This window comes from Neovison vison, chromosome 6 (assembly GCF_020171115.1).
Source record: "Neovison vison isolate M4711 chromosome 6, ASM_NN_V1, whole genome shotgun sequence".
Lineage (NCBI taxonomy): Eukaryota > Metazoa > Chordata > Mammalia > Carnivora > Mustelidae > Neogale > Neogale vison.
This window is the reverse complement of record NC_058096.1, coordinates 132,959,195-133,103,373: the sequence shown is the minus strand read 5'-3', so window position 1 is coordinate 133,103,373 and position 144,179 is coordinate 132,959,195. Positions and strand designations below refer to the sequence as shown.

Below are 144,179 nucleotides of genomic sequence, written 5' to 3'. Positions count from 1 at the left end.
TTTGAAGCAAAAAGAAAGGAGAAAAGTTCTCAAGTCTTTTTTATGAGCCAACATAGCTGATACAAAACCACACAAAAATACCCACAGAAAGACGAAAGATGAGCATTCCTCACTTGTGAACAATGATGAAAAATTCCAGAATTAAATGTTAGCACATGAAAGAAAATATAGAATGACTAAGTGGAGTTCTAGAAAAATAAAAATAGTTAAATATTAAGAGCTGTAATAAATTTTTCACTAATATTTTGTTAATAAGTTCAACAGATAATTTGTAGTAGATGCTGAAAATGTCTTTGGTAAAATTTAGCAGCCATTCTTGATCTTTTTAAATCTTAGTTTAAAATAAGGGGAAAAAAAGGATGTTTTCTTATTTCTATGATTAGAAATACACATTAAAAATAACTGCCAGCATACTACACTTAATTGTGAAAAACTTGAAACATTACCATTGAGTTAGGAACATTAACAACACTATTATTTAATATTATTGTCACAGTTCTGATAATGTAATAGTTTAAGAGAAGAGCATTAGCTATATACATTTATAAAGAAGGTTCCAATATATCATTATTTGTTTTTAAAATAAGAGTATACCAGGATAATCTGAGTTAGCAGGAAGATTCAGTAAAGTAGCTGATACAGATAATAATTTAGTGAGGTGAGTAAAAGAAAAGATTCCTTTTGTAAAGCAGTAAAAGATCAGGAAAATCCAGCACTGTGTATATTCATAAATACTAAGAGTGTATCCAGATCAATGCAAGAGAAACACTTGTGAGGGGACATGGGCAAAGATCTTAAGTATACAGTTCACAACTAACAGTCTCACTAATAATCTTGCAAATTCAAAGAGCCATGTGGTGATATGGAATTTCTTGCTTCTAATCAGGATTCTAAAACTTAAGAAGTGTGTGGTGAGAATGTGGAGAAATAAAGACTCCATGTGTTCCTGTGGAAAAACAAGATTTGGCAATACATTTTTTGTTACAATTGTCTATTATTGATTATAACTTAGGTATGCATTTTCTTTGACCCAGAATTTCCACTACTAATAAGTGATCCTATAGGAATACTTCTTTCACTGTGCAATGCTGTTTATTTTGACATTGTTCACAATTGTGAAAAAATTGAAAATAATCTATAGAGAACTGGTTAAATAAATTAGGCTGCATCATTATAATGGTTTACTATGCAACTATTAGGAAGAATAAGGTAAACACAAAATTGATATTAACAATAATTAATGACTAAGCCTTGACCAATCACAATAGGTGTTGGTTTCAACCAGTGTGACCATACTGGGTTGTGACAATTATTGAGGATTTCCAATAGTTGAATAAGTAAGGAAATAGACTAACAGATAATATGAGTATTAATAAAATTAATTAGGTAGGTACATTTAGGAGGAATATTTGAGCCAACAATTGTTTTTGAAATTTATATATATATAATTTGTTTTAATTGTTTTAAATGTAAAAATTGAAATTTAGGGACACCTGAGTGGCTCAGTGGGTTAAGGCTTCTGCCTTTGTCTTGGGTTGTGGTCCCAGGGTGCTGGGATTGAGCCCCACATCGGGCTGTCTGCTCTGAGGGAAGCCTGCTTCCCCCACTCTCTCTCGGCCTACTTGTGATCTCTGTCTGTCAAATAAATAAAATCTTTTAAAAAATTTAAATTCAAACTTAAAATATAAAAAATTTAAAATTCAAAAAATTTAAATATAAAAATATATATAATGTTATAATTGTTTTAAATTTATATATATATACACACACACACACACACACACACACACACATATACATATACGTACACCAGGCAGAATAATAGAGATAAATCATAATATTAAACTTGTGTAATTGTTTAGTGTAGAGTTGGCAAACTGCCACCAAATAAAGTTTTATTGAAACACAGCCACAGAGGGCCAACTTATCCACTAGGCACAGAAGGCACTGTGTCTAGGGCCCCCAGTACTTTTAGGGTCTCATGAAATGCCTTAATTTCTTTAATAATCAGAACAAAAAAATTAAACTTTGAGGGTCAGAATATTAAAAATTTTTCTCCACATAAAGGCCCACAAAAATCTGTTAAGTTTGTCTACGACAGGAAAAAAAAAAAGCATTGTTAAGTATCAGAAGTTATATCAGAAATAGTTTTTAGGGGTGCCTGGGTGGCTCAGTTCTTACATGTTTGCCTTCGGCTCACAGCATGGTCCCAGAGTCCTGGGATCAAGTCTTGTATCAGACTCCCTGCTCAGTGGAGAGCCTACTTCTCCCTCTCCCAGTCCTCCAGCTTGTGTTGCCTTTCTCGCTGTCTCTGTCTCTCTTGGTCAAAAAAATAAATAAAATCTTAAAAAAAATTTTTTTTCTAATTAATTTTATTCTGATGGGAAACTCATAAAGCAAAGTTCATGGGACCTGCAGCTGTCCTAACGCAGCTGTGTCGCCATGCTCAATTGTTTATGTGGGTTGTCTGTGCTAGCTTTTGCAAGGGCGGAATTGGGTATTTGTACCGGAATCAAAGCCCAAAATATTTCCTATCTAGCTCTTTACAGGGAAAGTTTGCTGGCTCTTGGCTTAGTATGTTAGCACTCATGATATAAAAACAAATTATCTTTATGACCTGGATTTTATTCCTCCTTATTACTTCCACTTACACCATCAATCTTTCAAGACAAAAAATTCTGTTTTTGAATTCCTCACGTTCCCTCACCATTTGTTAAAAGTTGGATGGGGGGATGCCCTTTATGTCAACTCAAAATTTGAAGAGAAGGAAAATCACCAAGTAGTCCATATTTATATTAAATTATCTTCATCCCATACATCATAAAGAATATAAAAAGAATGGGGAAAGGGACAGTGTTAAGGGAAAAAAAAGTATCTTCACATACCATGCTCTTTGTCATCTGTAAGCGAGTATCTGCTTTGTGTGGCATGAATGCAACACAGTGGCCTCAGGAAAAATCCAGAAGATGACCCCATGCTAAGAATATTGTTCCTGAACTGTAGTGCCTATGGCTTATAATTTTGCTTTTAAAGTTTTAAGAAAATAATTATAGTTTATAAGTTTGGTGTAAAATTTCAGATTTATTTTTGGATCCGTCAGGTTTATACCATGATGCGGCCTCAGTTTCGACTATATATTAATGTTGAGAGTCAAGTTTGCTTTTAGTCAGCATGCATTGTGATTCATTTACACATAGGAAAGCTCCTGGGAGAATAATATACAAACTGGTGTGAGTGTTGTTTGTAGGGAATGGGACTATGTATCAGTTGGGTACACCAAAGTGGAGGTGTCTTATAAGTAGTCTGTGCAACTAGGAATGAGTAGCTTGTTACTGACATTGATTAGAATTTTCAGCTCATTGGGTTAATATAAAACAGGTCAAGTTGGTTTTATTACTGTTTTATTCACCCAAAGTCTATAGTTTACATTACAGTTCACTCTATTTATAATGACCTGTATCTATTATTCTAGTATTACACAGTAGTTTCACTGCCTTCTGTCCTTTGCCTATTCATGTCACCTTCCCCCACCTCCTGGCAACTGCTGATCTTTTGACTTTTGCCTTTTCTGGATGCTTCTACAGTTGGGGTCACAGAGTTTGTAGCCTTTCAGACTGACTTCATTCACTTAGCAATATGCATCAAAGATTTCTCTGTCTCTTTTCATGGCTTGATAGCTTTCTTTTGTACTCTGAATAATATTATAGTGTCCAGATGTCCCACAGTATATTTATCCATTCCACTTGGTGAAGGACACCTCGGTTGCCTCCAAATCCACTTTCAGATAAAACTGTGTCTCTCCATGGGTACAGCAAATACCTTATAGTAACCAAGTGCCCAAGTACTTCATCCCTCCTGTCCCTTGTATCATCATTCATTTCATTTATAAACTGTAATCATCAAGTACATTATTATTACTATTTTGAACAAACTATTATTTCTTAGGCTGTTTAAGAATAAGAAGAATAAAGTTTGTCTTTAGCTTTAATTATTCCTTTTCTAATGTTCTTGTATTAACTACATTTTCCTAATTTCTGTATTCTTGAGGCTCTGGCATCTGGAGTCTTGCTGACTAGGGAGGGACTGCCTCACCCCATGACTAACTAATTCCTAGAGATAGTAAAGAATTTGCCTGCAAGCCCTTCTTTGTTTTGTAAACCAACCAAGCTTGAGCCCATACTGGCACCTGACTCCTCTTATTGGACTCTTGAACTCTGGGATATTATCCCCTTTTCTTAACCATTCCAGGATCATGCTAGACAACCAGGAACTTCTGTGACAGCCCAGAGCCCCCTGCAATTCTTCAAACTATCCAATTCTAAATCCACCTGGCTTGTTGACTTGGCCACACTCATTCCTTCCCAGGAAAACTGCAATGAAAGCTCCCACCCTCAGTTCCTCTCTCTTTCTCTGCCTGCTCCTCTTGCATTAGTTCTTCCTAGATGGCCCTTTGTCCTGTGCTTTGCCTCCTGTTTCTAGGGGGCTGTGAGTAAAATAAACATTTCTTCCTTCATGACAATCATTTTTGTGTCTTCATGTCTTACTATACCTGATTAAAATAAATCCTGGGTACCATTAAAACTTGAATCTTTTTGTAGATTCAGGTGTCTGACCTCTATTATTTTCTCTCCCTGAAGAACTTCTTTTAACAAGACAGGTCTAGTGGGGATAAATTTGATCCATTTTTGTTTGCGAAAATGTGTGTTTTTCCTTCACTCTTGAGGGATAATATCCCAGAATGCAGAATTCCAAGTTGGTTTTTTTCTTTTCTTTTAATGCATTGAATATTCTGCTCCACTCTTCTTGCATGCCTAGTTGCCGAGAAGTCAGATGTAATATTTATCTTTGCTCCTCGGTAGATAAGGTGTATTTTTTTCTTCTGACTTCTTTAAAGACTTTTACTTTATCTCTGATTTTCTGTAGTTGGAGTATGATATGTCTGAATATAGTTTTTGTTGGTGTTGTTTGTTTTTGTTTTGTTTTGGCCTTTATCCTGCTTGTTATCCTTGAGCTTCCTGGATCTGTGGCTGGTGTCTACATTAATTTGGGGAAGATTCCAGTCATTATTGTTTCAAATATTTCTTCTTGTTAGGTCCGTAGTCAAAGGAGAGAGACTGATACAAAGCAAAAATCAAGCAAAGCTTTCTTTCGCACCAAGCATTGAGAACCAAACCGACTGTTCGGGTCCACCTCTTACAGAGAGGGTGACCCCTCCCTGCCTTACAGACTAACTTTTATAGAGCAAAGGGCCATGTGGTTGAGCCTGGCCACACACAGGTGGCCAGTGAGATTGTAACACACAGAGAAAGCTGCACAGTCATGCTAGATCACACACGGGTGGCCAATTGAATTATAATCCACCCCATAGTATCTATTTGAAATAGCCTATCACTTTGGTCAGAATGGCGGGTCCCAAAAGGTGGGGCCCACACTCCTTGGTAGCTAGGGAGACAATATGCATACTCCACTGATGGGATGTCTCCACCTGACCAGACTCATCCCTGCGTTTGGGCTCTGTTATCTCCACCTGACCTGACCTACCCTTGTATCTGGGCTCTGTTATCAGGGACTGGTCGACCATATTTTACTGGTTTCCTGGACTCGCTTTTAAGTAAGTTCCCCTGAAGGATGGGGGCAGGGTCAGTTTAAGTTTTACTGCAAAAACAACAAAAATCACTGTTTAACCGGATGGAATCGCTCTGGCTAAATAGGCCCTTACACTTCTATTCCTTCCTCTCTCTCTTCCCCTTCTTATATTCCCACTATAAGTATGTTCTACTTTTTGCAGTTGTCCCACAGTTCTTGCATATTCTATTTAATTTTTTTCAGACTTTATCTCTTTTCTTTCCAGTTTTTAAAGTTTCTATTGACATCTCTTCAAGCTCTGAGATTCCTTCCTCAGCTGCATCCAGTCTACTAATAAGCCCACTAAAGACATTTTTCATTTTGTGTTTTTGACCTCTTATATTTCTTCTTGATTCTTGATTTTACCATGTCCTGCTTACATTTTCCATCTGTTCTTGCATGCCATCTACTCTTTCCATCAGAGCGCTTTGCACATTTATCAGGTATTTTAAATTCCTGGACTGATAATGCCAACATCCCTGCAGTTTCTAAGTCTAGTTATGCCTCTCGATCTATCTCTTTAAACTGTGTTTCTACCTTTTAGCTTGCCTTACAATTTTGTGTTGAAAATTGAATATGATGGAGTGAGCTAGAGGGACTGCAATAAGTAAGTGTTTAGTGATGGGGTGGTGAAGTGCGGTTGGATGGGATGGAAGGGAAGCGTTCCATCGTCCTGTGATTGGGTCTTGGTCTTTTAGTGAGCTCATGCTCTTGGCCTGTGAACTTCACAGATGCTTCTCTGTTTTTGAACCCCCTCTGGTCAGACAGGGGATTAAGGAGCTGGAGGTAGGTATTTCCCAGGTTAATACAGTTCTGGTAAAACCCCAGTAGGTTAGATTTTGGTAAAATTGTGTCTCCTGAGGGCGTTTCTTGTTAAGAAGAAAAGAACTCTGGAATATTTAAAAAATGGTTACTCCCCCATGCCACCCCTCCTACTGGAAGCACGAGGGCTTTTCTCAGGTCCTCACTGGAAGAATGTGGTAGAGCTCTTGGGGGTAAAACTTACAGAACTGTGGGCCTTCCCCTCGAATTTTTAACCCTCCTATTTGTTTGCATCGAGCCTCCAACAATTTGTCAGTTATGGTTTATGTTCCTATAGCCTGGCACTAGTTCCCACAGAGGTATCCAGAGAGATGTCTGCCCATAGGTTTCTACTCTGATGAGTTGAGATTCTCTGTATCCACCTGTCTCTGCCTCTAATGGAGCCATGGCTTAGCCTCTGACTTCACTTCTCTGATGGATCCAAGAAGAGTTATTGATTTTCAGATGGTTCATCTTTTTACTTGTATTAGGACACATCAATGTCTTTCAAGCTCCTTACATTTCAAACTGGAACCTGGAAGTTCTGGGATGCTTTTGAGAGAGAAACAGGATGCTTTTAATCGCGTTGGTGGTATAGTGGTGAGCATAGCTGCCTTCCAGGATGCTTTTAATCACTATACTGGAACGACAGTCTTTAACTGGTACTATTCTAGAAAACTACATCACGTGTTTGTGGATTTTTTTCACTCAATTTTTACGTTTGCTTTACTTAGGAAAAAAAGGAATTTTTAATTTAAGAATCAATTAAAAATGCCCTCAAACCACACCCTAAAAATAAATATATTTGATAATTTTTAAAAATTGGGATCATACTCCACACATTCAACTTTGCATTTATCCCCTAATCTAGTATATACTTTTAATTAAATTTACCAAGCATTTACTTGATTTCTACTGTATCTGGAGAACCCAAAAGTAGACTAAAACATGATCCTTTCCCTCAAAAATTACACTAAAGATGGATCAACCAAACATGTACACAGAAAGAAACAGTACAAATAATAAAACACACACACACATGAGCTATTAATAACTAATGGTGTAGACTGAGTGTTTGGGGCAAATAGGAACATGGAAGGTAGATGCAGTCACAGTAATCAGGAGATAGGCTAGGAAGGTCTCAAAGTACAGCTATAATTTGAAGTTGTATATAAGACAAGGGCTATTCAGGCTTGGGACAGAAGAAGAAATGGTGTGGGTACCATGGTGTTTGGTCAGCTCTAGAGGGACTCGAAATTTGAGAGCTCTCTAGAGGTTCAGGTTCTTCAAAGTTGCAGCAAGAAGGAACCATCCCAGAGGACCCAATCCTGAATTTCCCAGTGGACCTGGTATCTAAGCATATTCAAAGTTGCCAGTACATGGTGATCAAGATTCTTTTGTCTGTGAACTATCAAACTAGCTCAAGCACAAATTGGGATTTATTGGCTAAAATACCTAAGGATGTCCCAGGGTCATGTCAAGCTGATCAAAGTGTTCAGTTGATGTCATCACAAACATGTCTTTCTTGATATTGGGGTTCTCTTTCATGGTGGAAAGATGATGCCAGCAACTGTAGGGTTATAGTCCACCAATTTAATATCCTTGCAGTAAGAGAGTGTCTTCCTCCCAATAGATCTAGCAAAAGCCACATATTGGCGGATTCTATCAGCTCTGAAGGTCTAGGTCAGGAGCTCATTCTTGGATCAGTCACAGCAATTGAGCAGTGCTGGCTTAAGTCAGTTGTTTTCTCCTGGAGTAAGGGCAAGATCATGATTCCAGCAACTACATGGATTGAAAATAGGGAAAGCGGTTTCTTAAAAGCAGTTGTGAATATTGTGCTTACCATATAGATGTCTATTACAAGATGCTACATATATATATATATATATATATATATATATATATAATCTCATATAAAAATCTCAACAACACAATGCTACAACCATTACTGATCACAGGTTACAGACAAGGTCATTGAAGGTTTGAAGGTAAGATGTTTTTCTCTTTGAGACTGTACCCCCATACTCTCTACAGAGAACTTGCTTAGGCCCTTTGGGATGGCCTAACCCAGGGGTTCTCAGCCTTGGCTGCACATCAGAATCTCCTGATGTGCTTTTAAAAATCCCAGTGCTATGGCCACACCCCTGACCAATGGAGTCAGAAAGTCTGGGATTGGGACCAGGCATCAGAATTTTTTAGTGGTTAACCATCAGCCATGGCTGAAAACCACAAGCCCAGAGAATGAAGAGCAGAGCCTTCAAAACAGCATTCCATTTTGTCAGCAGCACCAATAATGAGGCACAGACTCAAGGAGATCAGACTACCACAGGAAAGCCAACTACCACCCCAGTGGAAATCAGGCATTGAGAATATAGATGGAGATATTACTAATTTGGGAGTTTTATGATTTCAAGGGCATCTATGGTTCAATGTTATTTATTCTTTTGTGGATATAACAAGTCATCTGAAGTTTTAGCAGATGGAAGTCTCAGAAACATAAGCAAAACATTTTTTCCCCTGGGGATGTTTATTTTTAAAAATCTGGCCCATAAGGTTTTGGATGAGATTTTGAAGGGTAATTAATAATACTTGAAAAATGGCAGTCTTTTTTTCCCCCCATTTTTAAAAATTTCTTTTCAGCATAACAGTATTCATTGTTTTTGCACCACACCCAGTGCTCCATGCAATGAGAAGGCTCCATGCCCTCTCTAATACCCACCACCTGGTTCCCCCAACCTTCCACCCCCTGCCCCTTTAAAACCCTCAGATTGTTTTTCAGAGTCCATAGTCTCTCATGGTTCACCTCCCCTTCCAATTTCTCTCAACTCCCTTCTCCTCTCCATCTCCCCATGTCCTCCATGTTATTTGTTATGCTCCACAAATAGTGAAACCATATGATAATTGACTCTCTCTGCTTGACTTATTTCATTCAGCATAATCTCTTTCAGCCCCATCCATGTTGATACAAAAGTTGGGTATTCATCCTTTCTGATGGATGCATAATACTCCATAGTGTATATGGACCACATCTTCCTTATCCATTTGCCCATTGAAGGGCATCTTGGGGAAAAATGGGAGTCTTTGATGCCTAAGGCCTCTGGTATAGGAACCTTCTGGATGTACTCATGTGTTTTCTGCTCATGTTCTTGGCAAGAAGTTTGCCTCCTTTGAGTGGTCCAGACTTTGGAAGTAAGGAGCTTCCTGTTTTATATCTTCAGCAGAAGAACTCGGTTCTGATTCACAAAAGGAAAACACTTTATTGCTGAACTTCAACCCTCTTTTTATGCATATTAGGGAACCAAGTCTCAGGAGATCACAATTTGAGTGATGAATTCCAATGATGAAATTTTTCATCAAACTTGTAAAAGTCCTTAGAATTTCTATCAAGTGTTTAAGTATGCTTTTGTTGAAATTTTTCATAAAATAAAGTTTTATTTTTTTTAAGTTCATTCTTACTCCATTCTTTATAACTTATTCTGAAATATCATATTCATTTATTCTTTCCAGTAAATATTTACTCTGTACGCATTGTGTGCCAGGCACTGGAGTAGTTGCCATAAATCATTATTGTATGTTGACGTTTGCAATGACGCTTTAGAGTTCTGATCCTTACTCTTTAGCATTTGGAGCTTTTTATATTTTATCTTTTCACATGACTATTCTGGCTTCCTAAGTAGGATATATTCTCTCAAAAGAACTATTTTATGTCTTTTACTCTTTGTGTCCAAAAGCCTATTAACAGTTCCATTAATTATCTATAAATGGCAGTATTGGAAGACTGGGCAAGTGACAGCTGGTAGATTTGTTAATTAAGCTGCAGTTCATGTTTCTTAGGTTCCTTACTTGTCTTGGTTTTAGAAAATAGTGGCATAAATATTTCTTCCTTCAGTCCTAATCTAATTTGCTCTGATGAGGATATCCTTAGGATGCGATATAAGTCATTCCCCAAATAAGAAAAAGCTGGGAAACTGTTTCCTTGTACTGATGCTCTTTGCCACCTAGCTGTGGACTCCTCTCTATCTTAGGCCCTTGATCTGTCTGCTTGTCCTATGGGCATAAGGTCACCCTTTGGTTTGGAAAGTGCAGTGAGGGGATGTCTGGTCAAAGCGCTGCTGATGCAAATCTCAGTGCTTCCACAGTATCCCTGGGGCTTCTCCTTGCCTCCTCTTCCTTCAACAAAGAACTGTCATCAGCTCATAACTGCCAACAGAATAAAGTCATTCCTAAAATGCTCCTTAGAGGATTTAGAGCCCTCTGCCATCTTGTCATCTCAATCCTTGTCTCTTTCTTTAGCCATGTCTTCCACCTCTCCTCATTGCACAGCCTGTACCACAGCCAAAGCAGAAGCTGGCCACCTCCAGACACACTGGCTGCTTGCTTCTATCCCTGGTCTTTGCTATTCCAGCACCATGGACACCAGAGCTGTCTCTGCTCATTATTTCTGCCTTTTATATACTAGGCATTCATCAAGTGGAATCCAAAAGCTACCTCTTCCTTGAAGATTTTCTTAATTCTTGTTTCCCTGCATTTTGTTCAGGCCCTCGTTTGAGAGGACACATCATTTTGCCTTATTTGAAGTGTTTGCATCAGTGTTTGCCTTCAGACCTATATGTAGATGCACACATGGGTACATATATGTACATACATATGTATGTGTATGTGTAAATATATAGAAAGGATAAAATAAAGTCCAGTGAGACTGCAGAGGAAGACAGACTTTCCGGAGTCAGTTTCTTTCTTTCTTTCTTTCTTTCTTTCTTTCTTTCTTTCTTTCTTTCTTTCTTTCTTTCTTTCTAGATTTTATTTATTTGACAGAGAGCAAGAGAAAGCACAAGCAGGGGGAGCAACAGAGGAAGAGGAAGAAGCAGACTCCCCAGTGAGCAGGGAGCCCAATGCAGGCTCAATCCCAGGACCCTGGGATCATGACCTGAGCCAAAGGCAGACACTTAACTGACTGAGCCACACAGGTACCCTACTGAGTCAGTTTCTAAGTCATGAATTGGACTTTGCCTGGCAAAAATTCTACTCTTGTTTTAGGCAAGGACTGGGTCTTAACCTTTGTTTTCCCATGTTTCCTACCCTGAGCTTCATGCACCATGATAACTCAGTAAATACTGATGGCACTGAACTGAAGCTGTTTCTAGTTAATCTAGAACACTGGACCCTCACTTCTCACCTGTTTTGCCTGACCTATATTAAAGTACATATTGATCCTAGTACTGATGCCAAACCTCTTCCCTCCACTACTTTGAATAGTGTTTTCTCAATGAGCTTTCTCGATGAGCTGACCCTAGGGATTGGGAAGGCCTTTGCTTTTCCTAACAGTGGAACTCAGACTGTCCACCCAGTGTGGCCTCTGCAGGCTCCCAGGGACTTGTCTAGAAGGGTCAATACAGCTTTGCACACTGTTGCTCAGATGTGGAATTTGCTTCCCTCTCATAGAGCATTACTTTATCAATCTCAGGATACTCCAAACATGAAGTTTTGCTTCTAGAAAAGCCTGGAATTGCTGCTGTAAAGTTTATTGAGCAGAAATGGCTAGCTTGATGGAGATTCTAGCACCTTCTATGCAATTAACTTAATTCAACAGCTATTTCTTGTGCACTCATTATAGAGTAGGCACTGACCTAGGTCAGTGGGACATTCAGTAGTGAGGAATGAAAGGCCAAATCCTGCCTTTGACAAGCTTGCAGGTGTTTGAGGTGTGTGTGTGTGTGTGTGTGTGTGTATAGAAGTAGGGGATTGGGAAAAGTAGGGCAGTAACTACAGAACAAGACAAAATGTGACAAGTGCCAAAAAAAGAGGATGGTCTTAGAAGCCTAAGTGGTTAACTCAGTCTGAGTGTGTTGATAGGTTTGAGGGTATAGTTGAGAGGGGACATCCTCTCTGTGGACTGGTGCCATGGGAGAAACAAGACAAGCATGAAAACCAAGGGAAGCAGAGCCATGAGGCACCCACAGGGTGGGCATCCAGCACAGGAAAATAAGACGGTAATTATCTGGACTGGCTGTCCCTTCTGAGAGAGAAACCCATGTGCCTCTCTGATATTCCCAGAAATGGACCAAAGCACCAGGGAGGCTGAGACCTGGGCTTTAAGCCTCAGCTCTTCCATGGACCATCTGTGTGATCTTGGCCATACTGTACAATGTCACAAGCCCCTGATCCACAGCAGGTAGTGAGTGGGGACCTATAGGGAGTCGTAGCCAGCTGGAGGCTGTGATTCCTTTTTTTTTTTTAATTTCTTTTCAGCGTAACAGTATTCATTGTTTTTGTGACACACCCAGTGCTCCATGCAAAACGTGCCCTCCCTAATACCCACCACCTGGTTCCCCTATCCTCCCAACCCCTGCCCCTTCAAAACCCTCAGGTTGTTTTTCAGAGTCCATAGTCTCTCATGGTTCACCTCCCCTTCCAATTTCCCTCAACTCCCTTCTCCTCTCCATCTCCCCATGTCCTCCATGTTATTTGTTATGCTCCACAAATAAGTGAAACCATATGATAATTGACTCTCTCTGCTTGACTTATTTCACTCAGCATAATCTCTTCCAGTCCTGTCCATGTTGATACAAAAGTTGCATATTCATCCTTTTTGATGGAGGCATAATACTCCATAGTGTATATGGACCACATCTTCCTTATCCATTTGTCCGTTGAAGGGCATCTTCGTTCTTTCCACTGTTTGGCGACCGTGGCCATTGCTGCTATAAACATTGGGGTACAGATGGCCCTTCTTTTCACTATATCTGTATCTTTGGGGTAAATACCCAGGAGTGCAATGGCAGGGTCATAGGGAAGCTCTATTTTTATATTCTTAAGGAATCTCCACACTGTCCTCCAAAGTGGCTGCACCAACTTGCATTCCCACCAACAGTGTAAGAGGGTTCCCCTTTCTCCACATCCCCTCCAACACATGTTGTTTCCTGTCTTGTTAATTTTGGCCATTCTAACTGGTGTAAGGTGGTATCTCAATGTGGTTTTAATTTGAATCTCCTTGATGGCTAGTGATGATGAACATTTTTTCATGTGTCTCATAGCCATTTGTCTGTCTTCTTTGGAGAAGCGTCTGTTCATGATTTCTGCCCATTTTTTGATATGATTATCTGTTTTGTGTGTGTTGAGTTTGAGGAGTTCTTTATAGATCCTGGATATCAACCTTTTGTCTGTACTGTCATTTGCAAATATCTTTTCCCATTCTATAGGTTGCCTCTTTGTTTTGTTGCTGTTTCCTTTGCTGTGCAGAAGCTTTTGATCTTGATGAAGTCCCAAAAGCTCATTTTCGCTTTTGTTTCCTTTGCCTTTGGAGACATATCTTGAAAGAAGTTGCTGTGACTGATATCGAAGAGGTTACTGCCTATGTTCTCCTCTAGGATTCTGATGGATTCCTGTCTCACGTTGAGGTCTTTTATCCATTTTGAGTTTATCTTTGTGTACGGTGTAAGAGAATGGTCAAGTTTTATTCTTCTACATATAGCGGTTCAGTTTTCCCAGCACCATTTGTTGAAGAGACTGTCTTTTTTCCACTGTATATTTTTTCCTGTTTTGTCGAAGATTATTTGACCATAGAGTTGAGGGTCCATATCTGGGCTCTCTACTCTGTTCCACTGGTCTATGTGTCTGCTTTTATGCCAGTACTATGCTGTTTTGGTGATCACAGCTTTGTAGTAAAGCTTGAAATCAGATAACGTGATACCACCAGTTTTATTTTTGTTTTTCAACATTTCCTTAGCAATTCAGGGTCTCTTCTGATTCCATACAAAATTTTTTTTCTTCTTCTTTTAAAAAAATTTTAAACTTTTTAATAAACATATAATGTATTTTTATCCCCAGGGGTACAGGTCCATGAATCACCAGGTTTACACATTATACAGCACTCATCATAGCACATACCCTCCCCAATGTCTATATCCCCACCACCCTCTCCAGTCCCCCGCCCCCAGCAACCCTAAGTCTGTTTTTTGAGATTGAGTCTTTTATGGTTTGTCTCCCTCCTGATCCCATCTACTTTCATTTTTTTTCCTACCCTCCAAACCCCCCACATTGCATCTCTACTTCCTCATATCAGGGAGATCATATGATAGTTGTCTTTCTCCGATTGACTTATTTCACTAAGCATAATACCCTCTAGTTCCATCTGCGTCATCACAAATGGCAAGATTTCATTTCTTTTGATGGCTGCATAGTATTCTTTTGTGTGTATGTATATATATATATATATATATATGTATGTGTGTATGTATGTATATATATATGTGTGTGTGTATGTATGTATATATATATTTGTGTGTATGTATGTGTGTGTATATATATATACACACATGGATGGATAAAGAAGATATATGGCTGCATAGTATTCTTTTGTGTGTATGTATATATATATGTATGTGTGTGTATATATATATATATACATATATGTGTGTATGTATGTATATATATATTTGTGTCTATGTATGTATATATATACATATATGTGTGTATATATATATATATGGATGGATAAAAAAGAGAAATATATATATGGAATGGATATATATACATGTATATACATATACATATATATATACATATATATATATATGTATATATATATATCTCACATCTTCTTTATCCATTCATCTGTTGATGGACATCTAGGTTCTTTCCATAGTTTGGCTATTGTGGACATTGCTGCTATAAACACTATAAACATTCAGGTGCACATGCCCCTTCGGAGCACCACATTTGTATCTTTAGGATATATACCCAGTAGTGCAATCACTGGGTCATAGGGTAGCTCTATTTTCAGGTTTTTGAGGAACCTCCACACTGTTTTCCAAAGTGGTTGCACCAGCTTGCATTCCCACCAACAGTGTAGGAGGGTTCCCCTCTCTCTGCATCCTCACCAGCATCTGTCATTTCTTGATTTGTTAATTTTAGCCATTCTGACTTGTGTGAGGTGGTATCTCATTGTGGTTTGATTTGTATTTCCCTGATGCCGAGTGATGTGGAGCATTTTTTCATGTGTCTATTGGCCATCTGGATGTCTTCTTTGCAGAAATATCTGTTCATGTCCTCTGCCCATTTCTTGATTGGGTTATTTGTTCTTTGGGTGTTGAGTTTGCTAAGCTCTTTATAGATTTTGGATACTAACCCTTTATCTGTTATGTTGTTTGCAAATATCTTCTCCCATTCTGTCAGTTGTCTTTTGGTTTTGTTAACTATTTCCTTTGTTGTGAAAAAGCTTTTGATCTTGATGAAGTCCCAATAGTTCATTTTTGCCCTTACTTTCCTTGCCTTTGGTGATGTTTCTAGGAAGAAGTTGCTGCAGCTGAGGTCAAAGAGGTTGCTGCCTCTGTTCTCCTCAAGGATTTTGATGGATTCCTTTCTCACATTGAGGTCCTTCATCCATTTTGAGTCTATTTTCATGTGTGGTGTAAGGAAATGATCCAATTTCATTTTACTGCATGTGGCTGTCCAATTTTCCTAACACCATTTTTTGAAGAGGCTATCTTTTTTCCATTGGACATTCTTCCCTGTTTTGTCAAATATTAGTTGACCATAGAGTTGGGTCTATTATTAGGGTCTATTTGTGGGCTCTCTATTCTGTTCCATTGATCTATGTGTCTGTTTTTGTGCCAGTACCATACTGTCTTGATGATGACAGCTTTGTAATAGAACTTGAAGTCTGGAATTGTGATGCCACCAACTTTGGCTTTCTTTTTCAATATTCCTTTAGCTATTTGAGGCTTTTTCTGGTTCCATATAAATTTTAGGATTTTTTGTTCCATTTCTTTGAAAAAAATGGATGGGATTTTGATAGGGATTGCATTAAACCTGTAGATTGCTTTAGGTAGAATAGACATTTTCACAATATTTATTCTTCCAATCCAGGAGCATGGAACATTTTTTCCATTTCTTTGTGTCTTCCTCAATTTCTTTCATGAGTACTTTATAGTTTTCTGAGTATAGATTCTTTGCCTCTTTGGTTAGGTTTATTCCTAGATATCTTATGGTTTTGGGTGCACTTGTAAATGGGATTGACTCCTTAATTTCTCTTTCTTCTGTCTTGTTGTTGGTGTAAAGAAATGCAACTGATTTCTGTGTTATTGACTTTATATCCTGACACTTTACTGAATTCCTGTACAAGTTCTAGCAGTTTTGGAGTGGAGCCTTTTGGGTTTTCCACATATAGTATCATATCATCTGCAAAGAGTGATAGTTTGACTTTTTTTTTTTTTTTTTGCCAATTTGGATGCCTTTAATTTCTTTTTGTTTTCTGATTGCTGAGGCTAGGACTTCTAGTACTATGTTGAATAGCAGTTGTGATAACGGACATCCCTGCCTTGTTCCTGACCTTAGCGGAAAAGCTTTCAGTTTTTCCCCATTGAGAATGTTATTCGTGGTGGGTTCATAGATGGCTTTGATAATATTGAGGTATGTTCCCTCTATCCCTACACTTTGAAAAGTTTTGATCAGGAAGGGATGCTATACTTTGTCAAATGCTTTTTCAGCATATATTGAGAGTATCATATGGTTCTTGTTCTTTCTTTTATTAATGTATTGTATCACATTGATTGATTTGCAGATGTTGAACCAACCTTGCAGCCCTGGAATAAATCCCCTTGGTCGTGGTGAATAATCCTTTTAATTTACGTTTGGATCCTATTGGCCAGTATTTTGGTGAGAATTTTGGCATCTGTGTTCATCAAGGATTTTGGTCTGTAATTCTCTTTTTTGATGAGATCCTGGTGATACTGGCCTCATAAAATGAGTTTGGAAGTTTTCCTCTCATTTCTATTTTTTTGGAACAGTTTCAGGAGAATAGGAATTAATTCTTCTTTAAAGGTTTGGTAGAATTCCCCTGGGAAGCCATCTGGCCCTGGATTTTTGTTTGTTTGGAGATTTTTGATAACTGTTTCAATCTCCTTACTGGTTATGGGTCTGTTCAGGTTTTCTATTTCTTCCTGGTTCAGTTGTGGTACTTTATATGTCTCTAGAAATGTATCCATTTCTTCCAAATTGTCAAATTTGTTGGTGTAGAGTTGCTTATAGTATGTTCTTAGAACGGTTTGTATTTCTTTGGTGTTAGCTGTGATCTCTCCTCTTTCATTCATGATTTTATTTATTTGGGTTCTTTCTCTTTTCTTTCTTTCTTCTTTTTTTTTTTTTTTTTTTGCCTGGAACAGTGTTGTTTTTTTTTTTTCCAATTTATTTATTTTCAGAAAAACATTATTCATTATTTTTTCACCACACCCAGTGCTCCATGCAAGCCTTGCCCTCTATAATACCCACCACCTGGTACCCCAACCTCCCACCCCCCCGCCACTTCAAACCCCTCAGACTGTTTTTCAGAGTCCATAGTCTCTCATGGTTCACCTCCCCTTCCAATTTACCCAAATTCCCTACTCCTCTCTAACGCCCCTTGTCCTCCATGCTATTGGTTATGCTCCACAAATAAGTGAAACCATATGATAATTGACTCTCTCTGCTTGACTTATTTCACTCAGCATAATCTCTTCCAGTCCCGTCCATGTTGCTACAAAAGTTGGGTATTCATCCTTTCTGATGGAGGCATAATACTCCATAGTGTATATGGACCACATCTTCCTTATCCATTCATCCATGAAGGGCATCTTGGTTCTTTCCATAGTTTGGCGACTGTGGCCATTGCTGCTATAAACATTGGGGTACAGATGGCCCTTCTTTTCACGACATCTGTGTCTTTGGGGTAAATACCCAGGAGTGCAATTGCAGGGTCATAGGGAAGCTCTATTTTTAATTTCTTGAGGAATCTCCACACTGTTCTCCAAAGAGGCTGCACCAACTTGCATTCCCACCAACAGTGTAAGAGGGTTCCCCTTTCTCCACATCCTCTCCAACACATGTTGTTTCCTGTTTTGTTAATTTTGGCCATTCTAACTGGTGTAAGGTGATATCTCAATGTGGTTTTAATTTGATCTCCCTGAGGGCTAATGATGATGAGCATTTTTTCATGTGTCTGATAGCCATTTGTATGTCTTGATTGGAGAAGTGTCTGTTCATATCTTCTGTCCATTTTTTGATGTGTTTGTCTGTTTCGTGTGGGTTGAGTTTGAGGAGTTCATTATAGATCCTGGATATCAACCTTTTGTCTGTACTGTCATTTGCAAATATCTTCTCCCATTCTGTGGGTTGCCTCTTTGTTTTTTTGACTGTTTCCTTTGCTGTGCAGAAGCGTTTGATTTTGATGAAGTCCCAGAAGTTTATTTTCGCTTTTGTTTCCTTTGCTTTTGGAGACGTATCTTGAAAGAAGTTGCTGTGGCTGATATCAAAGAGATTACTGCCTATGTTCTCCTCTAGGATTCTGATGGATTCCTGTCTCACGTTGAGGTCTTTTATCCATTTTGAGTTGATCTTTGTGTACGGTGTAAGAGAATGGTCGAGTTTCATTCTTCTACATATAGCTGTCCAGTTTTTCCAGCACCATTTATTGAAGAGACTGTCTTTTTTCCACTGTATATTTTTTCCTGTTTTGTCAAAGATTAATTGACCATAGAGTTGAGGGTCCATATCAGGGCTCTCTACTCTGTTCCACTGGTCTATGTGTCTGTTTTTATGCCAGTACCATGCTGTCTTGGTGATCACAGCTTTGTAATAAAGCTTGAAATCAGGTATTGATAAGTCTGTCCAGCGGTTTGTCAATCTTATTAATTCTTTCAAAGAATCAGCTCCTAGTTTTGTTGATTTGTTCCATTGTTTTTTTGGTTTCTATTTCATTAATTTCTGCTCTGATCTTTATGATTTCTCTTCTCCTGCTGGATTTAGGCTTTCTTTGTTGTTCTTTCTCCAGCTCCTTTAGGTGTAGGGTTAGGCTGTGTATTTGAGACCTTTCTTGTTTCTTGAGAAAGGCTTGTATTGCTATATACGTTCCTCTCAGGACTGCCTTTGCTGTGGTCCTACAGATTTTGAAAATTGTGTTTTCATTATCATTTGTTTTCATGAATTTTTTCAATTCTTCTTTAATTTCCTGGTTGACCCATTCATTTTTTAGAAGGATGCTGTTTAGTCTCCATGTATTTGGGTTCTTTCCAAATTTTCTCTTGTGATTGAGTTCTGGCTTCAGAGCATTGTGGTCTGAAAATATGCAGGGAATGATCCCAATCTTTTGATACTAGTTGAAACCTGATTTAGGACCCAGGTCTATTCTGGAGAATGTTCCATGTGCACTAGAGAAGAATGTGTATTCTGTTATTTTGGGATGGAATGTTCTGAATATATCTGTGATGTCCATCTGGTCCAGTGTGTCATTTAAGGCCTTTATTTCCTTGTTGACTTTTTGCTTAGATGATCTGTCCATTTCAGTGAGGGGAGTTTTAAAGTCCCCTACTATTATTGTATTATTGTCAATGTATTTGCTTGATTTTCTTATTAATTGATTTATGTAGTTAGCTGCTTCCATGTTAGGGGAATAGATATTTTAAATTGTTAGGTTTTCTTGTTGGACAGACCCTTTGAGTATGATAGGGTGTCCTTCCTCATCTCTTATTATAGTCTTTGGCTTAAAATCTAATTGATCTGATATAAGGATTGCTACCCCAGCTTTCTTCTGATGTCCATTAGCATGGTACATTGTTTTCCACCCCCTCACTTTAAATCTAAAATGAGTTTCTTGTAGGCAGCATATTGATGGGCTTTGTTTTTTTTATACATTCTGATACCCTGTGTCTTTTGATTGGGGCATTTAGCCCAGTAACATTCAGGGTAACTATAGAGAGATATGAATTTAGTGCCATTGTATTGCCTGTAAGGTGACTGTTACTGTATATTGTCTCTGTTTCTTTCTGATCTACTACTTTTAGGGTCTCTCTTTGCTTAAAGGACTCCTTTCAATATTTCCTGTAGAGCTGGTTTGGTGTTTGCAAATTCTTTCAGTTTTTGTTTGTCCTGGAAGCTTTTTATCTCTTCTATTATCAATGTTAGCCTAGCTGGATATAGTATTCTTTTTTTTAAAGATTTTATTTATTTATTTGAGAGAGAGAGACAGTGAGAGAGAGCATGAGCGAGGAGAAGGTCAGAGGAAGAAGCAGACTCCTCGTGGAGCTGGGAGCCTGATTCAGGACTTGATCCCGGGGCTCCAGGATCATGACCTGAGCTGAACGCAGTCGTCCAGCCAACTGAGCTACCGAGGCATCCCTGGATATAGTATTCTTGACTGCATGTTCTTCTCATTTATTGCTCTGAATATATCATGCCAGTTCTTTCTGGCCTGCCAGGTCTCTGTGGATAAGTCCGCTGCCAATCTAGTGTTTTTACCCTTGTATGTTACAGACTTCTTTTCCCAGCCTGCCTTCAGGATTTTCTCTTTGTCGCTAAGGCTTGTAAATTTGACTATCAGGTGACGGGGTGTGGACCTATTTTTATTGATTTTGAGGGGCGTTCTTAGCATCTCCTGGATTTTGATGTTTGTTCCCTTTGCTATATTAGGGAAATTCTCTACAATAATTCTCTCCTATATACCTTCTGCTCCCCTCTCTCTTTCTTCTTCTTCTAGAATCCCAATTATTCTAATGTTGTGTTGTCTTATGGTGTCACTTATCTCTCGAATTCTCTCCTCATGGTCCAGTATTTGTCTCTCTTTTGCTCAGCTTCTTTATTCTTTGTCATTTGGTCTTCTATGTGACTAATTCTTTCTTCTGCCTCATTTATCCTAGCAGTAAGAGCTTCCATTTTTTATTGCACCTCATTAATAGCTTTTTTTTATTTCAACTTGGTTAGATTTTAGTTCTTTTATTTCTCCAGAAAGTGCTTTTATATCTCCTGAGAGGGTTTCCCTATATCTTCCATGCCTTTTTCGAGCCTGGCTAGAACCTTGAGAATCGCCATTCTGAACTCTAGATCTGTCATATTACCAATGTCCGTATTGATTAGGTCCCCAGTCTTCAGTGTTGCCTCTTGTTCTTTTTTTTGTGGTGAGTTTTTCTGTCTTGTCATTTTGTACAGATAAGATTTGCTTTCTCCTCCTCTGGAATTCCGCTCTTCTCCTTGGTGAGTGAAGTTGGTCTCGGCTGGGTTTCTTGTTGATCTTCTGGGGGAGGGGCCTGTTGCAGTGATTCTCAAGTGTCTTTGCCAGAGGTGGAATTGCCCCGCCCTTATCAGGGGCCAGGCTAAGTAATTAGGGTTTGTTTTCAGGAGCTTTTGTTCCCTGAGTGTTTTCTGTAGAGTTCTGAAGGTCGGGAATGAAAATGGCAACCTCCCCATCTCCGGCCCAGAGGAGCCGAGAGTTCGGGGTCCGCTTCTCAGTGTGCCCTCAGAGAAATGCGCCCTATTGCTCCCATCTCCCTGGCCTCTGGTTGCACTTGGAGAAAAGTGCTTAATTGCTCGTGCTTGGAGAAAAGCGCTAGGTCTCTTCTGCCTCCCTGGCCTCTGGTCGCGCTTGGAGAAAAGCACTCAATTGATTGCACTTGGAGAAAAGCGCTCGGTTGCTTCCATCTCCCTGGTCTCCAGCTGCACGCTTGGAGAAAAGTGCTCACTCTGTCTCCCTGGCCTCCAGCCGCGTTCTGAGCTCACCCAGCCTGTGCCCGGTTCAAGGTAATCCTGAGCCGAGAGCTCACTCCTCAGCTTTGTCACTGTAGCAGGCTTCCCTGCTCTAAAACCTGCGAGTTCTGTGAGACAGACACCCCGGTCCTTCTGTGACCCTGCGGGACCTGGGGTTACGCTGACCCTGAGTGGGCTTCCCCCCAGTTTAGCCTCTGGAGCGATATTCCTTAGTGTATCCAACTTTTAAAAGTCTTGATTTTGTGTTCCGTTGCTCCACCACTTGCGGGAAGCCGACCCCTTCCCCTGCTGTCTATCTTCGGGTCACTTTGGATTCACTGCTCCACGGTCCTACCTTGCAGAAAGTGGTCGATTTTCTGTTTCTAGAATTATTGTTCTTCTTCTCTTTGGTCTCCTTTTAGATTTGTAGGTGTTTGCAATGGATCAATAAGCTATCTAGCTGATCTCCTGCTACCTGATGTCATCTCAGCCTGCTACTTCTCTGCCATCTTGACTCCTCCCCAGATTCCATACAAATTTTAGGATTATTTGCTCCAGCTCTTTGGAAAATACTGGTGGAATTTTGATCAGAATGGCATTAAAAGTATAGATTGCTCTTGGCAGTAGAGACATTTTAACAATGTTTATTCTTCTGATCCAAGATCATGGAATGGCCTTCCATCTTTTTGTGTCTTCTTCAATTTCTTTGATGAATGTTCTGTAGTTCCTTGAGTACAGATCCTTTACCTCTTTGGTTAGGTTTATTCCCAGGTATCTTATGGTTCTTGGTGCTATAGTAAATGGAATTGGTTCTCTAATTTTCCTTTCTGTATTTTCATTGCTATTGTATAAGAAAGCCACTGATTTCTGTACATTGACTTGGTATCCTGCCATATTACTGAATTGCTGCATGAGTTCTAGTAGTTTGGGGGTGGAGTCTTTTGGGTTTTCCATATAAAGAATCATGTCATCTGTGAAAAGAGAGAGTTTGACTTCTTCATTGCCAGTTTGGATACCTTATATTTCTCTTTGTTTTCTGATTGCTGTTGCTAGGAATTCTAATACTATGTTGAACAAGAGTGGTGAGAGTGGGCATCCTTGTTGTGTTCCTGATCTCAACGGGAAGGGTGCAAGCTTTTTCCCATTGAGGATGATATTTGCTGTGGGTCTTTCATAGATAGATTTGATAAGGTTCAGGAATGTTCCCTCTATCCTTATACTTTGAAGTGTTTTAATCAGGAACGGATACTGGATTTTGTCAAATACTTTTTCTGCATCAATTGAGAGGACCAAGTGGCTCTTCTCTCTTCTCTTATTGATTTGTTCTATCACATTGATTGATTTGCGAATGTTGAACCATCCTTTTAACCCAGGGATGAGTCCCATGTGGTCATGGTGGATAATCTTTTTAATGTGTTGTTGGATCCTGTTTGCTAGGATCTTGTTGAGAATCTTAGCATCCATATTCATCAGTGATATTGGTCTGAAATTCTCCTTTTTGGTAGGGTCTTTGCCTGGCTTGGGGGTCAGAGTAATGTTGGCTTCATAGAAAGAGGCTGGAAGTTTTCCTTCTGCTTCAATTTTTTGAAACAGTTTCAGGAGAACAGGTGTTATTTCTTCTTTGAAAGTTTGGTAGAATTCCCCAGGGAATCCGTCAGGTCCTGGGCTCTTGTTTTTTGGGAGGTTTTTGATCACTGCTTCAATCTCGTTACTAGATATTGGTCTATTCAGGTTGTCAATTGCTTCCTGGTTCAATTTTGGGAGTATATAGTTTTCCAGAAATGCATCCAGTTCATCTAGGTTGCTTAGCTTATTGGCATATAACTGTTGATAATAACTTCTGATGATTGTTTCTACTTCCTTGGTGTTAGTTGTGATCTCTCCCTTTTCATTCATAATTTTATGAATTTGGGCTTTCTCTCTTTTCTTTTGGATTAGTGTGGACAATGGTTTATCGATCTTATTGATTCTTTCAAAAAACCAGCTTCTAGTTTCATTGATACGTTCTACTGTATCTCTGGTTTCTACCTCATTGATCTCTGCTCTAATCTTGATTGTTTCCCTTCTTATGTGTGGAGTTGGTTTGATTTGTTGCTGATTCTCCAGTTCTTTAAGGTGTAGAGACAGCTGGTGTGTTCTGGATTTTTCAATTTTTTTGAGGGAGGCTTGGATGGCTATGTATTTTCCCTTAAGGCCACCTTTGCTGTATCCCATAGGTTTTGGACTGAAGTGTCTTCATTCTCATTGGTTTCCATAAATTGTTTCAGTTCTTCTTTGATCTCCTGGTTGATCCAAGCATTCTTAAGCGAGGTGGTCTTTAGCTTCCAGGTGTTTGAGTTCCTTCTGAACTTTTCCTTGTGATTGAGCTCCAGTTTCAAAACATTGTGATCTGAGAATATGCAGGGAATAATCTCAGTCTTTTGGTATCAGTTGAGTCCTGATTTGTGACCCAGTATGTGGTCTATTCTGGAGAAGGTTCCATGTGAACTTGAAAAGAATGAGTATTCTGTTGTTTTAGGGTGGAGTGTTCTATATATATCTATGAGGTCCATCTGGTCCAATGTGTTATTCAATGCTCTTGTTTCTTTATTGATTTCCTGCTTCGATGATCTATTACTGAGAGAGGCGTGTTAAGATCTCCTACTATTAATGTATTCATATCAATATGACTCTTTATCTTGATTAATAGTTTTCTTATGTAATTGGCTGCTCCCATATTGGGGGCACGATATTTACAATTGTTAGATCATCTTGGTGGATAGTCCCTTTAAGAATGATGTAGTGTCCTTCTGTATCTCTGACTACAGTCTTTAGTTTAAAATCTAATTTGTCTGATATGAGAATCGCTACCTTAGCCTTCTTTTGAGGCCCAATGGCATGAAAGATGCTTCTCCATCCCTTCACTTTCAGTCTGGGTGTATCTTTAGTTTCAAAATGGGTCTCTTGTGGACAACTTATGGATGGGTCCTGTCGTTTTATCCAATCTGAAGCCCTGTGCCATTTTATAGGCACATTTAGGCCATTCACATTGAGAGTGATTATTGATAGATACGTTTTTATTTACATCATGTTACCTTTGAAGTCTTTCTTTCTGTAGATAGTCTCTATATTTCTGTTCAATGATATTTTTAGGAATTTTTCTCTTTCATAGAACCCCCCCTTAATATTTCCTGCAGTGTCAGCTTGGTGGTTGCATAGTTTTTTAAACTTTGCCAAAGTTTTAAGTCTTGGAAACTCTTTATCTCTCCATCCATTTTGAATGTCAGTCTTGCTGGATAAAGTATTCTTGGCTGCATGTTCTTCTCATTTAGTGCCCTGAATATATCCTGCCAGCCCTTTCTGGCTTGCCAGGTCTCTGTGGACAGGTCTGACGTTATTCTGATGGGCTTTCCTGTGTACATAAGGAGCTTCTTTGTCCTAGCTGCTTTCAAGAGCGTCTGCCTACAATTATAATTCTTCATTCTTACTATTAGATGTCTCAAGGACTTTTGAGAATCTATAATCTTGGGGAGAAACCGTTCTGCCTCTAGTACATGAACACTGGTTCCATCCATGAGACTGGGAAATTTTTCATGGACTTGTTCCACTATATCTTCTAGACTTCTTTCTTTCTCCTCCCCTTCAGGGATTCCAATAATTCTGACATTGGAACGTTTCATGGCATCATTTATTTCCCTGATTCTGTTTTCATGGCTTCTAAGCGGTTTGTTCCAGGCTTCCTCCTGATCCTTTCTCTCTATCTATTTGTCCTCCAGATCACTAATTCTATCTTCTGCCTCAGTTATCCTAGCTTTTAGAGAATTTAGATTAGATTGGAACTCATTGAGAGCATTGTGAACATCATCCCTGGTGGCTTTCTGTTCTGCCCTAATCAATTCTGTTTGGTCATCCATGCCTTTCTCCAACCTAGCTATTGCCTGGATAATTGTTAGCCTGAATTCCCTTTCCGACATATTATCTATGTCGATAGCCATTAGCTCTGTTGTAGAAGGCCCAGCCTCTGTATTTTTCTTCTGTTGGGCATTCATCCTCCTAGTCATTTTGGTGAGAGATGACTAAACGAATATAGCTGGATGTACCAAATGTGGTGCCATCAAGGTGCACCCTGGAATGCTTCTGAGCATCAGGATTCCCCACCCAAATGAGAGAAAAAAGAAAAGAAAAAGAGAGAGAGAGACAGGGGAAAAAGGGAATAATAGAGAAGGCTCAGCACAAATGGACCCCAAGGTAAATTTATGAAGTATACAAACAAAAACAGACAAACAGAAAGACTGATAAAAGTATATGACAAGAGAAAAATATATACATATAAAAGCAAAAAAAGGAAGAACCTCGTCAAAAAGAACCCCCAGTATAAGATTTATATACTATCAGGACAAACACAAATACACAGAAACACTGGCAGAAGAAAAAGAGGGGAGAGTGGTTATAAATTCTCAGTGTGGGTGAGGAAGGTTATTTTGATTCTTCCTGGATGTATCTTGATATCTTTGTTAAAGGACTCTACTTTCCTAAGATAAAGGGGGATTAAAAACTGGTTTACCTATAGGGGTAACATTGATTGGGGAAAGTGGAAAATTTAAAAAATAGAAAAGCAAAAGAAAAACATGGGTGTATGTATCAAAAAGTTCAGGTTAGAAGGTTATTATGGAATTTGATGTACTGGACATCTCACTGTGATGGTAAATAGGTTAAAAAATTATCTATATATAAAAAAAGAACCAGAATAGTGGGAACAAGTTAAAAATAAAAGTTGTATCTATGAAGTAGTGGTGGTTGTTCACTTGTCATTTTTTTTTTCTTTCCTGTTTAGTTTTCTGGGGGAGGGGCCCGCCACGTGGGTTTTCAGTGGATGATGTTCCCTGAGTTAAGTCCTCCTGCCCCCCCCAAGGGGGTGGGCTCTGAGGAAACCGGTTTTTCAGGCTTTTGTTCTCTGGAGGTTTTTATGTTTGTTCATTTGTTTTCTCTCGCCTTGACAGCTTTTGATGGTTTTTGGAGGTTTAGAGGAAAGCAAACTGCACCCCAACCTCCCTCTCAGAGAGAAACCTCAGTCTGTTCCCCTCTGGGTCTCCAGAGCACATTAAGTTCCCCCTCGGCCACTGGCAGAGCAGGTTCTGAGTCGCAGTCCCTGGGGACGCAGGATCTCCTGCTTGTACCCAAAACCATGGCAGCGGTGGCTATCTGGGCAGCTCCAGACCGCCAGAGAGGTTCCAAGCAGCGATCGCACACTGAGATTTTCCCACTGGCCTGGGCTGGGAGTGCCTGGTCTTTCCAGGTCTGAGAGCGCTGGGCTGGTGCCTTTGAACACCTCTCTCAGGGGAAGGTGTGGGGCATGTGCTTCTCAGGCTCTGATAGCACAGCGGAGTGTTCTGCCATCTGGTGAGGTTCCCAGCCCCTCATAGGAGCTAGATCCCATGTGTTCTCAGGCGCGCTGGCCGCTCAGGGACCAAGACCTGGTTTCTCCACTGCACTCTCTCTCTCTGGCTCAGTGCCAGGGAAGGCTGTCCTGGGTCCAGGGACTTAAGCCCCTGTCCCTAACCACCCCAATTCCCACAATTTCCCCCCATGATCCTTTGCTCTTTTTGAGTGCTTTCAACCAGACTCCAAGTTAATACTGGTCCCCAATCGCAGGGCACTCTCGTATTGGGGTATTACTTTCCAATCGGTCACCTCTGGTGGCTCTCTCCCCCTTTTATTTATCTTCCGATATCAGTCCGGTGTTCCTACTTTGCTTTACCTGTCCCCTGGCGTCTTCTGCCCCTGTAGAGATCCAGACGTGTATAATTCTGATCTCAGGCTGATTTCATGGGTGATCGGGGTTCTTTGGTAGGTAATCAGCTCACTTTAGGGTACAGGTTGAAATGGTGCCTCCTTCTACTTCCCCTCCATCTTGTCTCCCCCTGGAGGCTGTGATTCTTAAATTGTATCCTTCTCCCTCTGCTGGAGCTCCATATCCTGTTCAGTTGGTCTGTTTGGGGTGCAGATACCCTGAGTTAGGGGTGAATAACAAGGGACGGTGGAGAGCAGTCACTGGTGAGAGAGGAATCAGGATGGAGTGCAAAAGGTGAGATGGCCTGTGTTTGCTTTCTTACCATCATTTAGTTTATCTTGCTCCTTTGGCTGCAAAGGGAGGGAAAGAGAGAAATAAAACTTGGTGGTTGTAGAATGCTTTTTGTATTATATTTGATTTACGATTTAGCAGTATAAAACTCCAATAAACTATTTACATACTTATTTCCAATATAGTGGGCTCAAGATGGACACCAGTGCCTTTGATGTGTTCCTATAACCTACTGCATAATTGCTGTTTTCTTTTGATGTCTGAACCTGTCAGGAAGTTGAAAGCTTATTTTGCACCTTTGTATTTCACTCAATTAAGCTTCTTTGTTTTCTTGCTTCACCAAATCACATTTAGACCTCATGCCTTCTGTTTTTAAATAGACCACCTCATAGAAAGTACAGTTTACCATTCAGAATAGGAGAGATCGGTGGAATGTAATCAAGAGAAGGGAGATGATTATTCATTAATCCACTATTATTCTCCTACTTTGTCTCCTGGTAATGGGCAGAGGAGTTTCATTCTCCGTCTCTCCATGGCTGGCCGACATGTGCTGACCATCCCTATGGGAAATAGCAAGGCCACTTCATTGTTGTCTGGTACTGCGTGTGGGACCTTCTCTTCAGATGTGCAATTTGGCTATCAATCCCCGTGAAGTAGGCTTGGGTATTCCCCACTCAGAGACCGTGCTGGCTTGAGTTCCCAATCAGCCTCTGAAAGTTTGAGCATTTGAAAGTGGGAGAATGTACAAGTTGATTCACATGGCAGCTGTTTGAAATTGGAGTTTCTTTGTGCCCAAGTCTGGTTTGGGGTATAAATCTTCCAGCATGGCTGACTGGCTTCCTCAAGGTCCCGCTTGTTCCTGCCGCTCTCAGCTTCAGGACCTTCCGTCATAACATCACCAGATCAGAGATACTTAGAGATAAGAGGATCTGTGGAGATATGAGTCAACCTTCTCCTAGGTGCTTGGATCCCCACTCTGATGCCTTGGGACCTCTTTATCCTTGTCTTTCATTACTCTTTCTCTGCTGGTTTGGACAGGATGGCAATTTGCTAGTGACTGCTGTCTTCTTCTACCCAATCCAAACAGGAGAGATTGGGGAGTTGAGCCATGGAAGAACCAAGAGACGCTGATAAGAAATAATGAATAAAAGGTAGCTGCTCAAGAATAAGCACAGGGCCTGGGGTAGAAGTGCTTGGGGAAGAGCTGGGGCTGGGAAGGGGTTTGGGAGTGGATGGCTTGGTTACAGCACTGCGGATTTTCTGCTCTGAGAGGCTGCTCTCTTCCACCCCACCCCATGCAGAGGGACACCAGCTTTCACCCTTCCTCAGGAGCACATTACCAGCTGAGTGAATGAAAAATGAGCTTACATGTGCCCATTAGATTTCTCTCAAGAGCATCTGAAAGACAAATCAGAAGAGCTTATACTAAAGGAAGCAGAATAGACAAAGCAAATGAAAAGGTGAAGTGAAAAATATCAGCTAGATGCCCAAATAAGAAACTCCTCACTCATATCCTCCAATCCCCAACAACCATAATTTCTAAGCAAACGCATATTTTTGTGAGTGCATTGGGATCCAGGTAGGAGACTATGAAACCCGAGGTAGTACAAGAGCAAGGAGAGCCATTTGGAGAAGGCAGGTCCCCACCCAGGTACCTGATTGTTTTTTTTTAAATTTCTTTTCAGCGTGACAGAATTCATTGTTTATGCACCACACCCAGTGCTCCATGCAATATGTGCCCTCCATAATACCCACCAACTGGCTCCCCCAACCTCCCACCCCCCGCCCCTTCAAAACCCTCAGGTTGTTTTTCAGAGTCCATAGTCTCTCGTGATTCATCTCCCCTTCCAATTTCCCTCAACTCCCTTCTCCTCTCCATCTCCCTATGTCCTCCATGCTATTTGTTATTCTCTGCAAATAAGTGAAACCATATAATTGACTCTCTCTGCTTGACTTACTTCAGTCAGCATAGTCTCTTCCAGCCCCATCCATGTTGATACAAAAGTTGGGTATTCATCCTTTCTGATGGAGGCGTGTACCTGATTTGCTAACTGTGGTCTCTGCCACAGACCCAGAAACATGTCTGTATCTCTGAGAGCTCAGTTACAGTTTCCCTGGCTTTGGTCCTGTCACCAGCGCTATATGTAAGGGATCTGGCCAGAGTCACCCTCACCTGTGAGCTCTGAAGTGGCCTGTGAATCAGCTCAAGTCCCTCTTGGCCATGGTCCAGGAGCCCCTAGAGGTGATGCCATCAAGATGGCCACGTGGGTTTTCCCAACTTTAGTCCCCTTCTCAAGAAGACCAGCTAGCAACTACCCATAGGCAAAACACCATTGTGAAAATCCCCAAATCACCCCCAGACAACAGAGATTGAGAAAGACGACTTTAGAAGGTAGGAGAAGCAGTTTCACTTTGATCATGTTGCCACTCCCCCAGACAGGCACAGGGATCACTGGGGGAATCTGCTGGATTCTACCACCGAGGATCAAACAGAGATGAAGTGGAACATGGCTTAGTACAACCAGGACTCAGATCTTGTTGAACCCCATGTCAGTGTGCACTAGCACCTGAGTGAGGGCCGAGCCAGCAGCTCTGCCTATCCACTAAGTCAAGCCTATTACCCTGTCTGGCCAGGGAGTGGTCTGAATCCCTACCCAATGGGCCGGATAGACCATGGAGCCCATTCTATAGCCTCACCCAGGCAAGGAAGCAAATTCTCAGCCTCATGCAACCGCTGAGCATAGCCTCCAGCCCTGCCTGACAAGCAGCCTTGGTAGAGAACCTTGGTAGCTATGGAAACTTCTCACAGCCCTGGTCAGGTGGGGAACCAAGCCAGCAGCCCTGCCCAATTGTTGAGCATAGCCTCTGGCCTTGCATGACCTAAGAGACTGAAGAGTGACCCTGGGCAGGGAGCCCAGCCAGTGACTCTGCCCAGAGACTGTGGCTTCAATCTACCAAGGTCCCCAGAGAGTGACCCCACCCAACCTCAAAACACAGTCTCCAGCCCCACCCAACTACAGGACCCTGTGAAAGTCCCTGCCCAGGTAGAGAGTCTGGACAGCAGTGCCACCCAATAGCAGAGCACAGCCAGCGGGCTACCTGATTGTGAAGCTCAGCCTGCAGCCCCATACATTTGAGGGACAGCCTATGCCCCTGCCTGGTTGCAGACAGAGCTCTGTCCAACTATGAAGCTGTCAAAGGTTTAACATAGCCAAAGTAAAACCAATGAATTGCTGAGGTAGTAATCAGTAAAAATTATTGTGCACAGTTTGCAAACCAGGAACACTCAGACCAGAACGTGGAATGAGTCTCAGGTATATTGTTTAAGGCAACTTAGAGAGTGAGAAAGCAGTGACCCTTTATTCTTCACAGGAATTGGTTACAATATTATATTTTCAGTGGTTATGTCATACCAATTTTAAATGACAGTTCAACTTTGCTAATCATTTCTAGAGGCACAAGGAAGAAATGATGCATGTCAAGGTAGTCTTGCAAAAAAAGCTAAATGAACTTTGCCTTCATGACTAACCAGTTCTGTCTGCTCAGAGAACATTCAAGGATCATCTCTGTTCATCCCTAATTTTAACAATTCCCTCTGTTCAGGCTTTCTCTCCGCAAGCAGAAAGTTTGTCCAAATCGAGATAGCATTATTCTTGGTTACCAAGAATTGGTTAATGTAGTCATGCCAAAGAATCACACTTTTGCTGTTTCCACTAGTCGGGTCATCAGGTCAGAGGGCCATGTAATCACTTCTTCATCATTCATGTGGTTATTGTTAATTTCATCCAGTTGTCTGGTCCTGATGGATACCATTTAGCCAATAGAGTGGCTTATGACAAGAATTTAAAACCTTTGAGAATATATGGCCCACTTGAAACGTTAATATGAGAACAGCCAAGGCTTGAGAAACTCTCCAGAGCATTGATTCCCAGGAGCCAAGATTTAACCAATTAAATAAATCAAATGCGTTATAATATGATTCAGGTGCTACCTTTCTAAGCCCCTGTATGATTTTTTCACAAGTTATCTGCATAAGCACATGATGTATTAGCAAACCCACATCCTCCTGACCAGGTAAGAACAGGTGAACTTGAGGAGGTCAGATTTTAGGAGGCCGTGTTGCAGGTGGGCTTTCTTCTAAATTAGGCCTCTCTGTGATGTGAGCAAGCAGGCGTTTTAATGAGAGGTGTTTCCATGGAAACAAAAGAAAATAAAGGTTAATAATTTGAGCAAAGTATAAGTTTAGTTTTCTGAGTCTGGAGAGAGGCCAGTTGAGAACATTTCTAGATGTCGGGTTCTAAGCATCCTTAGATAGAGGAAGACAAGCTGTAGTAATCAGGGAGGTTTTCCTCATTTGCAGTGATTGTGTCTGGTGATCTTTCTGAGTGGCTACAGAGCAAAAGGCAAGAGGGTTGTTCACACATTGAGTTGTTGTGCTAAATCTCTGAAGTTTATATCAAGTTGTCCAACTTTAGCTTGCATGGCTTTAGGGAAAGAGCAGCTTTTAGTTTCATAGTGGTTCCAAGTCAAATAAGTGGGAGAAAATTGAAAATATCAGATTGGAGAGTTTTAGACACGTATTGGAGGAGGAGCTAGAACAACTTAACTCTTCTAGTAGAGAAAATTCAGTTTTCTTAGGAAGTTCAAGGACTTGATAAAGACAAAACATAGAATCTTTGTTTTTTATGCAGAATACACGATAGTAAAGAAAATCTTTTTTTACAGACCAGAATCTAAGAAAACTGTGTCCTTTTAACAGAAAGAAAACCAGATCTAATTTTGTACCAGTATACTTTGATATTACATTTGTCTCCCCACCCCTTTTTTTTTCTTTTTAACTTAACTACATCCATTATAATCTTAGCTTGACCACACATAAAATTCCTTTCTCAAGGTGCCTGGGTGGCTCAGTTTGTTAAGCATCTGCCTTTGACTCAGATCATGATCTCAGGGTCCTGGGACTGAGTTCCACACTGGGAATCCCTGCTCAGTGGGGAGTCTGCTTCTCCCTCCTATGCTCCTGCACTCATGCTCTCTCTCTCACTCAAATATATAAAACTTTTTTAAAGAATTCCTTTCTCAAAATTGATTTTCTACAAACCTACCACAGCTTTCTATATCTATATAGGTTTTGTTATTTTTCCTTCTTATTCTGCAACAATCATTTTACTTTAGGATAAAATAACCTTTCATTCCCCTTACCAAACATGCATCTCCATTCTTCATACCTTCTTTTATTGAAAAAACACTTTCTACTTTTCATGTATAGTCATTTTTTAATCCTTATTTTGTCTAGTAGTTACACAAAAACAAAAAACCAGCAGAAAACCAAAACAAAAACTTCCTCAAACCTCTCTTCTTTTGCTCTTAATTTCAACCTTATTGGTTCAAATATTATTTTCTCAATTTCAAAACTTACAAAGCTTATCTGGACAAGAATGCAAGGCAATTGTTACAGAGTAATTACAGATTTACTCTTATAGGAAAATATAATTGCCTAAATACTACTTTAGATGAATATAAACTCCTATGTAATATAGTTTAAATAAACTGTATCCCTCTTGGGTTTTACAATATGAGATTCATTCATGTCTATAGGCTCATCCTGACACTGCTCTTTTACATTGAGAATGACAGAACAGGTAAGGACAACAGGATCCCCACGTTATTATTCAAGAAGCTTGCTCTATGTTAATTAGGCAGAATACAGATTTGGAAAATGGGTTAACAACTTCCAAACTGATGGCAGCACTATAAATATCTGGGAAGCCACCAGCAGAAGTCCCAGCCTTGTAAGAAGTTCTAAGCAATGCAGAAAGTTCTTTTGTTTTATTTTATTTTTTTAAAGATTTTTATTTATTTATTTGACAGAGAGAGATCACAAGTAGACAGAGAGGCAGGCAGAGAGGGAGAGAGAGGAAGAGGAAGAAGGCCCCCTGCCGAGCAGAGAGCCCGATGCGGGACTCGATCCCAGGACCCTGAGATCATGACCTGAGCTGAAGGCAGAGGCTTAACCCACTGAGCCACCCAGGCACCCCAGAAAGTTCTTTTAAACAAAGATTGCTGTCTGGCTACAAAAAGAGAAGGTAATCAAGTTTGAACCTCTCACAGAGTGATCACAGCCTGACCTAGGGAGGGGGTCACCATTATGTGTGTACAGGACAGAAATGGTGATTGTTCTTGTATTGGTCTTTTTGGCTGGTTGCACAGACCTTTTTGTTACTCAGTTTATTGTTTTATAAGAGCAGTGGCTTTAAAACATGTTGGATCATTTCACGGCAAGAAATATAGTGTATGTTGTGGCCCAGCACAGACTTACAGATATAAAACCATATAAGTAACTGAAATAAAAGTTTAATAAGCTGGCACATATTTTCTATTTTCAGTATATGCCATGTATTGAACACTATTTTGCACTCTATGAAGTTATTCTTTCTTATTTATATGTAGAATTTAAATCTATAATAAATCAATCTATAAATTATAGATAAAATGAAGATATATACTAACCATTTATCTATATGGGTCAACATAGATAATATGTATGTCTTCTATTTAAATAAATATTAATCACCATTTACCAATGGTCTGAGACCACAGCTGGAAAAAATGAGGTTATCGTAAAGCCTTCTGCTGTAAGAGAAAGCACTCATGGGTGTCCCCATGCTTCTCCCCTTCTAAAGGCATGCTTGCTGCGCTGCCCACATCCTGTTAGCACCAGCGCACACAGTATACAGAATTCATTTACACCTATTACTCTAAACATTATGACAGCTTCTCTTTTTTTTTTTTTGACAGCTTCTCTTTGGTTCATTTTGTATTCTCAGCTCTTCTTCCAACCTTTTCAATGATTTGACAGTTCAAGTTGTTCTCCAGTGAAAACTAGAGAACACACAACATGAACTACCATAGATTAGCATTCTATAGAGTAGCCAGTTTATAAGAATATTTCAAAATTGTTAGAACTATATTCTTTCTCCTAATAATTTTTTTTCATTGTGACATAAAACACGGTTATTAATAGACTCAAATGTGTTTTTTTGCAGGGGAGAGTCTCGGATAAAAATTAAAAAGCTGAAAGTATATAAACTTATGCTTAGTATTCAGTGTTTGTCCTATTTGGAAATGATTTAGATATTCAATGAATATCCATTATTCAGTTTAACTTAGTACAAACTTTGATCTTATTTATATTCACTTAATTACTTGGCTTTAACATTATGCTTGGATTACATCTCAAAATAATTACCATCATCTTTAATTCTTTTCTTGTTGACAAATTTTGAAGAAATGCCTGCTTTTATTGTCAATAAATTGAAATTAGCTTTTATTTATCAAAGATTATCCCAGATCATATGAACTTGGAAAAACTTTAGGTTAGTTTCTGTGTTTCTGAGGGTACACTTGATTTATATAAATGCTTAATTTTCTTTGAGCCAATTAAATAGAGCTCCTTACAAGTTAATTTTGGCAATACCATCTGGAGATAGAAAAATATCCCATATCCACAATATACATACATAGACATATGTAACATGCAGATAGACACAGAGATCTTATAACTTTTGTTTTAAAACTTTTAGCCATGTCTCAGGTACAAAAGTGAAAAAAAAATAGTTGAATACAAATTGTGTTTCCGACAGATGGACCGAGTTGAGTAAGGTTACCTGTTCAGATGGCCAAAGTTTTTTACTATAGATTTTTTTTCCCATTCATCTGTTTTTTTTTAGTTTTTTATTTATTTTCAGCATAACAGTATTCATTATTTTTGCACCACACGCAGTGCTCCATGCAATCCATGCCCTCTATAATACCCACCACCTGGTTCCCCAACCTCTCACCCTGCCCCCCGCGCCCCTTCAAAACCCTCAGATTGGGACTCTGAAAAACTATAGATTTTTTTATTTGTATGCTGCAGGGATCCTTTGAGAACTATATTTGAAGTCATTTTGTCTTTTGGAAGCTTCTGCATACCAATCAAAGAAGGAATTCCATTGTCTCTGAGAGGTTTGGGATCCTTTCTTTTAAGGGTGCCACTTAAGGTGAACCTATCTAAAACAAAGATTCTGCAGAATGGCCATTGTGATTCTACATATTAAAAACTTCACCCATTTTGCCAGAAAGGCACAAGATAATGGTCCAAGGGCCAGGTAGAATCTATCTTGCCTTTGGATATCCTGAAACACCCTAACTATGAGGGGCTCTGTTTTCCAATAGCTGTTCTAAAACATGTGGAATCACATGTTTTCCCTGAAATTTAGACAGGATAGGTGACTTACACACCAGCAAACAAAAGCAGAAACCGGAAAGCAAAGCAGAAAAACAGAAGACAAGTGTGCGCAATACAGTTGGAGAACTTAGAATGCAGAGAGCAGATCTCAAATCCAAGAAAGACTTCCCTCAAGCCCCAGGGTCAGGGAGAAAGGTGTGAGTTCAGTGGGCCCTGTGGGTACCAGCCCTTGGTTGCTCACCGGCACTGGAGGTGCTGGAGGTCTTCCATGCATCCCACTTCTAACACCATGAAATGTCAAAAGTTCAGAAGAGCCAACATAAAACCAATGAGTGACTAAAGTGGTAATTAGCAAATTTCTATGCCACAAAGAGACAATTTGCAAAAAGACAATCTGCAAAACAGGAACACTCAAGCCAGAACAAAGAATGAGTCTTGGGGTGTATTGTTTAAAGGCAGCTTATATAGCAAGAAAGCATGACTGTTTATTCTTCACAGTGATTGATTACAATATTACAATTTTTGGTGGTTGCCTCGTATCAATTTTAAGAAGCAGTTCAAGTTTGCTTATGATTTCTAGAGGCATAAGCAAGAAATGATCTGGGTCAAGTTAGTCTCCTAAAGTAAACTAAATTAAGCTTTGCCTGATTGCTAACTGATTTTTTTTGCTCAGGAACCTTCAAGGCTAGACTCTATCTGTCCTTGATTTTAACAAAGCCTAGATGGTGGCCCCACCTAAACACAGAGTCCAGCCAGTGGCACCATCCAGTCACAGAGCACAGACTAAGATTCCACCAGACCAAGAGCAATTGCCGAGCCTATCCCTCAGCATTGCTCAGTCGCAGAGTCCAAATGTGGACCCCTGCCTGCCAGGGAGCACAGTCTGTGAGCTTGCTGGACCAGAAATGATTACAGAGCCCTGCTAGGGGCTCTACAAAAATGGAAACACAACATTCTAAAACTTCTGGGATGTAGCAAAAGCATTTCTAAGGGGGAAAGTTTACCACTATCAATGCATACAGTAAGAGAAAAAGAAAGATCTCAATTAAATAACCTAAGTTTATATCTCAGGAACTAGAAAAAGAAGAAAAACCTAACCCAAAGTTAGCAGAAGGAAGAAAATAATAAAGATTAGAACAGAAATAAATGGAATAGAGAATAGGGAAACAGTAGAAAAGATTGACAAAAATAGTAGTGGATTCTTTGAAGAGAGAAACAAAATTGACAAAACATTAGGTAGAGTTACCAAGAAGAAAAGAGAGAGGACTCCAATAATGCAATTATAAGTGAAATTATAAATGAAAGAAGAGATATTACAACTAATACCACAGAAACATAGAGGACCACAAGAGACTACTATGAATAACTGTGCCAACAATTAGATAACCTAGAAGAGATGGATAAATTTCTAGAAACAAAACCTACCAAGACTTAATTGGGGAGGGGCGCCTGGGTGGCTCAGTCATTAAGCGTCTGCCTTCTGCTCAGGTCATGATCCAGGATCCTGGGATCTAGCACCCCATCAGGTTCCCTGCTCAGTGGAGAATCTGCTTCTCCCTCTCTTTCCCACTCCCCCTGCTTGTGTTCCTTCTCTCACTGTCTCTCTCTCTGTCAAATAAATGAATAAAATCTTAAAAAAAAAAAAAAAGACTTTCAGGAAGAAATAGAAAATACAGAGAATGGACCTATGGATAAGGATACAGAATCAATAATCAAAAACCTTTTAACATAGAAAAGTAGAGAACCAGATGGTTTCTCTGGTGAATTGTACAAGATACTTAGAGAAGAGTTCTCAGACTTTCCTGAGAATTTGAAGAGTAAGGAACACTCCCTAACTCATTTTACAAGGCTGGTATTAACTTAAGACGTTAACCTGATATATATACACTATAAGAAAACTACAGCCACTGTATCTGATGAATATGTATATGCAAAATTCTTTCTTTTTTAAAAGTTTATTTAAATTTAAGTTACTTAACATATAGTGTAATTAGTTTCTGACGGACAATTTAGTGATTCAACACTTACATATACAATACCCAGTGCTCTTCACAACAGATGCAAAATTCTTAACAAAATACTAGCAAACTGAATTCAACAACACATTAAAAGGATCATATGCCATGATCAAGTGGGATTCATCCCTGGGATGCTAGGATAATTGAACATGTACAAATCAATAAATGTGATACCTCGCATTAGTAGAATGAGAGATGAAAGTCTTATGATTACTTTGATAGGTACAGAAAAGGCACTTGACAAGATTCTACATCCTTTACAGATTAAAACAAACCTCTCAACAAATTGAGTAGAATGAATATACCTCAACATAATCAAGGCTATATGTGACAAGTATGACATATACTCAATGGTGAAAGGCTGAAGGTTTTTCCTCTAAGATCAGGATCAAAGCAAGGGGGCCCACTATTACTATACTATTCAACATTGTTGGAATAGGTAATCAAGAGGACATGACTGCTAGTTGACTCTCAAGTTAGACCCAGGCAATCAGAAGCCTCTCACCTCTACCCTATCCTTGGTATATATGCTATGTCTACCATTCCCCATATTAGGAATTGTCCAAGGACATCACCTCAAGAGAGTAAGTTGTGGTTGAGACCATCTAGACAATATATGTGACTGAACCCAGTAAAGGCCTCTACATAAACTTTTGAGATTCTGATGAGTGACTGTGGAGATTTATTTATCTTGAAGCCACCCAAGAAAAGCCTCATGAGTCATTTCCCTTGTTTATTAAACCTGCCATCCATCAGTCAGGAGTGGTCTGCCTCTTTCTTTACTTTGTCCTTGCCCTCTGGGTATAGGGGCCAGTTTGTGAAGCAACAGATATAGTATTAGAAGTCCTACTGCAGAGCAATCAGACAAGAAAAGAAACATAGTTACCCAAATTAGAAAAGAAGTTAAATTGACTTTGTTTGCATATGATACGATCTTATATATGGAAAACCCTAAAGACTACCAAAAATCTCTTAGAACTAATGAAAAAACTCAGCGGAATATAAAATAAACATAAAAAATCAGTTGCATTTGTATATACTAACAACAAAATCTCAGGAAAAGAAAAGAAAAATATCCCACTTAAATAGCATCAAAAACTATAAAATACTTAGACATTGATGAGAGAAACTGAGGAAGACATAAATAAATGGAAAGACATCTGTGTTTATGGATTGGGAGCATTAATATTATTAAAATATCCATACTACCCAAAGCCACCTACAGATTTAATGCAATCTCTACCAAGAATCCAGTGGCATTTTTCACAGAAATATTAAAAAACAACACTAAACTTCATATGGAACAACAAAAGACCCCAAATAATCAAAGCAATCCTGGGAAAGTAGAACAAAGCTGAGGTATTATATTTCCTGATTTCAAACCATATGAGAAAGCTACGGTAATCAAAACAGGCTGGTACTAACATAAAAAGAGATACATAGATCAGTGGAACAAAATAGAGATCTTGGGAATAAACTCATTCCTATATGGTCAATTAATTTACAACAAAGGAACCAAGAATATTCGATGGTAAAAAAGATAGTCTTCCCAACAAATGGTATTGGGAAAATAGAACAGCCATGTACAAAGGCATGAAACTGGACCCCTATCTCACCCACTGACAAAAATTAACTCCAAATGGATTAAAGACCTAAAAATATAAGGCCCCAAATCATAAAACTTCTAGAAGAGAGCAAAGGGGAAAAACCTCCTTAACATGGCTTTTGGCAACAATTTTTTGTGTATTACACCAAAAGCTCAGGCAGTGAAAGCAAAAACAAGCAGGGGTACATCAAACTACAAAGCTTTTCTTCACAGCAAACGAAATGGTCATTTGTTGAACAAATGATCAACAAAACGCATTCCATAGGTTGCCTTTTCGAAATGAAAAGGCAACCTATGGAATGGGAGAAATTATTTGCAAACCTATCTGATACAGAATTAATATCTCAAATATACAAGGTACTGAAACATGATAACATCTCCCAACAAAACAAACTTGCAAATAATCCAGTTTAAAAATGGATAAAGGGGGGCGCCTGGGTGGCTCAGTGGGTTAAGCCTCTGCCTTCGGCTCGGGTCGTGGTCTCGGGGTCCTGGGATGGAGCCCCGCATGGGGCTCTCTGCTCAGCGGGGAGCCTGCTTCCTCCCTCTCTCTCTGCCTGCCTCTCTGCCTACTTGTGATCTCTCTCTCTCTCTGTAAAATAAATAAATAAAATATTTTAAAAAAATAAATAAAAATAAAAATAAAAATGGACAAAGGATCTGAATAGACTTTCTTCGGAAGGAGGTATACAAATGGCTAACAGGTCCATGAATAGGTGCTCAACATCACTGATCATCAGGGAAATGCAAATCAAAACTACACCCCACATTTATTAGAATGGCCATTACACAAAAGACAAACGATAACGAATGTTGGTGAAAATGTGGAGAAAAAAGAACTGTAATACACCCTTGGTGGGGGGCGCCTGGGTGGCTCAGTGGGTTAAAGCCTCTGCCTTCAGCTCAGGTCATGATCCCAGGGTCCTGGAATCAAGCCCGGCATCGGGCTCTCTGCTCAGCGGGGAGCCTGCTTCCTTTCCTCTCTCTCTGCCTGCCTCTCTGCCTACTTGTGATCTCTGTCTGTCAAATTAATAAATAAAATCTTTAAAAAAAAAATACACCATTGGTGGGAATGTAAATTGATGCAGCCACCATGGAAGACAGTATGGAGTTTCCTCAAAAAATTAAAAATAGAGGGTGCCTGGGTGGCTCAGTGGGTTGAGCCGCTGCCTTCGGCTCAGGTCATGATCTCAGGGTCCTGGGATCGAGTTCCGCATCAGGCTCTCTGCTCAGCAGGGAGCCTGCTTCCCTTCCTCTCTCTCTGCCTGCTTCTCTGCCTGTTTGTGATCTCTCTCTGTCAAATAAATAAATAAAATCTTTAAAAAAAATTAAAAATAGAACTACCATATGATTCAGCAATTCCACTCTAGGTGCATATCCAAAGGAAATAAAATCACTATTTTGAAGAGGAAGCTGCATTGTTGTTTATTGCACTATTGTTTACAGTATCCAAGACATGGAAATGACTTGTCATTGACAGATAAACGGATAAAGAAATGTGATACACACACATGCACACATACACACACAGACATTGAAAAAGGAAATCCTGATATTTACAACAACATGGGTGAATCTTGAGGGCATTATGATCAATGAAATAAATCAGATGGAGAATGCAAATGTTGAACAATCTCACTTATGTGTTGAATCTAAGATAACCAAATTCATAGAAGCAAAGTAGAGTACTAGTTTTCAGGGGGGCGGGGGAAGGAATGTGTGAAGGTAGTCTAAGGATACATACTTCCAGTTATAAGATGAATAAATTTGGGGGATGATTACATCTATGGTTACAGTAACTATAGTACAGTATGGTTACTATAGTTAACAATACTGTATTGTATACTTTAGAGTTGCCAAGAATATAGATCTTAAAAGTTCTCAGCACACACACACACATATATACATACACAATGGTAATTATGTGAGGTGATGTATTTGTTAACTAATCTTATTGTGGTGATCATTTCAAAATATACACATATATCAAATAACCAGCAGTACACCTTAATGTAATTTTTCAATTATATCTCAAGTTGGAAAAAAAGACAATGATTTGAAAATTATGAAGCATGCTTGTTGTGGGGATGGGTATTGGAATATTATTTGATATAGCCCAATGGTTAGTAGTTTGGCAATACTCATAAAATCTTAAACATACCTTTGACCTAGTGATTCCACCTTTACACAATTAAGCTATAGATATATGTACATATTCATGAAATAGTGTATATGCGAAGTTACAATATTTATTTATAGTGTTTATTAAGTGCCTACTATGTGCCAGGAGCTGGTGATATAATGATGAACAAGACAGATAGAAATCCCCATTCTCTTAGAGCTTGATTCCCAGCTCTAGGGAGAGAAAGACAATAAAAATAAATGAATAAGGGTGAGCCTGGTGGTGGGTATTAAGGAGGGAACATATTGCATGGAGCACTGGGTGTGGTGCATAAACAATGAATTTTGGAACACACACAAAATGTATAATTAAATTAAATTAAAAACAAATAAATAAATAAGACATGCCTGCCTACCTTGCTTGTTGCTGATCCACCATTTTGGTGTCAAGACCTGCAGAGTGGGAACCTGAGCTAAAGAGGGAACTAGAGTGGAGCCAAGCCAAGGGTTCCAGGCTGGAGTGAAGCTGCCCATGGATGGCCACCCATGATATCTTCTTTGAGGTTCTAGCACCCACGGGTGAATAGGGCAACTAAGTTCAGCCTGAGCTGGGTAGAGTCCAGTCTCACTTTCCAAATATACATCCAACCATAGGAAGGATATATAATAGCTCTGAATATTTATTGACTCCTAAACCAGCATGGCTTTTTAGAGAGGCCTTCCTTTTATCCCTGACTTCTAATAATTTCCTCTTCTTGAAAAACATTACAGAAATGTGAAGCAAGGAGTTAAAACAGATTCTTTCCTCTATAGACAATCTATACTAATTTATTGAGAGACTTAACATCATTAAAATAGCAATACTTGAGGCACTGGGGGCTCAGTCATTGAAGCATCCAACTTCATTTTGGCTCAGGTTATGATCTCAGGGTTGTGAGATTGAGCCCCACATCGGGTTCTGCTCTCAGCAGAGAGTCTGATGGATATTCTCTCTCTCCCTCTCCCTCTGCCCTGCGACCCCCTGCTCATGGTCTCTTGTGCTCTCTTTCTTTATAAAATTAATAAATCTTTAAAAAAAATAGTACTACTTCACAAATTTATCTATACATTGAAGGCAATCTCAATAAAAAGTCCATTTGTGCATATTGACAAGGTGATCCCAAAAGTCATTTAGAAATCTATGGGGCCCAGAACAGCCAAAACAACCTTGAAAAAGAACAAAGTTATAGGACTCACATTTCTTGACTTCAAACTTCCTACAAAGGTAGAATAGTCAAGACTGTGTAGTACTGGCATAAGAATAGACATATAGATATAAATGAAATAGAATTGGGAGTCCAAAAATAAATTCATATACTTATGGTAAATTTGTTTTTGATATGCATACCAAGACAACTCAATGGTAAAAGAAACGTCCTTTCAACAAACGGTGCTAGGACAACTGAATATCTACATAAAGAAGAGTAGAATTCAATTCCTACCTCATACCACCCACAAAAATAATTCAAAATGGACTAAAGACTGAAACATAAAAGCTAAAACTATAAAACTCTTGAAAGAAAACGTCAGAGTAAATCTTCATGAGGTAATGGTGGTTTGGCTATGACACCAAAAGCCCTAGTACCAAAAGAAAAAAAAAATAGATAAATTGGAGTTAATCAAATTTAAAGTTAGTTGTGTCTTAAAGACAGCCTTAAGAAAGAGGTTACAACCCACAGAGGAGGAGGAGCATACTTGCAAATTATATATCTGATAATCATCTAACATCCAGTATATATAATGGGCTCTTATTACACACTAAAAAAAGATAAATAACTCAGTTAAGAATGGGTCAAGTGTTTCAATAGGTATTTCTCTAAGGAAGGTATACAAATGACCAATAAGTAAATGAAGATGTTCAATGTCATTCATTATTAGAGGAATGCAAATCAAACATAGTAAGATACCCATTTATACCCACTAGAATAAAAAAAGACAGAAAATAATAATTGTTGGTGATAATGTATAGAAGTTGGAACTTTTATTCATTGCTGGTGGGAATGCAAAATGGTGCAAGCACTTAGGAAAACAATTTGGCAGTTTCTCAAAATGTTAAACATAAAATTACCATATGACCAAAAATTCCACTCCTAAGAATCTGCTCAAAGTATTTCCTTAAGAAATGAAAACATGTATCCACAAAAAATTTATACACAAATGTTCATAGCAGCAATATTCATAATAGTAGAAACAGCTCAAGTGTCCATCAACAGAATAGACTTTTTAAAGATTTTTACTTATTTATTTGACACATTGAGAGATCACATGTAGGCAGAGAGGAGACAGAGAGAGGGGGAAGCAGGCTCCCTGCTGAGCGACAGCACGATGCGGGGCTTGATCCCAGGACCCGGAGATCATGACCTGAGCTGAAGGCAGAGGCTTAACCCACTGAGCCACCCAGGCGCACCCAGAATAGATTTTTTAAAATGTATATCCATACAACAGAACTTTAGCCATAAAAAAAAATGAAGCACTAGTATATATCACAACATAGAAAAATCTTGAAAACATGATGTTAATGAATAATTCCAAACACAAAAGTCCATATGTTATATGATGCCATTTACAGTAATGTCCAGAATAGGTAAATCAATAGAGAAGAAAGTAGATCAGTGTTCACCAGGGTCAGTGGGAAGAGGAGGTTGGGGTTTAACAACTAACTGGTACGGGGTTTCTTTTGGGGGGGGGGTCAAGAAAGTGTTCTGGAATTAGTGATAATGGATACAAATTCTGTGACATACTAAAATATGTTGAACACTTTAAAGGGGGTAAATCTTAGAGTATGCAAATTTTATCTCAATACTAAAATTAATGAATAAGTAAAATACATGGTATGTTAGAATATGACGACTATAGATTTAAAAGACATTGTTGCCATGATTCAGCCACTAACTACTAGGGAACCTTGTTAGTGGCCATCCTTAGCAAAATAAAGGTTTAGTCTAAATGATCTATTGGTTCCCTTCCAAATCTAGATTCCAATGATTCTCTCACCCTTCCTTAATAATCAACAATTTCAAAAGAAGTGCTGGAAAAGTCAATTCTAGAAAAAAACCAAGCCCTTATACTTTTGGTATCTCACTTAAGGCAGCTTTATTTTTGCATATTGGTCATTTGATCTCTTTTCCTCTTTATAAAGAACAACTCTGAATGGGTGGAATTTCTAAAGACTGTAATGTTCCCTGAAGATTTCTGAGTGATTGTGAGCTGCATGGAGAGAAATGCTGAGCTTAAGTAATTTGTAAAACTGAGTATCTCTGTAAATGTGAGAACAGATTTCACAAGCATTTCATAAAGAAATGCTTTCAAAAAGAGAAGGTTGAGGCCAGGTGGCTCAATCAGTGAAGCCTGACTCTAGTTTCAACCCAGATCATGATCTCATGGGTCATGGGATGGAGCCCCACATTGGGCTTCATGCTCAGCAGGGAGTCTGCTTGAAGATTCTCTCCCTCTGCACCCCCCTCACTCTCACTCTCTCTAAAATAAATAGATAAATCTAAAAAAAAGAGTGTGATTTGTGAGGACACAGACTTCGTATGAGGCATTTTTATGGTGGTGAAGAGCTTGGGTTCTGCAGTCACCTTGTCTGGGTTGGGATCCTGGATCTACTACTTCCCAAGCCACTCTGCGCTGTTTCCTCAGATGTCATAGACACAGTATTTGTCCCTCGCTGTAGGACAGTTGTAAAGATTAAATTAGATGATACTCATAAAGCACTGAGAAAAGTATCTAAGCCATGGCGAGGACTCAGCAAATGTCAGCATTCTCTATTTGCAGTAAATACTCCAAATGCTTAATGAGTTTTTTAAACACACCTGGCATTACTTGACAGACACTTGTATTGCGAATTGCATTCTAACCCAGATTCTCCAGTCGTTATGTCTTGTTATACAATGAGATTTTTTCATATTGTAAATAACTTTTTTTTTACAGAATATAAGCAAGAAGGCTTCATTAACAAAATGAAGATCCTGCTAATCACATTCATCTTAATCCTTTGGACTGAAACATTGGCAGATCATAGTCCAGGTACTGGTATATTTTATGTTTATTATCATTTAAGAACATAAACATTTTTTATGGCTTAACTGATTCTCATTTTAATACACAGAAACAAAGGATTTATTTGTTTACCAAAAAATCAAAGCAGACAGCATTGAATTATAATTGGAGGCACACTGTCAAGCAAACAATCTCTCAAAGATGACAGAGAACCAAGGGCAAAGCATGAATTATGCTACACTTGGCTAGAAGAACTTTAATTATTCATTGATTTGCTTAGGTCCCAATGTTCTGTGTCTCTGTGAATAGAGTCAATCCATTTGTTTTGGAGGTCAGTCTGCATCCTAGGATTCCCTGACAAACTTCTGAGTTACTTGGAAAGAGGGAGCAATCATTAAGGCATTTACTAGTACATCCCTGATTTCCAGTGTGGAGGTGGCTGACTATGACAGTAGATCCTGGTGGTGTCTCCCTTGAGCCCAGACTCTCTTTATCAGGCTGGTACTCCTCTTACCACCCTTGCCCTGGGCCCAGCTGCTGTGAATATAGCCTGTAACAACTCACAGACAAGGCCCTCTTTCTCAGGAGAACCGCTCTTGGCTCTCTGAGAGTCAGCTAATGCAGGAGATTGTGCCCATAGCCTTCTGCTCCTTCCCTGCAGTTCCTGGGGATGGTCTGCATCCAGTGACTAACGGAGAGAAGAGTATAACAAACCAGCCCTCTTGTCTCAGAGAGCGACATGCTCTGGAATCCTCTCAGATCAGGCAAATACGGTGCTTTGCTCCTCTCCTACTTCCCTATCCTGCTTCCGCTCAGTGAAGCCCCCGTCCCCCAAGTCCCCATCTCAGATCTGCTTCTAAACTTTCCAACCCAAGACACCTGATTAGCTGATATGGTTTCTAAAAGTTACTCTTAATCCACAGACTACTTGGGGGCTTTCTTGTTTATTCTTTAGTATATTATTGAAGTTTGGGGTTCCCCAGCCAAAACAAGAAAAAAAAAAAAAACATGTCTCTGGGATAGAGTGGAGAAAGAAAAACATTATTCCTTCACCTTACAAAAGTCTTCCTATTTAATATTTTCACAAAAACCAGTCTCGTTTCTTCTGTGTGACCTCCAGAAGACATTTCCCTTGGGATTCTGAGTTAACCTAGTCTTAACCTAGGACACAGTCTCAAATGACTATTGTGGTGTCAAATGTAAAGGCTGAACAAGCAATCACCTTGTTTAGGTTTGTTGTCATTTTATTCTGATAGAACCCGGCCCTGAGTATGCAGACGTGGTGTTTCTGGTGGACAGCTCAGATCACCTGGGAACTAAGTCCTTCCCCTTTGTGAAAGCGTTCATCAACAAGATGATCAGCAGTCTGCCCATAGAGGCCCACAAGTACCGCGTGGCCCTGGCCCAGTACAGCGACCAGCTCCACAATGAGTTCCAGCTGAGCACCTTCAGGAGCAGGAACCCCATGCTGAACCACGTCAAGAAGAACTTCGGCTTCATGGGCGGCTCCCTGCGCATCGGCCGCGCGCTCCGGGAGGCGCACAGGACCTACTTCTCTGCGCAGGCCGGCGGGAGGAACAAGAAGCAGTTTCCCCCGATTCTGGTGGTCCTGGCTTCCGGGGAGTCTGAGGATGATGTGGAAGAGGCCTCCAAAGCCCTGCGGGAAGACGGGGTTAGAATCGTGTCCGTGGGGCTGCAGGGTGCTTCCGAGGAGCAGCTGAAGGCCATGGCCACGGCTCAGTTTCATTTCAACCTCCGGTCAGTCAGGGACCTTGGTGCGTTTTCCCAAAACATGACACAGATCATCAAGGAAGCCACCCAGTACAGGGATGGAACAGCCGATATTCAAGGTAAGGAAGGCCTGGGTCCCAGGCAGGGGGCTCTGTGTGTTCTGCCCTCATCTCCTGCGGCTCCCATTCTGGCTTCCGTGACTGGCCACACTGAGGTCCTGGAAATTTCTACAGATCCCTGTCAACTCCACCTGCCATGTCTGCTTGTGCTTTTTCTCTGACGGGCATTCCCTTGCACTCCTTTTTCTTCTTATATCTTGGGTGACTCCTGACATCATTTAAATTTCAGCCCTATAGTCCTAACCTGTTGGAAGGCTTTCCTTTCACATATCTTTTTTGTGTGTCACAGTTTCCTGTGCATGCTTGAGGACAGAAGCACCTTCCAGAGGGAAGAATGGCTCATTTGTGTTTCTGTCCCCTCCACAAATGAACTGGTGGCACGTTGAGGGCAGAAGTGGGCACGTAGGTCTGTCTCTGTATTCTTTAGGTCTACACAGTGCCTGACAATGAACTAGCATTCTCTTTCTTAGTGAGCAAATAAATGGAAGTCCTACAGATAAAATGCGTGAAAAATGCTTTATTTGTGTTTTAAGTGAGTGCTCCATGAAGACCTTAAAACAGAAGACTCTTGAGTACAAATGGTTTCATTGGCAGGTGATTGGAGACAGCATTAGGAAGGAATGGGTAAACTGAGATAGGAAGCCACCCATGCGGTGTTGATGGGCAGGCTTCAGAACAGGCCAGGGTACAGCCCCAGGAGAGCACTCAGTAAAGGTCCCAGACTCATGAAAGTCTCCCACCATTCTCTCCAGAGTAAGGTAGAAAGAGTACCTGGCAAAATGGATTTTTCTGCCTGCCTCTGCGCTCAGTTGGTGATGATGGGCCATTCTGAGCAGGTACTATCTAGTTCTAAGACTCAAGGAAGCCACCTGGTGTGGTACAAAGTGCTCTAAAAACAAGGTCAGAAGACCCAGACACTGCCACTAGCTGGTTGTGTGAACTTGGGGAATTGATGTTATCTCTCTGAGCCTTGCATCAGCATCCCCATTTGTAAGTCATGGGAACTAAGATGACCTTGAAACTTCCTTTCTGCCTCATCATTACTGATTCCATGACTATAGCTATAGCCTAATTCTGTAGTAGGAACAGTTCAGGCCTTAATAACAAATAGATTCCCTGAATAATAGCAAGTTTATTTCCCTTGTAACATTCTAGCACTGGTGGTCAAAGTGACCAGCTGTCTCTCCTCTAGTCCGATACTTGGGTTGGTGGTGTCTCTTCTGTCTTCAAAGTGTGACTTCCAAGGTGCCCTGGGGATTGTTATACAGCTGGTGGGTGGGAAAAAAGATGAAACATCACTCACAGGAGGGTTTATAGGATAAGCTTGGAAGAAACACACATTATTTTTGCTCACATTTCATTATCAAGATCTTAGTCCCATGGCCACCCCTAACTGCAAGTGAGGTGGGGAAGTCAGGTCTAGCTCTATGCCCAAGAAAAAGAAATGGGTTTTAGTGAGTATTTACAAGGTTCTGCAACAGTTAGTGTCACTCCTGATACACCAGGAAATCCCTTTCCTTCCACTCTCCTGATCTCTCACTCCTACCACCTTGGAAAAATAGCAGGTTTTTATGATTTATGTTCTTCTTTCAGAGAGGAAACCCTTCTGTAACCATCCCCTCTTGGGACCTGGGAGATCTTCCAGGTGGCTGCTTAGTCTGTGCTCTTCAGGACTGTAGGATTTTACCACCTTCTTAGAAGGTTCTGTGTGTTGGTTGTGCTTCTCTCCTAATAAACTTCACATCAATATGGTAAAAAAGGTTTTGCTTGATGGGACACTATCCTCGCCTTTAGAGGTTAAGAGTAAGAACTTCAGACACTGTAAGGTCTAGATTCAGAGTCTGGATTGGCTGTTAATGTCCTTAAATAAATTACTTAACCTCTGAGCTTTTATTTCCTTACCTATAATGTGAGGATAATAGTGTCTACCTTGATATGTGTGAGATGGCTTGTGTGGCATTTGGCACACAGTTTACTATTATTCATAGTAATAGCTATTTGCAAATAAATACTAACCCAATTAGGTCATGCCGGGGGTTTGTTTTAGCTAACTGTGTGGAGTACAGAATGCATTGGTAGATTTATGAGAATTATCTTTAATTTGAGTTCTCACTAGGCACCAGGTACTGGAGGGATAGTGATAAATAAGACATATCTTCTGGTTTCTAAATTTCACAATCCTAGTGGGTAGCTCTTGGCAAGTTTGAGCTTATCTCTTGGCTATGAGTTCCACAGATATAGTTCTTCCACCTGTGCCTGGAATAGGCTTTTTCTGTGCATATGGTATTCTGTTCCCTGGAGTCCAGATTTTTACAACCAACTGCATACCTGGCATCTTCAATAATATCCCAGACTTAATGTGACTGAAAAGGAACTCTTGAATCCCCCTTGCAACCTGTTCTTTCTACTGTCTTCCCTGTCTTGGAAAAGAAGATACCACCAATATCCACTCAGTTGTTCATGCCAAAAAGCTAGTTCTCACCACTTCTTTTTTGTCTTTTAACACTAGCATCCAATTTATCATCAAGTCCCTCTCTGTTCTATCTTTAATTCATGTATCAAAACTACACTGTTGTTTCTTCCTAACTGCTTGTCCTAACTTCCTTGTCCAAGCAACATGATCCCTTTCTTGGACTAGGGCAATTGTTTATTAATGGCTATCCCTGAATTTTTTTTTTATCTCTCCTCAACAACTGGGTTGATATTTTAAAGATTTAAATAAGATCATGTGACTCCCATATGATTTGGACGCTGCTTCTTTCTGGCCTCATCCGTCATTGTTCCCCTCACTCACTGTCACCAGCCACTCTGGTCTTTTTTCTTGTTCCCACCTCCTTCTGTCCCTTCTGTGAGAACTCCTCTTCTGGCAGGAATAGGAGTATGTAGCTGAATCCTTCTCTTTGTATCTCAGCCCCAGTGCAGGCCTCTTAAAGAACACCCCCTGACTTTTTTTGTTTTTAATCTCAAGTAAGTTAGTCCTTCTCGCACATCCCCAGAAGAGTAATTTAGTTGACTTAACTTGTTTCAGTTCCTTGTGAGCACTGAAATAATATAATCTAGTTATCTGTCCTCCCCCTAGAATCTGAACTTCCTGAGGTAAGAGATATTTCTGTTAATCTATCCCTGCCTAGCACTTGAGAGGGATGGTAGAGGTGGTGGTCGTGCTGATGGTGGTGGTTGATGGTAGTGGTGGTGGTTGGTAATTGTTGTTGCTGGTAGTAGAGGTAGAGGTAGAGATGGTGATTGTGGAGGTATAGGTGGTGGTTGGTTGTTGATGGTTGGGGTGATAGTACAGGTGGATATAGGGGCGATGGTGGTGGAGGTGAGAGTGGTAGCAGTTAGTGGTGGTTGGTGGTGGGGTGGTCATACTGGCAGTGATGGTGGTCATGAATATCATGATGGTGCTGGTGGTGGGGAGTGATAGAAAAGTTGGTAAGAAGCATTTTTCAGAGAGAAGGAACATTATTGCAAAGACTCTGAAGTCAGTGACCCTGTAAGTCTTGCTCAGAATTTTTATCTGCTGTTTATTAGAAGAAAACAATGCTAACTACATCTGTCATGACCACCTCTGTTCTCACTAATGCCTTTTGACAATCGGTAAAGTGCCTTTCTCACTCTGGACCAGTAGTTTACACTAATCTTTGTACTTTTCTCTCTCTCCATAGTCTCCCTCCCAGTGGCCTGTCAGAAAGATTCATTAGCTGACCTCGTGTTCCTAGTAGATGAATCAGTTGGCACCCGGCAAAATTTAAGGAACCTGCAGAATTTCCTAAGGAACATTACCGCCGCCATGGATGTGAGTTACAATTGCACGCGCCTTGGTCTTATGAGTTACAGTGATAGAGCCAAGATTATTTCCTTTCTAAATTCAAGCACAACCCAGTATGAGTTTCAGGAGCAAATCCAAAAGCTTTCTATCCAGGCTGGGAAATCCAATGCTGGGGCTGCCATTGAGAAGATGAGGCTAGAAGCCTTCTCAGAGTCAAGTGGCAGCAGAAGGGCACAGGGAGTGCCTCAGATCGCAGTCTTTGTCACCCACAGACCATCGACTGATGAGGTGCGCGACGTGGCGATACAGCTTCGGCTGCAGGATGTGACTGTGTTTGGCATGAATATTCAAGGAGCTAATGACGTCCAGTTAGAAGAAATAGTGTCTTACCCTCCAAGGCAAATGGTTTCCAAGCTTGAGTCCTACTCAGACTTGGAAGCTTACGGTAAAAAATTCCAGAAAAAACTCCAGAATGAAATTTGGTCCCAAATTTCTACTCGTGCTGAGGGAATGGACCTTGACAGAACTGGTATGTTTTTTTAAAAAAATACTTTTCTTATTGTAAAAGTAATATGAATTGTGGCCTAGAGCAGGGGCAAGAGTGAGGACTGACTGTAATTGCTTGAGAGAACTTTAGTAGTTAGGTAAATATTCTAAGACTAGATTTGGTTCTGGTTGCAAAACTTCATAAATTTACTAAAAATCATCAAATGATTACAAAGGGTAAATTTTTTAGTGTATAAATTGTATCTCAAAAAATGTAAAAAAAGTAGTATGTGTTCATTATAAAAAAGTTTAACAATATGATGAACATGAAGAAAAGAAAATCATTTGTCATTCTTTCTTTCAGATAAAACCATTTTTAACATTTATCATGTCATTTGGTTTCTTCTCTTTCCCTATGATGTACATACACTGGCACACACACACACACACACATTTTTAATTTATTTTTATTTATTTATTTACTTAGGATGGGGAGGGGCAGAGGGAGAGGGCAAAAGAGAATCTTTAGCAGGCTCCGCATCCGATGTGGAACCTGATGCAGGGCTCAGTCTCACAACCTTGAGATCATGACCTGAGCTGAAATCTAAAGTTGGAAGCTTAACTGACTGAACCATCCAGGTGCCACATACACATTTTTTAAAGATAGTATAGCATTGTACATGCAAGTGCTGTCCAAGAGAACTTTCTGTGATTATGGAAATGTTCCCCATCTGTGCTGTCCAGTAAGGCAGTCACTAACTAGCCACATGTGGTTATTGAGCACTTGAAATGTGGCTAGTGTAACCGAAGATCTGGACTTTATTCAATTTTTCTGAACTTTAATTTTAATTCAGTTTAGTTTTGATAGCCACATGTAGCTGGTGGGTATTGTATCATACAGTACGGGAATATACAGTTGGGTAATTTAAATCAATTATGACTACATTTTTGTGTGACCAACAGAAATAAAAACAGCATTTAGCTGTGAGGATAAAACTATTTTTTTTATGTTTCACAAATAAGTCCTAAGGTAGGTAGACAGAGCTGGTATGGTATACCACAGTGTCAGGAACCCTGTCTCTTTCTACATTATTTTTTGGCCATTTGTGGCTTTTATTCCCAGGATCATAGTCCAAGATAATTTCTCCAAGCATCACATTCATACCCAGCAAGCAAGAACGATAAAAAAGGAGGAAGTGGGAAAGTTTCCACTTCCTTTTCTTCAAAGATATTCCTAAAAATGACACATATAATTTCTGTTTACATCCTAGTGGCCAGAACTTACTCACATGTCACACCTAGTTATAAAAATGGGAGCTGGAAAATGTAGTCTTTATTTAAGGCAGCCAGGTACCTTGGTAAAAACTGGGGGTTTGACTAGTATAGAAGGAGACAATAATATTGGGGATAACCAATGTTATCTTCCTTCCTTACTTTTCTGTCAACCTTGTATCACAGACTTTCATCTATTTCCTTAAATATTATTTTGCAACATTTTTTTTTAGGTTGGCAATAAAATTCCATGGTACGAATGGAATATAATTTGCTAAACGTACCCTAACTGTTGGATGTATACGTCATCATACATATTTTTCCCTTCTGGAAGTCTTGGATAATATCATCTTAATCCTTGTATCTTTACACAGAACCATGAGTATTTTTGCACTTTTTTTTCCAATTTATTTATTTTCAGAAAAACAGTATTCATTATTTTTTCACCACACCCAGTGCTCCATGCAAGCTGTGCCCTCTATAATACCCACCACCTGGTACCCCAACCTCCCACCCCCCCGCCACTTCAAACCCCTCAGATTGTTTTTCAGAGTCCATAGTCTCTCATGGTTCATCTCCCCTTCCAATTTACCCAAAAGCACATACCCTCCCCAATGTCCATAACCCTACCTCCCTTCTCCCAACCCCCCTCCCCCCAGCAACCCACAGTTTGTTTCGTGAGATTAAGAGTCACTTATGGTTTGTCTCCCTCCCTATCCCATCTTGTTTCATGGATTCTTCTGCACTTTTTGACCTTTTCTATTATGTTTGTCTTCCATCATTCTAGTGAAGATATCCTAGTTAAGATACACTGTGAATCCTCTATAGTTTTACTTAGCTCTTTCTTTTAGATGAATAACTTTACATAGAAGGCTTAAAATATAAATAATCAAAATAATCTAATTATAGCACCCAGAGTCTCCTTTATATCTATTGCAAAGTTAAATACTTATTTTGGGGATTATTTCCTAATATGTGTTTGAGGAGGCAGAGTTAACAATTTAATATGACTCTAGTATATTACAGTAACTGCACAATAAATCAGTTTATTACAGATTAAAACATTTTTTCATTATTTGTATTAATGGGATGCAAACAGAAATACTGGATACTTTTAAATGGCAGATAACCACAAAAATTATCTTTGATAGTATTCTGGGTTTTATAATTACATTAAGATACTAATGGTGTAAAAGAGTTACGAATACGCCTCAAACAATGAGGCCACACTGTAATGATTCACTAGATTGTACTCACTAGACATTTATTCAGTAAGTGAATTTTCTCCCCAATTACCCAGTACAATTTTTGCCCACAGTAAGGGTTCAGTAAATAAACGTTTGCTGAATATATTGACTTAGGACCAAGGTGAGAAGAGAGGGACCCTCTTAGCTAGATGTCAAGTATTATAATCGGAATTTATCTGGGAGAGTGTAAGGAAGATGTAAACTGCACATGGCATACAAGTAAATAAACTCAGATGCCAACAAAGCAAATCAGTAAGCAGAAAAACACTGGCACTGGAATAAACAACGGCAAGATTTGCCAATAGCAAAAATGAAACTGATAGAGATAACCAAGAAAAAGTTTATATTGGACCATACCTTTTCTCACCCAAATCAGTTTGAGACAGACCAATAGAGGCACTGTAAGAGACTATGGCTGTCTTCCTTGATCTTCAGACATCCTAGTTTCCAGTAATTTATTACGGACCTGTTACCCACAAATCAATATAAACCCATTCAGATTTAGGGATTAGTTTTCCACAAGTACAAAGTTGAATTTCCTTTTATTTGTCCTAAAATGCTTACTTTCAAACTTGAAGGGACTTCAATTATTCCATGTAGTTTTGATAACATTCTTTTATCTTTTCAGACCAGAGTCAAAATACTCGTACAGTATTCATACTGCAGCACCTTCCACCCACCCTTTGGTCGCTTGAACTGCCCTTCTTTGGTTCTTTTTCCGCTTTCTGCTTACTTAGCTCTTTTCAAAGGTGCATGCTAAAAGAAACTTGATGTGACTTTGTGTTTACCTAATACTGAGATATCTGCTGTCTTCACACATTTCCTTTGCAGATAAAATGCTTCTGAACAATTGGAACTGGAATTTGGCAGAACTTACATAGAAAAGGCTTGTGATTTTCCAATGATTTTAAAGGCCAATTTTAAACTCAGACCAGTCAATTGAAAGTTTAAGAATTTATTCTGGGCCAGCCCTGGATTTCCTGTGGCATGAATACATTACACACAGGAGCAAGAAACAAGACCTGTGTTCCCTCCTGAGTGACTGGTGGGGGAATTTTCCTAGTGGCAGCCACTCTGGTCTAGTACCAACTACGAGGGCATAGGAGGAATGTGTAGTGTGGTCTCTCTTGGAGAGTGACAATGACATGACAAAAAATGATTATTTTCGATATAGAAATTCTAAATGGGAAGGTATAGGACCTAGACTAGAGGCAAGGGCCATGTGAGGGGGATAGCTGTTCTTCATGAGGCCTTAGTCTGTAGGTGGCTTCTTACTAATTGAGTAGTTCTCAAAATTTGGTACCTGACTCAGGTTGGGTTCCTCAGAAGTAGATGCCAGAAAAAGCTTTGTGTGAAACTGATATATTAGAAAATATACCCAGGGAAAACTGGAGATTGGTAGGAAAGTGAGGATTGGGGCCAGGAAGGAGAGGATGATAAACCAAGTCCCATGGAGGTTCAATTCTACAGGGCCATTCTAGAGACAGTGTAGTTTAAACATTAGAATTGTCCCAGTCAGGGGGCAGTGTAGCTAGAGAATTTGTATTCTAGTACTTCCAGGCACTTCTTCAAGCCCCATGTTAAGGGGGTTCCAGCACACTGAGTACAATCTATCCACAGACAGACACGGTGCAAGCCTTCAGAGTGAACATGTTAGGAACTGGTGGGCAGAGAAATGGTAGAGTTTGAGGGGATACAGGCTAAGTACCAACAGGGTCAGCTATAAACTTATCAGAGGTTCCTGAGGAATTTATTACTAATTCATCTGTCCAAGCCCTCCCAGAAACCTAGGGCATCAGTCTCAAATTAGGGCCTGGGCACTTGCATTTTAGCGAGCTCTCCTATAAATTCTTGTTAGCAATGTTTGAGAGCCTTGATCTTAGTGAATTTAACATGGTCTAGAGTGTGATGGTCAGGTTTGTAGATTCAAAATGGTCAAACACAGAAAACCAGTCATTGTCTCTACCACATCTGTCACAGGGTAGGTATCTAGTTAAGTCAGGTTTCATTAAATCAAGAAGAGATTCGCTATAATCAAACCAAGAGACTGATGTATAGAAGAGTGACAGTTATATTTAGATGTCCAGTGCCCAGAGACCTGGACATTCATGTCCTCTGAGAAATAGTATTCTCTCCCTATAGGCATGCATACCAAGAAGCTAAATTGAAATCGAGGATTGCTGGAGGTTGCAGGATCATAGCCATGGAGTTAGTTTTATGATTGAAATGTCTGGTATCATTCAGCTGGGTAGCTGGTTCTTTTTAAAAGTCAAAATATAGATCTCCCTCTCTCTATATCTCTCTCTCTGTCTCTGTATAACTCTACAGGTGAGGGGCCAGGGACACATTCTTCTTCAACACTTTCCAATCAAACATTTTGTGACAATGGCAATGTTCTATATTTATACTATTGGATATGATAGTCACTAGCCACATGGGGATGTTAATTTAAAATATAGCTAGTTCAACTTAAGAGCTGATTTTTAAATTTCATTTAATTTTAAGTAGATTAAATTTTTAAATTGACTTTTTAATAGCATTGTGTGATTAATGGCTAGTGTATTGGACAGCACAGCTCCAGGTGGGCTATGTGGGCATTGCCTTCGTTACCCACTGTGACTCACATTTTTTTCTGTCCTTCATTGCTGACCACCATTGTATTTATTCTGAAACACCCCTGATTCTTCTTTATTAGGTATATAAATTAATACATTCTGGTTGCTGTTAAGTTTTGCTGGCCTGAGATTAATCCTATCTTTTGCAGATAACTGCTTATCTTTGCCTTAATATTTTATGGATTGATTCATAGTTTATTTTTAAAATTTTTTTTATTTTCAGCATTACAGTATTCATTATTTTTTCACCACACCCAGTGCTCCATGCAATCTGTGCCCTCTATAATACCCACCACCTGGTACCCCAACCTCCCACCCCCCTCACCACTTCAAACCCCTCAGATTGTTTTTCAGAGTCCATAGTCTCTCATGGTTCACTTCCCCTTCCAGTTTCTCCCAACACCCTTCTCCTCTCTAACTCCCCATGTCCTCCATGCTATTTGTTGTGCTCCACAAATTAAGTGAAACCATGTGATAATTGACTCTCTCTGCTTGACTTATTTCACTCAGCATAATCTCTTCCAGTCCCGTCCATGTTGCTACAAAAGTTGGGTATTCATCCTTTCTGATGGAGTCATAATACTCCATAGTGTATATGGACCACATCTTCCTTATCCATTCGTCCATTGAAGGGCATCTTGGTTCTTTCCATAGTTTGGTGATTGTGGCCATTGCTGCTATAAACATTGGGGTACAGATGGCCCTTCTTTTCACGACATCTGTATCCTTGGGGTAAATACCCAGGAGTGCAATTGCAGGGTCATAGGGAAGCTCTGTTTTTAATTTCTTGAGGAATCTCCACACTGTTCTCCAAAGAGGCTGCACCAACTTGCATTCCCACCAACAGTGGAAGAGGGTTCCCCTTTCTCCACATCCCCTTCAACACATGTTGTTTCCTGTCTTGTTAATTTTGGCCATTCTAACTGGGGTAAGGTGATATCTCAATATGGTTTTAATTTGAATCTCCCTGATGGCTAGTGATGATGAACATTTTTTCATGTGTCTGATAGCCATTTGTATGTCTTGATTGGAGAAGTGTCTGTTCATATCTTCTGCCCATTTTTTGATATGATTATCTGTTTTGTGTGTGCTGAGTTTGAATTTTTTTTTAAGGATTTCATTTATTTATTTCACTGAGAGAGACACAGCGAGAGAAGGAATACAGCAAAGGGAGAGGGAGAAGCAGGCTTCCTGCCAAGCAAGGAGCCCAATTCAGGGCTCAATGCAGGGCTTGATCCCAGGACCCAGGGATCATGACCTGAGCCAAAGGCAGACCCTTAATGACTGAACTACTCAGGTGCCCCTGATGCATAGTTTAATTCCCAGGTCCCAACTTATTGCCAGTATTTCTGATTTCTTAAAGACCAACTCCCTATAGCCTGAAGTAGTGTCAATAGCTACAAGTTGCCAAAAAGCTGTCAAGAAATAAAATATTGTGGAATGACTAAATTATCTTGTATTTTAAAGATATGTTCACACACTCAACCAGGTAATTGCACAAATAACCAAAATTTGAAAATACGCTCTTTCTTCTACCCAATTTCAGTGAGTAATTGATAGAGTCATAAATAATTAGTAAAGTTAAAACATGTTTTCATGTTTTAACACAAACAGAATCTACTCAACAAAGGAAGGAACATTGAAATCCCTCTCTTTTTAAAAAAATATTTTATTTATTTATTTGACAGAGAGATCACAAGTAGGCAGAGAGGCAGGCAGAGAGAGAGGAGGAAGCAGGCTCCCTGCTGAACAGAGAGCCCAGTGCGGGGTTCGATCCCAGGACCCTGGGATTGTGACCTGAGCCGAAGGCAGAGGCTTAACCCACTGAGCCACCCAGGAGCCCCTGAAATCTCTTTTATTTAAAAATTTTTTGTTGAAATCTTGTGATACACCAGGTATACTAGGTAAAAACAGAGAAGGAGGCAGCTTTTGCCCTTGTGGGGCTGACACTCTGTGGCAGGAAGCAGTATGTGTTCATGAACAAATGAAGAAGATAACTTCAAAAAGTAGGATGTCATAGAGAAAATAAGGTAATAGCATAGGCAATGATTGATGTGTTTTAGCTAGAGGGGAAAAGAGGGTCTTTTTGAAGAACTGGCATTTGAATTGGCAAATGATGAGATAAGAAGGAATCAGCTATGTGGATATTTAGGGGGAAGAATATTCCAGGAAGAGAGAAGGACAAGGGCAAAAGCCCTGGGGCACTTTCGAAGTACAGAAAGCAGCTCAGAGTGGTTAGAACACAGTGAGTAAGATGAAGAATTGCTGAAACAGGGTCTAAGAGAAAAGCAGGGAGAAAGTTCAGGCCAATTTTTTATTTTTAAATTCTAAATGCAGTGATAAACCACTTAAGTAGAAGAGTAATATGATCTGGTTCTAGCTTTAAATATATTGTTCTAGTTGCTCCAGGAAGAAGAAGTTATTGGGGAAGTAAGGCAGTCGGTCATCTCCTTCTATCCATTTCTCAAGGAATGATAAGGCATAAACTGTCCAAAAAGTCACATGTCAATACTAGAAAAACAATTTTAATCACAGCCTGGAGACTTGGGAATCTGGTCCTTTAAATTAACTGGCTGTATGATCTGAAACAAAGCACTGGGGGCCACTCTGTTTCAATATCCCATCATGTTTTCATGAATTTCAAAAGAGAAAATGGGCATGAACAGGTTTGATGAAGCAGACAGACTGTGCAAATGATGAAGAGTTCTCATTCTCTAGAACCTTCATGTTCTCCTGGTCCTCTACAAACCCTCTTACAGTGTTCTCCCAGAGTCTCTGTAATTAACAAAGAATTCATTTCCTTCTTTTCTTTTCTTTTCTTTTTTGCAGGCTGTATGGATACGAAAGAGGCTGATATCTATTTCCTCATTGATGGCTCAACCAGCATACAGAAGAAACACTTTGGACAAATCAAGGAATTTATGCTGGCTGTGACAGGAATGTTCAGCATTGGCCCAGACAAAGTCCAAGTCGGAGCGGTGCAGTATTCACATAAGATGAAAGTGGAGTTTTATATCAATGACAGTTCTAATAATGTGAACTTAAGAAATGCTATTTTGAACATCGAGCAACTCAAAGGCAGGACCCATACTGGGGAGGCCCTGGATTTCGTGCTGTCAATAATAAAAGAGGATAGGAAGCATAGGACACGCCAGGTTCCCTGTTACCTCATTGTGCTGACTGACGGGAGGTCCGCAGATGAAGTCCTAGAACCTGCAGAGAGAGTAAGGGCTGAGCAAGTCACCATTCATGCAGTTGGCATCGGGGAGGCTAACAAAGCACAACTCCAACAAATTGCTGGGGGAGAAGAAAGGGTTAGCTTTGGGCAGAACTTTGATGCTTTAAGAAGCATAAAAGATGAAGTTGTTCACAGGATCTGCAAAGAAAAAGGTAAGCAAAACAAAAATGGCTTTATTCTCCATACTTCATTAGGTACTTCAGGCAGACTGATAGCTGGGCTGAGACAAGAAGTGTCGTGACCAGTTGTCTGGTTAACATTTTGCTAACTTCCTTTATCATCAGGGAGGGATTCAGCACCCCCCCCCTTTTTTAAATATTCTATTTATTTGACACAGAGAGAGATCACAAGTAGGCAGAGAGGCAGGCAGAGAGAGAGAGGGAAGCAGTCTCCCTACAAAGCAGAGAGCCTGATGCTAGTCTCAATCCCAGGACCCTGAGATTGTGACCTGAGCTGAAGGCAGAGGTTTAACTCACTGAGCTACCCAGGCACCAATTGCCAAGATTGGAAAATCCCTCAGTAGACAGATGCTCTGAGGCCATGTTGAAAGTTGTAAGTAGGAAGGTTGCTAAGAATATTGTGGCCTTGACAAAGCCCACCGGTATGGTGTGTTAGAGACTCTATTCTGTGTGTGCATGTGTGCACATGTGTACATGTGTGTGTGTGCGTGCATGTGTGTATGTGCATGGGCTAATTAAAGCAGATGAGCACAGTGGAAAGAAAATGGACTCTGGCTTTAGTATCCAACTCACTTTCCTACTTGACCTTCAGACTGCCTCATTGATTAAGCAAGGGTAACACCTATATCATAGAACCCTCACAGGTTTAGCATTACACGCATCAGCCATCATTTCTCTATTATGCATGCATATCTAGTACTCACATAACAATTGTTTATTTTTATTTGTAACAGAAGCACATATTTGCATTTTCATTCTGACTAAAAATCATGTAACAAAAGTTAGGAAAAACAATTTTCAAATTCCTGTACCTGATTATGATTTCTCTTGTTAGTAATAGCCACTTACTAATTGAAGATGATATATGTTGATTGCTAGTATGAACACATGAAAATTCCATGTGCTGAGAGACATGTTAACTTCTTGGTTAAGATAAAGGATGGTGGAGTCAATGAGTCAAAGTTCAAACCCCAGCCTTATTACCTGTGGACCTTGAATGGGTTACATCCTGTCTACCTGCCTTCATCCCTGTGTGGAGCCTATAGTGAAGCTTGAAAGTGATAATGCATGTGGAAAACTTAAAATAATGCATGTGGGCCCGTAGTAACTGCTACATAAAAAGGAGCTGTTGTAGAAGTTGGCTAAGGTATTCACTGATGAGAAGACAAAAGAATTTTCACTTATTTGAACTTAGAAAAGTGAAAAAGTTTGGGGATTTTCTGAGTCACTAAAATAAAAAAATAGATAAGCAATGCAACTAATGAATTATGGAACTCTACATCAAAAACCAATTATGTACTGTATGCTGGCTAACTGAACATAACTTTAAAAAGCAAACAAATGAAGAAACAAAAAAGAAAAACAGATAATAAGTGGGGCTCACAGCAAAATCAGAAATCCCAATATTGCTCATTGTTCTCGCAATTGTGGACAGTAGTTGGGTCTTCAGGATGTTCTAGAAAGACTACAAGAGCAAAAGTTCCCCAACGTTTCCTGGGATTGATGCAAAGGAACATAACAGGGTTCCAGGAAACAGAAAGTAGACTGTATCTCAGTCCTTTCAAGCGAGATAGGCCTGGACCAATGTGAGGAGGTGCAGTACATAATCTCCTGTGGGTCAGGTTGTTGTCGCGCAGGTGCCTGAACAATGGCACACCTGAGAGCTACGGACAAGGAAATGAGCCATAAGATGGTAAATAGAGGCAGGGAAACTAAGGAACCAAAGCTGGAAGACCCAGAAAAATACTGACTAGTCTCATAGCAGATGCATATGGAGCAAAACACAGTGTGTTTATTGCTGAGAGGGCAAGAAAAGGGGCTTTAACAGAAAGACCCCAAACTACACAATGCAGAGTATTCTTTCTCTTTTGTATAATGGTCCAGGGTGAGTAGTGGAGGTCTGTAGAGAGACCAGTCCATGCTCAACCCATAGCTCCCATCTTTAGGTCAAAAGTGAACCTCTAGTTCTCTTCACCTTGCATTTTAGAAAGGGAGAAAGGGCCATATGAGTCCACTACACTCAATTGTTTTAATGTTAAGATCCAGACGTGGGAAAGTCACTTCTGCTCATATCTATTGACCAAAACTTAGTGAGAGGGCCACATGAAGCTTCAAGGAAGACTAGGATATATGGTCTTTTCCTGGACAATCATCTGGCTCGTTGAAGCTAGTTTCTAGTTGAAACTAGTTGACACAGAAGGATGGGAGACCAGATATTAGAGGATGGGAAGCAGTCTCATCACAAAACAGATATAAGAAGGTAGACCCAGTGAACACCAAACCACATGTAAAAGTCCACTCCTTTTACATATGTTTCATGGAAGGGAGGCTTCCACATTTCACAGCAGTGGGGCCTTGTCAAGGCCACAAATATATTTAGTGACCTCTCTATTGATGACTTTCAAGATGGTCCCAGGCAGCTTGGGTCTTAAATGGTGGTTTTAATGTTCCCTGGTGGGCCTTACATAAATTATTAAAAAATAATAAACATTGTTTTTATTCTTTTTGACTAATGCTAATTGTTTATTTTTAAATAGTATGGGATAGACTCTGTGAGTGTTGAGGGAAGGACTACTTAAGAGAATGGCAATGACAGCAGGTAGACCAAAAGGATAAGAATAAGGAGATACATGCCAACAACAATATTTACATACTATATATAGAGAGAGACATAGATGTACTCACACACATCTGTACAATGGATTAGTAACACTGGGTTTTTTTTTCTGTGGCTTATAGAAATTGGTCTTCAATGTGTACATCCATGCACATACACACACATATATATATACAAAAATATGTGAATTTCAAGTTGGTAGGTTTCTTCAAATTTTATATATAAATATAGGAATAGTCCATGCTGAACGGATATGTGCTTACTAATACACTTATTATCTCTAGTAGGTTTCTCATCCTGATTTTTTTTCTCACCCTGATTTTTTTTCCAATTTATTTATTTTCAGAAAAACATTATTCATTATTTTTTCACCACACCCAGTGCTCCATGCAAGCCGTGCCCTCTATAATACCCACCCTGATTTTTAATATTGATTTATAATATTTATCAAATCACTTTAAATTATCCAAGAAAATAATGCAACATAAAGATTGCTTAGAATTTTGTGTTTTTACATTATACATAGAAACCTGAACTAATAGTCCTGTGAGTGTAGAGAATTGATTGCTTTTTCTCTGATTCCTTTTTTTCATCATCATTGCATCCTTTAACACATAACCTGATACTTGGCATTTCATACACCTCAAGAATTATGAATAAATGAATTATGGATAAATGAATATATGCTTTGGAAGTTGCATTTTTTCTTTAAAATTTCGTGGGTAATAATTCAGTGGATTTCTGATTCAGGGTTCTAGTCAGCAGGCCTCTACTACAGGAGCAGATTAAATTTTCAAATGTAGTAGCAGGTGCTTAAGTTAATTTTTGATGTTTTCTGACAATGCATTTATTTCTGTCTTATCATTTCTCTATATTCTGGAAATCCTGTCAACCTGGCTCATTTCTGTTCTTTTTGACAACATGCAGGATGTGAAGACATGAAGGCTGACATCATGTTTCTGGTGGACAGTTCTGGCAGTATAGGACATGACAATTTTGGGAAAATGAAAACTTTCATGAAAAACCTATTAGCCAAGATTCAGGTTGGTCCAGATAGAACTCAGATTGGTGTCATTCAGTTCAGCGATCAAACTCAAGAAGAATTCCAACTTAATAAATACTTTACACAAAATGAAATTTCTGATTCAATAGACAGAATGTCTCTCATCAACCAAAACACTTTGACCGGAAATGCACTGACTTCTATAGATGAATACTTTACCCCTGCCAAGGGGGCCCGTGCTATGGTCAAAAAGTTTCTTATCCTCATCACGGATGGAGAAGCGCAAGATCCTGTGAGAGACCCTGCTAAAGCTCTTCGGGACAAAGGTGTAGTTATCTTCTCCGTGGGGGTGTATGGCGCCAATAGGACACAGCTGGAGGAGATCAGTGGGGATGGCAACTTGGTCTTCCAGGTTGAGAAATTTGATGATCTGAAGACAATAGAAAGCAAACTCATTTTTCGTGTTTGTGCTCTCCATGGTGAGTAACACCGTCATCCTTCAGGACTCTGAAATGTGAGTTGTTGACCTCTTCAGGTGAACAGTGGGTTGTACCACAGGTTTGGACTCTCTCTGGACTTTGGTGTTAAGTTTTAATCTTATTTCTGTTTTATTAAAATGCCTGTGACCTCCAGGGATATTCCACTTGAACAATCTTGTCAGCCAGTTTAGCAACAAGGTAGTCTGGCTGTGGAGACTTCGAAGCTATTCCAAAAAGTTCTCAGAATTTTCCATTGAACTTCCAACTTTTTACTACCTGAATACCTAGATTTTCCACAGGAAATTTTTAATCCCAAATGATTCCCCAGAATTTTTTCTTGCCTACCTATAATCCTTGTCAAGTAGTAAATACCTAGAAATACAAATTCTTCTTCTTAGGTAAATGAAATCCAATATCCTAAGCATTACCCTCCCCCCCCAAAAAAATCCCGTTTTAAAGGATTTCATTGATTCACCTATTTTTCTCCACTTCTATGAGTGAGGTATTTTACAATGGTCTTTTCATTTATCTATCTCTTTGGAAAATTTTAATTTGTTACTTTTTTAAAATGATTGTTCAGGATCATCATTTTTATCTCTCACAAACTGTAATGCTTTTCAAATTGCATCAAGCAAATCTTCAGTTTGAGTCCATCAACTTTAATGACTCTTGGATGAGAACTTGGCTATAAATCCACACATAAGACTAAAAACAACTCTGCTTTTAAATCTATCATGTGCTGTTATCTGTGTTTTGGATACAACCAGGAAAACACACTGAAGTATTGGTAAATTTGTTGTATGTTGTTCCCCTGGCAACATAGAGACCTCCCTTGGACTATATTATTCAGAATTCTGTGTGAGAAATTTTCACAAGTTAACAGAATGTTTTAGTGTAAACTCTGAGTTTTAGGCAGTGACACTGCAATTTCTTTCATAACAGCTTAATTAAAATGGCAAGGATTCTCAAACTCTTGGTAGTGTTGATACAATCTAAGACAGGTTAGCCTTAAGGCCACATCCCCACCTTTGAAATCCATGGAGATCTTCCTGGCATTTCTTCATTTTGATAAACATGATGTTTGTGAAGGCCCTGTCTATAGCATGAGGTGAAATTTCAGCTGACTCACATACCAGATTGACTCATAAACGTCAAATCATGTCATTGTCCCAGGTTTCTACACATATATCCTGGGCTCACCCATAGCATCTTAGCCTTGAGAATTTGAGACCATTGCCAGAAATAAGGACTGAAGTTACCATACTCAGGTGGGAAGTGGAGAAAGTGAAATTGTAGAAGGCATGTACTTAAGTTACTGAGGGAAGAGAAAGAGGGGAGAGAAACCCCATACTTTGGAGACCTTTCCAGAGTGCTCACTTGACTTCCAATGTGGAGGAGAGCTTGGGGCTGAGGGGAAGTGATAGGGCCTTAGCTCTCTCTCTCTCTCTCAGACTTGGGGTCTTTCCGGGTTCTAATCCAGGAGGCGAGGGGAAGGAGCGGAAATGAAAGCAGAGAGGCATGGTGCACATGGAGCAGCTTGCCTAGCAGAAGTTGAAAAGACAGCTGGAGCCAGAGAGGGTAGGATAAAAATCCCAGCTAATACATAGAGCCTCTGAGCTCTTTAAAGCAACAGGCCAGTTTGGCAAATATCAGTCCTATCTCACCATTATACTGATATTAAACTACCTTCTGACATTTCATTTCAGTTGAAAGCCTGCCTAGGAAAACACATCACTTGTCCTAATGAGATATAGCAGAACAGAGTGGTGTAGCTTAAGAACCACCCATTGCAGAGTTATTGTCAGCTACACTTTCCATGGAATCATGATCTGGGCAAGTTGTACATCACCGAGCCTCAGTTTCTCACTCTGTAAAATGGCAACAGCCACGTCTAACAAGTGAGAAGCAGTGTCTGGCACATAGTAGGTTCATGGCAGATGTTTGCTTGCTCGCCCTTCTCAGCTGTCTGTCTAGAATACACTGCAGAAAGATTGTGATGCCTGCTTTCTTTCTCTTTCAGATTGCAAAAATATTAAAGTGTTGGACATTGTGTTTGTGCTGGACCATTCAGGCAGCATAAATACAGAAGAGCAAGAAAGCATGATGGGTCTAACTATCCATTTGGTGAATAAAGCAGATGTTGGCAGTGCCCGAGTTCGGATTGGAGCTCTCAAATACTCAGAATATCCTGAGGTTCTTTTCCACCTTGGGAAATACTCAAACAGATCTGCAGTCATTGAACACCTGAGGAGGCGCAGGGACACTGGAGGGCGTACCTTTACTGCCAGGGCTCTTGATCACACAAACCTAATGTTCACGGAAGAACATGGCAGCCGCATCCAGCAAAATGTGAAACAGATGCTGATCATCATCACCGATGGCGAGTCTGATGACCGAAATCGGCTCAATGACACAGCACTGAAATTGAGAAACAAAGGCATCGATATCTACGCAGTGGGTGTAGGAGAGGCCAACCAACTTGAACTTGAGGCTATGGCAGGGAATAAAAACAATACTTTCCATGTAGATAATTTCAACAAACTGAAAGATCTTTACCTGCCTCTGCAAGAAAGAATGTGTACCAGTGCCCTTGAGCGTAAGTTGTAATTTTTAAAGTTTCTCTGGGGGTAGCAATAGAAGGTTAAAAAAAAATAAATTAAATCTTGGCTTCCCATTATCTGGATTTCATGGGATGAATCTTTCTCTGCTCAGGCTATTTTTCTTATTTCCAAAAGAAATGCATTGATTGAGCAAGGTCTGAAAGTTGCCTTTCCATGACGGCATCCATTGAAGAGCTTATGGAAGAAGGTTTCAGAAATGTTCTTTGAGGTCTTGCTACCCTGTTGCCTTTTTCTTGGCAGAAAGGAACTCTACCTGGGATCATACTGACCTTACCCCATTTCAGGGCCTCTTGTGCTATTCCGTTAATGGTCTCAATGCAACCACTGAATACCAGTTGCAGGTCAGACTCAGAGTTGCATGGTTTCACAGATAGACTTCTGTCTTCAGAGATCCAGGACAGTCTAAATGGGATTATAGACATTCTCTTGGGCCATTTGAAGTTGAAGTAGTCTTTGTGTTTTTCTAGATACAGGCAATTAATACGGACAAAAGGATATGGGAATTCAATATGGAGTAGTAGAGGCTGGTGGGTAGGAATAGGGAGGGAAGGGACGTAAGTGGATCCCATGAGATACCAGTGGGTTAGGGATGGCCACAGGCATCCCACTTGAGGAAAGTGTAAGATTGGCCATATGGGTTCAAAGTGAGCAATGAATTCATTTCCTTGGTTTCAGATACTGAATGATGGTATTATCTTTAATAAAAATTGTGACTTTTCCCAAGGCAGCAGGACCTTTTCAATTCTGCCTGTTCCAGCCTGTCCCTGGACTCCCATCCTAAAATTTGGTCTTCTTGCCTTTTGTCAGCACCGAGTAATCCTCCTAACACACACTAGATTATGTCACTGCTTTGCTTACAGTTTATAGTTTCTGAATTCCTGAGTTCCATCTAGCCTTGTCCATATCTCCAACCTCATCTGTTGCCACTCCCCACTTTACAATCTCTCCTGTCAATCTGAAATACCTCTGCATCTTTGTACACAGCATTCTACCCATCACGAATACACAGCCCATTTTCCCACACTGTATCTAGTATTACACATTTCAGCCTTTGTTTACCAATTTCCTGACCCAATTCCTGACAGTGACCCCAGTGGGTATCTCTGATTCTGCACCTTCTATTTCTCCTAGTGGTAGCACCAAACACATATTTGCTATTTTTTTGTCTGTAGCTATAACAAGACTGATTTCTTTGGGCGGGCATGGCCTCCTGTTTATCACTGAGTCCCCATCGACTCTACTACATCACCAGGACTACAGTCTTTTCCTACAAAGATGGAGTCTGTTTTATTCTCATCTCCCATTCCTACCTTTTGGAGGCAGATACTGAGGCAGAGTCTAGGATACATGGTGTTTATTAGGGATCCACACCCTGTGAAGGAAAGTGGGAAAGTAGGATGGGCAGAAGAAGTTGCACAGTGAGGCATGCTCGACAAAGCTCCAAACCTGGCTAAGAGCTCTGGAGTGTATACTGCCTATCAGTGTTGTCCAGCATCAGACTAAGATGACTGGGTGGTTATGTCCCCTTCCCACTTATGTCCCCCTTTCCCAGATATGGTCTTCCCTAAAAGGTTATGGTCTTTTGCAAGACCTCTCTTTGCAGTGAGGCTAACCATGAAGGAGCTGACAGTCTGAGGCCCTCTGTTGACCACACTCCCACAACTGGCAGCAAATCCTTCCTTGAAGGTCTATCTGGGCAGATAACCCTTAGAAAGAATTGTGTGATAAAGGGCATTCTTTGTTCTCAACTGCCTTTACTAATCACCTTCGTGTTGCCCCTATCCCAGCCATTGCATTTGATTGGAACTGAGGGTAGAATATTATCCCTGTGTTTGAGACATTACACCGTGGATTTCAGGGAGATGACCCTTTGCCCTCTTTATTAGCTATTAGCACTTGTCCCATTGCATTTTAATATTTGGTTTATGATATTATAAAAAACTGCAGCAGAGAAAAATACTGGATTTAAAGATAAAAAGAATGACGTGGTCCAGGTACCCGCTCCACTGCATAACAATTGTGTATTCTTAGGCAAGTTACTTAACCTCTGAATTCCATTTCTGTATCTATAAAATTAGATTAATTCCTTATAACATGATCATGAGTCTTAAGTTACTGTATGCCAAAAACATTTTTTAAAATGGCAATTCTCAACACAAATGTAAAGTGGTAGTAGCATTAATAGTAACAGGAACACTAACCATAATACATGGGTACCATTACCTTGACTTCGGTGAACCTTCCAGTTTGAGTGTGTCGAAGGGATTTCTAGCCTTTGCAATTACTTTTTAATGAACCTATTCAATCTATTCAAGCTTCTTTCTCTAAGCAACTTTCACTGTCTTTTCAAATGAATCACATAAATATTAAAATTTGAAGTGAAGTCTATTATCTTTCTCCTTCCCACTGTTTTTCCTTCTTGAGGGCCAACCAATAATTCTCTCTTCTGTTGACTTATCTCAATTTGCTACTAATGTGGGGATTTAGTAAAGCAATTGAAGAATTTGAGGAAAAGGAAGATTTAGAATAATTCGTGAGGAAAATAATTGTTTTGTTTTTCCCAATTGCAGCGTGTGACATTCAAGAAGCCGATATGGTTTTCTTTTTTGATGGCTCTGACATGGTCTCCCACTCAGAGTTTGCTACCATGACAACTTTTGTGTCAGACTTAATTGATAATTTTAACCTTCAGAACCAGAGAATAAAAATTGGCTTGGCTCAATTTGGGAGTGGCTTCCAGAAAATTATTGAGTTGAAAAACTCTCTGACAATACCGAAGTTGAAGACTCAAATTCAAACCATCACTAAGAGTAACGGGTTTCCGCGAATTGACCTGGCCCTTAAAAAAGTGAAAGTCATGTTCGATCCATCTTCTGGTGGGAGGAGAAATGCTGGTGTTCTTCAAACTTTGGTTGTCATCACATCCAGGGATCCCTACTACAATGTGGCTGATGAAGTGAAAGTCCTGAGAAACCTCGGAATTTGTGTCCTGGTTTGGGGCATAGGGGATGTTCATAAGGAGCAACTTCTGCCAATGACAGGAGATTCTAGAAAAATAATCACCCTCAAAGACTTTAATACATTAACAGATGTGAATATAAAAAAAAGAATGGTTCGTGAAATCTGCCAGAGCTGTGGGACCACCAGTAAGTACTTCCCTTGTTTTGTGTTGTTTTTTTAATTTATTTTTTATTTATTTTCAGCATAACAGTATTCATTATTTTTGCACCACACCCAGTGCTCCATGCAATCCGTGCCCTCCATAATACCCACCACCTGGCTCCCCCAACCTCCCAGCCCCTGCCCCTTCAAAACCCTCAAATTGTTTTTCAGTCTCCATAGTCTCTCATGGTTTGTCTCCCCTTTCAATTTTCCTCAACTCCCTTCTCCTCTCCATCTCCCTATGTCCTCCATGTTATTTGTTATGCTCCACAAATAAGCGATATGATAATTGACTCTCTCTGCTTGACTTATTTCACTCAACATAATCTTCTTCCAGTCCCATCCATGTTGCTACAAAAGTTGGGTATTCGTCCTTTCTGATGGAGGCATAATACTCCATAGTGTATATGGACCACATCTTCCTTATCCATTTGTCCGTTGAAGGGCATCTTGGTTCTTTCCACAGTTTGGTGACTGTGGCCATTGCTGCTATAAACCTTGGGGTACAGATGGCCCTTCTTTTCACTACATCTGTATCTTTGGGGTAAATATCCAGTAGTGCAATTGCAGGGTCATAGGGAAGTTCTATTTTTAATTTCTTGAGGAATCTCCACACTGTTCTCCAAAGAGTCTGCACCATCTTGCATGTTTGTTTTTGATTTAACTACTGCCTTCCTGGGGCTTCATTTCCCCAAGATGTCCTGGAGGCTGGCTGTAGCTGAACATATTTTTTGAAGAGTGCTCAGTGAGAACAGACCTCTCCTCTGTTTCCAGGAAGCTTGGGATTAGCTAGCCTCCCTCAGAGGTGAGGAAAAAGGTGCAGAGGCTGGAGGAGGTCCTGGGTTGTGCCCTCTGGTTAGTCCTGACCCCTCACTGCAAGCCAGGCTTTGTGCTTCTCTTACCACCAAAAGTCAGTCCCCTAATTCTGCCTCCCTCCACTTGTGGCAGGCCTAGAATAATGCCTTGTGTCCCGTGGGAAGTAAGTGAAACAGACTTTGGCTGGTTGGCAGCTTTACTATTTTAACTTTGTCAAACCATCTTGTAAGGGACTCCATGTTCCTGTGTGTGTCTCTGTGTTGTGTGTCTGTTTGAACCTATGTGTGTGCATATTTTCTTCTGCTTTTAATGATGGCATTTGTATAATCATAACATAGTAAAGATTTGAATTTGCCCTTAGTGATTATTTGATTCCCAGAAGTCAAAAAAACCAATGGCTGTAAAGGCCAGGAGGTAAGTGAGTCAAGAGGGGAGAAAGGGAAAGAAAGGAAGGGACAGCAATGAGCCATCTTGTGGGGAGGTCACTATTCGCTTCAGGTGAAAGTCACCATGTAGGACTCAGGTTCTGTACATTTGGGCTGGGAGTTGAGAGGATGACATCTCAGGATATAACATTTTGTGTAATTTGTACAACATGCAGAAATTCCTCAGCGTGCTCTGGAGTCATGACTGAAGCCACTTCTTTCACAGAATGGGTTGGTCTTTCCAAGCTCTCCAGATGGTCTATGCCCCATTTGGGGTGCTCAGCTAGAAGCAGATTACAGTGGTGGAAAGGGAACTGGCACTGGAATCCAAAAGCCAGGGTTCTTGCTCTGGTGCTGTAGTAACTTCCAGCATCATGATTTCCTTAGTGATAAAATGAGCAATCAGGCAGGGTCAGAAGTGACCAAATGGCAACTTACAGCTATGTCATATTGGTCCTGTCTGGTGTTGACAACTTGTTAAAATTAGTTGACAGCTTTTACAAACTGAAAATTGCACATGAAAAAGGAAGATTTCAGGCTTTCCTTGGGAAAAAGAAAGGCAATCTAATTACCCCAGACCCATCTCCTGCATGGCTACTCTCAGTGAGAATTGAGTAGTGAACAGACGGGGTTGTTATTCTCCTTTCATTCTCTTTGCTCTCTGTCCATCTAACTCCTTTACATTATCCACCCAGCCTTTGCAGCCGTTTATGTTTGTGACATCTGGATTAAATAATCCCTAAGTATATTTCAAATACTTAAAATGTTATGATTATATGAATCATAACATGTCATCATTAAAAGAAAAAAATATGCATGTGTGCACACGCACATACACACACACAGCCAGCCACTGAAAATGAGGCTAAACCATGATTGGAACTTGAAATATTTGAAAGGGGAGAGAGAAAATACCTGTGTTGATCAAGCAACAGTGTTCTTGAACACTGGGTATTATGGGCCCTCCAGTTCTGAGCCATGCCGTGACCACTCTCCTTTTTTCTGCCTGGTCTGCTCTTCCTTACTCTTGTCTACTCATTAATCTGGCCTCGTTTCTCTTGGTTTCCAGATTGCTTTATGGACATAGTGGTCGGGTTTGACATTTCCACTCACCTGCTGGGGCAGCCATTGTTCTATGGCCACCCCCTGCTGGAATCCTACCTCCCAAGCATCTTAGAGGACATCACCTCCATCGGGAGGGTCAGCTGTGGGGCAGGCACAGAGGTGCAGGTGAACGTGGCCTTCAAGGTGAACAAAATCACTGCCAAGTTCCAACTCTACCAGAGAGCAATATTTGACAGCCTGCGGCAAGTCAGTGTCGATGGGCCAACTCATCTGAATGCACAGTTCCTGCAGTCGCTGTGGGAGACCTTTAATGATAGAGCTAAATCCAATGGACAGGTACTCTTGTCACATTCAGTCTCCCATATCTGCATTCTTCCTTTTGTTTCATCCTCCCCAATTGCATGTTTCATTTTCACATCATCCCATCCTTTGCTTTTCTCTTCCTCTAGGTTCTACTCATCTTTTCAGATGGTCTTGGGGGTGAAAGCGAGATAATGCTTGAAGATCAATCAGACAGGCTCAGAGCAGCAGGTACAGAATTGCAAATTTAAGTGGTACAACACAGAATGTGCTAATGAGTCCCTGCTTACTCAGGTGTGGTAGATCTTGGGATCTGTCTGGCCATTGGAAGCAGATGCTGTTGGTGCCTTCCCAAACCCCCTTGACCAGCCTGTATGCTTATCCCCCAGATACTGCAAATGCCACAGCCATGTGCATTTACCTGTGACCTTCTACAGTCATGTGTCCTTGGCTGACCTGAACCATTACCTTGGAGTAAGGGGTGGGTTTATATGATGTCCCACCTGGAAATGGAAGGGGGACAATCGATATAGGGATAAAAAACATAGCACCCTTCCTCAAGTGGGTCAACTCTGATACAGTTTATACACCAGAGTCCTTCATGAGTCATATCAAGGTGAAGACTTTACTGAGACACATTCTTGCTTACAACTTCCCCCTCCCCTTCCTCTACATCTTTCTCCCTCAATAAACCATGTACACACAAATTCTTCTCTTAGATTATGGTTCCAGGGCTCTTGACCTAGGACACTCCCTACTGTTTCTGATTATCCATGTGAAAGCCACATTGATCTTGAAAAGATCTACTACTATTATACAACCCCTATCCCTCGTCCTAGTTTCAGACCAAGCTGGAAGCTAACTGCAGAAGTTTTGAGAATCTTATGCAGTGACATGAGGCTCCACTGATTGTCAGATGAGATATATTGTTTGAAACTTTCTGGGTATAGACCCACACTGGTTTCTGGGGTTTAGTGTCCATGGGCAGCCTCCCTAGAGACCACAAAATTTCCTGCTTGATTGCTGGGTTGTTTTGTCCTCTTTCCCCACTGTTCTTAGTACATCACGTTCCTTAGTACAACCTCTGGTCCTTTATAGGATCTGGCTCCTCTCCCCACTCTGACCTTCCCTCACTCCCCACACTCAGCATCTATGGCATACAGAGCCATCCCCTTCTTCCTTCAGCACACCTCCCGCCTCAGTCCCTCAGGCCCCCATTCCTGGCATACAAGTTTCTTCTACCTAGAACTCTCCCAGTCCTTCTCCACTTTCTGTCTCTGGTTCTCTACCTCGACCAGCTTCCATTTGTCCTTCAGGATCAGTACAAGTATCTCCCAGAAACCTTCCATGACTTTCTAAGACCAAGTTGGGAGCTTCTCCTTTAGGCCTTCAAAGCACCTTGCCATTCCTTCTCAGGACAATTACCACTTCTCAGAGCAGCCATCTGATCCCTGTCCACCTTTTCCATTGGACTGGCCTTCTGTGAAGGGACAGAGTGTGTCTGTCCTACTCATCTTGTGTCCCTGGTATAGTGATTAATACATAATAAGCTTCTAATAAGCAAATGTTTGTTTAATGAAAGGATAAGTGGAACAAATGTACTAGTGAGCAAATTAATGAGTGAGTGAATGAATGAATAAATGGAGTCCTGGCTACGGTCAGGAGTTCACTCTGGGCTTTCCTCAGTTTCGCAGGGCCTGGGCCCCCAGGGGTGTTCAGTCATGGAGATGACTTTGAGAACTGTTATTAATTTACATTCAGAAAAATTAAGAAAACCTCTGAAGATGAACAATGCCCTACCTATCTATCTACCTATCTACCTATCTATTTATTTTTATTAACATATACTGTATTATTTGTTTCAGGGGTACAGGTCTGTGAATCATCAGTCTTACACAATTCACAGTGCTCACCATAGCATATACCCTCCCCAGTGCCCATCCCCAGCCACCTTATCCCTCCCATCCCCTTCCCTCAGTTTATTTCCTGATATTAAGAATCTCTTGTGTTTTGGCTCCCTCTCTGGTTTCATCTTATTTCATTTTTCCCTCCCTTCCCCTATGATCCTCTGTCTTGTTTCTCAAAGTCCTCCAATTAGTGAGATCATATGATAATTGTCTTTCTCTGATTGATTTAATTCACTTAGTATAATATCCTCTAGTTCCATCCATGTAGTTGCAAATGATAAGATTTTGTATTTTTAATGGGTGCATAGTATTCCATTGCATGTGTGTATATATACCACAGCTTCTTTATCCATTCATCTGTTGATGGACAACTAGGCTCTTTCCATAGTTTGGCCACTTTGGACACTGTTGCTACAAACATTGGGGTGAAGGTGCCCCTTTGGATTACTACATTTGAATCTTTGGGGTAAATACCCAGTAGTGCAATTGCTAGGTCATAGGTAGCTCTATTCTTAACATCTTGAGGAACCTCCATACTGTTTTCCAGAGTGGCTGCACCAGCTTGCATTCCCACCAACAGTGTAGGAGGGCTCCCCTTTCTCCACATTCTCGCCAACACCTGTCATTTCCTGACAGGCTAATTTTAGCAACCTGACTGGTGTGAGGTGGTATCTCACTGTGGTTTTGATTTGTATTCCCTAATAACAATGCTCTTTCTTAAAAATTGCTTTCAAATACCTAAGAATTGCATCTATCAAAACTTGATGGTGAGGCATTAAACACAGTTTTCTGCTATTATTTTTCTGTTGGGTTTGAAGCCTAAACAAGCAAGCAGGCCTGTTTGGTTCTTCATATGTCAAGAGTCCTGCTTCTTCCTATGTTTCCATTTCCCTTTTCTGATTCTCTGAACATCACTTACCAAGTAGAAATACAACAGGCTTTCTTCTCTTTCACATGCAACTCCTTTGGTTCGGATCTCTTACATTTACTGACTAGGACTTGATGCTTTGCTGGTGGTGTCCCTAAATACGACGGAACACGATGAGTTTTCCAGCTTTGAATTTGGAAAGGGATTTGATTACAGGACTCACCTGACCATTGGCATGAGAGAGCTGGGCAAGATGCTGTCACAGTACCTGGTGAGTTGTGGAGCAGAAATGCAGTTATTCAGAAGGCCATCAGAATGAAATTGGAATTTTGATGAGTATTTCTAGAGACCTCCTTGCTTGCCCCACTAACTAAAGTGCATGGCCTTTAGTAGATGAAAAAGTGTGAAAGGCCGGAGCAGCATTATTTTTGTTTTTGAGTGTCCTTCCCTCCTTTATCATCTCACCAAATGAAGGCACAGGCATTAAAATCAACAACAACAACAACAAAAACAACCAGTCCCTAGTCACATAGAAAAGCTCCCACCAGTTTATGCTGCAGCCTGTCAAGGACGAGCCAAGCAGTCTTGTGCAAATTTGGTCTGTGGCCATCTGTGGGGCAGGTGCCCTTTCTATAGAGAGATCATTTTCGGGGAGAGGGGATGCTGTGTTGCAGTTGCTAGCTCAGTGTCCGGTCCTCAGTATGAAGCTAAAGAGCCCCACTGATCCTCTGCAGCCCCTCCCCCACAGAGAGAGGATAGCTGTGTAGGTGGTGTCTTAGGATCTCTGAATACAGTTCTTAATCCCGAGAAGTTCCTGGCCATTGTTGCTCACTCAAGTTTGCTTTTCTAGGGAAACATTGCAGAGAAGACTTGCTGCTGCACATTGTGCAAGTGTTTGGGGGATCCAGGTCCTCGTGGATCCCGAGGACTGCAAGCCACGAAGGTGCCATTCAGTTGTGAAACTATTTTACCCAGTGTGCCTTGATTTGGTGGGTGGGACTGAGGCCACGCATTGCACTTTGCTGTCTTCACTCAATGCCGATGTAATTGCTTCAGACATTTATCTCATGCGACTTCTGAGGTGTAGGAGGCCAGTTTCGAAAAGGCTCATTTTGGATACTGCTGTTAAGAATAACTCCCATTTTTCCTCCATATCCTTCATGACATTGCTCCTTGGTTTTGCCATTTGTACTTTTGCACCTTTGCAGCTTTGAACAGTTTGAGGAGTGCAAGAGGTGTTGGAGACCATGGGGAAGGCTGTAGTTCATCAGCAATGAGTAAAATTGAACCACAAAAAGAGCAAGGCATTGCAGATTAACAGCCCTTTAAAAAACAAATTCTAGAAGATCCATTACACAATAGCGTAAATAAATATGTCACAGTGTCTTTGCTAATGGAATGCTCTAAGGTGATGAGGATGAATGAACCGCAGGTACATACACAACATGAATAAGTGTTATAAATACAGTAGTGGTCAAAAAAAAAAAGCAAAATACAGAAGAAAACATACAGTATGATTCCATTTATAAAAAGTTTGAAAGTGAGCAAAACTAACCAATCATGTCTAGGGATGAATAATTCAGTAGTGAAGTATAAAAAAAAAAGCCAAGAGTGTGTCCCCTGGGGTGTCGGTGGGAGTGCTTGGCATTGGCGGGGGTTGGAGGAGGAGGGCAGCGAGCTGCGTCCTGTTTCTTAGTCATGGTGGTGGCTACATGGACATTCACTTTATAATAATTAAACCATGCCTTTAGATTTTATTTATTTTATGCACTTTTTCAAATGTAGTTTGATATCATAAGTAAAGGAGTCTTTTTTTTTTTTTTTTAAAGAGAGTAAATACTTACTAATAAGTTCTGCACTGCCTATCCGTGGGTACGTGATCTTGGCCATTTTACTGAGTTACAGTGCTTTGTTCAGCAAAGTTTCCTCTCCCCTCACTTGGCTCTGGTGAGTCTTAGAGTTACATTCCAAGAGCACAGCACAGGTGTACTGAGCAGAGAGCCGGGACCTCTGTTTTACGGTGAGGAAAGCAAAGCCCGGTTGAAATCTTTGCCATAAATAAGCCACGGGGCAGTTAAACCCCACGTGGCAGAGGAAGTGATGATCGCCACTGAAATATATGTAACCTCACTGGGAGAAGTGCTTCTTTTTCCTTGAGCTCTCAGAAAAGTAAAAGGAAATAAAATGATCTCTCTGGAAATGTGATCGATTTGCCTTCTATGAGGCAAATCAGTTGTAGTGGCTACAGCTGCCTACCACACAGCCTCTTAGGCGAAGGAACCCCCCAGACACCCTAAGCTGCAAAGGCATCTCCACAGGTTAACTCCAGCAGGAGTCTGGGCTTGTCAGATTCTCCCCCAGACTCATAGCCACCCCCGGAGACCCTGTGACCAAGTTGAAGGGAGGCAATTGTCTAATGATTTCATAAGTTCAGATTGAAGGAAGCTGACCAAAATGTATTTTTCTCTTTCCTCCTAGGGTTTTGCAGGTCTGAAAGGCAGCAGAGGACACAGGGGAGACGACGGAGACCCCGTAAGTTTTTCTGACCCTCCCCCCCAACACAAGCAATGATTTTCTTTTGCATGGACAGCTTTATGTTCCTACAGAAAGGGTTTGTTTATATGGGGTGTTTGGTGGATTTGGAAGAAAATGGGTTTCTCCTTCACCCCTTTTTTGGGTCTGGATCATGAACACTCACCAAATCCACTTTTGCAGGAAAGGAGGGAGCAGGCTTGCCTACATGTTGCCTGGCATGTTTTTTATCAGTGGCAGGGAGGAGGGCATGGTCCTATCTCCCCTGTGCAGGGCGCAATAGGGCTGACTACTAGTGAGGGGCCGTCTTCAGACCTGGAGCTCAGTGCTTAGTGCTTAGTGCATGGAAAGGCATGGCTTCATGGGTCCATGTAACACAGAGGTTTTCTAATCTCGGTCTTTGTTTGACCCTTAAACCAGAACTCTCACGTGGTTCATCTATCAAATTAAGAGGATAGATTGGAAGGAACTGAAATACTTGAGTGGCTCTTTTTGGGGTGGGGAAAGTTCAGGAAGCATCCAGCCTGCATCTCCATCCCCTTAGAATCGAGCTAGCTCTCCACCAGGGCAGCAATATTTAAAACAAAATTATATCATGCCTGGGCAGGTATAATTAAAAGCATAAGCTCAGTTAGACAGCCAAAGGCTGACCTAGACATGAAACCCTAGCAAGACATTTAACTTCCTCTCAGTCTCCTGATCTACAGACAGATAACATTCCTCTAAGACTCTAGTGTTGACCTAGTTTACAAAATGACCACAAAAGGGTGTGCCCTAACCCACCTACCCCATACCTGCAGAAGGGTCTTAGAGCCCACTGATGCAGCGTAGAGGACTTTGAGTGTGAGTGTCTGGCCACGGGCCCTCATCTGGCTGACAGTCCCGTCAACAGGAGGTCACAGTGTTTAGTATCTCTCAGTGTCCTGTGACCATGAATGAGGCCTCCTACTTTCCTGGGAGTAACCTCCAGAATAAAGAAAGCAAAGCAGGAGGAAGGAAGATCCCTTCTCACCTAAACTACCAGGGAGGAAATAACCAAGCTCATTGCTAAACAACTATTTATCCAAACAGCAAACCCTAAGCACCCACTTTACAGCCAGATCTGACTGAGCCAGGCGCAAGGGACATAATTGGGTAAAGAGAGAGTGGGGGGATTCCTGTCTTCAAGGAGCACCACATTTCTTTTCTCTGGAAATTCATTTTACTCTAGCATTTTCCTGTGTTTAAATATTTCCTGGGAGAAACAGGATTGATGGGAGATAAACACACCTTTGACCTTGAGCACTCTTCCCCCAGTGGACGGTCTGACTTTGGGGCTCTTTCCCCTTGTGGTCCTTTCCATGAGCACTTGCACTTTCATCTTTTTTTTTTTCCCAATTTATTTATTTTCAGAAAAACAGTATTCATTATTTTTTCACCACACCCAGTGCTCCATGCAAGCTGTGCCCACTATAATACCCATCACCTGGTACCCCAACCTCCCACCCCCCCCCCCCCCCCGCCACTTCAAACCCCTCAGATTGTTTTTCAGAGTCCATAGTCTCTCATGGTTCATCTCCCCTTCCAATTTACCCAAATTTGAGTTCTGGTAGCAGTGGCCCATTCCATCAACAGCTTCTACTCAGCTCCGGTCCCCTGGGACCAGCTGGCTTCAGAACCACCAGCTGTGCTGGCTTCTCCAGGGCAGCGCTGGGACCTTGGCTACCACGCCGGGGCCAAAGTATATTACTGGAGTCTTTGAAAAGGGACTGGAATGTGACACAACTTCCGAACATTTGGCTGTGCCGTCTGCTGAGGACAGTGAAGCCACGGGACTCCTCCTGCACCTCCGTGCGATCTTGGGTCTGTAAGGAGGCCGGGAAGGTTGACGGGGAAGATGTGTTGAATAGAGGGAAGAGCCAGAGGTAAAGGAATGCATTTGCAGAAGGAAGAGCTTCACTTCTAAAGGGCAAACTGCTGGCAACGTCTGACAAAAGAGTCACTGTGGTGACTTGTTTTACCTGTTTGGCTGCCTTTTCTTAGGGAAGACGAGGAGAATCTGGACCCCCAGGAGATAAAGGGATTGCAGGATGTCCAGGGGAGCATGGTCAAAAGGTGAGGCTCTGCTAGAAATGTGATTTTGAATTCCCTACAACATGCTCTGCTGTCTCTTCTTCTCTCCCTCCCTTTCTCTCTTCCATGCCCCCCATTGCCTTTCTCCAATTACATATCTGTGTCTTCACCTGTGGACTAATTCAACTTCTTAGAAATCTCAATGAGTTCAGAGCCTACATTCAATCCCTCTATTATCCGTTTGTGCTTAGAGAGTCAGAAGCAATTAAAGAAGCACAATTGCTTGTTTAGGGAGGCAGCCGCTACTGCTCCAACAGCCTGTGAATCCAACTGCTGTCTGTCTTTGATGTGTCAGTGAGAGAGATTTCGTCTTTTACAGGGAATCAGAGGATTTTCTGGAAGTAAGGTACGGTAGTTGTCTTCTCAGTCCAATTCAATTTCCTGACGGGATTCGCTTCCCATTAAGCATGTGACAGAGCCCTCCTCTGACCTGAATGCACTCCTGTTGTCCCTCAGGGAGAACAAGGAGAGGATGGGGTTGCCGGACTGGATGGGGAAGAGGTAAGCCATTTTTCAGGTATCATAACATGGTCAGGAGGTTGATGTATTTCTCTTTAAATGGGAATTTTGTTTTCCTTGACTTCCTTTAGGGCTTTCGTGGATTTCCTGGGGAAAAAGGAGAAAAAGGTGATCCAGGATCTCAGGTAACAATTTCAATACATCAAAGAAGGAGAATTTGGCAACAAGGACAGTCTTAACTGATGTGTGCCAGTGCTTCCTAGGGAGAAGTGTGACAGCTGACCTGACCATGCAATGAAGTCCTGTTACTACTGAGTAGATGCTACATCCCCATTTGGGAATTTTCACAAATTCCAGAGAGAGGGAGTCAAGGCATACAACATTCTTCTATGTTCCTCAGAAATCTGAAAACGAATGTTTTTGCCTGTCAGTGGCTTCCATGTTCTCTTTATTGCACCAGGGGAAAAAAAGAAAACAACATAAAAGGCAAGAGAAAAATACAGAATTATTTTGATGATCTCTCTGTAGCAAATCACAGTGAAATTTTTTTTTATCTCAAATTCAATTCAATCTTTATTAACACATGCCTACCTGGTTCCAAGCAGCTCTGTTTTTATGTTCTGATCCAATTATTCATCCAATATTTTTGAATACCTGGCATGTGCCAAGCACTGGGTTATGTGCTGCATATTCAGAGATGAACCACACGTCCTTATCCTCAAGGATCCTGGGACATTAGAAGACTGACATATTAATAGCCAAAGATAGTGCAGAATGTGTTTGAGGCCATGTTGACCCAGAGAAGGCACCTAACTCAGCAGGGTAGGGAGGAAGTCCAGGAAGTCTTCCTAGAGGAAATGATCCCTGAGCTGAAGATGAGAGGCATTAGCAAGACATGGAGGCTTGGGGGTACTGCAAGTTGAGCATCAGAGTACAGGTGGAGGGAGGCGAGGCTCTAGAGGTAGTGGGAAGAGATTGTGAAGGCACTGGTAGGCCATGTGGAGGACTTGGGCTTTTAACCATTAAGCAATCAGGTGTCTTTGAAAGATTTTAAGTACAGGGACCACACATGAATTTGCCTATTAGAACTATTACTTGGCAGCGATGTGGAGGATGTGTCAGAGATGAAATAGATACAAGGCATAGATGAGAGAATCTGGAATAATCAAGGTAAGAAGTGATGAAGCCTTCAAGTAAAGCAACGTCAATGAGAACAGACAGAAGACATATTAAGGACATAGCAGGGCCTGGGCTGGAACGAGCAGCCAGAGTGCAGGATTTAAGAAAGTACTCCTTCTCAGAGATATGCAAAGTGTGAGTGTCTCCCTAAATTTTGCATCCTAGGTGACTTGCTTCTCTCACCCCAGTTCTGTCTCCAGGACATAAGATCTCTAGATCTAGGTGACCAGAAAAGCAGGAAATGAGGAGTCAGTCAAAATGCCTTTAAGTGCCCTGGTTTGGCAAAGTTGAGTTGGGAACACTTGAGTTTGAGGTGACATGTGGAATATTCCTGTGAAGGTTTCCAGTGGGCAATTTAATTATAAACATCAAAAGTTTCTAGACTGGCTTCGATGTCCAATGTAATACTCACTCCCAATATATGGCAATTTAAATTCAAATTAGTGACTGTAAAAAACTCTGCTCTTCATTCGTCCTAGCCACATTTCATGTGCTCAGTAGCCACATGTGGCTAGGGGCTACCATATTAGACAATGCAAATATAGAGCATTTCTATTACTGCAGAAAAGTTCTGCCAGATGGTGCTATGCTAGATCATGAGAAATTTCCCATTGCTCAGCCTCCCTATGTATAATCCTGACCATAGGCTTAAAACTGCACTGAGTACTGCCTAAGAAGTCTGAGGAAACTGACTGGGAGAGAGGAACATGGATCATTTTGTCCGATTAATTTTCTTGCCACCAAAACACACATTTGACATTTTAACACCATTATAAAACCCTCATACAAGCTAACTCAGAAGCTCATATTCTTTCTTTCTTTCTTTTTTTTTTAATCAGGGCAGCCCGGGTTCCAGAGGTCCCCCTGGGGAATATGGGGAGAAGGGCTTCCCAGGAGATTCTGTAAGTTACTTGGGTCTAGTTGGCTCTGAATTGCGTAGTTGCTCCAAATTCCTCTCTCCTTTCCCTTGTGTCTCCTGCTAAGCTGTAGATGAAGGCTTGTCTTGGGATTTGGAGTAGTAGCTGTTGACTGAGAAGTAACTGCTATGGAAAAAAAATCTGTGTGCATCTGACCTTGGCTGATTATATTGGAAATTTGGAACTGGGAACTAAGGTTCCATCCTAATTATCCTTAATGTTACATTGAGACTTTCAAGTTCATTTTTGGGGAGAAATTTTCACAATTTTACTTATTGGGCTTCTAATCTTACAGATTCCCTATTTGCAGACTTGATCAGAAAGGAATCTTATTGCATCGCTAAGGGAGTAGCGTAAGCACGTTTGGACCAGTGCATCAGTGATGGTGCCAATACAGAGAAGAGAAAATCGTCATGGTTTCATCAGACAGTCATTAGCAAACACTCTTAACACTTCATTTGTCACCAAACCCTCTTCATTCAAACTTAGGGAAATATTTTCATTTTTTAAAAAAATCAATGAATTTCAAATATGGAGAATTTTCTCTCACTTTTCCTCATTTAACCCAAATTAACACAAGATAAAACCAGAGGAGGAGACAAACCATAAAAGACTCTTAATCTCAGGAAATAAACTGAGGGTTGCTGGAGGGGAGAAGGGTAGGAGGGGTAGGGCGGCTGGGTGATGGACATTGGGGAGGGTATGTGCTATGGTGAGTGCTGTGAATTGGGTAAGACTGATGAATCACCGACCTGTACCCCTGGGGCAAATAATACATTATATGTTAATAATTTAAAAAAAACAAATTAGCTTTCTCCTTTAAAATTATACCATGGTATGTGAAAAAAAAAAAAAAAGCTAATATTTCTTGGTTCTAAAATCCTTTTTAAATCTTCCTCTAGGGTAATCCAGGACAAAACAGTAACATCAAGGGACAAAAGGGCTCCAAAGGAGAACAAGGAAGACAAGTAATTGGATCCATTTTACATACATAGCATCTATAGATCTATTTATATATATGAATAACTCATTCTGTTACTGAGCTGAGACTTTCATATAGTCTAAATTAATTACTTAGTAAAATATGTATCTCTTCTATAATTGAATAACAACCCTAAGTTCACATTTCAAAGAGCCTTATTTCCTAAAACAAGACACATCTGTAGTGGGTTATAGTTCCACGGGTAAAATTATTAAGTTTCTGGCAGGTGATATTATACGGGGAAACTGATAGTTAGCAATGCACGTTGCTATGCCATTTTCCTCTTTAACAGATACAGACCCAGTAGTGTTAATATGCAGATAGGTTCTAGCATGACACATTTGTTCTACTGTTTTAATAGTGCATGAAGTTTTTATGCTGATGTAGTTATTCAGAATCTTATGCCTTACGATCTTGGGGAAACAATTATATTTTTAGGGTAGAACTGGACAGAAAGGAACACCAGGCAGTCCTAATTCCAGAGGAAATAGGGTAAGTATGTTCTATGAACATTTATTTTCCCTCCTTTTTACCCAAAGGCGCCACAGAGGCATTCACAATATTTGCCAGTGCAGAGCTGGCTAGCCCAGGGCTGATACATCGGTGCTATTGTCATCTGGGGCCAGATGATGTGCGGGGCTATGATGTGCTTTTATAAGATGTGTCAGAGCAACCCTGTTTTCTACCCACTAGATGTCAGTAGCTCACTCCCCCCAAGTTGTGAGAGATAAAATGTCTGCAGATTTTGCCAGATGTCTGGGATGAGGGTAGTGGGGAGTGAGGGCAGAGGACAAAATCACTCCTTGTTGAGAACTTCTGTGACAGTCTGCCTTCCTCTTTCCGCCTTCCAGAAGCTTCAGAATATCTTTGGAGACAGTCGGTGCCTCTAACACGAAAGCCCTCCTCCAGTAGCTTAGCATCTTTGAGCTTCTCTAAGAATATGAATTGGATAAACACTCTCTTTTCTCTTCAAGTGTTGCCAATGGGAAAGAAAAGTCACTGATAAATTATTCCTGAATGAACCAAAACACTGGTGACTAGGGCCAAGCCTGTGGCAACCTCTAGACTCTAGGACAACTTTATAGCATCTCATGTGATATCAAGCCTAAAACAGGGATTTCCCATTCTTTTTTAAGAACAAACAAGAAATCACTTTTTTTATGAACTACTGAAGTGAGAGGTGACATTTCCAATGTGTTAGAAAACCTTTTATTGGGCACCTCGGTGGCTCAGTCAGTTAAGTGTCTGCCTTCAGCTCAGGTGGTGATCCTGGTGTCCTGGGATCGAGTCAGGGGTCCGGCTCCAGGTTCTGAGGAGAGCCAGCTCCTCCCTTGACCTCTGCACCTCCCCCCACCCTCTGTCTCTCATGAATAAATAAATAAAATCTTAAAAGAAAGAAACCCTTTTATCATGCACTCAGAATGGAGAGTATGAAAAGACAATAATGTACAGCACCCTAGATCTATTTGACCCTAAGCTTTGTTCAAGAGGGAACCGAAAATAGTTGGCTTCTTTTTCTATTACAGACTTGGAGTCTTATCACCCTGAAGGCTGTGGTTGATTGCCTTTCTCTCTGGAATAGATAGTGGAGGAATGTGTTTTAATTCCTTTTGCCTTTGTTTATCTTGAATCATAGTTCTTAGGGATAAGATCTAGTCAGATGGCTTAGGCTTCTTGGTGCTTCTGGTAAAAATTCTCTGGGACTCTGCAGTCTTCTCCATATGCAAGAATTAAAATTAACCAGAGGAAGCAGCAGAGCAGCAAGATACACTACATGAGATAAAAATTTAAAGATAAGTACATATTTTTGTTGGTTTAAGAGAAAATACTCTTAGTTTGAGAGAGCTTTGTAACTGTCACCATCAATCAGGCACGTTTTGAAAGGAGATACTGGGGTGGGGACGGGGGTTTACTACTTGGACAAACCAGCCAATGACTTGAAGTCACTTCCGAGACAGGAGGCTCTCAGCGTCCCTCTCCTATCTTCACAGGCTTCCCCACCAAGCTCCTACCTTTGCAATCACTTTTCTTCTGAACTGAACAAGGCAATGTGATCTAAAACAACATCAAGCTTTTCTGCCTCTTCCCCCAGCTCTCCAGTGAAGGCCAGAGTTCTCTGTGAGGGTCAGAGGATCTTGAGTAGATAGATTCTGAGAACAAAAGCAAGCGTGTAGGACACTGCCTCCTCTGTGGTAGAAGACCCTTAGGGGGGTTAGTTGTGCCAGCTGTTGCCAAAACAGTAGACTGATGTACTGAGAACCAGACGACTTGGAACGACAACATTACAGGCCCCTTGTTTTTGGCCTGCCACACACAAAAGCTTATAAATAGTAGTACTTCTAGCATTTATTCTGTGCCGGGTCCTGATCAGATCACTTTCAAATATTAAATCCTTCTAAAAAACCTACTAGATAGATACTGTAATTATATCCATTTTATAGATGAGAATAACCAAGAACCCTTGAGCAGCTTGCCCAAGATCAGGGTAAGTAGCAAGGTGGCAGAACTGGGGTTTGAACCCAGACCATCTCACTCCAGAGTCCAGGGTCCTAACCTCCTGGCTAAGGCTTATTGCACAATTATTCTGCACCACACAGGCTTTAAAGGGCAGTGTTGAGCTCAAGAGTGCCTGACTTCTAAAGACATGTCCCTAACCACTGTGCAATATTGTCTGTATGCAGAATAAATGCTCTTTTACCCTTTTTTAAAAAAAATTTCTTTTCAGAGTAACAGTACTCATTGTTTTTGCACCATACCCAGTGCTTCTTGCAATCCGTGCCCTCTCTAATACCCACCACCTGGTTCCTCCAACCTCCCACCCCCCACCTCTTCAAAACCCTCAGATTGTTTTCAGAGTCCATAGTATCTCATGGTTCACCTCCCCTTCCAATTTCCCTCAACTCCCTTCTCCTCTCCATCTCCCCATGTCCTCCATGTTATTTGCTATGCTCCACAAATAAATGAAACCATATGATAATTGACTCTCTCTGCTTGACTTATTTCACTCAGCATAATCTCTTCTAGTCCCGTCCATGTTGCTACAACGGACGAATGGATAAGGAAGATGTGGTCCATATACACTATGGAGTATTATGCCTCTTTGACCCTTTTTAATGGAGTTATGACATCATAGGGTAACAGTGACCTCAACTTCCTTTTGCTAGTTCTTCTCTGCTTTCATATGTCAAGAGCTCTATTACATACATCAAGGTACAAAGAGCTGACAAGGTACAATGGGTAACTTCCCCCAAAGTGCATTTGCATTTTGATAGGAAAGTCCCTGAATGGGGGAAGCAGAACCCCAGTGGAAGAATTCCAATCATCAGCCAACCTGGTAGAGATGATACTTAGTTAGGAAGTTCATTCAAAGGAACTCCAGAAGGTAGGCAGTTGAAAGAAAAACGATTCTCAAATGATTTCCATGGCTACCTTTCTGAATGCATGAATAGAATTTTTAAATTTATTATTATTATTATTATTGATTTTTTAAAAATTTAAATTCAATTAGCCAACATATCGTACATCATTAGTTTCTGGTGTAGTGTTCAATAGTTCATAGAATTTTTTTAAAACTCATTAGGAGGACACGTGATGTAATGAGCACTGGGTATTATATAAGATAGGTGAATAACTGACCTCTAGCTCTGAAACTAATAATCCATTATATGTTAATTAGTTGAATTTAAATAAAAATTTTAAAAAATGAAGTCTTTGTCTTGTACCTAAAGTAGTCATAGTTGTTTATCACAAATTGATGGTTGAGATGCTCCACAGCTTGCTCAAAGGGGCAGAGGTGAGGAGGCCGTGGTAGTGCCATTGAACCGCCATGTAGTTGAGCAGACCCACAGCCATTTCCTTCTTGCAGAATTCCATGAAAACAGACCTCAGTGGCCCATGAGAAGCGCTGAATATGACAATTTCTATTCTCCCTTGAGATACATGCAGGGCCTCGGACAGAGAGATGGATAGGACACAGCTTGTCCTCACGTAGGAAGCCTCTGATTAGCAGACAGTACTTTGTGGGATTTGTTGAAGAGGGGAAGATAGAAGACAGCTTCTTCAGAATGATTTGATTCTCTAAACAGCCTCCTGAATAATTGTCAGAGGCAGTTAGATGAGCTGGATCTGTAATGACTTTCAGATTGGCTTTCAATCAGTCCCCCAAATGTTAGTCTATAATGAAGTGCCCAGTGTGAAAACTTGTCCTTGGAAAGTGCCTCAGGGAAGCCACTTCTGTGAGCTACTCATTACTTATGTCTGTCAGGGAATCAAACAGGCTGGTCTGCCTCTAAAGGATGCTCCATCTGGATACATACACAACACTAACACTTTGCCTTTTCTGTTCCAGGGAAGGGAAGGCCAACGGGGGCCCCCAGGTGCCTCGGTAAGTACCCTTTACTTCCTGCCCTCCGTGGTAGACGGTCCAAGGAGGTTCCTCATATGCAGATGGCCCTGGGAATGAATGAGCATTTGACAAGGACATTGTAGGAAGTGCAGAGCATTGGACATGGCCCCACCAATGGAGGGAAACACTAGTTCAGCTGCCAGAAACTGGACAGGCCTGGCCTAAGGCAGAACCCTCTTCACAGACACCTCCTAGACCAGAAGACCTGCTGTCTGTTTGCCTGCTTTTCACCCACACTGCAGATCGACTGCACGAGAGTGCCATTCTTTACTAGAATCAGAAACGATCTTGTGTTCATTTTTTAGTATGGGAAAGAGTAAAATCCTAGGCCAAGTAAGGGGTGAGCCAAGATTCAGTCATAATAGTACCCATGTATTATATATTATAGTACTAGATAGTATAAAGAGAGAATGTATATGGAAACTGTGTGAAAAAAGTGTTAACACTGAGAATTTGTTCACCAGGGGGAGCCGGGAAATCGTGGACCTCAAGGTGTTCCGGGAACCGACGGATTACAAGGCCCACAGGTGTGTTCAAGAATTTCCTAAATATTGATAAATAATGCTGGGTTATCCTGATGGGAAGAGGGTTGGTAGTTCTGTATAAAAATAAATAACTGAGAAATGTTGACTCTGCTCCCGCCTTCTTCCATGGACCATGTTTCTGGAATTCACCATTTCCCATCATGGGAGAGTGATTTTGCTCCATCGAACCTGCTCCTATTTTGAACGGAGGAAATGGATGCTCTTGCGTTCACCACTGTTGTTATCAGCTTGTTAGTAATAATGAATTATTAAGACCTTAATATTATATTAGTAATGAATATCAGAATCAACAAATTGGTTTTCCTTAATGGAAGGCCTGCACACAGATCCCATGAAGGAAAGTTAGGAATTGGAAACTATTATTTAACTCATCTAAAGCTAATTCACACAGGGTGAGTGTTTTTTTAGAATATTAATGATAGAGCTTTACACGAGCCATTTTTTCATGGCGATATCATTACTGATATGAGCACTGGAGTCTGGACATCTCTGTCTTCCTTCCATGTTGGAAAGATGCTTGGGGTCATCCCTAGGTAATGGCCTTGGAAACAGGAGTATTCAGTTACCTTATGGGTCCCACTTTAAGCCTTGTAGGGAGAGAGGTGACATTACCTCAGCTACTCCAGGGTCCCTTTGATACTTAGGGAGTGAACCACATCTAGTCCAGTAGGTGCAAACCACCGTTTGCACTGGGCAGCTGGGGCCATTTTATAGCTGGCACTTTGGTGAGGGCACAGTTGACCAGCACCTCTAGTTTTTTCTTCTGTGTGAGAGATCTAGACGTGTATCCTGTGGTAAATATAGTATGTACACATGTATTTGATGGTAAACGAAGTTGAAAATGTGTTTACGTTCCTCTGCTAAATGTCCTTTTATGGGAACTTGAAACAACTTTGTTCCCTATTTTACAAATTGATAGTGAGCGCTCTGGCCCAGGTAACCTGCCCCAGCAAAGAATCCATATAACTGTTGTTTACATCTTCCTTCCTTCTTCTGAGGGTTTTATTTCTCCCTTTGGTTTCTTTTCCATGTCTCCCTGTCAGAGTGCGATGACAGTCTTGGACCCAGGCAGAGATTCCCTGATAAATTCTGTACCACTAATTCTGGTCCTCCCTTCCATTCCTGTTGTAAGATATGCTTAAACTCAGAGTTAAAAGGTTACTTGAAGGGTTGGAACGGTGCCTTTCTGTGGGTGTTTCAAAAGTACATTTCCTCTGCTTCATTGTACCATGCTTTATTTATTTATTTATTTATTTATTTATTTATTTTTAACCACCGAAGGGGTTAGATGGAAATCCTGGCAGAAAAGGAGAGAAGGGAAGCGAGGGGCATAAAGGACCACAGGTGAGTGACCCAGGAACCTTAGAGTCAGTGGCCTCCAGCAACACCATTTCTTCCTCCTTCAAAAACATCATCTTCTGTAGTTTATTTTATATTATGTATATATGGGGTATTTTATTTTTCAATTAACTTGGGACAGACTTGGGACAAAAAACTGGGGACAGATTTTTAGCACAACTCCGATTCCTTGCTCATCTCTTAAGCCTTCCTCTTTCTCCTCCACTGGGGTTTTACTGCGAAGGTACAGACCCACTGCATCAGTCTGAAGAAAGCATTTTCAAGAATACGAATTGTGCGGACCTGTGAACATTTCGAAACCCAGTATACTATTCTGGTTTTTCTAAATTTTAAAAATCTATCTGTGCCACGTGTTTCTCCATTGATTGTAGATATTTGAAATTGACTCTACAAAGATCCCTCGCTACCCAAATTGATTTGATTTCTCAGTTCAGCTTTGAATTCACCCTCTCAATCTATTTGGCCCTGAGTTTCTGACAGTGAGTAATGACAGTTGGGATGGTGAGGGATTCCTATGAAAAATGTTTTGGAACTGCTCAGTTCTTCAGCTCCAATAGTGGGAGCTCAGAAGGCTAGGAATATGTGTGTTTGCCTAGTTACTGTCCTAGCATGTTTGTGGAAGACACTTTCGTCCATTTGCAGATTGGGACTGAAACACATTCTTCTTTGGACGTGTGCATGGCACAGTGCACGCAAATGACAATATCTCGTCCTCACACAATCAGTACATTACAACAAATCTGCTGCACTTAGAACTAACATTTGTCACATCAAGGGCACCTTTTCTGTTTCTCACTAAGGCCCCATATGGACCAGCGGTATCCCCGCAGAGGAAGACTTGTGGTCCTCTACACAGCAGCATACCCTGAGTCACCTGCTTTGCAGCAGATGTCTCTCCCTGCTGGGGGGCTGGGTCTCTTGTTAAGGAGGCATCAAGGAGCTGCTGGAAATGACATGAAGAAAAGCAAAACTAATTTAATGGGTTTTCTAAGAATTGCTACAGGGCCAACATATGTGTCTCACAATTTCATTCAGGGCTCTTCCGGGCCAGCAGGAGCTAAAGGGAACATCGGAAATCCTGGGCCTTCAGGGAAAAAAGTAAGTGTTTTTACTTTAAGATGTGAAATACTGAGAAAAAAAAAGTACCTCCCTTCTTTTCTGGATTTCTATTTTAATTCCTCACATGATCCAGGCCCCATCAACCACCCACTGGCTTTCTGCTGATACATTCTTTAGCTTCCATTGAGCAAAGAATTTCTAACTGCTTATCTCTTCCCATTTCACTAGAGAGACACAGTGATCTCATACATCATGAAACAACTCTGAAAAAATCTCTTCACCTCCTTGGTGTCCTGAATGCATGAGTATGTGTGATGACGGAGTCCAGCAGGGGGCTGAGGGGTGTTCAGACTCAAATCTGTTTGTGCGTACGGTTCTCTAACTCACCCGTCTGTCTCTGATGTGGCTCTGTGGGAGACTGTCAGACTGCAGACTGTCAGACTGCAGACTGTCGGCCCATTTAGAAGCCCACTCCCCTGTTTCAGACCTCTCAGGTGGCTCCCTGCTCTGGGGCCAACTTCTTGGGCCTGGCACCTGGGTGGTCACAGTAGGGGCCAAGCTCAGAAGGGCCCCAGGCTTGGTTTAATGCTGTGCTGCCACCATCTTGGAAGTCTCCGTCTTTGAGGATGGGGCCTATGCTTTTGTTGTGCCCTGAGCCCCATAAATTATGCAGCCGGTCTTAACCTCCCTGTGGCTCTTTGGAGAATCCAAACTCTAATGTAGTTTAGAAGGCCCTTGGAAGGGGAGGTGAACCATGAGAGACTATGGACTCTGAAAAACAATCTGAGGGTTTTGAAGGGGAGGGGGGTGGGAGGTTGGGGGAACCAGGTGGTGGGTATTGGAGAGGGCACGGATTGCATGGAGCACTGGGTGTGGTGCAAAAACAGTGAATACTGTCACGCTGAAAATAAATTTAAAAAATTAAAAAATAAATAAAACTATGATAAACATCTTAAAAAAAAGAAGAAGAAGAAGGCCCTCTGACGCTGTTTAGTTCTGGGCTTTCAGAGCTCTTTTCCCTCCTGCCGGCCTGCCCCAGGCTTTTCACCAATGACTTCCCTCTACCCAGACCATCTTCTCTCCTCCCGAATCCTTCTTCTGGCTTACCTAACTCAGCTTTCAAGCCCCAGTGCCCCTGCTCCTTCTCTTCAGTCAGCCCTCTTCCCTGGCCCCACCAAACCCAATTCAGAGGCCCTTCTTCTTGGCTGCCACGGGCCCCCTAGTTTATAGCTGCCTGTCTAATCATCTCTCTTCCCAACCGCACTATTTTTGGCGAGGGCAGGACCACATCTATCTAGTTTGACAGTTTATTTTCCAGGAGAGTAAATACGTGTTGGATGGGCAAACACATCAGCCAATGAATCGACTTGCCCTGGAGTAGATTTTCCACTCTTTGCCTTCTCCTTCCGGCCTTGTATCACATGGGGAAAGCAGTGCTTGCACATGGCCTTGGGCTGTGCTGCTGTTTCCTACTCTCCATTGGACACATTATCACCGGTTTCCTACACCCCATCTCCTTGTTGAGCATTGAACCCTCCCTGAGAGGCTTGAGTCTTCCTTGCAGCTTCCTGTGGTAGCAGCTGGGTTTGATTTTACTGATCTGAAGCTCTTCTTGTCTCACTCACTAGGGAGAACCTGGAATTCTTGGAGATCCAGGGCCAATGGGGCAAGTCGGACAGAGAGGAAGACAGGTATGACATTTTAGGACCCTTACCTTTCCACTACTCCTAGCTCAGTTCTGTGGTAAAGACAAGGGGACTGATGCCATCAGCCTAAGCACCTGGGGTATTGAAAGATATTTTAGGGCCTCCTAGGAAGATGCAGGGGACATACTCCCAACCTCTGCAGCTCTCATTCTATAGCTAGTCTGTCTGTTAAAGCAAGGGGAAACAGCTAGAGGGAAAAGGGGCACACAGAGAGGATAATGGGTAAGTCACAGCCAGACATTTCAATATTTTCACAACCGATACAGCCATATAGATGCATGGCTGTTGAAAAACAGGACTACCCACATCTCTCCCTGTCTTGCAAAACTCTAGGGCAACAACAAGAACAGGGGAGTAGAGCCAAAGAATGAACCAGCTGTTCTAGTGGCTCTGGACATACCAGCATCTCTGTCCATGGAGCAGCCAATATAGGAAACATTTTTTCCTTTCTTTTCAAAAATGATGTTTATTATAAATGTTACATGTAGAAACTGTAGAAAATTTACCAAGCATAAGAGATGGGAAATAGGGAAGAAAAATTACCCATCATCTCACTATTTTGAAATATATGTTAACAGCCTAGAGATACCCCCCAAAATTGCTCAATTTTCCCCTCGTACCAGTATATCATGAGCATATTTTCATGTCATTACAGTACTTTTAATAGCTTCAAAATATTCCACTGAATGTATATACCTTAGTTCATTTGGCCAATCTCTTGCTATTAAATACCTGGCTTGTTTTCATTTTTTACTGTCATAAACAGCACAGCAATGAACATTCTTGTATCTAACTAAATTTGGGGCAAAAATCACAATTTCTATGTAGAAATTTCTAGAAGTAGCATAACTGGTTCAAAGAATATATGCCTATTTAAGTGAGGCTTTGAACTCTTTCGCACAGTGGCCTCAGGAATATTCAAATGATATACGCCCTCATGTATTATATAGGAGAATGCATGCTTCAGGGCACCCACGCCCACAGTGGGTTTTGTCATTTTCTTTTTTTGATCTTTACCAATTTTATTAATGAAAAATAGCATCTCCTTACTGTTTCAGATTGCATTTCTTTGGTTACTAGTGAGGAGGACATTTTTTCATATGTTTATCAGCCGTTAGCAATTTTGCTTTGGGGAAATTCCTCAGCCATGTCCTTTCAATCAGCTCCTAATATTCCAGGCAAGTAAATGTCACTGACTCCCTTGGTCCTGACTGGTCTTCCCTCTGCTTCCTACAATGTTTGCAGAGCAGAGCTGGCCAAAGTACCAGGGCACATAGCAGGAAGTGAGGAAAACCCAGCAATGCTCATGTACCCAGAGCACAAGATCACTGATAAGGCCCCCTCTACCTGGAAGTCCCTAGTGTTATCTCCTGCTACCAGTATAGACTGCAATTAAATTTCACTTTTGAGAGATTAAAATGAACTGGTATGTTCACAGGGGGATTACGGCATCCCAGGCTATGGTCAAATGGGACGAAAAGGAGTAAAGGTAAATATGGAAAGTAATTATTTCTTTAACTGACGAAACAAACCTAAATAATATAAGAAGAAATGATTGTACTGCAGGAGTGGCCTGTTGATCCATTATGTTCTCTTCTGCGAATTGTAGGGCTCAAGAGGATTCTCTGGAGATATGGGTCAAAAGGTACTGTGCACATGAGCTTGTTTTGAAACTACCATGATCTTAACTTTCTACTTGAGAATTAAGGTTAAAAAAAAAAAACCAAAAAGCAAAAAAGCAGGACAGTTGTTTTTCCAGGGCTTCATGAATAAAGGATGATACTTAACTACTATGGATCTTTAAACTGGAAAAGACTCTCCTGTCCTTCATTGTCTGATGTCCCTGGTCTTGAAACTCTACCTCTAGACCTCCTCTCAAGTCTATTCCTTCTGTCCTCTTGATTTCTCTGCCTGGAGAAACTCATTTCAAACTCTTGGCTTCAGCTATTGCTGTTTGTTCTTTGTCATTGTGGCCTTTGCTTCCCATTACCTGGAAGGTGGCAACATTCTTCTCATGGTCTCTATTTCCACCTTCTCCCTGCTTCGGTTAGTCCCAAACACTGCTCTCACTTGGTGTCTTCCACAGTGTGACATACACATGTTCCTCTCCTGAACAGTTTCCAGAATTCCTCATTGCCTCCCAGATTGAAATCTGGGACAAATCTGGAGAGGACAGAACCTCTGCGTTCTGTCACCAGGCACACCTTCCATTTCCATCTGAGCAGCTCCTGTTATGTCGTTCTTATACACTGGAATTCTGGATTGAGATAGATAGATTGATTTCTTTCTTTCAAGTGTCCTATCCAGAAGAGTGTCTCCCAATAGTTGGTCCTCAAATTAAAATACTAAATATGGATTACAAGAAATTGAAGTCCAATCAAATCAAATCAACTACAGAAAAGCAGCCAGTTTTTGAATCTTCTTGAAAGTGCTTTGAATGGTTGAAGTGCCAGAAGAAATTCTTTCCTTAACTAGAGAAGAGTGCAAGAGAGAAATATATAAATACGTGTTAGGACAAGAGTTCTCTTTGTAGAAGACCAATTTTCCAATTTACTGATAAAAGGAGAAAGTTACCATATTTCAGTTTAGGGATAAACATGAAATTAGTTTTTTGATAAATAGGTACTAAAATTCATTTCCTACCAAGGTCAGAGTAAGTTTTTTTTTAATCTTCAGCTTTTTCAGAAATGATTCATGAATTTAGGAAGTAATTAATTATTTAGTATTTTCTATAGTTAATATTCCATATGTTTTCCTGGATTTTCAAGCATTTTTTCCTTTAAATGTTTTAAAAAACGATTGGGTAGACATTGCCTTGATAATTATTGCATAAATATTTGTATTCTTAGAAAATTAAAAATAGTTTGGAGAATAATTAAGTTTATCAATGACTGAGTTCCAAGCAACAGGAGAAGGTGACATTTAACGTTTAAGATACAGTGTAGTTATAAGATCAATTAAGTTTTAGAGAGAATTACTTTTATTCTTTCATAGCAGATATTTTAATATATTGATTCCATATATCTGAATCTTTAGGGTGCTGTCGGTGATCGTGGAATTCCTGGGGGCCCTGGACCCAAAGGATTTAGGGGATTAACAGTAAGTGGCTTATAATTCCAGAAATAATAAATGTTTCTTTGGAAGACCCTGGCTTTTATGTGTAATAATAAATGTGGATTATTGATCTAACCCAGGGGCATCTGAAATGCCATTCCCAGGCTGTGTGACCTTTACCACACCTTTTCAGAGTCTCTATTTCTGTAACATGAGACTTGAACTTGACACCAAAGATCACATTCAGCTCTAAAATTCTGTGGTTCCATGAATCTGAACTATTTTAAAGATTTATAGATTGATAACTGGCTGTTCCAAGAAATGTCAGTGCCTTCCAATATTTTCTAAGGCATGTATTAAAGTCCAGAATATTAACCCTGAGCAGAAATGCAGCTGACGTCTTCCTACTGTGTCCCTCAGAGTTTTCTGACAATTCTACCACCCATGACCAAGGTCATCTCAGGCATTCATTTTAAAGAAGGCTGTTGAGATCTTCTAATTAGCCAAGTGTAGAGTAAAATATTACAGATTTTTTAAAAAACAAAATGCTGAGACAAGCATCTTTTTACTTTGAAGCGGGAGTGTAATATCAGTAATCATTATCAGCATGAAAGAGATGCAATTCAACAGATATTTTCTGGATAAATTTCATTAGCATCCATATCCATCACCTTGAAGTATGGGAGTGACATAGCCCACCCGTGTCCTCTTATGTATGTGGAGAATTATTTTTTGTATTGGATCCTTTGCAGATAGGAAGTTTTTAATTAGATCGCTGTGTGCTCTAGTATATTTGCTTTTTTTTTTTTTAGTACAAATTCTAGTTTATGACTAATTCAGATCAATTGCACAGCCAGTGCCAGAGCAAAGTATATCACTAAATGGAGAGGCTAAGAGGAAAAGGGAGGTTTTCCAATGGTTAAGAATGGCTATTTACATTATAAGTAAGGAATTTACTTGACTTGAATTAATGTTGCTTTCATTAAAGACATTTTTAATGTCTTGTCATTTTTAATGTTGCTTTCTTTAAAGACATTTTTTTTTTTTTTGGAAGGGATGCTTGGGTGGCTCAGTAGGTTAAGTGTCTGACTCCTGATTTCATTCATAATCAGTTCATAATTTCAGTTCATAATCTCAGGTCATGGGTTCAATCCTCACATCAGGCTTGTGCTCAGCCCTGAGTCTGCTTGAGATTCTCACTCTTCCTCTCCCTTTGCCCCTCCCCCAGATCATGCACTCTCTAAATAAATAAAATCTTTAAAAAAATATTTTTGAAGTAGAAAGTATTATTAAAACTGAGGTGGTTTCCATGGATATAAACAGTGTGGAAACTAAAGCATGTTCTTATCTGCAGCTCACTGTAGGCCTGAAAGGTGAACAGGGACCTCCAGGACCCCCGGGCCCTCCTGGACAGAGAGTAAGTACACCACTAGAACTCAGTAGCCTGTGCTCATTTTTAGGATGTTCCCCAGAGGGGCACAGTTTTAAAGTCAGAGCACTGGTTCAAGTCCAAGTTCTGCTTCTTGCTAGCTGTGTGCCATTGGGCTGGTCAACCTGCTCTCTCAGTTTACTTCTAAAATGGGATAACAGATCCTGTCCTACCACCTCAAAGGGTAGGAGTGAGGACCAGATTCTCAAATATGAGCACTCTTTGTGACTAAAGTTCAGTGCAAATATTAGCTATTACTGTTATTTTTTTTACTATAGTTTTAAAATAGGAATGGGAATATGGAAGGAAGCTCCATAAAGGTCTCCTGGTAAAGTTTAGCATGCAAGAAAAGTTGATAGTTTCCCCAGTCACTGCCGTTGCCTCCCCATCTTCAAAATGTAGACTCCAGAGACATTGGGAATTATAACCACAGCTTCCTACTATGATTCCACTGCAAGAAAAATGTTACCTCTGGGAGCATTCCCCGGCAGAGTCAGACCCATCTCCCAGTGATGAAACATCCATATCTCTATTTCAGTGCCTCTCCTGTTATCATAATGATTTATTTACACGTCTCTATCCCCTGATGAGCATAGTTAGGTAAGAATGAAAAGTTGCCAGAACCTCGGTTTGTGTAGAGGTGTAGGAAGCATTGTGTATAGAGCAGAGAGACAGTCCATCTTGTTCTGTGCACCCTGAGTGTTTTGTGACTACCTGGAGTTCTTCAACATGGGACCTTAGAGAGAAAACAAAAGCACGGATATTTTGTGGATGACAATAGAATGAGAGTCAACTGGCTATTAAGGGTTCTCTAATACATCTTTTTTTTTTTCTTTCATGTTAAAGAGCTGGTGAATATGTAGTCCCCTGGGTGAGACTTAATCTCTGAGCCATGCTGATCTGGTCTGAATTGATTTCCTTTTCAGATTCTGGAGATCTATGTGGGGGTCATGCATCTTCCCAGCCTTGTGCTTGGCCCTGCTGGTCCACTAGAGCCTGGTTTCACTGTCCCAGGCTTGCTGCTCTACCAGAATGTGACTTCTCCATCTTGGGTCTGCTGGTCTGCTCGAATTAGATCAGCTTCTTTGTCTTGGGCTCTCAATCCTCAGCCTTTGCTTAAGAACTTGAAGTTCTTTTCTAACTTGGTCCTTTAGGACAGATACTCTGGAGCTCTGATTCTCTGTAAGATGTGGGCTGCCTCCTCTATTTATTAGCCCAAAACTGTTCTTCTCTCTGTTTTAAATCAATGCATTCTTTTCTGTCTTCCACCATAACCTACGAAAGAAAGATGAGACTCTGCCTTTCTCAGTCAGATATGTAATTTCCTGATTCTAGTAGGAAGAATCTGTGCTCCCAGTGGGTACAATTATGGATGCAACAACATTTCTGGATAACACCAGCACCACACAATGGGCTACCTCAGCATTCAACAGACATGTAACTGTTTATTGAATGGATGGATGGGTGGTTGGATAGACAGACGGATGACCCAGTTGTCATTTAGAACAGGGGTCTTACACAGACATCCTGGTTGAGCTTCTGAGGCCAATGAAATTGTACAAATGTGAGCCTGTAATAGCATTTTCTGGAGCCAGCATACTAGCATTCACCAGTTCCCCAAGAGATCTGTGTGCATTGAACATGTTAAGAACTGCTACAAAGAAGAAGCCTGATCCTGGGAAAAAGAAGTAATAAGGGGAGAAAAGTTCAAACTGTGAAGAAAGTATTGCCTTTCTTTATTTGTTTATTTATTTACTTATTTATTTTTTAGGAAGCTTCCTTGATTTATTTCAGCCAATTACATGTACTCCTTTGTTTATGACCTCTTAACATTTATGAACTTACTCTTTGTGTAAAGCTCTTCTTTTGTATAATGCCCATTTTGCTACGTAATTATTTCTGGTTCTTTCACAAATGTAGAGGTTGTATGTTACTACCTTGCATTTTAAATTCCTTGATTCATAATACATCTGTACCTATGAATTCTCAACAAATTCCTCTCCCTGTGGCATGCTTTGGGAAGCCTGCGGTTTACATTTCAAGTTTTCTCATGAGAAGTACCTTCTAAGTGTTATATCCTTAGTATAAGCATCTTTAAGAAATACTTTTATTTCTTTACTTCTCACCTTGAAAAGTAATTCAGTTCACTCCTGGCAGACATTAGCTTAACTGATCCAACACTGAAACAAAGAAATTTACACCATTGATTTAAGTGGGGAAATAGCACTGTAATCTACCAGTTCTGGAATACTTTAACCATTCTCTTCCAGCTATATTTTTAAGAATGAGGTATTTTTTTCTTTACTCTTGCTTTGTCACTAAAGACTCCAGTTCACATCCCAATAACTTGCTCTGTTTTGTTTTCCTAGGGCATGAAAGGCATGGCAGGGAAGCCTGTATATTCCGTATGTATCTTCTTATTCACAAGTGAAAACCTAACCAGTCCACTGACCAATAAATATGGCCACACATAGGTCCCTGTGCTCATGTTTCTGTTCTCTTTCTCTTTTTTTTTTATTTACAGCAATGTGATCTGATCCAGTTCTTGAGGGACCATAGTCGTGAGTATCTGTGTGTCATGGGACAAGGGGGTCTATGGATTGGTGAGGGCACTTAGGATGAGTGTGATGTGGGTATACAGAATCAGTAAGCTGAATCCACTGGTGGCATGTGTCCTCTGCAACAGCTTTGTCCTGAGTACTTGCTGTAGGAAGAGCTCACATCAAAGGTGTGACAGGAAGGGGTATAAGTAAAAGCCTTAAGAAGTGTGATTCATATAGGAGAGAAAATGTGCTTGTGGGAAACAAATCCAACTCAAATGGTTTGTAAATTAGCTCACATGATGTTGTACAAAGGTCTGCAAGGGCCTGGTGTTCAAGGGATGAACATGGAGATTCGTGTTTAGTCAGTTAGTTACTTAGTAATGAAGTCTCTTTGGATGGGGTACTTGAATCCATTTATGGGGAAGCAATGGAGGAGCGGCAAGAGAATATTTTGAGCAGAGGAATAAAGCAGGAGTCAACAAATATATTGTCTTTCGTAGGAAGAAGGGGAAATGAGGTAGAAAAAGACCAGTGATCTCATTTCTAACAATTTATCCTAAGGAAATAAAAGAAAAAAAAATTATAGGCAAATATGCTTGTCGAAATACTATTCATTAGAGCAAAATGAATATACCTTTAGACTGTTTGCACTTAGAAAACAATTGGGTTTATGGTACATCATCTTCTGATCAAATACTAAGCAGATACTGGTTTTTTTGAAGACTCTATCAGAATATGAATAATATTGTCATTAAAAAGCAGAAAATTAAATTGGATCATTATTTTTACGTATAGGTAAATATTTACACAGAAACAAGCTGTCAAAGCAAAAGTAGAAAAATGTAGCCACTTACTTTGTTAGAGTGGTAGAATTTTAAGTGATCTTTTTTCTTGCTTCCATGTTGACTTACAATGATGCTTATATGATCACTGTCAGAAGAATTTAAGATGGGAAAATTGGAAAGACTTTACTGCAGGAACTGGATAAAGATGTAGTCATTGCAAGTATGGGGTGAGGAAAGAATAAAAAGAAAAACAAGTTTGAAATAAGTACAAGGCCAGAGCAGGAGAGGCTTAGTATCCCTGTGGATGAGAAGGCAGGAGGAACTGTGAAGGAAAACTTGCTTAGTGGGAAAATAGGATGACTTTAAACATTTTAGACGTAGGGAGACGTTGTGTGAGCCCTAAATGAAGTAATCTCCAGGCAGCTAAATAAACAGACTGTCATAAAGGTACGGATCGAGTAAGGAGACTGCAGTGTTGAAGTCACTCACACACTTGTGGTCCTTGAGGCCACAGGGATGGGTGAGGTCCTAAGGACGTAAAACTACAGAGAAAGAAACAAAAACCCAAAGGATGAATCCAGGAAGACATCTTAGCAGAAAGAGTGGGGCCAAAGTACAACAAATGGCATTGCAGAGATGGGGAAGTTCCGCAAATGTCATAGTTTGAAAAGAAGCAGGAAAAGGCCAAGGAAGAGAAGATTCAAATGAAGGGACCCCTGTGGAAGATGTTCCTTGAGAAGTAGAAAGGCTGTCCAGTACCCAGAGGAAGTGAGAACCAGGTCCTGGGGCTCCAGGAGGAGACAGAGGGAGAGCCATTGTAGGGCAGGGGAATTCTCAGGAAGTCAACAGATATCTTCCCAAGGAAGAACAAAGGAGAAGGAAGCAGTGTGGGAGGTAAATACCAGGCTGTGAAGGGTTAGAGATTTGAGGACAGTTTTCCAACACTGAATGAAAGAAGTTAGCTGGGAAATTAGAGGGCCAGGGGACTGTGGGTTCTGTAACCAAACAGTGCTGACCGGGGAGCATGGACCTCCAGAATGCAGAACCAAGATGCCATTTGGGTGACAGGTTTTTAGAGCTAATTCAGAGGGCCTGGCTTTATAGGTGACATCATGGAGGCCCTGGGGGTTGGACTCCTGCAAGGCCTCCTGGTCTACCACATCTGTTCCTCAGTCCTGTAACACCCCAGTCCTGCAACACACCCAGATCCTGAGATGGTGACTGGGACCCCACCCAAAATAGGGGGCTAAGGGGAATGCAGAATGCTGGTGGTTGTGTTAGGAGTTAATTGGACAGTTAGGTGGTCAGGGCCAGCGTCCCCAATAAGAAAACGGGGAGCTGGGACAACTAAGACAAAACCACCCCAGTATCTTATGTTATAGCTTAGACAGGACCACAGTAGCATCCTGTCTAGCAGGCTCTGAAGAAGTGACCTTTGCGAGACATCCTGAAACAAAACAATTAACCATAAAACATCGGTCACTATCACAGGTTGAGACAGTTAGTCTCCTCATGTCAGCCCAAAAGACCATCAACACGTGAACAATAACCCAAGTAGGTAGTCGGTTGCATGATCAAAGTCCTGACTGGCCCACCTTAGTAGCCCGTCCACCAGTTGCAAATAAAATAGGAGGGCCCAACAGTGTAGGAGGGTTCCCCTTTCTCTGTATCCTCGCCAGCATCTGTCATTTCCTGACTTGTTGATTTTAGCCATTCTGACTGGTGTGAGGTGATATCTCATTGATGGTGGGAATGCAAGCTGGTGCAACCACTCCGGAAAACAGCATGGAGGTTCCTCAAAATGTTGAAAATAGAACTGCCCTATGACCCAGCAATTACACTACTAGGTATTTACCCTAAAGATACAAACGAGTGATCCGAAGGGGCACGTGCACCCGAATATTTATAGCAGCAATGTCCACAATAGCCAAACTATGGAAAGAACCTAGATGTCCATCAACCGATGAATGGATAAAGAAGATGTGGTATATATACACAATGGAATACTATGCAGCCATCCAAAGAAATGAATTCTTGCCATTTGCGACAACATGGATGGAACTAGAGCGTATCATGCTTAGTGAAATAAGTCAAGCGGAGAAAGACAACTATCATATGATCTCCCTGATATGAGGAAGTGGTGATGCAACATGGGGGCTTAAATGGGTAGGAGAAGAATCAATGAAACAAGATGGGATTGGGAGGGAGACAAACCATAAGTGACTCTTAATCTCACAAAACAAACTGAGGGTTGCTGGGGGAAGGGGGGTTGGGAGAAAGGGGAGGTTATGGACATTGGGGGGTGTGTGTGCTTTGGTGAGTGCTGTGGGGTGTGTGGACCTGGCGATTCACGGACCTGTACCCCTGGGGATAAAAACATATGTTTATAAAAAATTAAAAATTAAAAAAAAATAGGAGGGCCCAAATGATTAGAATTAGGGACATAAGTAAAGAAGTGTTTTAGGAAAAGAGATCAAGTGGTTTCCCCGAAGTCAAGCAGCTTTGTCACACACAAACCTGGACAGGTGCATCCGACTCCAAAGCCCGTGTTTCTAGACTCACAGCAGGTTGCCGGTGAACAAATGGAGGTTCTCAGAGCAAAAGGGATCCATGGCAGGCCTTGAGATGCAGAGGAGGCTGTGGGTTCTGAGTCCCATCTGTTGGCAGTTAGCACCTCAGCAGCCACAGGATTAAGACAGTTCAAAGGTGTTAATAGGGGTGACATGAGAGAGCATGAGCTGTGGGATAGCAGGGTGGAAGCTAGGTTGTTCCCAGTGCTGATAAAATCTTACTATATCGAAGGGACTCATTTGCTTTTTTTTTTTTCAATTTATTTATTTTCAGAAAAACATTATTCATTATTTTTTCACCACACCCAGTGCTCCATGCAAGCCGTGCCCTCTATAATACCCACCACCTGGTACCCCAACCTCCCACCCCCCCGCCACTTCAAACCCCTCAGATTGTTTTTCAGAGTCCATAGTCTCTCATGGTTCACCTCCCCTTCCAATTTACCCAAATTCCCTACTCCTCTCTAACGCCCCTTGTCCTCCATGCTATTTGTTATGCTCCACAAATAAGTGAAACCATATGATAATTGACTCTCTCTGCTTGACTTATTTCACTCAGCATAATCTCTTCCAGTCCCATCCATGTTGCTACAAAAGTTGGGTATTCATCCTTTCTGATGGAGGCATAATAGTCCATAGTGTATATGGACCACATCTTCCTTATCCATTCATCCGTTGAAGGGCATCTTGGTTCTTTCCATAGTTTGGCGACTGTGGCCATTGCGGCTATAAACATTGGGGTACAGATGGCCCTTCTTTTCACGACATCTGTATCTTTGGGGTAAATACCCAGGAGTGCAATTGCAGGGTCGTAGGGAAGCTCTATTTTTAATTTCTTGAGGAATCTCCACACTGTTCTCCAAAGAGGCTGCACCAACTTGCATTCCCACCAACAGTGGAAGAGGGTTCCCCTTTCTCCACATCCTCTCCAACACATGTTGTTTCCTGTTTTGTTAATTTGGGCCATTCTAACTGGTGTAAGGTGATATCTCAATGTGGTTTTAATTTGAATCTCCCTGAGGGCTAATGATGATGAGCATTTTTTCATGTGTCTGATAGCCATTTGTATGTCTTGATTGGAGAAGTGTCTGTTCATATCTTCTGCCCATTTTTTGATGTGTTTGCCTGTTTCGTGTGGGTTGAGTTTGAGGAGTTCATTATAGATCCTGGATATCAACCTTTTGTCTGTACTGTCATTTGCAAAAAGAGCTAAAATTTGTATGGAATCAGAAGAGACCCCGAATTGCTAAGGAAATGTTGAAAAACAAAAATAAAGCTGGCGGCATCACCTTACCTGATTTCAAGCTTTATTACAAAGCTGTGATCACCAAGACAGCATGGTACTGGCATAAAAACAGACACATAGACCAGTGGAACAGAGTAGAGAGCCCAGATATGGACCCTCAACTCTATGGTCAATTAATCTTTGACAAAACAGGAAAAAATATACAGTGGAAAAAAGACAGTCTCTTCAATAAATGGTGCTGGGAAAACTGGACAGCTATATGTAGAAGAATGAAACTCGACCATTCTCTTACACCGTACACAAAGATAAACTCAAAATGGATAAAAGACCTCAACGTGAGACAGGAATCCATCAGAATCCTAGAGGAGAACATAGGCAGTAATCTCTTCGATATCAGCCACAGCAACTTCTTTCAAGATACGTCTCCAAAGGCAAAGGAAACAAAAGCAAAAATAAACTTCTGGGACTTGATCAAAATCAAAAGCTTCTGCACAGCAAAGGAAACAGTCAAAAAAACAAAGAGGCAACCCACGGAATGGGACTCATTTGCTTTTTAAGAATTGAGAAACATTAGCAAGCAAATTGTCAGGCTATTGCTTTCTAAAGATTTACCAACATCTCCCTCAGATTGGTCCCCAACTCATAGAGTAAATCACTTAGAAGAACCAGATGCTGTTTTGCTCAGGAGAAATCCTTTGGGGCTTTCCCAACTCTCCCTAGATACAGAGAGCACTCAAATGCAGCAGCTGTATTTTTAAACAAAGACCAAGGTTATTGGGAAATCCCCACATTTCTGTAGGACAAGAGAGGTTCCCAAGGGGTTCATCTGGGAAGAAAATAAGCCCTCATATTTTAGCCTTACCTTGCTGATTGACGCTCAAGGCTATAGGAAGAGAGACAAAACAAATTGAATTTGAGATATCTAGCCTTTTAATCAGAGGCTCATCTATTCTGCTTCAAAGACAAGTGATCAGTGTTTCAGATTTCCACTGAGATTGTGCTGAAAACTGCTGGCCATCAAGGAGAAAAGGTCAGGGAGGTTCCCCATTAGTGAAATTCTGTGTACATGTTCCTCAGGCCTCCAACCTTGGCTTCCTATAATATAGGAATTAGCCTCATCTGTAAGTAGAGTCAAACAAAATATTAAGGTTTGCTGAAATTTTGTTCTAGGGGATTATTTTTAGTCTGTGCCAAAAATATAACCAATTCTTCTCTCTCTCTGTTTTTATAGCTTGCTGGACAGGTGAGTATTCTTACTGTACTGTGCTTCTTGTTGAAGTAATTAACTGCATTCTGACAAGGCCCATTTAAGAGAAACTCTCAGCCGCATGGGAAAAAGGACTTCTTCCTTCTATGCATACACTTCTATATTGTGATTATGGCTATGGTTGTCAATGTCATGTTTCTACCTGATTGTAAGATGGTGACACCCAGCCCTGATCCCCTTCACACTAATGTGCTTTCTAGGTCTTGTCTCAGTTCACAGTTCAGTCTCTTCACGGAGGATGTCACGTTACTGGGGAACTCAGGGACAGGGCTTTGAATGACCACATTCTTTTGCTCTGTTGCTGACCCTGTGGACACTGGCTTCTTGGACCGGTGATATTTCCTTTCCTATCTCTGACCCACACACATCTTTCATTTCACCAAGTGCCCACATCTTGTACACCTGACCTTGCCATGGATGATCTTCCTGGGGCCTAGACTGCAGTGGGTGTCCCAGGGCTCCATAGATCCCTTGGACTCCATTGTTGCTGAAGGAGTTATGTCAAGGTGAAGAACTCCTGGACTTCCAGAAGCCTTCTGAAGTAGACCCATAGGGACTTACTCCAAAAGTTTGAGCTTATCCCCAAATTTGGCATCATGAGCTTTAATTCTGAAAAACAAACAAACAAACAAAAAACCAAAAAACTTACACATGTAAGTACCCGATAAATTTCATGGATTTGAATTAAATTTATCAGATACCCTGCTGGGCCCTAGGGAAAGAAGACAATAAAAATAAACAGAAACTGGTTCTGCTTTCTGGGAGAATCTGTGACAATAGGTCAGTCTTGATGCTTGCCTACCACTTCTTTAATAATTTTTAGTATTAGGGCTAAGAAGGGAAGAATACTTAATTTTTCATATTTTATTGTTCATTATTGGCTTTGATATTTTTTTCTTCACTGAAAATTCCTTGACTCAAGACATCTCTAGATCAACCTTTCCTCTCCCATCCTATTGCTGAGAACAGTGGGTTGGTGTGTGGGCTATTTAGAGTCTAATGTGCTTGGGGACTTAGCCAGACTGAGGATAGTAGAACACCCTATATAGATGAGGGTGTTGGTTTTTTAGATCACTGCTTTTTCTCTTCCTATGTTGAGAATTTAATAGCACTTTGAACAGTTTGGTTTGATACATAATGCAGATTCCCTATGAGATTCCCAAAGTCCAATCATCAGAAGAATATTAGCATTGAGTTGGAAATTGCAGACAGTCCCATTTTTATAACAGCTCATTGCAAGCCTGCTGAGGTCCAGCCACCCTTGCTTTCATTTAAAAGCTGACTTCCATGAGGGTCCTGAGGACCCCTCCCTTGGGAAAAAGCCTCTTTGTCCTCCAAATGCTCATCAAGAATAATAGTCACTCTGTACCTTTCTGTGGGGCAATCCTCTCCAGGAAAGAGTCCTTGAGGACAGACTTGAATTTTGGTCATCTTTGCATGTATCTTGGTGTATGTCACCTGGTATGTCAGCCAGCATGCTACTGAGTGAATATTTGTTGCCTAAGTGGATAAAAATCTTCCAACTGACTATAGTCATTAGTAGATCATGTCTGAAGATTTTTGTAGACAGTAAACTTTCAAAAAACCCTCAAAGCTACCGTTTCCTTTTATTCATGTTTTTAAAAATTTACTTACAGTAAAACTCATTTTTTTGTGTGAGTATCACTGTGGATGAGAAGGCAGGAGGAACTGTGAAGGGAAACTTGCTTAGTGGGAAAATAGGATGACTTTAAACATTTTAGATCATCACCATGATCAGGATTCAGAACTCTTCTATGAGCCCAGACACTCCCATCAATTTCTTTATAAATAGCAGGCTGATTGCAGGCTGTGAAGTCTGAGTGTTCATACCACCACATATGGACGCTCTAGACTCATATAACACTTTCATGGGAACAACGAGTTACTTGTGCATCCCTCTAGTGCTGGAGCTGGAGGCAACCCCTCATCTCCCTAGCCCGTGGTGTGAACCAGCCTCAGCCCTGGAGGGAAAGGCATGGGAAGGGTCTCTGATCAGCATAATGACTTCATACTTCTGCTTTTCATGTTTGCAGAAAAGTGCCCAGTGTACCCAACAGAGCTGGTATTTGCCCTGGACCAGTCCTACGACATCTCCGAACAGAGATTTGATGAAATGAGGGAAGTCATCAAATCCATTGTTGAAGGCCTTAACATCAGGGAAAGTAACTGCCCCGTGGGAGCCAGAGTTGTTGTAGTTTCCTATGATTCGGGCACCAGCTACCTCATCCGTGGGTCAGACTACCGTAACAAGAAGCAGCTCCTCCAGCTTATTTCCCAGCTGAAATATCGAACCCCCACAGAAGACCGAGACATTGGTAATGCAATGAGATTTGTGGCCCGGAACATTTTCAAGCGGACACACGCAGGAGCCAATGTGAGGAAAGTCGCTGTGTTTTTCAGCAACGGGCAAGTGGCCAGTCAGTCTTCCATCATCACGGCCACTATGGAGTTCAATGCCCTAGATATCAGCCCAGCAGTCTTTGCTTTTAATGAAAGGACTTTCCTTGAGGCTTTTGAGGTAAGAACTTCCCTTGGCAACTTCTGCCTGTATCACGTGGTAAGATGGGGATAGCGGGGAGTAGGGTTGGAGGTGGGATAGAGTGTCTCTCTTTCTCTGCAATTTCCCCAGCTGTATTGTTACCAGGATCCATGAAATCCGGTGTCCGATAACAACGGTAGTCAGAAATGAAGGCGGCCACACTTGCTCAGTTCCCGCTGTGCACCAGGCGCTGTCCCTAGAACTTTACCTACATGCTCACAGTCCTCTGAAGTGAATGTTGTTCTTATCTCCATTTAAAAATGAAGAAACTGAGGTCCAGAGATTTTGAGGGACTTCTCCAATTTTGTGCAGCTAATAAATGGTTAAATCAGAATTCCAACTAAGGTGTGTCTGACAGAAGGGACCATGAATTTGGGGCTCTACCAGCCCCCTGCAGATCAGGTGTTTCTCACATCTGTCATCTGCTTGCTGTATCTCATTGACTAACTGGTCTTAACTTATGACAGATGAGGTTTAGGGTCTCTCTGAACCCTAATGTTGTGTAAAACATTTAATGAAAATGAATTTATGAACCCAAGAGAGGCTTGGATCAACAGATTCTTATGAGAATCTATGTTTCTGCCTCTCCCCCCAAAACTGAAGAATTTCTCCATCTACTGTTCTACTGTTCTTAAATATATTCAGATTGTCCATGAACTACATGCTCCTGGTGAAGCCATGGTGTCTTCCAAGAGGTTATAAAAGTCTAGATATATACACAAATACCTATATTTCTACTTTAAAAAGAGAAAGAAGCACTCTTTAACACAAAGAGAATTAATCTGTTCATGACACATCCAAGTAGTTTTTGGGAATAGGAGCCACAGGGAGAGTCACAATAGAAACTGACAGAAAGGATTGTAGGAAGTCAAAGTTTTCTCTATTAAAAATGATTATCTCCCAGCATACTAGATTACTTACTTATTTTACTTGTTATTTTATGGTATGTGTCCCTACTGCACTAGACTGTAAGGTGGAGATTTTATCTGCTTTGTTCGTTTCTGTGTCCCCAGTTCCTAGAATACCACCTATAACATTATCAATATTTAGTAAGGATTTGTTGGATGAATGAATGAACGAATGAATGAATGAAGATCATATGGTTTATTCCTATGAATAAACTTCCTTGATTTACCAAGGCAGCCTTTAGTCTTTCCATGGGGGACAAGCAAGGTCAAATGCAAAATAATACCCAAAGCATCCAAAGTTCACAAAAGAAATAGTAAGGAATGTGAAAAACTTTCTGATTATAAGACTGGAATAATTATAAGCATTTTCGAAAGCTCACTCAACACTTTGCAGTAAAACAGGGTGTGACTTTTCTAACCCTTTATTATCCCAAGGAGAAAGGGGAAAAAACACGAGTATTCTTGTGATTGAAAGATACCTCATCACCACCTGAGAATGATGGGTTTCTTTCATTGTAACAAAAGTATCTGCCTTCCTGGTGCCTCAAACAGAGTAAATGTCCAATAGATAGCTATTGACTCATCGAATGAATAAGTGAATTAGAGAATGAATGAATGCCATATGTTGCCCATTTCAGTCAATATTAAAGCAAGAAAAGCAAGAAAAAAAAAACAGATGAAATCAGGCCATGTACTACCAAGAATTTTGATCAGACAATGTTTTTTGTCTGTCTTTGGAAATAAACTTCTAAATGAGAATTTGTGATTGAGGAAGTACACTTAACATCTGAAAGATGAGGGGAGATGAACCATGAGAGACTATGGACTCTGAAAAACAATCTGAGGGGTTTGAAGTGGCGGGGGGGTGGGAGGTTGGGGTACCAGGTGGTGGGTATTATAGAGGGCACAGCTTGCATGGAGCACTGGGTGTGGTGAAAAAATAATGAATACTGTTTTTCTGAAAATAAATAAATTGGAAAAAAAAACATCTGAAAGATGTACTTTCTTCTAAATAATGTTATTGGGATGGAAATAGTTGGGATCGCTGTTTAAAGAGGCCACAGGAAACTTGTATGTAGGTAAAATTTCTGCAGGATCCAACTTCAGAAGCTGATGCGCGGTACATAATCGGCTGGTACATGATCAGAAGTATATATAGGGGCGCCTCGCTGGCTTAGTTGGTAGAATATGAGACTCTTGATCCTGGGGTTGTGAGTTTGAGCCCCACATGGGATACTTAAAAAAATAACCAGAAGAAGAAGAAGAAGAAGAAGAAGAAGAAGAAGAAGAAGAAGAAGCAGAGCAGCAGCATGTAAGATTCAGTGATAAATTTCAGAATTGGAAATAAGTGTGAGATTTTAATTCTTGTCCTGGTGGGTGAATTTGATGGTAATCGTGTGATATTTTTTTTGCCATAAAAGAAAGATGCTGATACCTCCCTTACATACTTCTTTGTGTTGTTTAGAATAAAAGGGGGATGATGTGTGGGTGTGTGTGTATGTGAGAGAGAGAGAGAGAGAGAAGGAGAGAGAGAGAGAAAGAGAGATGTGCTGAATAGAAAAGAATATAATGCAAGATAATGGTAATTAGCTTGGGGTTTTTCAAACTAATCCTTAAAGTAAGCACACAATGGCTTCCTGATAATGGTTAAAGAAAATGATCAAATAAGCATATACTTGTTTTTCATTACAGTTTGATGACACTGGAACATTTCAGGTGATCCCAGTTTCTCCAAATGAGTCATTAGAAAAATTTCGACGTTGTACTCTTTGCTACGGTAAGACTCTTGAGAATTTATAGTGCAGAAACAAATGCCTACTGGGTAAGTTATTAAGTCTGACTTATCAGATATTTCTGGCTTTGAATATAGATTCTATTTTCAGTTTCCTAGTCTTCCAATACCATACATCAGGGTTTCAATCTCTATAATATTTAGAGCTTCCAGAATGTGAAAATTTGTTTAGAATACTATCCCAATTATTGTGGTTTTTCTTTGGGGACAGTTTGGTAATGCGTGTATCAAAACCCTCTAAAATACTGAAAATATTTTCTAAATGAGTTTACGCATGACTTGCAGACTTCAGGCATATATGTTACCTACATCTGCTTTCAAAAAAATCTTCCCAAATTGCCTTCTGGTGGCCACAGAAATATTGGGACATTGAAAATTCTTCATTGGCTTAAATAATGTGAGATTAAAGAGGTACTAATCAGGTTATTAATACTTAGTAATCAATCACTGAATCACTTGAAAAAGATCTTAAACAACAGTGTCTTGTTGTGCAGACATTGAACCAATCAAGACTCTCTCTGTGTTTTCAGATAAATGTTTTCCAAATGCTTGCATCAAAGAGATTTTTTTACCTGAAAATTCATACATGGATGCAGCCTTCCTCTTAGACAATCCTCGGACTATAGCAAATGATGAGTTTAATGCTATGAAAACCTTGATGAGCTCCATGATTGACAACTTCAACATTGCCTCAGACCCTAGAATCTCAGACTTTGGTGATAGGATTGCCCTATTGAGCTATTCTCCTTGGGATAATTCTAGGAGAAAGAAGGCTGTGGTAAAAGCAGAGTTTGGATTTACAACTTATAACAGTGGAGTCCTAATAAAGAGGCACATCCAGTCTTCCCTCCAGCAGCTTAAAGGAGAAGCTACCATTGGCCATACCCTACTGTGGGCTGTGGAGAACCTCTTCCCACAAACACCAAACTTAAGAAAACACAAGGTCATTTTTGTTATCTCAGCTGGAGAATATCATGAGAGAAAGGAATTCTTAAAGAAGGTGGCTCTGAGGGCCAAGTGCCAAGGCTATGTCATATTTGTGATTTCCATGGGCTCTGCATATAAGGAGGACATGGAGGAGTTAGCCAGCTACCCACTTGATCATCATCTGATACAGCTTGGGAGAATTCATAAACCAGAACTGGATTATATTACAAAGTTTCTAAAGCCATTTGTTTATTCAGTCAGACGTAAGTAATAATTTTGTTTTTCCTCTTTGTTTTGTTAAATTTAGTGTTTGTTAGTAGTATTCATAGCCTAACACATCTTTGAATCTATAGCTAAGCCAAATATACGAATTAGATGGTGAGACGGGGACAGGGGTGGACCCATCCTGCTTCTACTTTGTTTTTCCCTTGGCCATAATGTGATGAGACCTCTTTCATGATAGAAGGTCTATTACACAAAATCTCAGCGCTACCAGTACAGAGTGACTGGAGGTCTCTGGAGCCACACCTGTGTGACCTGAAGAAGTTTCAGCAGTCCTTCGATGAGTGTTTACATAAAGGTTTGCCCTATTGCACCTAGATTTTTTTAACTGTGGCACACCCTGGAGACCTGTATGAAGGTTTAAAGATGGCACAGTCCTATGCTGTTCCCAAAGAGCATAAGCATACAGATCATATCGGAATCTTGTCCTGGTTCAGTATGTATAGGGTGGAGGGTCTGCATTTCTAATAGTCTCCCCAGTGATGTCAATGCTTCTGGTCCAATGACACTGAGTAGGAAGGCTCGAGGCCGATGCACTACAAAATGTTACCCATTGGTTGGGTAATATCCCCAAACTGATCTGCAAGAGAGAAATACAGACATTGAGAATAAGCATCCACAAACTTTTAAGGCAATTTGACATTACCACAGCATTCAAGTGTATGAACAGTATACTTGCTCTCATGTAACAAGATAGAAACCACAAGTGTCAGTCTCCAAAGGATTAAGAATAAAAATACCTTCCCCACAAATGATTTGAGAATATCTCTAGAGCAGTGGTTCTTGACTGGGGATGATTTTGTCCCCCCAAATTTTGGAAATGTCTGGAGATTTTTTATTTTTGAGGGGGGTCACAACCAAGAGAGAGGATACTAGTATCTCGTAAGCAGAGACCAACGATGTTGCTAAACAAACAAACAAACAAACAAACAACAAACAAACAAAAGCTGCAGCCCATTCTTTATGGGATTCTACCAGGTTTAGATGTAGGTTCTTTTGGAATCAATCCCACCACCCTTTAAATTCCAAAGTTGCCCTGGTATTTAAGGAATCTCAACAGCACCATCGTGACAGTATCTTGAGCTTTCACTCTCCATTGCAGAGAAAGCTCCACCTTTAATTTAATCAATTGTAAGATATACCATTATATTATGTAAAAAGAAAGAAAAAGTGCTTCCAATTAAATGTTGATACCAGCTTCCCTATTAGAGTTTTGAATTTTAGAGTAATTGAAAGAGTCCTTTTAGACAGACAGGCAGATGTCCCTCTTGTGCATGCGTGAACAGGGAATATGTGTGGAATTGACTGGTGGGGGCATTCCTAACACTTTTTCACATTCAAAACTGGACTCCTGGGAGCTATTTCTTGACTCCAACTCACTGAGATCTATCCTGTTCAATGCAGTATTGTCCTTTATGACATCAGGATTGATGGTGACATAGCACGTTTGAAAGACTATAAAACAATTCAGAGATGTTCTTACTGGGCTTTCAAGTTAAGCTTTGCAGTGATTAGAGCTAGCTTGCTTTTGATTGCCACCTGAACAATGTTGGTGAATACATCCAGGTCAGTGCCTGCCCATAACCGCTTGGTTCACTAATACTGCCTGGAAATGTTCCTAAACTACTGACCCTTATTCTACGATTTTTGGTGCCTCCATGTTTACTGCTTCCTCGTGCACGAGCGACACCCGCTGTATGACAGTTCCCGCCTCAGTAACCACAGCTGGCAGATGCAACTGATTAGAAGACTTTGTCTTATTTCCGAGAAATGGGGGAAAAAAATGCTCATCTTCGAACGAGAGAAGTACAACTGTTATAAAACCATAAGCATTCTCTGAGCTATTTTCTTGGAATCATTCTGTGGCCAAAAGCCTTCTTTAACTAAAAACTATTCTCCTGAATGAAGAAAAACAAGGATATACTTTTAATACAGAATGACAGTGGGAAGGGAATAAGAGGGCATATTATTTAGGCTAGTAAACTAAAACCTTTTCTTTGATTATTTTCCTCCTAGGAAATTGGTGTTAATGGGTACAGCAGCACAGAAATAGCAGCATGTAATAAAATGCTACCCTTTCTAGGTTTGATTCATTAGCATAAATCCTAGTGAAAAGCTTGGTGGATTCAGAATAACATTTCCCTTAAATCCTATTAGCCTGAGTATGTGGAAATCATGTGTTTTTGCATCACAATTAACCTTTAAATGAACAATTTGAGGAGGTTTGTTTTCCATGGGCCTAGTAATTCTTTGGCTGCAAAACCCTCTAAAATCAAGTTTTGAATGCTGTTTCTAGCTGCCACTATTTTCTGTTTCCATCCCAGCCAAGTTTGGCTGAAATATTTTAGTGACAGTGATTGCTTCAAGAAGATTCCTTTCGGGATTCTTTTTCTTTACAAAACATAATTTCTGATTTAAAAACCTAATTCTAACTCTGCTCTCTCCATAGGAGGATTCAATGAGTACCCCCCACCAGAGCTTGAGAATGCCTGCAGACTCATCTCAGAAGAAGCTTCTCAAAATAGTGATCTCCTGTGAGTTAGAAATCTCTTCCATTTACAAGCAACTGTTAATTGACTGATGGGTGTATAACTGTTGATGGCAGGTTATTAGGTTGAGGAAGCTAATAAGGTCTCTGAAGTAAAGTCTTCCCATATTTTCCATTTTCTATAGCAGAAGCCACACAGCAAGGATGTTTTCTGGATTGATGTTTCTGTAACATTCTCATGAGCTGTATTACAGTTTTGCCTTTCTGTTCATGGTTTCCTGAGAAAGTCCCACATTGAAATCTACTCCAGAATAGGACCCACAATATAGCCTTAGCCACTGCAACCTCCCTTCCTCTCTCTCCCCAGCATTAGCCCTGAGTACTAGCCATACTGGACTCTTGTCTGCTTTGTGTGAATGGTGGCTTCTCCTTCCTGGGTTTTGGGTCACACCACTTGGAACCCTGTTCCTTCCAGTGAAAGCTTACCCATCATCCATGGCCCCTTTGAAGCCCATTTTTACTGACAAAATCCTTATTTTCTTGTACCTTCTTATACTTTTGGGGAGGCGGTTATTACAGTTTATCTCAAAGCCTTGTCTCACTGAAGTCTGGAGATACATACAATTCATTGTTTCATCCCCCCAAAAGATGGCTTGAAAGACCCCACCATGTAATTGCACATATAAGCAGTCTACGGCCATACCACCCTGAACGCGCCCGATCTCGTCTGATCTCGGAAGCTAAGCAGGGTCGGGCCTGGTTAGTACTTGGATGGGAGACATATAAGCATTTTTTCTTAAAATTGTATCCTAATTAACAATATAAATAATTAATCTGAATAAATCTTGGACTTCAAACAGAGCAAGTGGCCCATTTGGTTTCTGTCTGCTTCTCTGTATTTCCCCAAGCTTGGATCCCCAACAGCAGCCTTGAGAAAGCCCAGATTTAAGCCCACAATTACTTCTTCCTCTTAGATTGCAGTTAAGCAAAGAGCTTCTCGGAACAGATAAGGTTTCTTATACACATCCAGAAGCACAATGGCAAGATGAAATGTGCTCAGAATTCATGCAAGTATATATTCCTGTAATTTCAGATTTCATTCACTTAGTAGTTTAGCAAGGAAGTGTCCAGCAGCCAACACCTGAAGAACAACATGACACTGATGTCATGTGAAGCAATATTTTCCAGCATTGAATAAGTCATAAATTCATTTAAAGTCATAAATTCATTTAAATTCTTATGGAACTGCAGACAAAATATTATAATGTTATTCAGACATGTACAAACATAAATCTGGCTGTGAATACTATGTTTGTAGTTCTTGTGCAACTATCAGACTAGAATAAATGTACGTCAAATCCAAGCAAAATCAGTAAGACACAAATTTAAAATAGTAATTTAATATAATGGATGATTCTGCTTTACCAAAATAGATCTCCCGAAAACTGGAAAAATGTGGTATATACTGGTAAAAAAAAAAAAGTAAAATAGGACGCGTGTGGCAGAAGTACACATGCTTTCAGCTTACCTACTCTGTTGCGTGAAACCTTAATTTTTCACTGCTGTCTTCACCTGCACTGTTGCAGAAGTGTCGTTCAATATGATATATGATGACCCACATATATCATATCGTGGGTCATCATATCATTTGGCTTTAACTTGTGTGAGTGTGTTATTCATGTGTTATGTCTGACCTTTTTATCTTTCCTCATTAACTCGCAATAGTCAAAGTAATACTGCCGGGTACCAAACACTAGTATCAAATACAAATGTGAATGTGGACACTGAAATTACATCAAGGTGCATAAATAGAATAAAAATAAGAATCAACTTAATATTGAATGTTTTCTATCATCATCTAAATAAAAACACATTCTCAAATTATCAGAGAATTCATAAACTCCAAGAATATAAATGTAGACACCATTTTAAGAGATCTGATGTCAATGCGATAAGTTTTGTATAGTCTTATTCTTCTCAGAACAGATCTCGATTTCTATTTTCTCTATTTTCTGTGAGAGTGACCTCAATCTGAGAAATTGTATGGTTGTTCCAAATAACCTGTGATCAACTTTCTTGTCATTTATCTAAAACTATGGCAAATTAGACTCATATTATTCCAAACTAATAGATATTAGGCTGTAAGCAGATGGGGGAAAGGAAGGACAAGTAAGAATAGTTTATTTATCAGTTTGTTCTTTTTAATAATATCAAATCTTAATGAATAATTTTATTGAAATGAATTTAAATGTGTACCTCTTGTTTTCTTCTAAGAAATGACTAAGTAATTATATCAAATAGCTGAGATACTTTATTTGCATTCCCCAAGGCAACCAAAATTCATCTAAAAATTCTGTTTTTATCTGCTAGATTTACTCCTGAGCCACTTGATATTTCTTCAGGAGAGAACAGCTTCACTGGCCAGGAATTAAGTGCTGGAAAAGACTCTTCCTTTGTGTTGGAGGACATTGGAAGTGATTCTTTGGTCTACATACCAAGTCATATGCTTATGCCACAAGAATTAAAGATCACACACAAGAAAGGTCACAATTCTAAAGAAATTGCAAGTTTAACTTCTGGTAAGGAAACAAAAAGTTATGGTGAAATTTTTAAATAAGGGGGTCCTTGTCTTTTAATACTAGCACAGAACCCAGTAAATGAAGGCTGTTCTCTAAGGTGATTTTTTTTTTCAAGTTCAAGATAGTAGCTACAGCTGCTGCTATGGTTGAAAATGAAGGTTTACAAGTTAACGAGCACCACTGTGAAGACCACTGGTATAAGCTCTAAGAAATGCCCATGATGTTCTCACCAGGCTTAAGATTTCTCTAGAAGGTTAGTGTGACGTAGAAGGAAACAATACAGAGAATATCAGAGCAAAGCAAGGATTAAAATCGCTTTAAAAGCTGGTTGGGCCAGTACCTCAGACTCTGTGATTGCATGAGAAGGTATGGTATTTTTGAGGTACTTGGAAGTGATAGAACACAGACTGTCCCTCTGTCTGCTCTATACATTTGGGTGGCAAAGCAAGAATACCTTCTGGCAGGATTTAATACTTTAAAACAAATCAGATATGTATGCTTTTTGTCTGTGTTTTCATGGAAAGGCAGGACATTCTAAACAGACTTCAACCATTTCTAGCTATGCATGTTAAAGGCTTCCAAAATGCTTATTAGACCAGAATACCAGCATTGAATGCATTACATCAGAAGTAGCACATATGTTGTTAGACAATGCAAGTTTAAAAGGAAAAGGGGCCAATTTATACCAGTTATTCCTGAAAATGAATCACATTCATTCTCAGTAACTTCCTTGAATAAATACCTTTTCTTTTCCTTGGGTTCAACACTCACTTCTCCACCCTGTCCTCCTACTTATGAAATATAAATATTTTCATTTTACCTTTAAGACAACTGAATTTCCTTTTCCAAGCTAGAATTAATAATAAAAAAGTCAACCATTAGTTGAAAAATAGGGCTTAAAAAATGATGTAGTGCAGTAAGACAAAATGTCTGTAGTACCTTGGCATCAACGCATTCAACTGTGTGTATTTTTTTAGTTAAGCAATTTTTATTATCATATAGACATAGCTTAAAGAAGAGAATAAGATATTTCTTCTTTTTAACAGATACAATTAATTTTGGGTGTTCATTTCAATGGTATGGTACAGGAATTTATAATGGTTTGGTTTAAAGAGAAAAAAAAAATGTGGTTTGACAAGGTTAAATACCGAATTATCAATTGTGATCATTTTGGCAAAGGTAAGCACTCTAAAATCGAATAACTCAGAAATGTGAATCTTTTCAGGAAAAGGCAGATATGACTGGATATTTAAGAAGAAAAGAAAAAAGGAATTCATCTTTGTTGCCATTTCTAGCAACCCTTGTTCAGTAATAATGGACTTTTTTCATTGATTTACCAGATGTTGGGGAATCAAGATACTTATAGCAAAAGGAAGGTTCATTTTGGTCAAAGAAATCATTGTACATGGCTCTACTAGGAAAAAATGTAGATTATTAGTTGCCCCGCCCTACTTCATTTCTCCTGCAGTGGGTTGAAGTATGCTGGGAGTTCCATGGAGGGTTGAGTCATGTTGTGGTAGCCTGCAAACAGTGTGAGTCTCACACCTAAGATAATAGATATTTTTTATCCTCTAAAATAAATCTGAGTTTCAGATCATAAATGTTGTCTAGGCCGGGACGCCTGGGTGGCTCAGTTGTTAAGGGTGTGTCTTCAGCTCAGGTTATGATCTCAGGGCCCTGGGATCAAGCACCATGTTGGGCTCCCTTCTCAGTGGGGAGTCTGCTTCTCCCTCTCCCACTCACCCTGCTTGTGTTCCTCTCTCTCTCTGCATCTCTCTCTGTCAAATAAATAAGTCTTTTTTTTTAAAGTGTTGTCTAAGGATTTAGTGTTATTCCTTCTGTCCCTTCTTTTATCATCTTTAGCCAGTTGCCAAAACCTACTGAGAATTTTCTATATAATGTGCCATCCTCATGGAGAGGACATTGTGGTTCAGATATTTTATTCAGTTGATAAGAGATGAACTTTGATTAGTTCCAGATGGATTGCACAAATAAAAGGTTGATAACTGGCATAAGCACCCACATGTGTTCTTGTTACTCATTTGTAATGTGATTCTCATGGCTGAGGGCTGATCTTTCTGCCCTTGAACTGAGAGTCTTTGGAGAAAGTCAGGAATCTGAACCATTTAAAAAATGTACAGTTTCCAGAGTCCTGTGGGCTGGAAATGAGTTGTGTGTTTCCCATGAGATATACAATCACTATCTCTCTTCCCTATGCCTTTCCCTCTGCTTCTTACTACCTGCTCCGATGTCCAAGTTCATCTTTAATTCCATGGCCCTCTCCAATCCTTATAGCAGCTGAATGACAGTCTGTATCAGAATCACCTGGAAGTCCTTCATAAGCTCAGATTGCTAAACCCACCTCAGAATTACTGCGGCATATTTAGGGGTGTGAGTGGCAAGGAAAAGGCTAGAAACTGCAGCACCAGCACCAGCAGCATCTGGGAAGTCATTAGAAATGCCTCTTCTCAGCACTTTTTCCAGACCTACCAAGTCAGAATCTCTGGGGCTGGAGCTCAGCAATCTGAGTTTTAACAAGTAGCTCTAATACAGGTTGTGGGTTTTTTTCTAAAAAGTTTATTTATTTATTTGACAGAGAGGGATCACAAGTAGGCAGAGAGGCAGGCAGAGAGAGAGAGAGAGGAGGAAGTGGGCTCCCTGCTGAGCAGAGAGCCCGATGCGGGGCTCAATCCCATGACCCTGAGATCATGACCTGAGCTGAAGGCAGCGGCTTAACCCACTGAGCCAGCAAGGAGCCCAACATAGGTTGTGTTTTAAGAACCATTGCTCGTCCCGCCACTTTGGCATGCCAGATTAGCTCTGCGTTCTCAAGGGAGCTGAAAGTAATTGAGACCCTAGCACCACAGGACAAAAGTTGGAATTCCTGTTTTCAAAGGATTCCAGGTGAACTGCATTATAATTTTTTTTTTTTTTACTCATGTAAAACCACAGAACAGTCATGCTTCCCTCCATCCAACATCTAAAAAAATAAAACAACTACAATACTTTTTAAGATCTAAATATATGAGATAATGTCAAGCATTTTGACCACAACGTGTGCAGTATAAAAATTCTTCGGAAAATTCAGTTCTTCTTAATTACCGACCAGTGGAATACACATAGTTCTTTGGAATTATGTAATAAAAAATGGGTGATTTAATTCTAATTAAGTTGTAACTGCTGAGCCAGTGGCAAGCATAGCACTTTCATCAAAGATACTAAGTTAACCAATATTAAAGTTATAGTTAGTGGACTTTCAAGATTAAAGGACAGGATAACTTGTAATGAAATGTTAATTACCAACACAGACTCAGCCTGGGGGGCTCACTCATAGCTTTAAGGGGTTTCAGGCCATAGGATAACATCAGCTAATGTTCTTTTCAATGAATTTCACTGAGAAATGAGAAGTAACATTTTTCCCTTTTTTTTTAAAGCCAATATGTCTTTTGACTTTGACTCGATCACAGGGCATTAGAGCTGGAAAGATATTTAATGGTTCTCTTACAAATTTGTCTGGGGGTGATTTCACTCTATGCACCCTGGGAGACATATTGCAATGTCTGGAGATGATTTTTGCTGTCCCACCTGGGAGGTAGTACTGGCATCTAACTGACAGAGGCCACAGATGCTGCTAAATATCATACAATCCCAGGACCCTCCCCTCACACCAAAGCACTATCCAGTCAAACTGTTAATAGTGGAAAAAACACATTTTTAGAAGAAACTTCATGCCCCCAAGTTCTTTCAGGAAGATTCAGAATAGGGACTCACAATTCCTACACCCTATCCACTGTTTTTCCATTATACTCTCCAGATTCTGCTAATTTTTTTAAAAGATTTTATTTATTTATTTATTTATTTATTTATTTATTTATTTGAGAGAGAGAGAGAATGAGAGTATATGAGAGGGGAGGTCAGAGGGAGAAGCAGACTCCCCATGGAGCTGGGAATCTGATGTGGAACTTGATCCCAGGACTCTAGGATCATGACCTGAGCTAAAAAAGGCAGTCATTTAACCGACTGAGCCACCCAGGGACCCAAGATTCTGCTAATTTTTAAAAAATTATAGAAATACTGTCATACATAAAATTTGCATACAAAGAATCTCAAATAATTTAGCAAAAGCTATTTGTAGTGTAGAATATATTCTTTGGTTTTTCCATAAGCCCATAGATTTACATCATATCAGTCAATTGGATATCCTGCTTCTCACATCATGTTATGTCATACATTTTACATATTGCTGCAAGCTTCATACTGATTTTCTGTATCTCATAACATTACTTTCAATGAATGAATTTATTTATTTCATTGAACACTTAACTTGTTTCTAATTTTTACTGCCATGTATTGAACTTGAATATATTATCTTGACATCTGCTAAATTTAAGTCCATGCTAGACTTAAATGCAGCAGAATTGGCTTCTGAATCACCTGTGGAACATCAGGTAAATGTCCTACTTTTATTTCAATGTACATTCTAAAGAGGAGGGTAGTAATAAAATGGTGGTCATATCTGAATTTTCATGATATGTTTCATAAACTCTTTAGGAAATTTCAACCATCTTGATGTTCTCTGGGGAATAACCTGAGTTTCCTGTTCATTGCATTTACTTTTGCTTGGGAATTTATTGTCTCGTTATTACAGTTTTGGTCATCTCCCATGAAGGTTTTGCATGTGGAAAAAACTAACGTGAACTGGTTGTTCAGGGTATGTGGACTATTTGAATTCAAATGCTCATTGAGCTTATTTCTGTATGTCTCAGGCAAAACTTTATTACAAGTAATAAAGCAATGTTCTAGAACACTAGTGACCTTTTTTTCAAGGCAGACCCCTTTCTTATGGAACAAAACTTGGATATTTCTAGTAATGGGGTGATAGTGGTGGTGGTAGAGGGGCTTCTGATGACAGTGTTGGCGCTGCTTGTGGTGGAGTGAAGACGGTGGTGGTGAAGGTGTTTGCTGTTGCTGATGGCGGTGGTAGAGAGGCTGGTGGCACCAGTATTGCCAACGATGGAGATGGAGGTCGGGGTACGTAAGCGGGGTGGTGATGATCGTGGTGGTGAAGCTGGTGGTGGTGGAGTGGTGAGGGTGGGATGGTGTGAGTGGGGGTGGTAGAGGTGAAGGTAACAGTGACAGCCCGCAATGAGGGCTTCCTATATGAAAGCACTAGGCTTTTAGTTAGATTTTCCATGATTATTCAGAAGTCCTTTCGTGTAGCAAATATGTATTGGCTCCTGTTCTGAGTTCAGCCCTGAGCTAGTCTCTTTGGGGCTTAGGAGTGGTTTTTTTTGTTTTTTGTTTTGCTTTTAAGACTCAGACAGAGGCACTAGGAGCTTGTGGTCTGACAGAGGATATTCTGTGTGTATGAAAAAAATGCATAATACAAGTCAGAAAGTATTCAGTTTTTTGTTTGTTTGTTTGTTTTGTTTTGTTTCTCAGAGAGAGTGCCTCTGTTTGCAGACAGAGTGGCAAGCAGAGGCTGAGGGAGAATCAGGCTCCCTACTGAGCAAGGAGCCTGATGTGGGACTCAATCCCAGGATGCTGGGATCATGACCTGAGCCGAAGGCAGCCGCTTAACCTACTGAGCCACCCAGGAGTCCCAGAAAGTATTCAGTTTAATTAAAAGTGCAAGTGGGATGCTTTAGGGGCCAATATTTATTCACTGCAGTACAATTCTCAAAGCATCGCATGCATTGTCTCACTTGAGGGATGATTGAACAATGTGTGCAGAATAACCATAACCACAGAAGCTACTGCTTACTTAGCACAACTCTGTGCCAGGCACAGTGCTAAGCACATGATTTTATTTAATCTTTACCAAAAAGTCCATTATTATCGTTAATTATTATTATTATTACATTTTGTATTTTTTAAAGATTTTATTTATTTATTTAGAGTGTACACATGTGAACAGAGAGCAGGACAAAGTGCAATAGAGAGAAAGCATCTCAAATAGACTCCTTCCTGAGTGTAGAGCCTAACATGGGGCTTGATCTCACAATCCCGAGGTCATGACCCAAGCCAACATCTAGAGTCAGACACTCAACCAAGTGAGCCACCCAGGCTCCCCTATATTTTATATTTTACAAATGAGGAGACTGATGCAAAGGTTAAAAGCTTCAGGCACTTAACTTTAAGTGGCAGAGTCAGGACTCAAACCCATACCCACTAACTTTTAACTAGGTATGCCATGTTTCCTGGTGATGGCATTGTCTGCATTTACAGATGAGGAAATAAATCCAATTGCCAAATTTGAGAATTTGGAAGAATTGTTTAAAATAATTTCAGTAGTGCATTTTTATTCCAAAAATTTAATTTCATTAAAAAAAATCCTGTTTATAAACCCATCCAGAAGCTATAATGCCAGAATAACTTGGCTTTATAAACTGCTTATAGTTTTATCCAGAAGCCAGAGTGCAGAATAACACCATAAAGACCAAAATGTTAGATCTGGGTAGTCTGGGTCTAAATAATCCGTAAGGCATGTGTCACTTTTTCTCACTGTGCTGGTACCTTCTGCAGACTTGTTTCAGAGTATGAAGTGGACTGCAGAGTGAGTCTTTCAGACTAAGTGCCACCTATAAAGTCTAAGAAAAATATTTATTCTATGTCTTTGGTGGAAGAGGATGAAATCTATTTTAAGACAGTAACTTCTACTTGTTTAGGTAAATGGGGAAAAGAGGACCTCATACAATAAAAGGAGGGAATTTTAAATGTGTCTGTATTTCCCTTTGGCATAAAATTCTTGTGCCTCCCTCCCTTGCTGCCTCAGCTTAGAGTCTGGCCAGTGACCTCAGCAGACAGGAGGGAGGACAGGCCTGGGATGGCATCATTAAATGGAGAGGTACATAAATTATTGCTAACTCCCCTGTAGTTAAACATTCATAAACACAGCAGAATGAGCTTCTAATTTCTGAGAACATGTGTACATATGTGCGTGTGCAAGTTATCTTCCATTAATTCTAGCTGGCTGTGTGTTTTTTTCTGATGGAAATTCTCATTTGTGAAATAGAGTAACATGGGCAGGATTTTCAGATGTCTGGGACTTTCCTATTTGTTTATCTCCCTCCAAAAATTATATTTGTAGAGTAATTAGGATATGTTAGGCACTGTGCAAGCTTTAATTCTCTAAAAAACCTTATAAGCTTTATAGTTTACTATTACTGCTTTTTACATAATGAAAGTGAAGTAGGGAGGGATTCAGGGTCATAGAGGTAACAAACAGCAGAGACAGGACTCAAAACACCAAAGTTTCTGGTCATAACCACTGTTCTATAATTCCTAGAGAAGAAAAAATTGCAAATTTTATTTAATCATATAGTTGCCTATTTTGGAAGAAAACTTCTTCTAGTGGCTTCACTCAGAAGGAATGGCAGTTGACCAAGAACCTCATTTTTCACACCAGGTCTCAGGGCATTTGGTGAAGTGGTTAATATGATCCTTTGTGTGTGCTCTACCCTCGTATCTGAGGACCAGTTCTTCTGAGGGAGTTACATGAGTGGGGGTCAAATCCTTCCTCTACCACTTAGAAGCTGCCATTTCTTGGCCAAGTAATTTACTTTCTCCACGCTTCTGCTTGCTCATCTGTAAAAGGGGAATGATGGTAATTCTACCCTCTTGGTGCCCCGTGGAAGGTTAACTGAGAGAAGACATACACAGAGCTGAGCACAAGACCTGAAGTCTCATCAAATATTCAGTGGAAAAGCAGGAAAGAAAACATTGCCAGCCTCATGGGAAATCTTATAAAACAACGTCACTTTAATCTACAGTACAATTGGATAGAAATAAATATGTAAGTTAGCCTCAGTTATACATGTGACTTGCCTATGAAGAACACACGACTAATTTTGATCCCTGGACAAATTCCAAATCAGATCACTGGATAACTCATACATATCTTGAGGTTTCCCACAACTGCCATGAAAAGCAGCATAGCTTCTTCACAGACTACTTAATCCCAGTCCAAATGGCTCAGGGTCCTGTAGATTATCCCTTCTGTCTAAGCTCCCTTTCCACCCCCACTTCTCCCTAAAGTTATTGGAGCACACATGGTGTTGTGGCTTTAATACTGGCCAAAGTTAGACTAATTTCTGAGGCCGCTTCCCTGGAAATCTAGCTAGATCTCTCACACCTTCCAAGCCTCCTCCACAATAAAAAGTAAGCCAGCCCTTCCTTCTCTGCCATTCTGAGGAAATTCTTCCATAAACTTGGAGACGGGAATTTGGCACCATGACATTTCCAGAAAATACACAGCATTGCTATGAGCTATGGGTATATTATATCCACATCCCTGCCAGGTTTTCTTGAAAGAAAATATTTTTGAACATCCACTCTCTCTAAGTAAGATGAATTTCGACTCAAAGTTAGAATAATCATACTTCATGTTTGACTAATTTTAGAGTTTTCGAACCATAAGTATCTACATTTAGCTTCTTGATTCTTATGCTAATCCTGTAAGTAGGAAGAGAGCCTATTTTTACAGATTTTGTGGGCGAAAATATGCCTCCTTAGAAAATAATTCTGCTGGGTACTTTGGAAAAAGATGGAGATTTTGCTCAGTTATAAAGAGAAAATTGGGAAAAAGCAGTAAACCTTTCGATATGGGCATGCATGAAAAAACATTTCACTAACATAAATCGATCCTCCTTTTCTATCAGAACATTTATGAAATACTTTTCCTCACGTTTTAACAAAGTGTGTTGATTATTCTTTTTAAAGAAGCCAAAATGCTATAGTTGGAAAACAAAGATCCTGATGACAGTGCAGGTGGTGGTTAGTTATCTCCAGGATTGTAAACTTCAACATGACAGACATATCCATTTAACTGACCTTCATAGCCAAATACACTATAGCCAAGAACTCTGGAAGTGTTTATGATGGTGATTTTTTAGGTTTAAAGTATGGCACATAGCAGTCACAGCAAGGAGGAATATGAAATAAATGCTTTTGTCTGCACTTCCAATTTCATATCTAATAGTTTAATCAGGGGCTTTTATCTGGATAAAAAAAAAATTCAAAGAATTTAAAGGTAGGTTCCTATGGGGAATGAAAAGCCCAAAGATTTTATACCTGCTTGTGAAATTCAAAATCCTATTCAGTTACTACAGATGTATTGATAAAGGAAGAATCTGATGTACAAATTATGAGATCTTAGTCCTTTTGTGAGAAGGAAGAGAACATAGGAACATCTCAAACAAAATGGCTAGTTCTCACCTATTAGATATATATTTATATCTCTACACACAAACACACATGAACCAATAGTTTTCAAGACAATAGACATCATGAAATGAAAGACAATAGACATCAGGAAATGAAAGAAGGATCCCTGAGAGACGAAAACAAATGAAGTAAATCCTATGATTGCCCCAGCTTACTGCCATGGGGCAGGAAGAAAGAATTGGTGTAGAGACCAATGTACCTCTTCTTTTTTTTTTTTTTTTGAAGAAAAATATATTTGGTTTTTTATTTCCTTTTTTTAAATTTTTTTATTTCTTTTCAGTGTAACAGTATTCATTGTTTTTGCACCACGCTCCATGAAATCCATGCCCTCTCTAATACCCACCACCTGGTTCCCTCAACCTCCCACCCCTTCCCCTTCAAACCCTCAGATTGTTTTTCAGAGTCCATAGTCTCTCATGGTTCACCTCCCCTTCCAATTTCCCTCAACTCCCTTCTCCTCTCCATCTCCCCTTGTCCTCCATGTTATTAGTTATGCTCCACAAATAAGTGAAACCATATGATAATTGACTCTCTCTGCTTGACTTATTTCGCTCAGCATAATCTCTTCCAGTCCCGTCCATGTTGATACAAAAGTTGGGTATTCGTCCTTTCTGATGGAGGCATAATAGTCCATAGTGTATATGGACCACATCTTCCTTATCCATTCGTCCGTTGAAGGGCATCTTGGTTCTTTCCACAGTTTGGCAACTGTGGCCATTGCTGCTATAAACATTGGGGTACAGATGGCCCCTCTTTTCACTACATCTGTATCTTTGGGGTAAATACCCATTAGTAGCTGCAAAAATTCTAAACAAAATTTTAAGTAAACCAAATCCAATAATATTAGCTTGATTGTCATAATCATTATGCAAGGTGTAGTGATATCAAAACACTACATTATACATCTCATGATTTTTATATAATTTTTATTTGTCAAAATTCAACAATAGATAAAAAAAAAGATAATGTGGAGTTTACCCTAGAAATTCAGATTTATTTGAGCTACAAATGTATAACGGATCGTTTGCCCTGTTAATAGCATTATTCATGGGGTTGTTTTTGGCATCCTATTTTATTAAGATTTTATGGCATTAATACAGGTTAATTGATTTATTTGTAAGTATGGTGAGGAGTAAATAAAGTAATAAATATAAACCATGAATAATGGGGTTTTAGCACTGATGGGGATCAATAAATTTTGCCAATTAGAAATCTTCTTGCTTGATTAGGTTTATAGACATACTTTTTTCATAGAAAAAAGAACATTGGCCACCTACTTCCTGTCTTTCTGAGCTGACATTTCCTGTTGTGACTTCACTGACCAGTCACCATCCACATGAACATGATTGTGGACATGGTTTCATGATCCCTTAGGCTTAGAGCAGTGCTACTTGAAGGGCAGATCTGCGGCAAGATAAGACATCAGCATCAGAATGTAAATCAAGGCACTGTTTCATTGATTGAGAAAGTCTTGCTACAAAAAAAAAAAAAATAGTCAGTTGAACTAAACAGTATGCTTAGTAATGCGGATGACTTACAACATGTGCAAGCTCCTGATTTTGTCCTGGGCCAATAAACATTTTGTGGACTGGCACTTTAGGTACCAGCATCTTAGAGCATTTAAGGTCTTACACAGAGTTTGGATTCTAAAGTCAGCATTTATATTTGCTCTCATGACATCACACTATAGTACATATTTTGAACATATGTATAAAGGTATATGTGGTTGTGACATCAATAAATATGACTTTGACATATATGCCTTTCTCTTAGAGTGGCTGCATAATAGTTAGATCTCATACAAATGTGTATTTCAAATTTTGTAATCATGTGGAGTGCACTAAAAATAGTTACATGTTCCTCAACTTACATATGATACTAGCTAGAGGATTGACCAGTCCTTTGACAAATATCTGAGACAGGCTAGCAAATACATTTTTTGTCACATGACAGCACCTATGGCATGCAGGTGGTTTCCCATGCAGTGCGTGGAAACATATTTGGAGAATGCATCTGGGAATAAGTACTATAATTGATTTATGATGTCTGCCATGGGTATGGGAATAACACGTGGCAAAATCCCATGATGTTTTTTGGTCATCCTTGGCTAGCAGTTCCAAATTTAGCCTTCTGCTGAAAAGAGTGACTTGAGCTATTCTATTGCAGGACATGAAAACCATGGCAGAAAAGAAGAACCAGGTCTTACTAATGAACCTGGAGATACCTCTCTTCAAGAATATTACATGGATGTGGCTTTCCTCATAGATGCTTCCCAAAGAATAGGAAATGATGAATTTCAGGAAGTGAAAGCTTTTCTAATTTCAGTGCTTGATTATTTTCGTGTTGCCTCCTACCCACTGACTTCCATGTTAGGAGATAGAGTGGCAGTCGTGAGCTATTCTCCTCCAGGCTATATGCCCAACAGTGGAAAATGCCCTGTCTACCTGGAATTTGATTTGGTTACTTACAACAATGTACACCAAATGAAACATCATCTCCAAGACTCTTTTCAACAACTCAATGGAGATGTTTTTATTGGTCATGCCCTGCAATGGACAATTGACAATGTATTTGTAGGAACACCCAACCTGAGGAAAAACAAAGTTATCTTTGTTATATCTGCTGGCATAACCAACCCCTTAGACAAGGAAGCCTTAAGAAATGTAGCTCTGAGAGCCAAGTGTCAGGGCTACACCATATTTGTATTTTCCTTTGGTCCTATACACAACGACAAAGAATTAGAAGAATTAGCCAGCCACCCACTGGATCATCACTTAGTCCAGCTTGGCCGAATCCACAAGCCAGATTTGAACTATATCATCAAGTTTGTCAAGCCATTTGTTCATTTAATCAGACGTAAGTCATTAAACCTTTTCTCTTCTATTGCTTTTGCAATAGATTTAATGTCTCTGTGTACAGTCCACTAGGTGGCTTAGTAATAACTCCTTACTTCAGTGGAGAGTGGTCCAGTCTAATGTGTGAGTAGGAGGCAGTGAGAAAACCAGAGAAAAATATCAGGCCTTACTGACCTTGAACTTTACTGCTGCACTGTCAAGGTCTTTGCCAGAAAACCACCATATAGGCAAAAAAGTGTTTTTTAACCCTTATCTGTTTACTATGTACTATGTAGCAACTTCTTTAAATGGATTATATCATTTAATCCTCAGTACAGCCCTCAAACGAAAGTACTATTATCTCCATTTTACAGGTGAGAAAACAAAGGTTCAGAGACATTAAATAAATTGCCCAAAAGTTTACAATTTAACAGTTGGCAAATTCTAGACTCAGCCCCATGCATTCTGACACCAGAGCTGTGCTCCTCTTCTTTAAACTATATTTCAATACTGTACCCAAAAAGAAGTATACTTCTATAATCAGTAATATCCCACTACCATCACTCTCCAACTGCTCCAAGGACTTCTGTTTTATCTTTCATTGAAAATTACCTTTGGTTTGACTTTAATTCTTTTGAGCCATGGGCATGAATTTCTTCCAGAGCCTTTGTCCCAAACAACTGGCTCAGGCATAGCCAAGCAGGGTCTTAAGGGTGTTTTTTTATAGTGGGGCTTTGAGAGTGACTGCTCCAGCCTCTGTCTGTGAGTTGCAATTTTAGACGTGGGTATAGTAGAATACCTGAGAGCTTGTGGCATCAAGCAAATTCTGGCCTGTGCTGGAATTAGGAGTGAGGCAGAGGCCACATTAGTTACCTGCAGCTCCTGCAAGTTTCCCAGAGAATTAACAGAATTGCAGATTTGCTGCCCTGCACAAAGCCCCAGGGCTCATGTAACCCTAAGGAATTTTGGAATTCTGGATTCATATGTATCGTAGCAGATTCACCACTTGCAAAAAAAAAAAAAAAAAAAAAAAGCCTCCTTCCAACCCTAAGATAAATAGGACAGACAATTTCAGTAGCTCAATGTGTCTTCTGGAAAGATCTTCTATTTAGAGGAAGAGAAATAGATCTTAGAAGGGATGGAGAGATGTCCTTGAATTGTATCACAAGCCTGTGACATACAGAGCTTGAGAATTTTTTACTTGATCACTGCTTTATCTCATTGACTTTGCCAGTGAGATATTGCAAATGTCAGAGGGTGACTACTTTGCCAAGGACTTTATAAAATTAATTTGCTCTTGAAGATACCTCTAACCGCAGGAGAAGATGACTGACCCGGGCGATAGAATATAGAAGGATAAAGTTTAGATTAACCAGCGCACTCTTTCTCCAGGTGCCATCAACAAATATCCCCCTGCAGATCTGAGACCCAAGTGTGTTAACATCACCTCTCCCAACCCAGAGAATGTTGGCTCAGGAAACAATGCATTGTGAGTTGGCAAATTCAGTTTGGGTAATACTACAGCTGGAAATAGTCCTTACAAAAATAATTTTAAATGAACTGTGCTTTAGTTTTCAGGATGCAAGTTTGCTTGGGATGTAGGGGTGTGTGTGTGTGAGTTTGTGTGTGAAATACTCCTGGTCTGTGATGACTGCACAGATCTGGAGTTAATAGCAGATAGAATATGACCCATATTAGAAAGAACCATGTTTCCATTTCTGTTGCTTTTATGGAAAAAAAAAAGTTCTTTGTAATACCTTATATAATACCACTCTAATATTGGGTACTACCAAAACAGAAAACTTATAACATCAAATTTTAGATATAACAATCTTAGAGGAAAATAAAAACAAAAAGAGAAAAAAATTGCAAAAGCAACCAGAACATTCACCATTTAAAAAACAGAACCCATATGAAGACTAGTAGGAAGGATCCTTTTCTCTTCAATTTTGCAAAGTACAACCCTAAATACTCAATAAAAATTCAGTGGTGAAAATAAGATTGCTTTGGAGTACTAAACCACTGTTACAATGTTCTAATTTCCTTTGGAATATTTTTTTTAAATGCCCCTGAGTCAAGTTTCATCCACAAACTGCATTTGGACTACTCCAAGCACATGCATAAAATTTATTGCTGTTCTATATCTGCCTGTATTTACTTTTAATTCTGCAAGGGACTTGGCTAATGTATTTTTCATCTCTTTTCTCTGTCACCTCAGCCATATTCCTGAGGTGTATAAAATAGAGACAGGAAACAGTGAGCTGTTTGATGAATTTGGTTCCCAGGAGCAGCATTCATTTGTATTAGGGATCAGTCCTAGTAATGGTTCTGAGACTGCTACTGATTTGATCCAGAAGTTATACCTGCTCTTTTCAACTGGAGAACTGCTGGTGAACAATGAGAAAGAGGCACAATCAGAAGAAATGCCAGCTCTAGCAGATGGTAAACAACAAGATAAAAAAGGTAACCTTGGGTACAATAGAATCGAAGACCCTGAAGTACCTTTGGATTTCCCCTGGTCGAAGCTGAGCGAAGATGAGCAAGGAGAACTCACTGGGACAAGTAGAAATGACAGGATAGAGGTGCCTATCATCTAGGGGTGCAAGGGGTTCCCCAAATGAGGAGGCAGACAAGACATAACTCCAGAAAGGCAAAAAAAAAAAAAAAAAAGGAATCAATGGTGTTGACAAAACCAGAACTGGAAGTAGGTATAGATGTTTGTGGGGTCAGGGAATGGGATGAGACAAAGGACCACACAAGTCCTGATTAAGCAAGCAGAGCCCTTCATCCTTGTGCAAAATGCAGTGGGGGAGAGCTATGCAACAAACCTCCAGTGTTTGAGGGTCCACCTTCTCCCTTAGCAACCCAGGCTTTCCTGCTCTGAGATGTGGGCTTCTAACCAGTGCCTGGAGTGGACTTCTCTGGAGACCGAGGGCAGCGTCCTAGGCAATGTAAGGAGGTGTTTCTGGACCTAGAGTTAAAGGGAAAAATGGAAGATGGAGAACAGGAAGCTATAGTAGGCTCTAGAAAAGCTATTTACAATTTTTATTGTGTATCAAAACTACATGGGAAATTACTTTAAAATAAATATTCTTGGGTGTCTACTAAAGCTGAAAATATACATATACTATGACTATCAACTTTAATGTATATGCCCTACAGAAAATATATATATTCATCAAAAGTCATGTATTAGAATGTCCATAAAAACATTATTTGTAGTAGTCCCAAAGTGGAAACAAAAATGCCCAATAGCAGGTATGATAAATCAAATTTGGTATGATTATATAATGAAATGCCATGTATGTATACAGTATGTATGTACAATATTAAGTATGTAATATATATAGCTATATTAATATACAATATTGTAATATATATTAATATATAATATATATCAACACTTCATATATACATCTATATGTATTAGATATGGGTATAATTGTAGGCATAGCTAGTATATAGATATTGAATAGAATCAGGAAAATAGGAGAGATGAGAATAGAGGAAATATAGAAAACTATAGAAAGGGAAGGGACGTGTAAGAAAAGAAAAATCAAATATAAATACAATGAAATATCTGTTTCCGGTCAAGATGGACTAAGCCCATATAGCCTCTCTCTCCCACTGATCACAACTGAGAACTCTGGAGAAAACACAAAAAAGCAACCTCCTGAAATCTCTGAAAAGAAGATTTAGATAGCAGATATATTATAAAGTTTCCCATTGTCTTTTCTGTTTCCTTTTGTGGATTTGGCCTGAGGCCAGACCCGAGTCCTGGAACTGTGTAATGGCAGTAAGGCAGGAGGCTAGAACTCAGTACAAACCCCATGTTTGTGGACAGAGAACTAAGAAAAGGGGCCCTTGTTTGTAAGAGGTTGTGGAAGAAATCCCCATTTCCCCTTTCTTTCCTCTCATTTTTAAAAAACTTTTTAGAAGACTTTATTTATTTATTTGACAGAGAGTGAGAAAGCATACAAGCAGGGGAGGAGGCAGAAGAATAAGGAGAAGCAGGGTCTCCACTGAGCAGGAAGCCTGATGCAAGGGTCAATCTAGGACCCCAAAATCAAGACCTGAGCCAAAGGTAGATGCTTAACCAACGAGCCACCCAGGTACCCCTCCTCTCACTATTTTGCCCACTGTTTTGCTCTGAAAGTAGGCAAAGTTTGGAGCTGAGTAGAAGGCTAGCTAGCTAAAATTAAAGAGAAACCCTGTTTTTCTGGCCAGAGGAACTAGGAAGAGAAGCCCTGTTGGTCAGCATGTAGGATAGCCCCAGAGAGAAGAGAACTGGAGAAGGGGATCCTCTAATCTAATTATGGGAGCTGCATAAGCCCTGGGCTCTCCACTATGCTGTGCATGGATGGGGAAGACCCAGAACAGGATAGCAAAGGCTTTGGACATTAAACTGAGGATAGAACCACTGTTCATAGGAGGTAACACAGCACTTGCAACCTACCAGGTTGATTGCCTGCTGACAAAAAATTTAAAATTCTACATAGTATCATATTAGGATTTAGAGTCTATACAACATAATATTCAAAATGTTCATGATAAAACCTAAAACTAGGCAACCTACAGGGAACCAGGAGATGTGAACTATTCTCAAAGGAAAAGACAAATAACAGACAAAGCCATTGAAGCAGCTATGATAACTATGCTCCATGAGATAAAGGCAAACAACCTGAAATGAACGGAAAGGTATTCTCAGCAGAAATGTGTGGTGATGAGCTCTGGGTGTTATATGCAACTAATGGACAGGCTCAAAAGCAGAAGGAGGATGACAGAGGAAAGACTCGAAGAACTTGAAGATATATTAATTATATAATCTGAAAGGGATTTTTAAAAATGAACAGACCCTGAGAGACTTGTAAATAATTACAAAGGTCTAACATTTGTTTTATTGGCATTCTAGAAGGAATGTAGAAAGAAAAGAAAGTTAGATTCAGTCAGAAGAAAATACATATTAGAGGAAACCATGGACAAAAAATTCCCAAATTAGTAGAAGATATAACTTTACGGAGTTTAAAACCCCACTCAAGACACATCATTAACTGCTAAAAACAAAAGATAAAGAAAAATCTCGAAGCAGCTAGAGAAAATCTACATATTACAAAAGAAAGAACAATTCTTCAAATGATGGTAGATTTCTCATAAGAAATCATGGAGGCTGAAAGATAGTGAAACATATTTTTCTTTCACATACTGAAATCAAAGGACTCGGAACACAGAATTTTATATCCAGTGAACATAGCCCTCCAGAATGAAGACAAAATAATGATACTTCCAGATAAAGGAAAACTAAGAGGATTTGTTGCTAACAGACATGTGCTAAAGGAAAGCAGTGATGGGAGAACCAGAGAGTTAGGGTGAGGCCAAATGACTGAGGATCAGAGGGCTGAGAGAACATACTGAGGAGGGGGCCCAAGAGGGAAATCAAGGAGGGGATTGGAAAGGGAGGCTGGTTGAGTGAGAAAAAGTGGCAGGTACCAGCTGCAGCTCACCTGTGTACAGAGCCATACTGTCTTTGAAGGTAATTTCATGTAAATGATCCTACTGAGTTCTCTCCAAAACCCTGTGTAAGAGACAGGAAATAATACCCCTCATATTTGGATAGAGAAACTGAAGCTCAAATAGGTTTAGTGCCTTTCTAGGACTTGACCCTAGTCTGGCAGGTCCTGATTTAGTGTGCTTTCCGAATACTGGAGAAAGGAATCAGATCTGAGATAGAGAGGGTGGATGGTAGCTCAGGCTACCATAAAAAATGCCATAGAGGGGCGCCTGGGTGGCTCAGTGGGTTAAGCCGCTGCCTTCGGCTCAGGTCATGATCTCAGAGTCCTGGGATCGAGTCCCGCATCGGGCTCTCTGCTCAGCAGGGAGCCTGCTTCCCCCTCTCTCTCTGCCTGCCTCTCTGCCTACTTGTGATTTCTCTCTGTCAAATAAATAAATAAAATCTTAAAAAAAAATGCCATAGACTGGAGGACTTAAACAACACTAATTTATTTTTTCATGGTTCTGGAGGCTGGGAAGACCAAGGTCAGGGCAAGAGCCAGTTTGTTTTTAATGAGAGCTCTCTTTCTGGCTTGCAGACAGCTACTTTCTTGCTCTGTTTTCACATGGTGAAGACAGTCCTGGTGTCACTTCCTCTTCTAATTTCACCACTTTTATCAGATTGTGTCTCCATCTTAAGAACTCATTTAATCTTAGTCACCTTCTTAAAGGCCATATATCCAATATAGTCATGTAGGGTTTCAACATCTGAATTTGGGGGGACACAATACAGTACACAGCAGGGGATATAATTAACAACATAATTACAGGAAGAAACCCTATAAATCAGCATTGCCCAAGCTTGTCTATGGATTATAATGACCTGGGTATTTGTTGACAGTTCCACAGTCCAGCCCACACTCTACATCACTTAGATCTCTGGGAGGGAGACACAGGCAACATTTTTTTTTTTTTGAAGCCCCAGAGCAATCCCAATATGCATATAAGTCTGAAAAACACTTCTGTAAATTTCTATTCAATCAGTCCTGTTACCTAATCTCAATACTCAATCTCTTGAGGTGAGATTACTGCTGAAAATGATGTTTGGTAACTCAAAAGGATTATCAAGTGAGCATTACTGAGACCTTTTTTGTTTGTTATTATTCTCCAAAATTTCTTTCCTCCAGAAGTTTCCTCCATTTTTCTACTTAATTATATATCCTATATCCAGAAGTTGATGATGTCTTTACTCATTTCCCTCTGAGAAACAGAGGGAAACATTTCCCTCTGAGAGTGCTAGCCAGTAACTTGATTGGGTGACATTTGGCCATCTCTTCTCCATGAAGTCAGTCTGAGTCTCTTTAGGAAATGTCAGTTTGGCTTCTTTCTTGGAATGGAATCATGCAAGATTAGAATTTGAAAATGGAATGACTTTAGAAATCACTGAGTTGTCTTGTATCTTTTTATAGATAAGGAAATGGAAGTGGCAGACATCTAAAATTGTCTTACCAAAGAATATTCACAGCACCTAGTCCAATACCATTTCGTCACAAAGACGCATACCCTACAATTGTGTTTCTAGAACACAAATAATCAATGGAAAAAAGATAATAAAATATTTATCTGAAAAAAATTCATTATCTGGGTTGTTGAAAGATTGGAGATGATACATATGAAGGTCAAAATACACAATGTGCTTGGCATATAATCAGCTAGGATTATCTTACATGAATGATCTAAGTCTGGTAATATATGTGACAATTAAAAATAACCCATTGTGAAGGATGATCAGCCCTTATAAGTTGATCTTGCTATGCTTATCTTTGTTTTCCCAGAGAGAGTGAGCTTTTCTTTTCACCTACTCATTTTTCTGATGTTTAGATTTTATCCATCTACTTAATGTACAGATTATTTTGCTCATTAATGTACATATGCAAGGTTTTAATGTGGATTTTTAAGAAGAACAACTGTATTCCTTTTCCCATTATACCACATTAGGGCTTGTTTCTTAGTCTTTATTTTTCTAACATCAAGAAGAGTATTGCTCAAAGCATGGTCCCTGGACCATCAACATCAGCATCATCTAGGAAGTCACTGGAAATGCAGATCCTTGAATCCTACCAAAGACCTCCTGAATCAGAAACTCTGGGGTTGGGACTCTCCAGATGATTCTGATGCAGGCCAGGGTTTGAGAAGCACTGACCTAGTGTTACAAATATTGAGCCTAAATTAGTCTTCTTTAATGTGAGTCCTTTTGTTAGATATTAATAGGTAATTGGGAGAAATTTTTCTTGTAAAACACTGATAAGTAGGTATCATTTTTGCAAGACTTCTTAGTGCCTTTATTGGGCTAATCTTCATTGTGTTTCTGAGAGAGAGGCTATTGTCAAACCATTATGACCACAGAATCTTTTATCAGGGACTAGTGTTCTATAGAAACCAGTTTGGGAAACAGTAGTTAAAAGAGTGAACCCAGGGGCCACTGGATAAGGATATGGATTTGACTCCTATTTCTGCAGTTACTGGTCATGTGATCGTAGGCCCATTATTTTGCCTTTCTGAGGTTTCATTTCCCTACCCGTAAAATGGCCAGAATAATGGAGCCTACATCGTAGGGTAATATGATCCTTAAATGAATGTAAATTGCTTCAAATATCATTTTACATAGAGTGAAAGCTTAATACATGTTAGCTATTATTTAAAATGATGATGATGACAGTGGTGATGACAAATGGCATTAGAGCTGACGGCCATGGTGGGAAGAATGCCAGATTAGGAATGAGGAGATTTGGATGCTAATTTTGGTTCTGTCACCAACTAGCTTTGTGATCTCAAATTTTATCTTGGTCTTCAGCTTTTTTATTTGTGTAATGAGGAGCTTGGGAAGGCCAGTGTTTTTCATACTAAGGGGCACACAAAGACTTCCCAGGGCATGGATTTCTAAAAATTAGTCTTTTTTTTAAAAAATATTTTATTTATTTATTTGACAGACAAGTAGGCAGAGAGGCAGAGACAGAGAGAGGAGGAAGCAGACTCCCTGCTGAGCAGAAAGCCTGATGTGGGACTCGATCCCAGGACCCTGGGATCATAACCTGAGCCAAAGGCAGAGGTTTTAACCCACTGATCCACCCAGGCGCCCCCTAAAAATTAGTCTTAAAGGACTCTGTCTACCTGAGAATGTCTCTATTTGAGGAATCATCGAGGGTCTCCTTTCCTGCATCCCCTTTTACAGATGTCCCCCACCTCATTTAAAAAAAAAAAAAAAAAAAGGTATATTTCTCAGCCATCCTTTTTTTTTTTTTAAAGATTTTATTTATTTATTTGACAGAGCTCACAAGTAAGCAGAGAGGCAGGCAGGGAGAGAGGGGAAAGCAGGCTCCCCACCAAGCAGGTATCTCGATGTGGGGCTCTATCCCACAACCCTGAGACCATGACCTGAGCCGAAGGCAGAGGCTTAACCCACTGAGCCACCCAGGTGCTCCTAAGATTTTATTCCTAAGTAATCTCTATACCCAACATGGGGCTCAGACTCACAACCCCAAGATCAAGGGTTGCATTTGCTTCCAATTAAGCCTGCTAGGCAACTCTCTCAGCCATTCTGAATCTGATTCTGTGCTCTGCCCAAATGTAAACCCTCCTAGGGAGGCATAAGGTAAGGAGGGGGGAGCATGTTGTCAAAGAGTCATTTTAAATACTGGATCTGTAGGCCTCCTTTAAGCCAGGTAAGGCTTCAGTTCTTTCCCATCCTGTACATGTTTCTGTTAAGGAAGAAATGTGTTGCTAGAAATGAGGTATTTGAATTCATGTTTTGATGTTTGAATTCAGTTATACTATAGAGTAAGGATGGTAGGAGTGATGATAAGTTTCATTTAATAATCTGGCCTGCTCCATTCCCCGATCTTGGCAAAAAACACCCCTCTTCAAAGTGAGAAATCCATGAGAACAAAGCAGAGAGCCTATAAATGAAGTATCAGTGGAGAGCAGGCATTGTTTCATCAGGCCAAAAAAATCATAACAAAACCCTTAATCATTTACCTATCTTGGAATGGAATCATAAGTAAGACATCATCACAGAGACCCTCACTAACATACGTATTTCAGTTGGAAGACCAAATCTCCCAAATGAAAAAGTGATGTTAATTGGTTTTACTGTAAGGACTAGTTCTGCCAATTAGGCTATATGGGGATATGTCCCATCAAGAGAATAAGTCAAATTGGAGCCTCAAGATTCTGAAGGAAAGGGGCACCTGGGTGGCTCAGTGGGTTAAGCCTCTGCCTTCGGCTCAGGTCATGATCTCAGGGTCCTGGGATCGAGCCCCACATTGGGCTTCTCTGCTCGGCAGGGAGAACTGCTTCCTCCCCTCTCTGCCTACTTGTAATCTCTCTCTCTCTGTTAAATAAATAAATTAAATCTTTTTAAAAAAAAGATTCTGAAGGAAAAAATACATAAAACAGATTATAAGAAATATTATTTTATCAAAAAATACGGTAATAGCATACATGTGAAGTGTGCTTTATTTATCAATATTAAGATTTTCCAGCCACATTTTAGTGTCTCAGGATAAACACCATACCTGTAAGTGGAAGAATAACTAACTAGTATTATTAATAGCCATTTGATAAGTTCAGTGAAGTGTTTTTGGGTGCATTTCCCAGAAGTGAGAAAATGTCATCCAGTGACAGGGTAACAGATTCTTTTGTAAATAAAAGCTTTTTGAAAGATTACTGGGTAGTTTTTGGCACATAACTCAGAATTCAAAGAATTGTTTGGTATTGCTATAATAAAATTCCTTCAAAACCCATCTGTCTATGTAAACAATATTTATCAGTGCTTAAAACTATAACAATAAATATTAATAGAATTAATATTAAATTTTGCATCGCTCGGGGCGCCTGGGTGGCTCAGTGGGTTAAAGCCTCTGCCTTCGGCTTGGGTCATGATGCCAGGGTCCTGGGATCGAGCCCCACATTGGGCTCTCTGGTCCACAGAGAGCCTGCTTCCTCCTCTCTCTCCCTGCCTGCCTCTCTGACTACTTGTGATCTCTATCATAAATAAATAAAATCTTTTAAAAAATTGCATTACTCTAGCAGTAAATTGTACTAGTAAGTAAAGTAATAGCTAAAAACTATCCATCTCAATAAGAAATGCATTTCCAATAAAATTTTTGACTTTTGTTTTGCTAGAATTACTAAAATTTAAATATATATGCTGTTTTGATAATTGTAATGGTATTCCATCAGAAAATGTTAACACATAGGAGCTTATAGTCATAGGAAATAAAAAACATGTGCTTAAATATATTTTTTGATGCAAAGATTTATGATTAGGCAAACAAAAGATTTTAAAGCATGTAAATATATTACAATTAAATGAAATTCTGTGTGGGAAGTGGAATGGAAATACATGTTTAAGGAGAAAAAGGAACACTACAAAATATCTGACTTTGAAGCATGAGCATGTTTACATATATTTTCAATGGAAAATGGGTGCTATCAAATCCTTGTGCTATATATATTCTATTGGGTAAATTGAAAGAAAAAGGTGGCCGTTTTATTTCTAAATGTGAGTTTTTACACTATGTCACAAATTACGTCCTTTTCAAATGCTTAAACTCATAATGAAAAAAATAATTAGATGTTAACTTTTTAAAATATGCACGGCAGGTGTACATGACTGTTTCCTTTGAGATGGGTATGTAAGTCAGTCTGAAGTAAGTACATGGGATCATCTCTCACATCCTGCCTTGGGCCAGGTTCCCTGGAGCTGACCCTGCAGTGAGGATTTGTGTACTTGTGATTTATGGAGATGGCACTCACTCACAGGAGAAACTGAAAGGGAATGGAAGAAGCATGAGAGGGAAGAAGTGGAAGACAAGCAAGGGTGTCATCTCGGGCAAAGTGCCATCAAGTACAGCTTTAGCTTGCTACACGCAGATACTCTAGCATGTTGAGCTGTACTGCGGACTCATCCTGACCTGAGCAAAAGAGTCGGGCTTTCGCACTCTCTAGGTAGATCATCGACAGGCCAGGGGCTGTGACTTCCCAGGCACTCATGCCGCAGGTGATGGAAACCACTCCAGGGGTGGGACAGCAGCCCTCCTAAGAATAGTAGGTGTTGATGCTAAAGTGAAAGCTCACACGAGGGTGATTAGGGAGGAGGAGGGAAGAAGGACAAGAAGGGAAGGCATTTTGTCCTAGAAATTAATGCTAAAAAAGAAGATTAGAAGGATTCTGGGCAGAGTCCTTGCTCTGCACATTCCTTCCTGCTCTGAAGCAGTGATACCAGCCACTGAATGTGCTAAGTGTGGAATTTCAGATGATGAAGGTACCAACATTTTCCCAGGAAGAATCACATTTATAGTTCTACTTATATGTTGCTCATTTGTATAGATCATCACATCACCCTTTTATTTTGACTCTTGAAAGCAGCAAACTATGTGTGTTCGATTCATATGTGGCAAAAGAGGAGTTGAGTCTAGAGCAAACATGATAAACAAATCCGGTGACTTTAAGAACAATTTATACTTTTATATTTTGCAGATGGTGAGGACTCAAGATGATTAAAGCAGAAAAGGAAGATCATTCCACTGGCAATGTGTTATTCCATGTGATTCTAACCAGAAACTACAAATCATCTGTCAGAAGTGGAGTGGTGAGGGGCAGGAACTTTTCATGAAACCAATTGGCTAATAACATGCTAAATTTGTTCTGCTTCAAATCTGAAAGGGAGACTTTTCTGAGTGAAGACATCAATAAGCATAACTGAGAAACTAGGAATGATTTCATCTCTTCTGAGAACTTGGACAACTGACCAGGAAAAGCTGACGGAATCTTTTCTTCGAGAGCTCTGGATGGTTCAGATCGCAATATGATGCTATATCTGCTTAAAGAAGATTTTTGTCATGATTTTCATCACATCTACATCTCAGATTGGGCAGTTGAAGAAAAAGCAGTTAGAATTAGAATTTCCTAGGAATGTCTCCTATCTCCTCATAGAATGAGAAACTCTCATCCATCTCTTCAACTCTGGTACAGCTGGTGAATCCAGCCTGAGTACCCTATAAAACCCACCTGGCCAGCTGCTGCCACCACAGTCAATGTTTGCTCTTTACCAGAACATTTAGAAAAGAATGGATTTCATGAGAAAAAAAAAAATGAAATGAGGCTAATTTTATGAATGGCTATTTTGTGCTGTGATCATTTGTTTTACATTTAACATGCTTTGCTTTATATGTACTTGGCTTTTGCTGGGAAAAAAATTATGGAAAAAATGAATATTCTATATGACCAGAGCTGTTCTTGGGAATTACAATGGAATAAGTGACACGTTCTAGAATAAAAGCAAGTCTGAGCTGGAAGCGTATTCTGTTCATTTTTAACTACCTGTCATCTAACTCAGGCCCACTGAAACACCAGTACAGGATTAAACATATTTGGAATATATATATATATATATATATAGTAATAAACCAATAGTGAATTCATTTTTTAAGTCTTTCAATTAGGTCAAGGCAACTAATAATTGCCAAGCAAGTATATTTTGCATATTTTTAAAAGATTTTATTTATTAATTTGACAGAGAGAGAGAGATCACAAGTACGTAGGCAAGGTAGGGGAGCGGGGGGAGTAGGCTCCCTGCTGAGCAGAGAGCCCAATGTGGGGCTGGATCCCAGGACCTTGAGATCATGACCTGAGCCGAAGGCAGAGGCTCAACCCACTGAGCCACCCAGGCGCCCCTATTTTGTGCATTTTTAAAGTGACTCTGTTCATAGGGTAATAGTACTGGCAATTATGTACTTTTCCCACATAAATTCCCTCAACATTACTATTTTTGTTTGAATAATTTTAAAATAACCCAATCAATTAAAGCTAGACTGTCAAAAGTTTTAAAGTACCCACATATTGCTCTCTGGGAAGTTCTAAAGCAAACTCTACTCTTTACTAAAGTTTTGTTTTTCCCTAAGAATCCTCATATGCGCACATGTGTATAAACGTATGTATGAGGGGCACCTGGGTGTCTCAGTGGGTTAAAGCCTGTGCCTTTGGCTCAGGTCATGGTCTTAGGGTCCCTGCTCAGCAGGGAGCCTGCTTCTCTCTCTCTCTCTGCCTGCTTCTCTGCCTACTTGTGCGCTTACTTTCTCTGTGTGTGTGTGTGTCAAATAAATAAAATCTTTTTTAAATTTTTTTAAATTAAAAAACAATTTTTTAAATTATAAACAAATAAATAAAAATAAATGTATGTATGAGGAATACATCAGATCCCTAAACATGAAGATAACATGGGTTGTCAAGAATGCAAAGCCTAAGGAACTCAGCCTCTGCTGATGGGACTGTGGATTGTTCTGCCTTTGAAAAGCATGTTAGCAGTTCCTAGCAAGGTTGATGATGCATATATCCTACAACCCAGCTGTCCCCCTACTGGGTCTATATGCCTGAAGAAGCTCTCACACATGTACATAATGAATCAAATGAAAATATGTTCACCACAGCCTTGTGTGTTTCCCTGAAGAGTTGAAACCAACTGGAATGTCCTGAATGTGGTATATTGTACACTAAGCTACATCTGCAAACAGTGGACAAACAAGGAAGATAATATTGAAACAAAAGAAGTTGCAGAATGACATATTATGACATTATTTACACAACATCTTGAAACCTGAGAAGCAATATTACCTACTGTTTATGATTGTTCACAAGTGTAGTAAAAACATATATAGCACCACCCATATAACACCAATTCACGATACTGGTTACCTATCACTGGGGAGGGGCAGAACAGGAGTCCAATTGTCATTATAATGTCTTATTTCTTAAATGGGAAATTAGGAAAATGGTGTTCTTTATTTTTTATACATTTTTGGATGCCTGACATATTTCATAATTTAAAGAGTAAGCCCAGTCATAAAAATAATCATAAAATTCAAGTAAACCCTTATGCTATATCCAACATCATGTTAAGAATTGTGAGGAATTTAAAAATATGTATACCTGGGCACCTAGGTGGCTCAGCTGGTTAAGCATCTGCCTTTGGCTCAGG

The 144,179-nt window shown here is 40.2% G+C and overlaps 1 protein-coding gene across 4 annotated transcripts; it reads left to right on the top strand.

The window, feature by feature from the left end:
* The first annotated feature begins 45,928 nt into the window (after positions 1 to 45,928).
* COL6A5 (collagen type VI alpha 5 chain) lies at positions 45,929 to 142,492 on the top strand. 4 transcript variants are annotated; one of them, XM_044252400.1, is made up of 40 exons: positions 45,929 to 46,019; positions 47,249 to 47,842; positions 51,508 to 52,140; positions 60,061 to 60,621; positions 64,193 to 64,747; positions 66,768 to 67,343; positions 69,939 to 70,514; positions 72,841 to 73,172; positions 73,286 to 73,367; positions 76,040 to 76,182; positions 76,762 to 76,854; positions 78,390 to 78,443; positions 80,466 to 80,537; positions 80,875 to 80,901; positions 81,012 to 81,056; positions 81,146 to 81,199; positions 83,033 to 83,095; positions 84,013 to 84,078; positions 84,531 to 84,584; positions 88,441 to 88,476; positions 88,962 to 89,024; positions 90,324 to 90,386; positions 91,437 to 91,499; positions 93,089 to 93,151; positions 94,605 to 94,655; positions 94,776 to 94,811; positions 96,203 to 96,265; positions 97,575 to 97,637; positions 100,019 to 100,054; positions 100,174 to 100,210; positions 106,025 to 106,036; positions 108,115 to 108,599; positions 111,221 to 111,305; positions 111,851 to 112,510; positions 114,979 to 115,063; positions 117,388 to 117,596; positions 128,988 to 129,677; positions 131,048 to 131,144; positions 131,874 to 132,118; positions 141,683 to 142,492. In XM_044252400.1, exons 1-40 carry the CDS (start codon positions 45,953 to 45,955, stop codon positions 141,700 to 141,702), a joined length of 7,809 nt encoding a protein of 2,602 aa, XP_044108335.1. In that variant the 5' UTR covers positions 45,929 to 45,952; the 3' UTR covers positions 141,703 to 142,492. The 4 variants fall into 4 exon arrangements, with proteins under 4 accessions (XP_044108335.1, XP_044108331.1, XP_044108333.1 ...); XM_044252396.1 differs by lacking the exons at positions 45,929 to 46,019; positions 47,249 to 47,842; positions 128,988 to 129,677 and having other exon boundaries at positions 51,537 to 52,140; XM_044252398.1 differs by lacking the exons at positions 45,929 to 46,019; positions 47,249 to 47,842; positions 128,988 to 129,677; positions 131,048 to 131,144; positions 131,874 to 132,118 and having other exon boundaries at positions 51,537 to 52,140.
* The last annotated feature ends 1,687 nt before the right edge of the window (positions 142,493 to 144,179 follow it).

What these genes read in the sequence shown, in the direction of transcription:
- COL6A5 (XM_044252400.1), top strand. Translation starts at nt 45,953, where the DNA reads ATGAAGATCCTGCTAATCACATTCATCTTAATCCTTTGGACTGAAACA. An exon ending in TGGAACAGCCGATATTCAAG is followed by an intron (nt 47,843 to 51,507) that starts GTAAGGAAGGCC and finishes CTCTCTCCATAG; the next exon opens with TCTCCCTCCCAGTGGCCTGT. An exon ending in AGATGCTGTCACAGTACCTG is followed by an intron (nt 76,183 to 76,761) that starts GTGAGTTGTGGA and finishes TTGCTTTTCTAG; the next exon opens with GGAAACATTGCAGAGAAGAC.